The sequence below is a fragment of the Meles meles genome, chromosome 1, assembly GCF_922984935.1.
Source record: "Meles meles chromosome 1, mMelMel3.1 paternal haplotype, whole genome shotgun sequence".
NCBI classification, from domain to species: Eukaryota; Metazoa; Chordata; class Mammalia; order Carnivora; family Mustelidae; genus Meles; species Meles meles.
Window position 1 is genome coordinate 8,559,609 of NC_060066.1, and position 141,865 is coordinate 8,701,473.

The window sequence follows — 141,865 nt, forward strand, 5'->3', positions numbered from 1 at the left end:
AGCTGACACCCAGTCGTGAAGCAAATCAAGCTCAGTCCAGCACGTCTTTTGAGTGGGATGTAGTCTAGGGATGGAGCGGAAGTCTAGTTGGAAGCGATCTTCCCCACCAGCTGTGTGCCCTTGGAAATGCCACCCTCCTCCCGCACCTGCCTTCTCATCAGCAAAAGGGGCGTGGTAATCCATATGTCATAGAAGGGCAAGAATTTAGAAGTAAGAATTTAATAACATACCACATGGGTAAGATGCTTAACCTCAAAGCCAGCTTCCTAGGAGCACTGCCCAGGGGCAGCTGGCGTGATTCCTGAGTGTTTGGTGCTGGGCCAGGCACTGAGAAGCTGAGAGGGGTAAATATGGACCTGGTCTCCTCCTTCCTGGAATTTACGATCAAGAGCTAGGACGTCAAATTGGGGAGAACTTAAGGAACAAATGTTAGGGAGGGAGTGACTAAGTGGCTTTGTGCGAGGTGACTAGCAGGACAGATTTTATAAGAGAGAAAAAGCAGGAGAAGCACTGACTTCAGACTGAAATGAAACATGTGAGGGACAGCTTTTGATTTCCTTTTTTTTTTTTTTTGAGCAATAAAAAACTTTATTTTGTGTGTGTCTTATTTCACAGATTTTATTTATTATTATTATTTTAGCATTAAAATCTCATGTACACTAACAGTAGAGGCATTCTCGTCTAGCTGTCCCAGCAGTGCATGCGGGAACCCATCATCCTCCCTATCCTACAGAATAGAGAGAGAACACGGGCTCAGAGAACCCACGAGACTTACCCAGAGTCACACAGTTAGACACTCTCAGGAGGGTTTTTAGGGAAGTTGGAACATTTATTGTTATCTTTTAGTTCCTCTGATACTTTATTTCCATTGAGGTGAAAGTCACATGATGGAAAAAGTAAACCGTTTATTTAAAATTTACAACTCAGGGTCCCTGGGTGGTTCAGACGGTTAAAAGTCAGCCTTCGGCTGAGGTTGTGATCCCAGAGTCCTGAGCTCGAGTCCCATGTCGGGGTCCCTGCTCAGCATGGCGTCTGCTTCTCCTTCTCCCTCTACCCCACCCCCTTGTTCATGCTCTCTCTCTCTTTTTCAAATAAGTAAATAAAAAATGTGCAATTCAGTGACATTTACTACATTCAAGGTATTGGATAACCACCACCTCTGTCCAGGTCCAAAACATCTTTATCACCCAAACTAAAATCTCCCACCCAGTGAGCAGTTTACTCCTTATTTCTTCCTCCCCTTGTTCCTGGCAATCACTGATCTGGGTTCTGTCAGGACGGATTTGCCTGTTCTAGAAATTTCTCACAAATGGAATCAGAATTTCACTTAGCTTACTGTTTTTAAGATTCATCCACGTATGGAGCTAAAGGGTATTATGCTGAGTGAAATAAGTCCATCAGAGAAAGACAATTATCATACGGTCTCTCTGATATGAGGAATTTGAGAGGCAAGGGGGGCTTGTGGGGGGTAGGGAAGGAAAAAATGAAACAAGATGGGATCAGGAGGGAGACAAACCATAAGAGACTCTTAATCTCAGGAAACAAACTGAGCATTGCTGGGGGGATGGGGGATTGGGGTGAGGTGGCTGCGTGATGGACATTGGGAAGGGCACGTGCTAGGTGAGTGCTGTGAAATGTGTAAGCCTGATTTTTTGCCCCTGGGGCAATAATACATTGTATGTTAAATACAATGTATTATTTAATAATAATTTAAAAAAAGATGCACCCACGTTGTAGTAGGTGTCAGAACTCATTCCTTCCGGTGGCCGACTAAGACTCCGTTGTACGCATAGGCCACAATCTCTTGATCCATTCATCCCCCGACAGACAACCGAGTTGTTTCCACGTTTGGTGCTTGTGAATAAGGCCACTATACCTATTCACGGACAAGAAGGTGCACGAGCAATGCTCGCTTTTGAGCACATCCCGAAGAGCAGAATTGCTGGGTCATACACCAATGCCTTGTCTGACTTTGTGAGGCTCTCCCAAACTCTTTTCCTCCATGGCCAAACCATCCCCCATTCCCAGCAGCAACAGCCTAGGCGTCCACACTCTCCACAACCCTGCCAACACCTGCGACTTTCCTTCTAAGCTTTCCTCATCATCCTGGTGGGTGTAAAGCACTACTCTATTGTGGTTTTGACAGGCATTTTCAAAACGCCTGCTGACACTGAGCCTTTGCATATGTTCCTTTGCCACTTGTGTGCCTTGTTTCATGTCCTTTGTTCGTTCTCTAGTTGAGTTGTTTGTCCTTCTGTGTGTGTTATGCTGTAAAAATTCTTTTTATATTTTGGATACTGGACACTTATCAGATACATGGTTTGCAAATATTTCCCCCATGCTGTGGGCTGTCTTTCCATTTTGTTGATAATATCCCTTCGTGCATGGAAGTTCTACATTTGGAAGAAGTCCAGTTTCTATGTTTTCTTCTGTGGTTGGTGCTTGCGGTGTCTTCAGGGCTGATAGCAAAGCCTGGTCCTCTAGGCAGGGACTCCGGGTCCCTCCTGCCACATGTGGGCAGCTTTTGGAGGGACAGCGAGAAGCACTTGTACTTGAGGTAAAATGAACAAGGTCAAGAGGCAGTAGGAACCCACCAGTGAGTGAAGCTATGTGAAGGACAGTTCAAGGTCAGGGTAGGGACTCCATGGCCATTTCCTTCCTGTCCACCCCACTCCGCTGGCCAGTAGGGCTTAGTTACTAGGGGCCTGAAGGACTGGACAGCAGGAAAGGCTTGGAAAGACCCTACCCTAACAGATGAGGGGAATTTCAAACCTTCAAAGAGAGCAAGGAAGGTGGGGGGTGAAAACAACCGGGAGTTGGTGACAGCAAAGGAGAGGCACAAGAGAGGAAGAAGAGAAAAGAGGGACATCCAGGCTGGGGAAAGGGTGAGAACAGATGTTGGAAAAGAAACTGCTTTTCCAAATTCTCAGGCACAGAGCTGACACCCCACCACGGGCACTCTGGGGCTCCAGCCTGCGGTCCCCCAGGGATGCCCTGAGGGTCTTGGAGTGAGGGCTGGTCTTGAGAATGATCTCAGACTCAGATACATGTACGTATGTGCCGAATTTCTTTACACACATTACCACATTGACTCCTTCAGCCTTTTTGCGGGATGTTTATTTTCCCTACCTGAGACGTGAGGAAACCGAGATTTTCAGAACCAAAATAATTTGCCAAATACCCCATGACAGGCAAGGACCGACCAAATTCGGACTCCCGAATCCCGCTCCCTAGTGTGGCAGACCCTTCTCCTATGTCTCAGCTGCAAACAGATTGGCAAAGCAACCCTACATGAATCCTGGAGGTCCCTTGAAGTGGGCCCAGCTGTGAGCAGGCTGTGATGCAGGGAATCTGGCTCCTTGGAGTGTGGTCCACCGCCCATCAGCATCCTCAGTCCCTGGGAGCTGGTTAGAAACACAGAGTCTCAGCCCAGACCCGCTAGATTAGAATCTGCATTTTCAACAAGCCCCCTGGCTGATCTGTCTGTACATAAGAGTTCTGGAAACATCTGTCTAGAGCTATCACTTCAGCCTTTCAAGAGGAATTTTTACCATTCACAAGAAGGATGGCTGGAGTCGTCCTCATGAGGCTCGGCCTCCTGGTCCAGCTGCGGACAGCCTCCAAACGTCTCAAAAATATCATCTGACCAGAAAAGCTTATAACCGCTTTGCTTATCAGCCAGCAGCTGACCTCAGAACCTCTGGCAAGACAAAATGTTCTGCTCCCCCAATGAGATCAATATTACATTTCTGGTGATGTACTTCTCTTGTTACCCATTGCTGATGTGTATTATGTAAATCTGCCCCTCTTGTTTCTGTTGGCTTTGGTTTCTTTGAATTTCTGATGTGCCTTGATCCTAAAGCACACGGAAGCTTAGGCAGCAACCCGATGGCTCTCTCTCGAAGTACCCGGGGCCCCTCGTGGCGGCCCTCGTCTCAGAGATAAGACAGATATGTCCCACCTCCGATTCTCTAGGTGACTTCGGGATCCAGCGCTGGCTATGTCCTTACTCTCTTCTATTCTTTGAGGATTTTCTGGACTTGACTGAGGTCCTTTTCAGACCTTCTTTCCCAACATTTCCCGGCTCAGAGACCGCTAAGAGACAAGTGGCACCAGGCTCAGAATATATTCAGTTAGTGCTAAGCAGAATCTCTCCCCTACCCGTGCCCCATGATGAGGGGTTGGGACTGGGGAAAGCTGGCTGTTCAGAACCCAGATTCAGACCCAAGGGGTCAGCTAAGGAAGGTAGAGGCTGGAGGAGAGCAACGCTGATAACCCAGGGCTCTAGGGACAAACAGAACCAAGATAGGATCCAGTTCTGCCTCTTATTTGCTGGGTAACTTTGAATCAATTACTTACTTACTCAGAGTTTCTCTGGCCTTATGGATGAAATGGGGATGAACCTAACCTCTGGAGATTAAATTAATTGTCTGTAAAATACTGGATGCCAGGCCTGTTGCATACAGACACTCAATAAAAGGGAGCTTGTATTTTGACCATAGAGTAAGTCATTGAGGAATCGAGCTCCCCACAAATGTCACAAACCTTCCAAGTTTTAAAACACAAAGAAAAACACACGCATGCGCACACACACACACACACAAACCACAAACACATACACGCACAATCATGTTTTCCTGCATAAAATTCAATGAAGGATAACTGGAAAATTAGAAGGTAGATGATTCCTTCAGATACTTATTTTTTTATTTAAATTCAATTAGCCAACATATAGCAGATCGTTAATTTCAGATGTATAGCTCAATAATTCATCCATTGCGTGTAACACACAGTGCTCTTCACATCCCGTGCCCTTTCATACAGTATACTTAGTGACCCACAGGCCAAACCTACTCATGGCCAATGTTTTACGGCCCACAGTCCAAGAATAGATTTTATACTTCTAAAATGAATCTGAGAAAGGTTTGTGTCTCTGGATCCTCTGATCCAGAGGATCCCATGCTGGGAACAGCTCCCTTGTCCAGTGCCGACTACCTGTCTGGTGGCCTTCCCACACGACCCTGCTTACTCTGCCCAATCAATACACCCAGTGAGACACCCATCATTGTCCCATTTTACAGGTGAGCAAAAGGAGGCCTGGAAAGCATAAAGAACCAGACTAGAGTCACCAAGCTAATGAGTGGTGAAGCCTGGGTTGAGTGCCCCTGCTCTAAATGGATCACTTTACTGAGAACCTCTGAATGGGTTTAGCAAGAGTCAAAACCAAGAAAGTAAAATCCTCAAATGCCAAGGATCCACTCAATGACCTAGAGTGGTTGGTGGAGGCAGGTGGAGAGGGTGGTCCATGCTGGAAACCCTGTTAAAGAAGCCGAAGTCAGCTAAATCAGGAGTGACAAAGGTTTGTGTCAATATAGGGGAGATCTCTTATCCTACCACCATGTAACAGTTCTGCAGGTTGTGCACTGCACAAAGAAGATGAGCAGAGGCTCAACGCCAACCTACCATCTTCTGGCTATATGTGTTCTCTGGTGCGAGACTTTACCTGTCCAAAGCAAGCAGGAGTCTTCTTTTCATGAAGAGGTCACCCGTTCCCTGAGCTGTGGGGCTGCATCCAGCAAGCAGTGGTACTTCTCTCTAATTGCAGAGACTCTGTGGAAGCCGGCCACGTCCCAGCGGTGTCTGAGGATTTGCAGGGAGCCAGGCCTGAGTGGTCTTGGGGACAAAGGGGTCTTCACCTTTAAAGCACAGAGAAAGAAAAAAAAAAAGCAAATATCACCCACCCCTGAGATTTTGGGTGGGGAGCCTCAGGCTCCAAGAGGCCCATGGACTTGCCCAGGGGAGGTGACTTGCTAGTGGCGTGACTTGGCGTGGAACTGACCTTCAAGTCTGGCAGTCTCTGCGGGCATCTCTCCAAATGTCACAATTAGGACCAGGGGAGCTGGGGATGGGGATACAGGATGGGGCATGTCTTTATAACTTCTTGGCAAAGCAAATTCTTTATAAATGGTCATCGTATTATTGATGACAATATTCAGTACATACCTGGTGGAAAAAAAATGGCTGTGGAAGCTGCAATAAATTGGGGTGATTTCCTCGTTAATGTCTATTTTTAGCATACTATAATAGCATGCTACATTTCAAAGGCCTTTGCTCATCCCTGTCAGTTAGGACCTAGGGGTAATGTATGCTGGGGGAAGGGGAAGGAAGAGATATTTACTTCCAGAAAGCCAAGACTGGGCTGTTCCTGCTTGCTGGCACTTCCCTACACAGGTGCCTGGCATGTCCAAGGTCATTGAGCTTGACATTGAAGGTCAGTGCCCTATCCAGAAGTCATTCCCTGTAGAAAGGGCACATGTTCCTTCACGTGTCCCTCCACCACATGCCGTCCACAGGCCTCATCCGATTTCAGCCTCACGCTACTCCTGTGAAGGCTGATGAAGGGATCACAGAGCGGGGAGCTCCGGTCCACCACCCACCAGCAAGAATTCATGCTGTCTCCTGGACGGGCCCCTTCTTCCCTGGAATATGGTTCCTTCACACTAAGTTAGATGACGTGGGATTGTCTGTCACCCGTTGGTCCCCACAGAGGCGGCACAGCGCGTCCTGCCTGGTCCCTGGCCCCGCTGAGCCTGAGCATCACGCTAATTGGGGAGGCTGCCTTTGTGCACTGATGAATTGAACAACAGACCTGCTGTGAGGACGTCAGCGTGACCTCCATCTGGAGAGCGTCCGGGCCCCACTTGTCCTGGGCCGGTCCCCTTCTCGGTGGGGGGAGCTTGGGCACGTCCCTCCTGGGTCTGGGAAATGTTCCATTGCAAACCCCGGGCTAAGCAGTCATCAAACTATTTTAAACCCCGCTGGAAGGAGGGGCCTGCCTGCTCTTTCCATGCTATTTGAGATGGCTTCCTCTTAAACTTGGAGAATATAACACATGTGCACACGTGGGGGGTGGATATAGAAGGTAAACACCCCAAATTTCTTTTCTCTTGGTGCCTGTCTGCTTCCTTTTTCTCCTGTGTTGTGAGCCTGGGCAAAGGACACAGACAAAGGTGTATTCATTAAAAATGCTTCTCGAGTGGCTAATTTGTGCATGGCTTTGGAAGAACAGGCATGACAAGCCCAGAAATGAGGGCAGAGCCGTGCGCTCCTCATGACCATCAGGCCTTTGCCTGTTCCCGCCGAGGGTTCATTGTGGGTGTTAGTGCTGGCTGAACAGAGCTGAGCCCGGGAAAGCTAAAAGATCATCCCTGACAGCTCGCCGCCTCCCCGCCCCCGGAGATCCAGCCAGGCACACGCAAGTCTCACCAAGACAAATCCCAGGTCGTCACATCATTATTGCACGTGTGTCGTGCGCCCCAAAACGCAGTATTGCATTGTTCACTCGTTTATCTGGCAGGGTGGTCGTCCACCAAGCGTCCGTGCTTGTCAGAGACCGTGAGCGGCGCCGGGGCAGCGACAAAGAGGTGAACCCAGAAGCATCCCCCTCATATGACCCCGGAGGAGGAGGAAGGACACTGACCCTGATAAATATGACACAGTGTGCTCACTCCCCAGGCTTGTGCAAAGTGCGGGAGGGACACGTCCACTGAGAGGCGCCTGGTTCCTGTTGCAAACTAATCTCAGCTCTGGCTCAGAAGTTCAGCAGGCGGAAGGGACAAAAGTGGGCATTAGCGAGACTCCTCTCGGTTCCTGGCACGGGCGTATTTCCCACACAGTGCTGAGCGGGCTTCCTGAGACCCTATGAGGAAAGAGTTTCTTCCCCTCAGTCTGCAGATGAGGACACAGAAGTCCCAAGGGGAAGGGGTCTTGTTCAAGGTCATAGAACTGGAACGTTGATCAGAGTTTGCACGGCAATTTCCTTGGCACCAGCAGAGGGGCGGAGGGTGGGAAGGGGTCGGTGGGTTTGGGGAACTCATCTGGGTAGCACATTTCACAAAGAGTCTTCACTCTGTCATAGGGGCAAGACGGCAGTTTGGCAACCCGGTGCGGGAGGGGGCCCAAGCTGACTCACTGAGTCTTAACTAATAGCACGTAGACGCGTACAGCATGAATTCTAGCAGAGTCAGAGGCGCGAACAGTTATCTCAATCCCCTGTCACCAGCTGTGTGACGGGGTGAGTTACTTAACTTCTCTGAGCCTCCTTCATCTCATCTGTGAAACAGAGATAATTCACACCAGTCCCCATCTCCCAAGGCTGCTGCAGGGACAGAACAAATGGCACACATTTCCCTGCACTGAGCAGTGCCCAGAAAGGCAGAGGCACATAATATGTATTAACCATACCACTGGATAGACAGCACCTAGCCCAGCTTCTGGTACCAAAGAGAGCTTAACCAATATCATTATTTTTATCTCGTGTTTTATCAAGATTACCTGACACCTTTTATGCCTCATTGACCTGTGTGTGTCACGATCAGGTAAAGATGGGAGCATTTGACAGCTACGGATACCATCGTGAGGCAGGGGCATTGTTTATAAATTGGGAATAAAGCCCCATTTTGATGACTGAGAAGCCGGGGAGAGTGCACTTTCTTTCTCTTTTTTTTTTTTATTTGTTTATTTTCAGCATAACAGTGTTCATTGTTTTTGCACCACACTCAGTGCTCCATGCAGTACGTGCCCTCCCTATTACCCACCACCTGGTTCCCCCAACCTCCCACCCCCCGCCCCTTCAAAACCCTCAGGTTGTTTTTCAGAGTCCATAGTCTCTCATGGTTCATCTCTCCTTCCAATTTCCCTCAACTCCCTTCTCCTCTCCATCTCCCCATGTCCTCCATGTTCTTTGTTATGCTCCACAAATAAGTGAAACCATATGATACTTGACTCTCTCTGCTTGACTTATTTCGCTCAGCATAATCTCTTCTAGTCCCGTCCATGTTGCTACAAAAGTTGGGTATTCATCCTTTCTGATGGAGGCATAATACTCCATTGTGTATATGGACCACATCTTCCTTATCCATTCGTCCGTTGAAGTCAAACTCTCTCCCTTCGCAGATGACATGATTCTTTATATGGAAAACCCCAAAGACTCCACCCCCAAACTACTAGAACTCATACAGCAATTCAGTAATGTGGCAGGATACAAAGTCAATGTACAGAAATCAGTGGCTTTCTTATACACTAACAGTGAAAATACAGAAAGGCAAATTAGAGAATCGATTCCATTTACTATAGCACCAAGAACCATAAGATCTCTGGGAATAAACCTAAGCAAAGAGGTAAAGGACCTGTACTCGAGGAACTACAGAACACTCATGAAAGAAATTGAAGAAGACACAAAAAGATGGAAGACCGTTCCATGCTCTTGGATTGGAAGAATAAACATTGTTAAAATGTCTATACTGCCTAGAGCAATGTATACTTTTAATGCCATTCCGATCAAAATTCCACCGGTATTTTTCAAAGAGCTGGAGCAAATAATCCTAAAATTTGTATGGAATCAGAAGAGACCCCGAATTGTAAGGAAATGTTGAAAAACAAAAACAAAACTGGCGGCATCACGTTACCCGATTTCAAACTTTACTACAAAGCTGTGATCACCAAGACAGCGTGGTACTGGCATAAAAACAGACACATAGACCAGTGGAACAGAGTGGAGAGCCCAGATATGGACCCGCAACTCTATGGTGAAATAATCTTTGACAAAACAGGAAAAAATAGTCAATGGAAAAAAGACAGTCTCTTCAATAAATGGTGCTGGGAAAACTGGACAGCGATATGTAGAAGAATGAAACTCGACCATTCTCTTACACCGTGCACAAAGATAAACTCGAAATGGATAAAAGACCTCAACGTGAGACAGGAGTCCATCAGAATACTAGAGGAGAACATAGGCAGTAACCTCTTTGATATCAGCCACAGCAACTTCTTTCGAGAGCGCACTTTCTTGACTCCCTGCGAGTTTGGCTCTCTGTGAGTTTGTATTGGGTGACTCTGATGTGGGGGCGGAGCGGGGAAGCCATTCACAGAGGACTCCGAGAAGGATGCATTTGGCTCTCTCTCCATGGCGGGCTTGGAAATGGTTAAGAGTTTCTCCCTCCAGAGTGTTGCTTGAAAAGTACCCCCATGTCATTGCAGAAGCTGGATATTTCTTTGGGCTCTGCCATCCGCCCACTGTGCGATCTTGGATGTGGGCCTTTCCTGTTCATTAGCTGATCTGATCTTCCTAATATTCCATTTAATAAATGGAAAAGCAATAGGGAGAGACCTGCCACAAATTACAGAGACAATTAGACTAAGGATAAAATAGGAACGAGGGAATATGGTAGACTGGGAGCCCCTGGCTAGATCTGGACCTTGTTGAGAGGATTCAACAGCTCCGCTGGGCAAGCGCATCTGTCAGCCCGCACTCCAGCACTGACCGCAGCTCCTCACAGCCTCCATCCCCCAGGGGCCCAAACTTGACCTTGGACCCCTTTCCCACCCCACACTGCAGGGCTCCAGCCCCTCCCACCATAACAAGTGTCCCCCACAAGGTGGCAGGGGGGGTGGTCTCTGTTGCTCCTGAAATGTGATTCCTGGAACCCTGAACATGACCCGCATTCATGGCCAGAGACCCAGGAAGCCAGACCTCAGATGGATTGGAAGTAGGAGCTGAGAACCTGTTTCCTTCCCTCTCCCTCCCTCCCTCCCCTTCCCCCCCAACAGTCTGCTCCCTGGTGCAGAAGTTGCTGTGCCTCTTAGGGACAGTCCCTGAGGTAGAACAATGCCATGTGGAGTGCCTGGGTATCACACCCTCCCCTCCCTCCCCACTGCTTCCCCCTCCTCTCTCCAACTTCTTTAGAATTCTTCTCTCTGGTAAAGTAATAACAAGGAAGCTTTTGCTTCCTCAGCCTTTGCTCAGTGGGATTCTAAGAGAAAGTAATTTCTGTCTCATTATTATTAATTAGGATAGCTAAAAGGCAGGAGGAAGGGAGGAAGAAGGAGGCAGAGCATGACAGAGCGAGGGAGAGAGGAGGTGCCCCTGACTGGAGGTGGGCATTAAAGAAGCATCAAGAGCACTCCAGCAATTGGCAACAGTGCCACAGTGGTTCAGTGCACAGCTTTGATGGCAGGCCATGATCGACTGCCAGGCTTGGCATCCCTCTTCCATTAGTTACAAGCTTGTCACTGGACAAGTCACTGAACATTTTGGTTCCTCTTCTGGAAAGTGCAGATGACGATGATTCCTATGTCATAGGGTTTCTGCAAATATTAAGGGTACTGATACTTATCGAATACCTAGCATGGTGTCCTTTACATTGGCAGTATTATTTACGTGCTTAGTAAACATACAAGTCAACTAAGGACTATCCGTGACCTTGTAAGCAGGACTCTTAAGAAGTTAGTGAGTTTCTCTGGGCCACAGTTTGTTTAACAATAAAATGAAAGATTTGAATTAATAAAGGTCTCATCTAGTTCTGAGCCTCTGTTTTCTAAACAGAACCTGGGGGCTAATGTGAATCCAGCACCATTGCGGGTCAGGGGTGGTCTTGAGATCTTATATAAATGGTCTTATGATTTGTATAAATTATGCCACAGTTAATCCTCACAAGAGGTCTGTGAGGTGGTGATGAGTTCCCTGTATTTTGCAGATGAGAAAGGGAAGGCTCAGAGAGGTTGAGTAACTTGCACATGGTTGCAGAATGAGCTGTCGAATCCTGTTCCAGGGACAAAGGACGACCGCAGAGACCTAAGCTTCAGGGCTCAATATGTGACCACATCACATCTTGATGGGTGGGTGCTTTTCCTGGCAACTTACAGATGATCAAATGGGTGTCCTTCTGCATGCTCGATGGCTCCTGATTTAAAGGATGGCAGCTGCCCAGTGGCCTAGGTGGCTGTGGGAGGGGTGGACTGTTGTTCATGCAGTGAACCAGGGTCTCCTAAGGACCAGAACACATTTGGATTCAAGCTCCCATGTCTGTTTCTCTGTCTGCTGGATCACCGTGGATCTGGCACACAGTGGGTGCCCAACATGGCTGTGCACGTGGCCCCTGCAGTTTTCCCAGAAACTGGGGCTAGGTGAAGGCTTGGTTTGGCTTTTTAAAACCTTTTCCGAGATGTTACCTGTCATGTGACCTACTGTAAAACACTTCCAATTGTCTTAAACTATTGCATAAAATAAACAAGGTAAGATTTCTTTTGTCACCTTCCCAGAAGAATGGCAATGGGAGAAACCCAGAGACTTTGACTTCCTCTGTAGGTTTGAAGGAGGTCAGGCTGAGACATTGGCAGGGTGCAGGGACGGGGCGGTGGGGGGGCAGACAGGGGAATGTGGAAGGGAGCTATACACGCGGGCACCCTCCCCCTACCTGGGGGTATGTGTCTTATGTCTATGGAAGTCCAAACATTTCCCTTCAGTCCAAGCTAGTAGCATTTGCTCTGGGTTTATTTTGACGTTGTCACACTGTCCCCAGAGAGCGGCACTGACATGTTTTCTTTCCGTCTTGGTTCCAGGACCAGATTCATTGCTCATGGGTATCAGAATTGTCTCATTTTGACACCAAACCCTGACATCTACAGATTCCAAGTAACGCATGTCTGCTTCTGGGGGAGGCTCAGACAGCCTCTCATGGTGGGGCGACCAGAATGTGACAGTCCGTCGGTTCGGGCGAGATCACTTCATTTAAGGACATGGTAGTCTTGGACCGAGAGATCTGCAGGTAGATACGTGGATGGGTTTGTTGTTTTATTTAACACATATATCTTCTTAAGCTCTCATGTTAAGCACTGGAGACCTAGCAGGGGGAAGGAAGACAGTCTCTGCCCTCATTGTGCATTGTTTAAAGAAAAATGCAGAAATGGAACTCATGCTCCCTGCCAACAACCAAATTCCAGCTGGGATTATGCCCTCACAGCTAGGCACAGGGAAGGGCGCGTCAGAGAAGGATAGCGTGGTCTAGGGGAGACTGTGCTTAGTAACGTTCCAATCACCAGCTCTGGGTCAGGGACAAGGCGGGGTGAGCACAAAGTGATGGGGTGACATGCACCCTGCCTGCAAGATAGTCACATCTGCTGAGTGCAAAAGGGAGATTATGTGTGAGGTGCAAGGGGCATGAGGAGAAGGGATTCAAGAACATTCCATTGGGGCACCTGGGTGGCTGAGTTGGTTAAGTGACTGCCTTCGGCCAGGGTCATGATCCTGGAGTCCCGGGGACTGAGTTCTGCATTGGACTCCCTGTTTGGCAGGGAGTCTGCTTCTCCCTCTGACCCTCCCCCTTCTCATGCTCTTTCTCTCTCTCTCTCTCTCTCTCATTCTCTCTCTCTCTCTCTCAAATAAATAAATAAAATCTTTAACAAAAAAAAAAAAAAAAGAAAGAAAGAAAGAAAGAACGAACATGCCTGGGAAAGCCAGGGGCTGTTTCAGGGATGACGGTACGCCATCTGAGGCTTGAAGCCCAACAGTCAACTCTGGAGGCGTGAGAGCGCATAGAATAGGCAGGATGCAATGGGAGTTTGGTACTTAGGAAATAAACTGCAATGAGGAGAGAGGGAGCAGGATTTAGGATGGGGAGGCGGCCAAAGGCAGTCCAGGGAGGTCTCCGAGCCCTGCTGACGTGGCGTCACTTCTATCCTGCGCATGAGGGGGGATCACAGAAGAACACATTGAGTGGGCCAACGGGATGTCCGGGGAGCCCCGAGATGTTGCTGCTGACAGTGTTCTTCTCCTCCTCCTCCTCCTTTATCTCTCCCCTCTTCTTTTCCTCTCCCCCTCTTTCTCCTCCTCCTTTCTCCTTCCTTTTTCAATTGACCCTTCCCGAATATATTATAAAATTATAAGTTTACTCCTTTGTCTTAACAAGAAGAGATTCTTGGGAACATCACAAATACATTTGCATATTTGTCCAGACTTTGAGGTCATTACTTAACACATAAATCTTAGGGCCAGGACTGCAGGTGTAGCCAGAAGAAAAAATATCAGAGCACCTAGACAGAGGAGCCCTTGATGTGACTGGATCTGGTGGGTCTCAAGCTGATCCACGGAGGGGATGTTAAGCTGCTGTGGCAGGTAAGGGAGGTCCAAGAGCTCCCCTTCCCCTGCACTGAGGATATCATTTTTTTTTCTACCAGGGTTGTCTCCACCAGAAAATATTGCTTGCAAGTAACAGAAACAGTTCCACAGTGAAAAAGTAAGGAGGGCAAAAGGAATTCAATGGAAAAACGTGGGTTCACTCTACATAAATTAAAGGAAGGCTCAACAACTAACAATAATCATAAACCTATATTGAGCACCTACCATCTGCCTGTCCAAGAGCTTTACGTTGTTAACATACTTAAGCTTTAGAACAATACTAAATACGAAAGTGGACACTATTTTAATGCCGATTTTCTAGCTCAGAAAACTGAGATTCAGAGCTAGGTAGCCCCTGAGCCACAATGTGAACACACATGAAATTTGGTTTCCAAATCAATGCTTTTGACCGCTATGCTGAAAAACAAGAGGCAGGAAGGTAATGTTCCGTGCTCTAGGTGGAAAGAAGTAAGGAACAGTGTCTTCAGGGAAGTGGCATGCATGACAAGCTTAGTGTGTGACGCCTGCCACCTGTAACTGAGGACGGGGAGGGTCTCATGGCTGGAAGTCTCTGAGAACTACTTGGAATGCGGGAGAGGCATTTCTCAGGACACAGGGCGACAGGGGGTTCCACAGAAGACTTAGTGTGAAGCAATAAACAAAAAAGTGTTCTGCTACAAAAAGAAGAAAAAAAAGGAACTTGTCCCCAGAGCCTTCCTATTTTGTATATGAATAAATAAAACAGGAAAAAGTTCAAGTTGGCATTGTGTTGTTTATTATTATTATATTATTATTGTTATGAGACATTTGTACATTGAAAAATGTTTTAATATGAAAATCATTCAAAAGTCCATTTTGGGCATGCCTAGCTGACTCAGTCAGAAGAGTTGGCTGCTCTTGATCTTAAGGTCACGAGTTCCAGCCCCAAATTGGGTAGAAATTACTTAAACAAAAAAACTTTAAAAAAATTAATAAAAAATTTTTTTCCTTAGGTCTTTGACGTCAACCTACAATCTCTTTCAACATGGACTATATTTTAACAACTACGTTCAAGGAGTCTCTTGTTCAGTGTTGGAAGAACCCTAACTAACTTCAAAGGACTGGGCCAGGTAAGAGCTCCATTCATTAAATCCCTTCCACTGTTTAAACCGATGTGACAAATGCCTGCCTAAGTATTGAAAACACATAATGAAGTTATCATTCAACTTATAACTAAGTTTGAAGGCTCTCCAATTCTTCTAAACAATCAAACATGGTATACTTTCTAATTTTTAAAAAACTTTTCAATGGAAATTTACAAGTCTAAATTACACCACTGCTCAGTTATATTTTAAAATGGCATTATCAGGCTAATTGGACTCCAATGTATCAAAACATTTTCTTTTTCTTTTTATTATACCACAGACTTCAAATACCAAACATATGCTCATTTCCCCACAGACATTACTTCTGGGATTTCCTTTCTCTTCACTCTGTATAATATGTTCCAAACCCTTGCCAGGGTGGAAAATGGTCAGCGCTAGCAGAATAAACAAGTTGTTTCAACATCACAAGGAAGGACCGACCTAAACTTACGAACTTATCGATCAGATTTCTGGCCAGAACACAGGGTCTGAGGGACAAGGACAATTTTTTTTTTTTTTTTTTGTCATGACAGTTGGCACCTTCAGGCTTTTTCTAGTTACTATAGCAACAAGCTATTCCAAGTCCACACTGTGCACCTGGGATTCGTTTCTGCGCTCTTGCCCCTGCATCTGGATTGAGTGCTCTAACCCCTTCTAACCTTCTTCAGGGACTGCTAATTGTCCCCAAACATCCATTTCCCACAGCATGCATTCCCAGAATTAAGGACTACATTTCCCAGTGTCCCTTGCAGGTAGGCAGCTGGGAGTGGCCTGGGGAATGAGCTGAGTGGAAGTGCTCTGGACTATCTGTAGGAAGATGTCCTTAAAGGTGAAGGGCCTGTTCTTATCTCCCTCTGAATGACTGGAATACAGATTTGATGTCCAGAGCTGGAGCAGCCAACCTGGACTAGGAAGTCCTTTGGGGCTGGATGGTGTGCCCTACTGTGGAACCAGATGGATGGAACCTAGGTCTCTGACACTGTAGAATGCCAGGTTAACCTTGTGTCCCAGGACTGAGAAAAAGGAAAGATTAACTTCTACCCGATTAAGCCACTGTGACGTGGTGTTTTCTGCCATGGAACCCAATCCTAACCGCTATAAACACTCCCGCCTGGTTTGCATAGGTGAAATTCCAAATTCTTCCCCAGACAACAGGATTCTTCGCCAGCCAGCTGTTTTACCACCTGATGGAATTCTGCCTTCACCCGTGTCTGGTTATAGACTACAGTCCTAACGCGTCCCAATGCCTGACGGGATTTTGCCAAATTGACACCCCAAATCCATAGCAGATGTCGCATCTCTGGAAACTGAGGCCATAGGTCCCAACACAACATCAAGGTCGATTCAGCTGCCTCCAGAATCATTACATGCGGATCATTAAATGCAAGAAACTAACATTAATTTATATTTGATGAGTTTGCAGTTCAACATATACAACCAAACACCAAAATGTCTAGTACATCAATACACGTGAAAATAGTGACAGTTAGCTTACTGTGCACTTACTATGTGCGTGGCTGTCTAAAAGCTACCTTATTTAAGTTTTCTAACAGCCTAGGGGGTAGTCTGTCATTATTCTCATTTTAGACAAAAGGAAGCTGCAGCCCCATGTTTCACCCAAGCTCAGAAGTGCAGCTGCTCTCCACAAACCGGTAAGTGTTAGAGGGACCCCCACCTGGGTGCAGTCTCCCTATGGTTTTAATGATCAAGAGAGAAGAGAACAAAAAGATGCTTGCTGGTTTAGGGGCGCCTGGGTGGCTCAGTGGATTAAGCCGCTGCCTTCGGCTTAGGTCATGATCCCAGGGTCCTGGGATCGAGCCCCACATCGGGCTCTCTGCTCAGCAGGGAGCCTGCTTCCCTTCCTCTCTCTGCCTGCCTCTCCACCTACTTGTGATCTCTGTCTGTCAAATAAATAAATAAAATCTTAAAAAAAAAAAAAGATGCTTGCTGGTTTAGTATTAAGGCAAGTTAGCCTATTCGACTCCAGAAAAATACAAAGAAATTATTTCAGGGCTTCTTTGCAATTTCTCAACAGTGTGTAAGGTTGTCATCGTTATTCTTTTTAAATATGGAAACCCCACTACCTCAAATTTGGATATAGGCTTGGTTTTTACTGAGCAAAAGTAACTTGCTCTCCTTGGTGGGGGGAGGGGAGGATGTGCAGGCAAATTCAAAATTGTAAGGCCAGCTCCAGGGGCATGTAATTTAGAAAAGAGGGAATTATAAGCCTTTCTTCCCCCAGAGATGCTGTTGGCCTGGCAAAGCCCTGGTATTTGGCAACTCCCACACTGTGTACTTTTCCATTCTCATCTATAAAACATTTGCAGGAATGTTGACAAGTATAATATGCATAAGAAAGATACGTAAATTAATAATGACCATCACTTATTGAATGCTTACTAAGTATCTGGCACTGAACTAATAATTTTTATATATAATCTTTCTCCTTAAAGCAACTCTGGAGGCAGGTACCATCTGCCCATTCTGCAGACAAAAACTAGAAGGCTCAGAAAGTGCAAATCATCAGTCCGGCTGGAGCCCCTGTCCTACCTTCCCTGCTTTGCTGTTTCCTCCATCACGCACACAGGGCTGACTTTCAGTTTCGCTGTCTCTTCTTTCCTTCAATTTCCCAGGTAAATGTGCTGGTTCTTAAATATCAGAAAACCATGATACAGACCCTTTTCAATCCCTCAAGAGCCCTCAATTTCTTTTCAAGAATGAAAGTGTTAACCTTGGGGTCCTTGACATATTTCAAATACAGTAATTGCATTCTGCTTGTTTCGACTTTACTCAGAAATAAATTCTTTGAAAAACATCATGGAACAAAAGGTTTCTGGTTACGAAGACACTTAAGATTATCTAAGCCGATAGTTTCCATCCTGACAACAGTTTGTCCAAATGGACACCCAAGTGGAAGGGCACGCACAACTTAAGTCATCTTTGTTGGCTCCCTCTTTTAGCCCGTCTTGTGCTTCTCTTTGGAAATAACTACCGTAATGATAATTAATCATGGATACTAAATTATTCCCAGTATCCAGCCAGTCAATAAATATTTGCTAAATGGATTAATGAAGGTGGATACCCAATGTGCAATCCCCTTGGGTCCGACAGAGCACAAATTGAAAACATTGCTCCAGTGGCTCAGTGGGTTAAGCCTCTGCCTTTGGCTCAGGTCATGATCCCAGGGTCCTGGGATCGAGCCCTGCGTCCGGCTCTCTGCTCAGCAGGGAGCCTGCTTCCCTCTCTCTCTGCCTGCCTCTCTGCCTACTTGTGATTTCTGTCAAATAAATAAATAAAATCTTAAAAAAAAAAAAACCTCCTAATGGTATAGATAAGAAAGTCATCAGAAAAAGGAAAGTGTCCAAAGTCAGATGGTTACAAAGTAGCAGAGCTGACACTTGGGGCCTGAACATCTTATCAAAAACGCTTTGTCCGCAGCCCTGTTGGGATGTCGTGGGTTGAGTGCTGTCCACCCAGCCCCTGTGGCCATTATTACAAAAGGAATTTGTTTAAAAAGTCAGAGTCCTGGGCCCCGCCGCAGGTCTAGGGAATTTCAAATCACTGTGAGTGGGATGCAAGACTCTTTGTTTAGAATAAGCCTCCTGGAGGCATCCTTGTGCACACTGAAGTTTGAGGAGACTCGAAGGACTCCTTTTCTGGCTCCAGGAAGTAACTGGAGACTCCCTTAGCTGTGATCCTTCTCCTGCTTGGGGTCAGAAGGAAAAGCCACTGACCTGGGGGGCTATCTATATGGATATGTTCTTGAATGAATCACTTATTCCATAACCATTTACTGACAACCACCCCATCCTCAGGGCTCCGACCTTGTCCCTCTTCATTTTCCTCAATGTCCCCAGGTGATCTCCCATTCATACCTGGTTTCCATCACCACCTGTTGCTTGTGAATCTAACGGCCTCAGACATTCCAGTTAACCTTAGCTTCCCAGACACGTGGGGCAGAGACTAGCCCACCCTGTGGGGTTCCATCCAAACTCCTGACCCCCCCAACCCTAAGATCACGTGCAATGTTTTACCATTTCATGCCTCTGGTTTGGGGGACGACTTTTGCAGGATTGGTAAGCATAACAAACGGCAAAGGAAGGTCCCACAAACACGGAAATGTGACAGGTGGAAAAAGTACTCCTTTCTCCTCCCTGAGGTGCCGTGTTTTGGAGATGGCTGCCATCCCCCATCCACAAATCTCACTATAGTACTTTCAAGAAATAGGGCCGGGATTGCTGTGTGTTTTCCTTTCACAGACCGAGGGATCCGAGGGAAGAAGATGTTGCCAGCACTGAATCCATTCCTCAGCATTGCCTTCAGGGACCAGGGGTTTTTCTAGCTTTTAGCCCTATCCCACGTATGCTGGTCTTGCCATGAAAGATGGCTGTCATCTCCCCAGATGTCCTGTGTCCCTCCGTGTGTGTGTGCTAACTATGTAACTCTGTTGCAGGAAAGAAGTAGGGGATGGATGTCGGGAGAGTGTACCTGTCCCTGCCGGATTTGTCGCCAATGCAGAGATGGACGTGTTCCTGTCCTCTCGTGGCCCCTGACCTGTCGTGGGCGTGTTCTGCTTGTTTTCCCTCCTCTGAAACTCATCTGCCTCTGCCCAGGCTTTTGCACCTTCTCAGGTCAGAGGCCGGACACCTGGATTATTGGAACTTTGCCTCCAGTCTGGACAAGGCTGCCCGAGTGGTCTGGCCGGCATGCTGACGTCACTGTGTCCCCAGCGCCTCTTTCCAAACCTGAAGTCTCTGAGATGCCAAGGGCTCTCCAGATAAAGCCCAGAGCACCCCGCCTGGTTTGCAAGGCTGTGGGTGAACTGGAGGAGCTTATGTGTTCCGCACACCGCATACGCCCTAGTTCACTGAGATCTCAGGACACCTGTCCCCAGGAGCTACCCCCGGGTGGAGGAAGTCATCCAGGGGACGTGACTGCCAGCTGAAAGGAGAGCTGGCTCAGGGCAGGTGGAGGATCTTCACCCCCTCCCTTGTCCTCGGAATGTACAGCCTGCCTCAACCACACCCTGTTCCCATAATGGGAGCTCTTTTCCGGGGCACAGCCTTCAGAGGGCCAGGTGTTGCTGAGACCACCCGGGCAGTGTCTATCACTGAACCTCATTAAAGCCTCTCTATAAACTTCTAAGATTCTAGAAGGTAGGTTCAGAGATCTACTCATCTCGAGGCCCCCAAGATAAGATTTACAACCAGATCGTTGGCTCCTGGAGGCTGGGGACTATGTTGTGTCCACCTCCACGTCCCCAACACTTAGCACAGTGTCTGGTGGATTAGGGTGGGCCCGAAGTATCCAATGACTGCTGTCCTCACCACAGGAGCAGACAGACAGACAGAAACACACACACACACACACACACAAACACACACACACACACACACACACGTGCAGCCATGTGAAGAGGGAGCCAGATATCAACGAGATCATCTACAAGCCAAAGAAGGCCAAGGACTGCCAGGAGCCACCAGAAGCTGGGAGAGAGGCACGATTCTCTCTCAGAGATTTCTCTCTATCTGAGCTCCCAGAAAGAGCCAAGTCTGGTGGCACCTTGATTTCAGACATCTGGCCTCCTAAACTGTGAGCAAATGCATTTCTGCTATTTTGGGTCCCCCAGTTTGTAGTAATTTGTTATTGCAGTGCTAGGAAATGATCACATCCAAGAAGACTGAACCCAGAGACAAATATATTTAGGAGCCAGGATCCTCTATGGGTCCCATAGTCCAGAACAGTAGAGGCTCAGCTGACATAGTGAGGACAACTAGGAAGCAGAGACACCAGACCTTGCATGAGACCCCCAGATCTTTATATACTGCAGGGGCTGGGGAACCCCATGATGGCTGTTAGTGAAATCTTCAGGGGCCCAGCAAGATGGAGATCCACGTTGATTTCAAGGACATAACAAATGTCATTTAATCAGAGCTCCTGCACTGAATCATGTCTGCTACAGAGGGCTCAAAAAGAGAAATACTGGGAGGACACGAATAAGAAACCTACAGTGGGACCACATCAAGGAGGACCTTCACTGCTAGTCTCAGAAGTTTGGATTTGCATTCCTCAGCCAATAAAGAGCCATTGAAGTTTTAAGGATTTTGAGCTTGGGAATGCCTTGTGGCTTCAGGAAAAATGAATCTGGCTATAGTCAGATCCTTTGTATCAGTTATCAAGCATCTGGCAGGAAGTAACAGGACCATGACCCAAAGTGGCTTAAACAAAAGAACTGCACTGATTCATACAACAGAAAGTCTAGAAGTATGCTTCAGGTATGGTGTGATCAGGGCTCTGGATCTACTAAGCTTTGATTTGGCTCCCCTCATCAGCACAAGATGTCTTCCAGAGGAACTGAGTTACTGAGTTAAAAATACTTTCATGTTCATGTACGCTTGGAAGTAAAGAGAAGATTCCCAGGACTCAAGAGGACTCCTTTCCTAGAAGACACAGTATATTTCTCTCTTTATCTTGTTGATCCAAACAGGGATTAAATCTACGTCTTCCTGAGCTGAATTCTGGCGCAGAGGTGAGGGTGGTCATGATTGGACAAGATTAATCAGCTGCCTTAGCCTGGATGTGGCGTATAATATACGTTAGTGTAGAGTGTGATTGTCTGTCTGTTCTGCTGGCTCAAATGCCCCCAAGATTCCCAGGGGTGGAAGGGTCCTGCGTCCTGCATTCCCTATGATGTAAAATGTACAGCACTCCTTCCACATGCTTACTCTTGAGATGGGCACATGCTCCCTGGGCAGCCTGTTCATGGTTGGGATTGTTGATGACCCATGACCCCGTGAGCCCTGCCAATCAGACCCCTCTCCTGGAAAGACTAAAACTCAAAATAAATGAACAGTGGGACATGAAGCCGGGAGGAGTGTTCTGACAGTCATCAGGACTTAGAAGGGCTGCGGCTACAACCACCAGAAAAATGGTAGGGCAGACCCCAGGGCTTAACAGAGAATGACTGTGGGCAGGGAGAGAACAGAGCAGAGATAGGGCAAGAGGAAGGGGAGAAAGATGAGGGAGAGAAGGCGAGCTACAGAGCCAGAGCTAGAAAGCTCTGGAAACCAGAAAGACTGGCTGTCTTTCTCCTTTCAGCTTCCCTCAGTACATCTCTCTGTTACTCCTTTTATCTAAGAAAAGTGGGGCCCCAAAACCATGGTAAGGAAAACACTGCCCCCAAACAAGCCACCAAGTACACAGCAGCTCTGAACTTAACCGCTGACGAGTCAGGTGGCCCCTTTCTGCCTAATCACCCAGATGGCATCAGGGCCCATTAGGATCCTTCCATTGGATGCATGAAGAAAGGGGGTGGGGGTGGGGGAGGACGAGATCAATTTCCTTGGCCATTATTACTGAGAGATTTGCAGTTGCTCAGAGTACGTGGAGGAGGGTGTGTGTGAGCATTAAATCAATGTCGGGGCTCCCTGGGGGCACTCACTGTGCAGACACTCCCAGCAATGACTAGGACGGCTGTTCCTGGGCAGGGCATGTCAGGAGACACACTCAGGGTGACAACGGGGAATGCTGTGACACACAATCCTGGATGTGGGCTCCCGGAAAGGTCCAGGGGCCTTGGAGGCGCTGTCCCCATGGCCTACCACAACCCTAGAGTAAACGGGGGGGGGGGGGGGGGGGCTTTCTCTCCTACTTCCTAAGAACTATATTACAACAGAAAGGATGTGGGCCAGAAAAAAAGCCTTGCCAGGTTACCCCATCAGAGCCTGGGATGTTCATCTTTACAGATACGGTGATGATTTATGCATGCTTCACCACAGAGTCATTTAATTAGGAATTCCCATGTCACTGTGGAGTCACCGAGGGGAACTGCCAAGGACCGGGGGCTGAAATTAAGTGCTGACTTTGGTTCTTGGCTGCAAGTGGAAAAACAGCTGGTTGATCGGGGCTACTTACTTGCCCAATCTGGTCTTTTCTCCAGACTCCGCTATGATATGATGGTACAGTCCTAACTACTAAGTAGTTAATTTCCTAGTGGTGAATTCCTCCCTCTCTCCTCCCCCTCTTTTTCAATCTGCTCCTTTCTACTTCTCTCTGCTCTGAAGAGCTCCTGTTTCCTTCCCCAAGGCCAAAAGCTCTCCTGGACCAACCTTTACCTATTCTCTGGGGCAGGCAACCTCCCTGCCCAGGAGTGGAGGCGCAGGCAGGAGGCCCACCATCGAAACAGCTAGCTTTCATTCAATACTTATTATATGACTGGCATAGTTTTAAGGTTCAGCATGTATGTTCACTTGATTATTACAACAACCTTATGGGCTAGACAATTATTAGGCCCGTTTTCACAGAAGAAGAAACTGAGGCACAGGGCTACCTAAACTAGTCTTAAGATCACACATCCAACGAAAGCAAGGCAGGATCAGAGGCAGAAAGTGCCATTCCAGCTGGCCCTAGTCTGAAGCACACACTAAGGCGTCCCTCTGAAGAACGATGGGCTTGGGAGCTATCCCCCTTCCACCGCAAAAGACTGACCTCTCCAAGGAAAGCAATGGAAGCTGGAAGAATTAAGTGTCCCTGAGGCCACACTGTGCCTCTTTCCTCTTAGCACTGCTCAAAAAAATTTGTAAAAGTGGTACAATCCCTGTGAAGGGATAACAGCTGTACAGCAGCATTTTTTTAAATGCCTCTTAAACCTTGTGTCCAGCATTTAATCTCTAAGCCTGGCATTCTGCCATTGAGCAAGATGTCTCCAATGCCCCCACTTCCCTGTAAAGGAGAAAGGGCAAACCTGAGCCCCAAACTTGAGCCAGAAGAGGGGTCCGGTCTCAGGAACCCCAGCCCCAGGCCTCCCTGGGTCTGGCCCTGCCTGGAATCCCGCTGCCTGGCGCTCGCCCTCCTCTGGACCGCGGCCCTGCAGCCTCCGCATCTAGGAGGAAAAACCCGCGGCGGGCAGGCGAGCCAGGGCGGGGGCCGCTCTGCGACTCGGAACCCGGCCAGGGCTCGGCCCTTACCCGGGCCGCAGCCCCGCCGCGCTCCTCCCCTCCTCGAATCCCACCTCGAGTCCCGCGCCCTTAGAGGAAGTCGGCGGCTTTGCCCGGTCGCCAGCGGGGGATCGGCCTCTTCTTGCTACGGCGCGCGCCCATCTCGGGCTCTTCGGGGGCACCGCCACGTCCTCTCGGTGGGCGCCCGTCGCCTCCTCCCCGGGGCTGACCCCACAGGTCCCCCAGCGGTTCTTCCCTGGTCTCGCCAGCCTGTGGGCGGCGGCCTCGGCGCGGAGAGTGGCGGAGCTGTCCCTGCAGAGCCCTCTCTGGGCGGCAATCCTGTCCCCGCGCCGCCTCCGGCGTCTCCCCAGCCTGGCCTCCGCTAGCCCGCTGCGGTCCACGTGGCTCCGGAGCTCGCAGGAAGCCCAGAGCAAGCGGAAAGCCGAGCCGAGAGCGGGCGGAGGGGGCGCGGGGGGAGCGCGGGCCCGGGGGGCGGGCGCTGGGCGGAGGAAGGGGAGGGCCGCGCGCCGCCGAGGCGCCCGCCCCGCTCCGGCGCGCCCCGCTCCCGGCCCCGGCCGGCCAGGGTAGCGGCCCCTCCCCGGCCGCCCGCCCACCCCTCCCGTTACACCCGGGGGAAGGTGTTCCCGAGACCGCTCCCATCCTCACCCCGCCTCCCCGCTCCCCGGCTCCAGCCTCTGCCGGCGGAGCTCCACTATGCCAGACAGTTTCGACACTTTGCAAAGACAAAGACCAGAGGGAGGAGGAAGAGGAGGACGGGGAGGGAGAGGAGGACGGAGAGCTGTGAGCTGGAAGGGGGGCGAGTGTTCGGGACACCCCCCCTTATTCTCCTCGGAGCCCCTCATCCCCAAAGCCGCGGAAACTCCAGCGTGTCTCCAGCTGCGGTGAGTGAGCGCGCCGAGCCCAGCGCTGCCGGGGTGCGTTGGGGGCTGCGTCCGCCGGAGTTGGGGCTCGGGCAGTTTCGAGTGTGTTCTCTGAGTGGAGGGGTGATTGCCCGGAGCCGGGAACAGAAGTGGTCGGGAGGAGTCTAGGAGGGTGTGACAGTGGGACTGAAGTGGGACTGAAGACCCCCGGCGCCAGGAGGAAGACAGACGCAGGGAGACCCCTTCCCAGCCACGGCGTCACTGGGGTCTTTGGGAGAGGGAGGAGGTCCAGGAGGAGACTGGGCTCCGGGATCGTCAGCCGTTATTAGAAGAGCTGCTGGGACCTCAGCGGGGAGCGTGCGCCGGGTCCGGGGCAGCAGTCCCCGGGGTGGCCCTAGTGACACGGCGCCAGGCTGGAATCTCCCGGGTCGGGGCCGCCAGAGGGCGAAGCGGGCAGAGGGGCCGCGGCTGGGATGAGTCCCTTCTGGGCGGCTCGCTCCGGCGCTTCGGAGTGGGATCGAGGGGCGCGGGGGCGCGAGGAGGCTGCGGGTGATCCGGTCCAGCGGCGGCGGGACGGTGTTGCGATCCAGCCTCCAAATCCGCTGCGAGCAGGAGCACATCCGGGAGGTGGCCATCGCCCCCGGGGACGCCGCCGGCCCACGTTGCTCGGGAGACAGTGGAGAAGTTGGCGCGGTAGCTGGACGTGGCGCGCTGGGCAGGGAGGGGTTGGGTGGGCGCAGGGCAGCGGGGCGGGGGTGGTGCTGGTGGCAACTCGAAACTCTTGAGTCCGCCCCAACCCCGTTAGGCGCCGCAGCTGCAGCGAATAATCTGACAAAAGTTAGCAACTTGTCTGCGTTTCTCGGTTGTGTGACCCGCGCGGGGCCGGGGCCGCTCTTTGCGAGAGCGCGGGGGCGAGCGGCCGCTACTCTGGGGCAGAGCGCCCGGATGGGGCCACCGCTAGATTCGGAATCGGGACCGTGGCGCAACTTTGAGCTCCTCCTTTTGCCCAGCGTTGAGTGTGTTTGAGCGTGACCTTGCGGGAGGAAGTGCGGCTGAACTTGAGATGGGGGTTGAGACTGCGCCCGGTCTGCCTTCTCCTTGCCCCGAGGCCAGTGTCTGGGGAAGGGCGTCTGCAGAGTCTGGGTTCTGCGCGGCGGCAGGGGCCGGGAGTCCCAACCGCTGCCGCCCGTAGGTCCCGGCCAGCGCGGGCCACTCACGGGGCTTGGGGGGGGGGGCGCTCGGCGGGTGGACACATGCGCGCCCAGAAGTGAGTGGGTGGTGGGGGCTGGGCGGGTCACTGCGTCTCGCGGGCTCTGCGTGTCCCGCAGCCGGAGGCAGCCTCGTCTCTGAGGGCAGTGACCCCCTTGCCGCGGGCCGCCTCAGGCATCCCCCTGGCTTTCACGTGCCCACCTCCGGGGACTCCTCGCCTCCTCTGACTCACCCTCCTCGCAGGCCCCGCAGATTTGGGCTGAGATGGTCCCCCAGGGAGACAGCGAGCGCCCACCCCTGCTCTGAGGCCGAGTGTGTGTGTTGGGGCGGGGAGTGGGGAGTGCGGGGAGAACGAGACTCGCAGGGAATTAGGTTGTCCAGGAGTCGTCGCCACCGCGCCTGACACACAGTAGGGAAAGGCTGTTGGCAAAGGCCTGCGGCTGAAATGCGCTGGCAGGGACCGCACGGCCCCTTCTCTCCTTGTCCTCCCTATTTCCTCTACGGAATTCATGTTCATCCACCTAATCCAGCCCTTCGGGTTTCTAGACGTGCCTTGAGCACCTACTGTGCGCCGGGTTCAAAGCTGGGCTTTCTTAGAAGCTGAGGGCGGAGTCGCCTGGTGGTCTTGCCCGGGAGCTGCTTTAGGGCGCCCGGGACTTTCGCAAAAGGAAAGGTGCACTGCCCCCTGCCGGCTATTTTGGAAACTGCCGCTTGGCTCAGAGGTGGGGAGGGGGCCTCAGAGGCAGGGTTTTCTGGGCTCCCTCAAGATCCCTTCCTGCACCTTCCCCTCCTGCCGCAGACACCATGGCATGGCCATGTTCTGAAATCCCGTGGTGGGCTAAAAATACCCACCAGAGTTCACCATTCCAGTCTCCCCCGCCCTTGCCCAGATCCCGGTCTCTCACCATCTCCCTCTCTGGTGTTCCCGCAGGAGACTCGAACTCTCTGAATCACAGTTTCCATGTCTGTAAAACGGAGTCCTTATTGTTACCTTCCAGATGTGTGGCACACAGTGTTACATGTAATTGTGTGAATGTGTGTGCACGTAGGGATGTGCACGTTTAGACATTCACACTCCATGTGCCTGTCCGTGTGACCTTTGACTTCAAATCTGGGAAGGGGAATCTCATCTTACAGAGAATTCGTTTTTGCTGAATAAATAAATAACAGAATGAGTAGGGGGCTCCCTCCTCTGTCTTTGGACAACCCCACGAGTCTGGAAATGTGCCGCCTCTGCCTTCTCCTAGTCCCACATTTGCCATCCAGGCTTTACCCCTGGGACAGGGTAAGGGCCTGAACAGAAGCAGGCTTTTGCCCTCACCTTACTGGGTTGGCAGGCCGCAGAGTGCCTCTTGAATGCTGCCCTGAGAATGGAAACAGGAAGTGTTGCCAGCAGTGAGGGCTGAGGGCCCTCTGGGGGCGTGGATTCTGTTGCTCCAGGCTCTGCCTCAGCAGCGGAGGCTGACTTCTGACCTGCCTTCTCGCTGACCACAGGGATGGGTTCCCACTTGGAGGCACAGACTGGCCATTCCCCCAGCTGGGTTTACCAGCACCCTGCTGAATTTGGGGACCTCCACAGAATTAGATCTATCTGGAGCCTTTGGTCCCTGAGTATGGTGGGGTGGATCCATCTGTGGGTCTGGCCTTGAGGGATCCTTTTGAGTCCTGGAGCTGCAGGGGTCTGTGTGGCTTTGTGCCAGGTGGGTCTCTGTGGCCCTCTGCACCAAGCAGCCCCCCAGGCTAGGATATCTTCTGGAAGCAAGCTCTCAGCAGCCCTCCATCCCCAACCCCCAGGAAGGGGCTTCTTTGAATCACCCGGTCAGTTCACCTTGCTTGAGTCCCTTGCTTTGTGGTAGGCTGCTGACTCAGAGGAGTTATATTTGGACAGGGCTTATTGTCTTACGGGAGCTAAACCCTAACCCTCTCCCCAGGATCCCTCCCACACCATGTAAAGCAACCAAAGTGAAAAAAAAAAAAAAAGAAAGAAAGAAAAGAAAAAAAATCTACCACTCATCTCCTTATCCTGCTTCCCAGTAAATCCTATATGCACCAAGGACGGACACCACTGGCCACTGGAGTAGCTTCTTGGCCCAGTCATAGAAAATTCTGGAATAAGTTTCACAGGCACTTTGTTCAGTTGTGGAGCATGTGTGGAAACTTCATACCCCCCTTGCAGACCCAAGGATCTGAGAGCTCCCTCCTCTAATTTGGGCACACAAGGCCAGCCTTGGGCCCCAGAGGAAGCCCACTCTAGTCCCCTAGGGCCAGTGCTCAATTGCTTTGTAACTTGGCACCCACACTGTTCCAGGCTCTGGTCTCAGTTTCACTTTCTGCAAAATGAGAGGCGTACAGTTCTGCTGACATGGCCTTGGGGCCTTTAAAGCCTTTCTTCATGAAGACAGCCTGCACCCTGCTTGCTTTTGCTCCAGCTCCATCCTCAGAAACTTCTAGACATTCCTGGTGTCACAGAAACAGGGCCATCCGTGCGGGGCCTCCTCCCTTCCCTTACAGAGAGTGCTCCAGACTCCAGAGCCCACGCCCAATCAGCGAAGTCATTCACCGGCAATTCTCAGCACTGGACATTGAGTTGGCCCAGAAGTTTCAGACTCTGGGTTCTGAACATCAGCAGAGCTGAGGTGATGTTTGTGGAGACTCCCAGTGATGGGGGTGGCCAGGAGGAGCCTTGGTGCCCTCACTAGGACCAATCTTATTCCCACTCCAAGAGCTGAAAATTTTCATAGAAATCATTTCATTCAATCTTTCATATTAATGAAAACAATACTGAGGCCCAGAGAGAAAATCATGGGACACCGGGTGACAGAGCTGACCTGGAACGCTCCCTGGTCTCCTAAGCTCCCAACTAGGTGAGCCCTCTCTGTTTCCCCTTCCCCACACCCATATTCTTTTCTGCAGAAAAATAAAATTCGGTGCTTTATCTCTAGTCCTTGTCCTTATGCTTGATCTCAGATTTAAATGGCTGTCTCAGAAGATGGGGTTAAAGGCATGGCAGGCAGCGTGTGTGGGGACAGCGCCCAAGTTTTCAGGCACAAGACAGCATCTAACTGTGTGAGCTCAGCAAGCCTTGCACCTCCGCGGCTGGGGCTGAAGTGTCGGTGGGTCATTTTCTCTGGATGCTCAGTGAGGATCAAAGTTCCTGCTCGGGAGCCTGCCCCTCGAGGGGCCTCCTGATAGCCCAGTTATGAGCCTGTGCAAGAGGGTTAGCATGGAAAGTGCTCAATGCTCGAGGCACAGTATCCAAACAGATCATGTGAGAAATAGAGAAGTTGACAGAAGGTGGAATGTTCTAGAAAGCTGGTGGAAGAACACTTGATGTACGAGGCTGGTGTTAATGTTAAATGGTTTGTTAATAACCCCCACTGGAAAGAGCAAGCCTAATGACTGGATTAGAGTACAGCTTGCTTTTCTCATTGCTGAGGATTGATAAAGAAACTCAAAGTTTCTTTATCTCTAGGGCACAACACAGGGAATTGCTAGGAACAGAGATGTCTGGGGTCCGAGGGGAGTACACAGATGAGGGTGCTGCATGCCCTGGGCCCCTCCTGCATGGCCTGGCTGACCGAGTAACGGGTGTGATCTGTGCCCAAGTTGGAGGCACTGGGAGGGAACTGTCTATCATGGTTTACACTGGGAAGAGCGTGAGATAAGGCACTTGGGTCAGGATGCTTCCTTCTGAGTCAAGTGGATCCAGGCAGGACAACCACTGGCCTAGGACTCAGAACTCCTAGCTCCTGGTCCTGTCCCATTCCACCTGCTCCTGGCTGGGGACCTTGGGTGCATCCCTGAAGTCCCTGAACTTCTTCAGAATCTCCCATTCCCTCAGTTGGTAGATGGCACGGTACGATTCCCACCCCGCCCGGGGGGGCTTGGGAGGGGCCCATAGGATGAGGCCATGAACCTGCCTCATTGGTAATAAATGCAGGAGCTTCTCATTTTTATTAAGCATTTAGGGTATGCCCAGAACAGGGGCAAGTATTTTAAACATCGACTCCTTCCGGGTTCCGGGAGGAAACAAATGGAGCAGAGAGTTTAATAAAGGGAATGTCTCCAGAGCAGCAAGGAATGTAGCAGGACCTGAGCAGGTTCTCACTACCCACCACCCAAGCCCCCAAGAGTCAGATGGAGGGATGGGTGAGGGGAACCAGGAGTGTGGCAATCAGAGCTCATCAAAGCCTCTGAGGAAAGCCTCCGTGCTGAGCCTGGCAGGTAAGAACCAGAAGGATAGGCTGCCCCCTTGCTGTGTCCTGCCTGCTTTTCACAATCCTGTGCCACCAAGAGCTGCGCTCACTCACCCAGCTGCCAGAAGCCAGGGAGTTCCTTTGTTAGAGTCTCTCAGCAACTGGACAGGTCCGCGCTCACCTTGCAGTCACCTGTCGTCTCCTTTGATCCCTCAGCAGCCAGGGGCCTGGGTGGTCCCAGGATCCTGGAAGAACAGAGCTAGAGGTGGGAAAGGAGCTCCCTTGCTCACGGCCATACCACTGGTGGGAGCCCAAGGTTGAACCCTTGTGCTCTGTTCCCCTAGTGAGATGCAAGAATCAAGAGGAAGATGTTATTACTAAGACCTTTATGTTTTCAGCATACCTGGGTGGCCCAGTCCGTTCAGCTTCTGCCTTTGGCTCAGGTCCTGCTCCCGCGTCCTGGGATCATCAGGCTCCCTGCTCAGCGGGGAGTCTATTTCTCCCTCTGCCTCTGCCTCTTCCCCTGTTAGTCCTTCCTGCACCCCAAATGAATAAAAAAGTCTTTAAAAATTGAAAAAAAAAAGAAAACCGTTACGTTTTAGGAGGCATCTTTGAGAAGCAGAATAGCTTCAGTATTAAGGTTTTGTGCTCTGAGGCTTATCCCTTACTGCTCAGTGACCACATCACCTACCTTTCCTGGCTCTCAGTTTCCTCTTTTGTCATGGGGACGATACTCTGTACAGTTGACGTGAAAAATGAACGAGTCACTCACTAGACGTTAGCTTTTTTTCCCGAGAGGACCAAGGTTCCGTCTTGGGGTGTGGGGGCTGGCTGGACTCCCTCTTGTCCTTCTGGCCTATTCCATAATCAGACAGTACTGTTCGAATATTTTGATCTTAAAAGTTTTCCTTCCAAAGGATGGAAACATCCCCCCAGGGATGTTTGTACCATTTCTTCTGACTCTGTGTGTGTGTGTGTGTGTATGTACATGTGTGTATGTGTGTACTTTTTTCTTCCTCCTCTAAAATATGTAAAAGTTATCTAACCAGGTCTGATTCTGGAGCCCTTAAAAGAATATAAAATACAGGGCGCCTGAGTGGCTCAGTGGGTTAAGCCGCTGCCTTCGGCTCAGGTCATGATCTCGGGGTCCTGGGATCGAGTCCCACATCGGGCTCTCTGCTCAGCAGGGAGCCTGCTTCCCTCTCTCTCTCTCTCTCTGCCTGCTTCTCTGCTACTTGTGATCTCTCTCTGTCAAATAAATAAATAAAATCTTTTAAAAAAAGAATATAAAATACAAGTTAAGAATCTCAGTAATCCAGATAAGTTGAGAAGGAAAGAACATACATTCCAAATTATTGGCGGAATTAAAAAAGGGGTTTCAGACGACTTTGGGTAGGTCCCCATGTGGGTCTGCAAAGAAAATCTTTTCTTTGAATTTCACCAGCTACCTTCAAAAGCTTCAAACCCAAATAGATATCATTGTGATAGATTTTGCTACATTAAAAAAAAAATCCATTTGAGTCCACATTGAACTAACAAACTAGAGTAGCTAAAAATTCCCTTCATGAATATTTACTTAGCAGAGGGCTCTTGAGAAAAACTCAACCAAAAAAAAAAAAAAAGAGAGAGAGAGAGAGAAGAACCACAACGAAAGCAAACCCAGCTTCCTCTCTAAATGAGAGGGTGGAATGACTCCAAAATATTGTTTCATGCTCGAAGAGCCTAAAACAACTCCACATGATAGATGAAAATCCATCTAATTGGGCATTTACCTTTTCAGAGATAAAAGGCTCAGCGGAAAGGAAAGAAGAAAAGAAAATGTCTTTCCTTGGAAGGCTCAACTGGAGCCCAAAATAAAGCCCGCGAGTCGCTTGGCCTGGTGATGAGGGGCTGTGTCCCCCCCTTCCCTTTCTTGAGTGTCATATCCTCAGAGAGGCACCCATGGTCTGAGAACGGAAACCCGTGAGCTCTGCGTTCACAGCCATCGGCATCTGCAACCCTGACTCTGCTTGGACTCCAGCTCGTCTAAGTGCTGGGCTAGGATGAGGGTCTTCCCCATGTTTCAGTGGAAGCGACTGGCCCAAGGTCACACGGTCCCTGCACACAGATTTTCCTTCTGGGTGCACAAAATGACGTCTCTGCCGAGTGGGAGGGCATAAGCCCATGCTTCCAACACGTCTTCCCCAGCTCACCCTTCCCAGCCCCCACCTTCTCACCCTGAACTGTCCCAACAGTTTACCATTCCCATCAAGTAGGTCCACATGAACCGGAACCAGAAGCCGACTTGGCCAAGAACCAGCTTTGGCATTAGGAAGTCGGAGCCCTCCATCCCCAGGGGAGGCCTGGGGGAGGGGCCCAGGGAAGGTTCTGCTGGTGAAGGGGTAGCATTCCAGAAGCCCCCGAAAGAAGCTGCCAACAAATAGCTCAGACATTCGGTTGGTTGATTTCCCAACCCTGTAGTTATTTTGTATGTAAATAACCTTGGTAAGGTGAGGAAGTCAGCGAGTACAGAAGTCAAAGGCAAGGAATAAAGGCAGGAACAGAATTGAAAAGAGAAAGGGAGAGACACAACTGGCAGATCCTGGGAACCGGGAATCTTGCTTCTAAGTCTTTTGCAGGGTGAACGGGTGAACGGTCAGGGAGCTGGGAGGTTGTGTGCATTCTGTCCTTGACATGGAGTTCAAAGAATATCCTTTCCGTTGGTGGATTTCCCAGAAAACCCCAAGAGTTGAACTGTGGAGGCTACGGGATGGCTGTCTTGGGTTACCTGTGGCTGTGGTCTACTCTGCATCTCCACGTGGGGCTGGGCCAGGATGCGTGCCTTCCATCAGCAGACTTGACCTTTCCTTTAATAGGACTTTCCTAGTCTCCCGAACAGCCCGATAAATTTGCTGCTCATACGTTTTCCCTAATCCCATTTTACAGATGCGGAAACTGAGGCTCAGAGAAGTGAAGCCACTTGCCCCAAGTCACATAGCTAGAAAGTTGGCAGAGCCCAAATTCCTAATGGCCAGATCTCCGCCCGTGTAATTCCTGGCATCGTCGCATATCTCTACGTCAGGGAGACTGGGAATGGTGAGGCAGCTTCCCTAAGGGGTGCGGATGGAGAACACATCACACCGGGTATCTGTCCCAGTCCTCGGGTGGGGCTCCAAGCCTCTTCCCAGATTCCCCACTTGTGCTGGTTGGATGGGCTTCTTTAGCTAACCCGCGGCTGTCTGGAGGGAGTTTAAATCTGCGCAGAGTTCCAGTGTTGCTGGTTATAAGCACTCATCCTCTGGGTTGTTGTCGTACACGGAATTCAGAGAGCCCCACGGTGCCTGGGGATTGAGAAAGGGCTGGGAGCCGGTCGCAGAGCACAGACAGGACTGTGAGCAGGAAGGCTTAGTCCGTTTGTCACCAGGCGTGTAAACCACCCAGCTCCCAGGGCCTGCTCCGAGTAAAATGATTAGTAAAAGTTGCTCTGGCAACATTGGAAAATTCCCTTTTAATAACATCGTCACGATGGAGAGAAAGGTCTGCTGCTTGTTCTTCCTTGAAAACACTGTTTTGTTTTGGGTTTTTTTTTTAATTTTAGTTTTTCAGTGTTCCAAGATTCATTGTTTATGCACCACACCCAGTGCTCCACGCAGTACGTACCCTCCATAATACCCACGTCCAAGCTCACCCATCCTCCCTTCCTCTCCCTCCAAAACCCTCCGTTTGTTTCCTACAACCTGGTGGAGAGTCTGATGAAGAAAGACGGTTGCTTGGGAAACACAGGCGCTACCACAAACAAGAATGTCCTTGTTGGGGAGGCGGGGGGCAGTATTCCTGGTCGTTCCTAAAGCAAAAATCTGAAATTTCAAACCTCAGTCTTTTGGCGAAAAAGGAAATTAAACCAAAAGAGGAGTTGAGAAGCCCGTGAGATCATGCACCACCGCCTAAGAGAAATCTCAAATGAAAAACAAGCCTCTCAGAGCTGTTTGGAGAATTGGTGCCAACAGAGGTCTGCTGTCAGTTCTCCTCTACCTGGGCCGGGAGCAAACCGGGCCGAGGAAAACCGATCTGGGAACTCTAGGATTAGAAAAATTAAGCCGATGCCTCTCCCAAGCCAAACAGCAGTTTTGGGTATCAGAGTATGTCTGCCTCCTTGCGGACCTGCCCCTGGGATGAAGTAAAGGCAGTTTCTCTTACTCTCTGAGTGGGGGGCCGTGGTGTCAAAAGCTGTGACCTTTACAGGAGTGGGTGGAGGGAAGGGGTGTGTGAGTAGATGGAATAACACAGTGACAGAGGTGGCGTATTTGCAGAGCATGAAACAAGAAAGAATCGTAGAACCCCAGCGTTTGCAAAGAGGCTTAGCGGTGCCCTTGTTTCAACCTTCCCCTAGTCCAAGATTTCAATTATTCATTCTCTGACTCACTCATTGATTTGCCCAATAAAAAACACTGGCTCTGCCGCTACTTAGCTGTGTGACCTTGAGGGAGCTGCTTTACCTCTCTGTGCCCTGCAGGGTGCCCACCCTAAGGGCTTCCTAAGTGCCTGCTCCCATCATCTTCAACATCATGCAAGTTTAGAGGCCCCTTGCTCGGTCTCCTCACTTTCGCTCTTCCATGTGGTGGTTTTTCTGTCCACCCCACACAGTGACCCTTTGTCCTCTGGACACCTCTGTGGATGAGGCAGTTCTTCCTTACACAGAGCTTCCAATCACGGAGGGCTTCCCGGAGAAGGTGGTAGGGTGCAACTCTCGGGGATATCTGAATTTAAGGCTGAAAGCGTGGGCGGGGCTGTGATATGCCCACTGGACCCTAGGGTCAGGTGAGCACACCTAAGACAAGGCATTGTGGGTATTCCCTGCCCCCTGTCTCATAGCTGAGCAGACAGCTCAGACAGAGGCCCGACCTGTGCGGTTCCTCAGCCTGTTAACAGGCAGAGCCAGGGCTGGAAGCCAGCCCGCAGTTTCAAGCTGCCAAGTCCTGCCTTCCCTGCTGGGTTTCCTCCCTGCTTGGGAAGCTCAGGGTGTCCTAGAGAGCGAGACGCCCGTGCCCTCCGCAGGCCGGCAGCCAGGGACCCCCAGCGGCTGGGTATCCCACAGACCCCCTGCACCGGGCTGCTGGTGGGCACTTACACCCCCGTGTCCCAGACCACCCGTGCCCGCGGGTTCCTGCAGACCTCCCTCTGAGCAAGTCTGTGCTGGGTTTTGTGAATTCTGGCTGCTGTCTGCCCTTTTCCTCCCTGAGTTTCTGCCCAGGAAATACCATGTACTGGACGTTTTGGACTCCTTTAACCTAAACAGGGCTCTGTGGTCATTCCTCTTATTGGTGTTTTGACATTTGGGAAAACCGAAGTTCATTGGCATTGGCCGTTTGACCTAAGGTCCCCCGGGTTGGGTCGTGTTGGGGGCTGTGACGACCCCTCCCACCCCACCATGACTGTCTCCCCCCACCCTGGGCACATGGGCCAGAAGTTTCCTGGGCCCAGAGTGTCTGCTCCCACTGCCCACACCAACAGCTGGTCATGAGCCTCCCTCCCACACCTCCCTTCCCTTTGTTCTTGAGAATCAGATAAGAGGCCAGAAGAACAAAGTCCCCTCTTCCCAAGCCATATTTCAAAGGACTATAAATAGGATGGTTCAGGGTGGTGTCCCAGGTCACATTCAGCATGGACAGATTTTGTGTGATGCCAGCCCTGTCCTCTGGCTCGAGGTTTCCCTCGTTCAGCACAAGCTTCCCTCCTCCCTCTCATCCACAGAATCTTGTTCGAAAGTCCGTAGTCAGGCCTTCCGAAGTAGGCCTGTGCTTGCCTGGCAAACAAACCCGTGCGTCACGGTTCCCCGTTCCTCCCCGATCTGTGTGTGGTTCTGGGCAGCACCGAGGAACCCTTGGGGCGCAGAGGAGGCGGCGGCGGCCCAGAGTCCTGCGTCTCCCTGCTCGGAAGGCACGTTCAGCGTCCCCAGCAGGGAGGGCCTGGGGGTGGAGGGGGAGAGCAGGGCCAGGAGAACATGGGCTCTGGGGAAGCTGTGGGACTGGGGCAGGTGACTTCCATCTCCGAGCCTCAGTCTCCCCACTTGTGCTCTGAGGTAAAACCATCTAGCACTCTGGTTGGGAGTTGAAAGAAATAAAACAGGAGAGGATGGGGGGGTAGCCCCAGAGAACAGACAGTCTTCCTGCTGAAAAATGGTGGGACCTGGTGACCGTGGCGGTCAGGGTGGAGAGGCCCAGTGCCCAGGGGACCCCATGGAGGAGCCCTGAGATGGAACCGGGCCCCTCCCTGTCACATACTCAGGAAGAGGGTGTAAAGAGAGGAAATGGCCAAGGCTGCGGTTTGGGAGTCCTGCATGGCCTGCATTCTTTCAGTAACGAGGGGCGGCCCAGGTCTCCCTTGCTGCCCATAGGAGGGGTTCAGCCGGACCCACGTGGGAGGAACCCCAGCAGATGGAGGCTCCACGGCCCGGAGGGAGTGGTCTGAGCACCGCGGCTGGGGCATGTGGGAAAGATCACCAGCCATGTCGGGGTGTCTGCCCTCCATGCGAGCAGCACCCGTGTCTTTGTTCTCTGGGCTCTCAGAGCTGACTGTGCTCAGTGCTGGGAACCCAAAGCTGAAGCTGTGTGGAGAGAGCTAGGAACTCAGAGCAGAGGTTCAAACCAGTAAACTGCACCACCCCCCACTTGTGGATCTGTGCGGGGGGTGTGCGCGCGGGAGGACACGGACTGAAGACCTTCTTGAGCCCCGTCAGGCTGGAGGAGGAGAACGGCTGTGTACTTGTAGGAGGCGGCCCTGGCTTTGAACAGCACCTGGGCAGCTTTCCCGCCCCCTGGCCTTGGGCAGAAGACCGGAGGCTTGCAGAGCCACAGTTTGCACATCTGTGAAATGGGGATCCGCCTACCCCCCCCCCCCCACACTGCCCCCACCAGAGGACTGCTGCAAAGGCTGCATGAAGTCGAGTGCACGAGATGCTTAGTTCTGGGCTCCTTGTGCATGCTCATCCATTCGCCCTTGGTAGTGACAACCTCTCCCCAGAGAAGCACCTGCCCTCCGAATTCAGAAATGCCCTCACTCCGAGGGCTGCTCCCATTTGAAGCCTTTCCCGGGGCGGCGGGGGTGGGGGGTCTACGTTGGAGGACTGTTCCCGCCAGCAAGCAGCTGTGTTCCCTGCCCTGTTCGGCGTGTTTCACATCAGCTGTCGGGGCCAGGAGGGGAGGTGCAGCCGCATCAGGAAGGGGCCGCTCAGGCCCTGCACCCTCGAGTCAGCCCAAGCACACCTGGCTCCCCTGCCCTGCGCCCCTCACTGAGCCTGGCCAGCAGGCCCCCCTCCAGGCATCCCAGCTCCTGCTCCAGGTGTTTCTGGGTCATCTCACCACCGGGTTCTGATTGGGCCCTGCACCTGCCTATATCTGGGTCACCTGTCCCCTCCGCAAACAGATCTGCCAGACAGTCTCCGTGCTGAACTCACTCTCTGCGGTCACTGTGTTCTGGACAGGAATTCAGATTAAGAAACCACCCACCTGGGGGCACCTGGGTGGCTCAGTGGGTTAAAGCCTCTGCCTTTGGCTCAGGTCATGATCCCAGGGTCCTGGGATCGAGCCCCGTATCGGGCTCTCTGCTCAGCAGGGAGCCTGCTTCCTCCCCTCTCTCTCTGCCTGCTTCTCTGCCTGCTTGTGGTCTCTGCCTGTCAAATAGATAAATAATAATCTTTAAAAAAAAAAAAAAGAAAAGAAAAGAAACCACCCACCTGTGCGCTGACCGTCTCCGCCCTGACCCCCAAGCAGGGTAATGAAGCTGCTGGCTCGTGTGCCCGCACCCCTCCCCACACGGTGGGCTCCTCACCGGCTGACCCCTGAGAGTGGGCTGTTGTCCCACCAGGGCAGGGCATGGAGCCTGCAGGGCGCCCCAGAGGGGCTCAGTGAGCGCCCATGCGAAGTGCACTGCACTCGTCCTGGGAGGAATTAGTTGATCATCCAAGGTTCCGATCTTGGCCCTGACCTTGAGCAAGTTGCTTACCCTCTTCAAGCCTCCATTTGCTCATCCGCAAAATGATACACATAACAGCTGGCGTCACATCACTGTGAAGATTAGCAGAGATTTTGAGGACAAAGGGCTTAGTTTGGGAAAGTGCCAGCCAGCCCTTTAAAGTGGGATCTGCCCCAATTTCTACTACTAGTTTTACTTTGCTATTTTTGTTGTTTAAGTGATCCCATGTTGGCTGTATCCGCTTGCTGTTCAGTGCGGCCTTGCAAAATAGTTGAAGCGGGAACGGTGCCTGTGTTAACAAGGAGCCAACTCGGACTCCGAAGAAGACTGCTTGCCGTCACACATCCTGGCTTGCGCAGTGTCTCCTGGTCGGCACAGCGGCCGCGGGGCACCCTGTTTCGGAATAAGACGTGACCACAGGCCTCTGAGAAGGAACGTCCATGTAGTGAAGGGGCAGCACTATTACTCAGCAGGGCCCTGCGTTCCCAATTATCCAGATGATCGCTTCTCAAGCGGACGGAAAGGCCGGGATTTCTTAAGTAATCTAGAAGTGGTGAGGAATTTCGGGTCTGGTCCTCTGCTCCGCTCCCCAAAGAACCCAAATCGGAGAACAGCACCTCTCGGGAGTTTTATCACGTTCTCGTGCACGATGGTGCAGGGACCGCCGATGGTGACGTTCTCTTAGGGGCGAAGAAGGAGTGGTTTGTGGGCCCTCACCTGCTGTGCGGCAGGTAGAGCTGGTGGACGTGTTTCCTGCTGCTGAGTCTCCCGGTTTAGCCCAGCAGTTGGCTGCTGGGGGCCCGGGCCGGTACCTGCTGGCTGCCAGTCTTCTGGCTGGAAAGAAAGGGGTGAATGCCCAGGGGGAGAGGAAGGTGGGGAAGCAGGTGGGATCCAGGGAGACAGGGTAGGATGGCAGGGCACGGGAAGAGAGCCACGGTGTGACATTCCAGAAAAAATTTTCAGGGTGCAGGTTAAAAAGCAAAAGGCAGGGGCATCTGGGTGGCTCAGTCAGTTAAGCATTGGCCTTTGGCTCAGGTCATGATCTCAGGGTCCTGGGGGTCAGGCTCCCTGCTCAGAAGGCAGTCTGCTTCTCCCTCTCCTTCCTGCTTGTGCTCTCTCACTCTCTCTCTCTCTCGCAAATAAATAAATAAAACCTTAAAAAAAAAAAAACACGTAAAAGCCAAGGAGAGTCTCAGTAGATCGTTAAGCAGATACGGAATATGAGATAATTATGTTTTCTGTGTATTTAGCACCCCAGCGTTGTGTCAGGAGCCAAGGCACCAGGGCCTGGAGGGTGGGTGACACCTGGGGAACGGTTCTAGCTCGTGGAAGTCCCCTAGTTGCCAATGTGCCAGTCGGGGCTGAGAATCCCAGTGCCAAGGAATGGAGAGACACACAGGAAGCCTTGGGCAGCCGAAGGGAAGGTGGCTAACTCGGCTTGGCGTGCGGAAGGGAGCAGGGGAAAGGAAACATCTGGGACGAGTAACACGTGAACAGATCATTTTGTTCATTCTCTCATTCCGGAGCTAGAAACGACTTTCTCCCACGTGGCAAGTGGTGTGGTGGCAGAGTGGTGTGTGGGACAGTCACCCTTGTGCTCCAGGTGGTTATCAGGCCGTGACACTTGCTTTCTGGGAGTGCAAGGAATCCTGGGTAGTGACGCTGCCTGGCCTCGTCTGGGCAGTCAGCGGAAATGTCCCAGGGAAGGGCCGTCACTTGTGAAATCTAATGCGTGAGGAGGCAGTCCACAGGGAAAGGGGACAGTGTGAGCAGGGGAGCGGAGGGAGGAAGGTCTGGGTTATAGCTTACAAGGGTCCCTCTGGGGGTTCTATGAGCAGGCGCTGGCCTCAGAGGAGGTGACGGCAGGTCAGAGGCTGGGGCAGTGAGTACTCCGTCTTAGTTCTTCTTTCAAATATCAGGGGCTGAAAAGAAAGTTTCATTCCGGGAGCTTGCCTTTGCTGTGACACTGAGCCCTGACTTTTCCAGCTCAGGCCATGTTGTGTGTCTCCCGTGGAAACATCCTGCACCCCACGCCCCGGCGAGCTCCAAATAGAATCTATTTATTGTCGACACCAGGCGCCTTAGACAAATCTTGGGTCAGTCTGTAACTAGATGCTGTTGATTTTATATCTAAAATAGCTCTTGAGGGACACCTGGGTGGCTCAGTCAGTGAAGCGTCTGCCGTCAGCTCAGGTCATGATCCCAGGGTCCTGGGATCGAGTCCAGCAGGGGGCTCCCTGCTCAGTGGGGAGTCTGCTTCTCCCTCTGCCTGCTGCTCCCCCTGCTTTTTCTCTCTCTGTCAAATAAATAAGTAAAATCTTCAAATACAATAAAATAGCTCTTGAATTTTCCATCTCTCCTCCATCCCACAGCCACCCTGCCTTGGTCCTGGCCCTCCACATCTCAGGACAATCATCCACTCCCCGCAGATCTTTCTTTCTAAATTGCAATTTATTGTGTTTTATCACCATTGTTGGCCATGTAAGGACTCCTTGGTGATGAGATCAGTGAGCTTTCACTGCATAACAAGTAGCTCCAGGCCTTAGTGCCTTCAACAACAAGCATTCATTATTTCTCCTGATTCTCTGGGTTGATCGGACACTTCTTGGGTCTGGGAAGCATGGCCGGGGCTCAGGGGCGTGGCCCGTGCCTCCTGGGGACCAGCTCAGCTGGGGTGATGCGGCTGCAGAAGATTCCAGGCAGCAGGAAAGGAGGATATTCTGTGCCTAAGCATTGTTGAAGCTTTTATTTATGTCTTTTGTTATTGACCCACTGGCCAAAGCAGGTTACATGGTCAAGTTCAGATTCAGAGGGTGGAGAAGTGGACCTCAGTCCCTGTGGGGAGGCAGAGCAAAGCTATGCTGCTGAGGTGGCCCGAGCCGGTGGGGGCCGTTACTCTCCGCACCTGTCCCAGGGGTTAAGATGAGGACTGCGGAGCTGGACAGAACGGGGCCGTCCCATGAGGAGCCGTTCTCTACCACGTACTGCCTTTGTCGTCCTGGTCAGAGCTGCTCCAGGCCCCAGCGGCTCCTCCATAAAGCAGGACTAGTCATTGAGACTACCTCAGGGGTTTCATGAGAAAACGTGGGTCAGTATATCCCTCCGTGCATGGGACACAGTAAGAGCTCAACTGGGGGTCTCTGTTTTTACTCTTCAGGTGAGACCTTCCAGAGCCTTCTCCCACCCGGCCTCGGCCCGGTGGTGCTTCCCAACCCTGATCTCACATGTTCACTACTTACATTTTCCCCTATCCTCTTCCTCAAAGACAATTTCTTCTTTTAGAAATATTTTATTTAGGGGCACCTGGGTGGCTCAGTGCATTAAAGCCTCTGCCTTCAGCTCAGGTCATGATCCCAGGGTCCTGGGATGGAGCCCCGCATCAGGCTCTCTGCTCAGTGGGAAGCCTGCTTCCCTTCCTTTCTCTCTACCTGCCTCTCTGCCTGCTTGTGATCTCTGTCTGTCAAATAAATAAATAAAATATTTTTTTTAAAAAAATTATTTATTCATGAGAGACAGAGAGAGAGAGAGGGAGGCAGAGGCAGAGGGAGAAGCAGGGCTTCCCATGGGGCAGGGGCCATGATGCGGGGATCCATCTCAGGACCTTGGAATCATGACCTGAGCCAAAGGCAGATGCTTAACCGACTGAGCCACCCAGGAGCCCCTCAGAGACACTTTCTCCAAACCTTTTCTTTTTGCCACACAGCATTTCCCTTGAGCGAGGAACAACTAAAAACCCATGTGCTCTTCTCCTACTGACTTGGTCATTCCTCCCTTAGCTCTCCCAAATATCATTCCCATCCTTTTACACATTGCCCTGAGTTATTTGTTTACCTGTCTGTTTTCTCTACAAGGCTGAGTTTCTTGAGGGTCTGAACTATGGTCTCCTCACCTGTCTCTGGTACTTGGCTGCATGCGTGGAACAGGATAGGTGTTTATTGAAAAAAAAATTTTGACGTGTAAATCACTGGGTGAGTGAGTGGAGTGATGGGCGAATGCCTTTGAATTGTCTTGAGTCGTCTTCAAAATGCAGCGGATGGGGCGCCTGGGTGGCTCAGTTGGTTAAGCGACTGCCTTTGGCTCAGGTCATGATCCTGGAGTCCTGGGATCGAGTCCTGCATTAGGCTCTGTGCTCGGCATGGAGTCTGCTTCCCCCTCGGACCCTCCCATTCTCATGCTCTCTCTCTCTCTCTCTCTCTCTCAAATAAGTAAATAAAATCTTCAAAAGACAGTGGATGAACTCAATGTCAAAACTGACTTGAACTTTTCTCCTCTTCCCTTCGAGCTGGGACCACTTTCAGGATCAACCTTTCTGACCTGGAAATGCCAATAGAAGTCATAATCATCGCCAGGAGCTGTGGTGAGCAAACACTTTGAGCTTTGTGACCAAGACGGTTTCCTCTGAGTGTCAGAGATGGACAGTGCCTCAGCCTCCTGAGGTAAATGACCACCCTCTCCCTCCAGCACGAGTGAGAGGTGTTGTCTTTTCTGGTTTCTTTAGATAGATTAACTGTTTAGATAGATTAACTTTGAGTAGGCAGGGAGAGGTGTTCCCCTCTATCTTGGTCTCTTTGTAATTTGGCCTTCTTTCCCAGGGATATGCCATTAAGAGTAGACACTTTCTACCTCAGGAAAAATGCAGGGTCGTTGGCATATCAAGCAGCCTCATTTTCTTAAGAGGAAGGCCTTCTGTGTTCTCATTAAACAATTAAGTAAAACCTGGATTAGAAACAGCCTCTTATGACCAGTGCCTGCCATCCCAGAGAAGGTCTGAAATGGTACTGTCCTGTAGTGACTGTCAGTAAACAACTCTGACCCATAGGACAAAAGTGGCCCGGTCATTTTTTTTTTTAATAAAGTTTTATTGGTACCCAGCCACACTCCTTCCTTCAGATATGTGTCACACCACAATGGCAATGGTGACAGATGACTGTGTGGCCTGAAAGCCGAAAACACTCACAGTCTGGTCCTTCGTGGAAAGACTGTGCCTGCCCCTGATCTAGAGCTAAGCTGTCCACATGAGGCCACTCCATGTGTGGCTATTTAAATTTTAATTCATTGAAATTAGTCACAAGGAGAAATGCAGCCCTCAGTCACGCTCACCCCATTTCAAGTGCTCAATAACTGTATGTGACTGATGGCTCCCTTTTGGACAGTGTACACTGAGAGCATTTCCATCAGTGATGAAAGCTGGCTTGGGAAAAGTGTGATCATCCTGGGATGTCTCTCTTTGCTCTGAGTGTCCGACTCAGCTTGGATATAATTGCGGCCATTGTTGAAGAGGGAGGGTTGGTCCGTGTGTGTGTGTGTGTGTGTGTGGCTGTTCTATAGGATTATTGGTGAGGACATCTATTTATTTATCTACTTACCTATCCATAAAAATGGAATTACTTCTAAAATTTCTTTGGCCAGCCAACCCATGGCCACTGTATGTGAGTCTGTGTAAAAACTAAGCCACTTAGACCTTGAGATTTATCAGTTTTACATATGCAGGTATCTTGATACAAATATGAGCCTTTCCATGCTCATAGGAAGATCAGACCCAGTATTGGGTCTCCTGTAAAGGGAACAAAGCAATGGCCATAGTGTTCCCCATCCGCTGAAGATGGGACAAGAGAGATAAGAAACAGTGAGAGGCAAAGATGAACTTTTGGGACTTCATAAAGATCAAAAGCTTCTGCACAGCAAAGGAAACAGTCAACAAAACAAAAAGGCAACCCACGGAATGGGAGGAGATATTTGCAAATTACAGAACAGACAAAAGGGTGATATCCAAGATCTATAAAGAACTCCTCAAACTCAACACACGCAAAACAGATAATCATATCGAAAAATGGGCAGAAGATATGAACAGACACTTTTCCCATGAAGACATACAAATGGCTATCAGACACATGAAAAAATGGTCATCATCACTAGCCATCAGGGATATTCAAATTAAAACCACATTGAGATACCACCTTACACCAGTTAGAATAGCCAAAATTAGCAAGACAGGAAACAACATGTGTTGGAGAGGATGTGGGGAAAGGGGAACCCTCTTACACTGTTGGTGGGAATGCAAGTTGGTGCAACCACTCTGGAGAACAGGGTGGAAATTCCTCACGAAATTAAAAATAGAGCTTCCCTATGGCCCTGCAATTGCACTACTGGGTATTTACTCCAAAGATACAGATGTAGTGAAAAGAAGGGTCATCTGTACCCCAATGTTTATAGCAGCAATGGCCACAGTCGCCAAACTGTGGAAAGAACCAAGATGCCCTTCAACAGACGAATGGATAAGGAAGATGTGGTCCATATACACGATGGAGTATTATGCCTCCATCAGAAAGGATGAATACCCAACTTTTGTAGCAACATGGACGGGACTGGAAGAGATTATGCTGAGTGAAATAAGTCAAGCAGAGAGAGTCAAGTATCATATGGTTTCACTTGTTTGTAGAGCATAACAAATAACATGGAAGACATGGGGAGATGGAGAGGAGAAGGGAGTTGAGGGAAATTGGAAGGGGAGATGAACCATGAGAGACTATGGACTCTGAAAAACAACCTGAGTGTTTTGAAGGGGTGGAGGGTGGGAGGTTGGGGAACCAGGTGGTGGGTAGTGGGGAGGGCACGTATTGCATGGAGCACTGGGTGTGGTGCAAAAACAATAAATACTGTTACGCTGAAAAAAATAAATAAATAAATAAAAAGAAACAGTGAGAGGAAGAAAGTGACCTAAAGATACAGCGCCTGTGAGTCTTGGAAGAAGGAGGAATGCTGGAGACAAAAGATGACAGGGCAGGGACCATAGGTTTACTCTCAAAGAATGTGCTAAACAGAATCATGTTGTTGGGAACTTATCCCATCTCAGAATGAGGCTGAGTACAGTCAGATCTATACAGCAGATCCATGGGGAGAAGCTTGGACTTGGCAATAGTCCCACCATCTTGGGTGGGTCAGGACTGGAAGCATAATCGAAGGTTCTACTTGTTGAACAAGGGAGTGTGCAGTGCCGAAGAAAGGGCCAGTCACCGAGTTGCACGGTGTTTATGGACGGATCAGAAAAGAAACTCTAGGTGGCCAGGAGGACTATAGGCAAAGGCCCCATGTTGTGTCTTTAGGATCTGGGCTTTTTTGGCCTTGAGTTCCCCCAGAACTAGCAAGAACGAAGCAGACTTTCAGATGATGGAAAAGGACTGATGTGTCTCTGTACATCTAGATTGGAAATGGGCCCTGCCTCTCTCCTCTTGGTTGGTTTTTAAGCTTTTCACCATTGCCGGTGAGTGTTGGAGTCACTCGAAACAGGTGTTTCCACAGCAGACTTTCAAACAGTGGTGCTTAAGCAGATATGAAGTAATTAGAAGTAACAGAAAAGATTCTGGTTTTTAGTACATATATCGAGCACACGGGGGACAACAGAGGTGGTGAGGACGATGATGTTAACAGCAGTGATATCGTCCATCCACTTCAAGCTCATCGTGTGCCACGCACGCCATGCTGGTAATAATAATTGTTATTATAATAGCTTCAGATTATTGTACTAAGCACTACAGTCACTTTTTCTCAGCACGTGAACCCAGAGCATGTTTTTCAATTACATTTTTTCCAATTGCTCGAGTTTGATATAATTACGGATTTACAGATAAGTTGCAAGGAGAACCCAAAATTCCAAGCCCTCACTTGGATTCCTTAAGTCCTAACATTTTACTATATTTGTTCTATCCTGTCCTCTCTCTATTTTTTCTGAAACCCGAAGATTCTTATAACTGCGATACAACCAAGTCAGGAACTTAGCATGGGTCTGCTGCTGTTATCTGAGCCTTGGAACTCCTTCTGATTTCACCAAAGGCCCCCAAGTGAGATCCTTTCCAGCAAAAGAAAACCCACTGGGCACTTGACCTTCTTGGGAAACTTCCTCACTCTTGTATTTCGTGACGTTCATGTTTTTGACATGTTTAAGCCAATCATTTTTCAGAGTGTCCCTTGGTTGGTGTTTGCCTGATGCTCCCTCGTGATTACATTCACATTCCTGCTTTTGCCCGACATCCCACAGAATTCAGAGGGTGTCCTCCATGCCTCCTAAGTGGAGGGCCAGGGCTGGTCTGTCCCATTACTGTGATGTTGGCCTTATCCCTTGGTTAATGATGGCATCAGCCATTGGTCAAGGGGCCTGGCTCCTTTCAGTGGAGAATCGTGTCTAGAAATACCATCTGGTCATGGGATATGTCCGTGGCTGCTGAGAGAGCCTCCCCCTGGGCCCTCTGAGCAGACAGAGCTGGGAAGTAGGGAGTGTGGGTGTGTGTGCATGCCTGCGTGTGTGCATATATATTACGCATATACACACGTCTGTATTTATAGACCTGTGCATATGTATCAGCAGAGACGTGCGTACCCATCATATATATGTGTGAATGTGCATGGAGAGGCACGTCATCTGGATCGTTTCTAAACCAGCCCGCGTATGTATTAAAACCACGGGGAGCGCACACTGGCAACGCTAGCAGAACATTCCTGAAATCCACGTCTGTCTCAGTGATGCTGGCCCAGTCCACGGCCAGTACCACCGAACATCGCGTTTATTAAACCACGGGTCAGGCCCTGTTCCAGACCCTTCTCTTGCTGCTACTGCTCCTCACAACCCAGCAGCCCAAGTACCAATGAGGAAACAAGACTGCAAAAAGATAATTCACTTCTGCAACGTTGTACAACGAGCCAGTGTGGCAAGCTTACAGTGAGTGCCCGTTGGCCTGTTGGCATCTGATCCGACGGCCTGTGGGGATGCCGGTGCCCCAGAGGAAAACCTGAGCCAAGGGTGTGGGGAACGTTTGTCCCATAGACCCGAGACGGCTGAGGCTCCTAGCTGTGGGAAGGCGACAGCGTGTTGGTGACGCCCACATCCTTCACTCCCGGCGGGTGTTTACTGTCTGCCTCTCAAGCATCCGCGTGGGGCTGTGTGTGCACGAGCCTTGTCCTGGGGGGGTTGGTGGGCTGCGGTCCCGTGCTTGCAAGCCCTCGATCAGGTTTAGGTTGCGGGCATGAAAGCAGAAGTGGGCCTCTCTGGGGAGAGGGCATTTCCTCTCTTGCCGTGGGGCATTCCAGGCTGAGCTGCTACAGCCCGGAGGCTTTAACTGAAAACACATTTGTGTCCCCGGCTCCCAGCAGAGCACTTGGAGGAGGTGAACTTGATAAATGCTACTTCCGATCTTGCATCAACAGCTGTTTCTGAGCTCTTTCTGCGTGCCAGGCACTGTCCTGAGCAGACAGAGCCCCAGGGAGCTCACGGGTTAGCGGAAAGCCGGGGAAGGGCAAGGGGAAGAGATGGGCAGTAAGCCGGGACTTAATTAACATCAGTGGGGTGGGACCAGGGTGCGATGGAGACAATGTGTGGCGTGCTGGTCCCGGAGGGGCACTCGGAGGAGCCCTGGGTGGAACCCCGTCACACTGCCCAGAGGAGAGAGCACAACAGCGAAGACAGGGAGCCCGGGCTGCTGATCAGAGCATGCATGGGGGACTCATTACCCTACCCGAGGGGCTTCACCCTGGAAAGCGAAGCCTGTCTGCTCCTGTGCATCTTTTCAGGCCTGAGGAGTCACGCACATGGGCTAGCTCTCTCCCTCAGAATGCAAGCATTTCCTTCAAAAAAAATGTAAATGTTATCAGCTGGCCCAGAGGCCAACTGGAGGCCAAGGCACTCAGTGGATAAGAGGCAGTCTGGGCGGTCACAGATATGGGAATGGGCAGCAGTGAGATGTGGGTGGGATTTCTGTTGCTGATAACCTTAAAGAAAGAGCAACAGTTGTGGGCACAGGGGCCGTTGCCCTGGGAGAGAGACCGGGGAGCCAGCTTCGCGGAGCTGCGAGACTGGCAGGTGCAGCAGGGCGAGCTTGCACCGGGCGATTTGAAGGAGGGAATCCATGGGAGTGAGTGAAATTCGCTCAGTTGGGGCCGTGGGGTTCCTGCCTGCCTTCTCATCCACTCAAGCATTCATTCGTTCACTCAGGCAGCAGACCCTCCTGGGTCCCCGGCACCGTGCTGAGGACCGGGGATAAAACCAAGTGAGATAAGAGCTCTGTCCTCGAGACGGTGGTAATTCAGTGGGAGAAAACAGACAAATTAACAGATCCGTGGTAGGCACAGATGCACCTCTGAGTTTGGGGAGGCCTGTAGCTAATACAGTTTGGGAGTTCTCTTTAAGAAATAACGATACGAGTTACAGATTTAAAACGAAAGATGAGCCCTAGGGGCACCTGGGTGGCTCAGTCGCTTGAGGATCTGCCACTGGCTCAGGTCATGTTCCCGGGGTCCTGGGATCAAGCCCCACATCGGGCTCCCCGCTCAGCGGGGAGCCTGCTTCTCCCTCTCCCTCTGCCTGCTGCTTCCCTTTCTTTTCCTTCCTTCCGGTCATGATCTCGGGGTCCTGGGATCGAGCCCCGCGTCGGGCTCTCTGCTCCGCAGGGAGCCTGCTTCCTCCTCTCTCTCTGCCTGCCTCTCTGCCTACTTGTGATCTCTCTCTCTCTGTCAAATAAATAAAATAAAATCTTTAAAAAAAAAAAAAAGAAAAGAGGAAAGGAAAAAAAGGAAAAGGGAAAAAAAGATAAGACAAGACCAGCCCTAGGAAAGTGACGTCCAGCCCAGGGCTGGAGCTTAAGCCTCCCTGCGCTGGGCCAGGCTTCCTGCGGGGTTGGGAAGATGCCTTCTCTCCTGGGGACCCTGGGGCTACAGGGGGGACTGGGCACCAGGGGTTCATTACAGCAGGAGGCTGAGGACAGACACTTGGAGGACAGAGGCTGGCAGTGGGGATCCTGGGGCTCTAGGAGGGTGGACTTGCCCTCCGGGTCCTCCGAGCCCTCCGAGCCCTTGTTCTTGGGCTGAACGATGAGAGCTAAAGACTTTTGCTCTTCTTCGTGCTGCTGGGACTTTCAAAGGCACTTTCCTGGCCATTCTACAAGAGTATGATCCCACTTCCCGGAGTGTGTTCTGAGCAATCACACAAACTTGGGGAGTGCAGGTGCTGCAGAGCATTTGCCAACAATTCAAAGGTCTGCCTGTGGGCCACGTGCTCTTCTTAGAGCCCCAAGCGTCAACACATTTAACCCATCCGCACTCTCCTCCAGCCCCAGCCACCCTGGGAGCCAGCTGCTGTCATTCTCCTTGTTTCACCGCCGATGGAGGCACAGAGAGGTTAAGTAACTCAGCCACAGATGGCTCAGCTGTCAGTAAGCAGAGGAGCTGGGCTCTCGAGGCACAGGGTCTGCCTCTCGCGCCCAGGCCCCTGGCCATACTGCCCGTCCGTGATCCTTGCTGCCTGATTCTTTTAGAGCAGTGCATCGGAGACAACCCAAGTGGCCAAGGTCAGAAGGGCCGAAGGACATCCCCAGCACGGGATAACCCGGGACTGCTCTGCACGAGCTTTACCTGGGCTCACTAGCAGGTGGCGGTGGACACACAGAAAACCAGAGGGGATGGTAACTGCGTGGTCACAGTGTTTGAGCCCTCCCCCTCCCCCCTCCCGTCCCAGACAGTCCCCCAGGCTCATCCGTCCACACATCATCTGCAAGCGGTGTCCGAGAGCCGGCACAGGAGAGCCAGCGGTGAAGAACGGAGACCCGGCGACAGCGCAGGTTTCTGCCTGCTCCCTCTGCTCGCACCTTCTCCCACCCAGCTGCAGACCCGTGCCTTCCAGCAGCAGCCCTTCTCGGTCCCTCACTGGTCCCAGTGCCCTTGGAGCCCCAGCCTCCCTGCACCTGTTCCCTCGTTTGTAGAACAGAGTGGGGAACCCACGGACCCTCTGGACGTCAAAGCACATGCTCTTCACCATGGTTGCAGGAGACTTTGCAGACATGTGTTGTGTGATTAGCATCTTCCGGAAAAGTCCAGCACCCACTTGAGACCGGGGCAGTGGGCAACGGTGCATGCCTCCCCCCCAGGGGCTCAAAGGTCCAGCCCTGGCTGACAACCCAGTTGGAAGCGGGGAAGCAGCAAGCATCAGCGCGGGTCCCTAACCTGCTGAGCCTCGTTCCCCTGGGAAGATGGGGCCAGTCCCACCCAGCAGGGGTGGTGGACCCCACAGGGATCTACGGGCTCTGAGGGTTCCCCATAATAGGTCTTGCGTGAGGTGGGCCTCGAGGTTCCTCCATCTGCATCTCTCGAGCTCTGCCCCCCAGATTCCTGGCTGTAAGGGACACAGTCCCCTGTGAACGCCTGTCAGGGTTAGACATTGCGCACAAAGCCAGACCCGGTGCCTGGCCCGTAGTCAGTGTGACACGTCACCGCGTTGTTATTCCTAGCCAAGCCACACTGGCAGGCTATGGGCAAGCTGCCCCCCTGCCAGCTTGGGGCAGGTTTCTGGCTGTGGCTGAGACCTTTCCTCCACAGGGGGACACATGTTCGGAATAACCACTGTGGCCAGGCCCAGAGGCCTTGATGACACTCGTGCCACAAGAAGCGGGGAGGGTGGCCACCAGACCACCGGAAGCATGGAAATTTCCTTTGTGCTTCTGGAAGCCAAGCCCACAGATTGAGTCGGCCTCAAATGACTGATTTTTATTCCGTCATGTCTGGATGATAAGCGTTTGGACATTTAACCAATAAACTTTGTTCCCGAAGGGCATCCAGTCATTCGTTCCTCTCTTCAGTGTCCATGCCCCTCCTGGCCCTGGGACAGAGTCCAAATGCCACAGCAGGACAGGACAAGGCTCACCGTGACCCGGGCCCCACCCAGGGACCACGGAGGAATTTTAAGAGTAGGATGAAGAGAGTAAACTGTTCCGACAGAAGGCCTGAGTTCAGATCACACTCCTGTGGCCCACTGTACCGTGTCGCACAAGGTGCCGGACCTGCCTTGATCCGCGTTTTCTCGTGGGCAGAATGTACCAGAGACAGCAGTAGAGACATCCTCATAGGGATGTGGTGCAGGTCAGATGTGCTGCTTTACGTGGGGATGCTTAGGACCCTGTGGGCACACAGCAGTCCCGACCGCCAGCCCAAGCTGAGTTGCAAGTACTGTTCTGAGTAGGGCTTCGCCCTCTCGGACTACCAGGGGCACACCCCAGGAACCCCCCCTCCTGGCCTTCTTGTCCTGAGCCCTCGGGACCCGAGTCCGAGCCAGTGAGGATACTGAGGTCCCGCCTTTCCTGGGGTTCAGGGATGGGGTGCCAGGCTTTGGCAGGCTTCCTCTTTATTGGTGAACTGAAAACATAAGAGCAAGAATGAGGCCGTGGGAAGGGAAGCTGTCCCCCCGCCCCGCCACCGGGGCTTTCCAAAAGGAGACCTCTATGGGTGGGGCGGCATGCTGTTTAACTCGTCGTGTTGCTGGTGATGCGTGTCTTGGAGACAGATGTCTTTGTTATTTATTTATTTATTTATAATTTAAATTTTACTTAGTTACCATACAGGGCAATATTGGTTTCTGGAGTAGAATTCAGTGGCTCATCCCTTCCTTACAATGTCCGATGCTCACCCAGCAGGCCCTCCTGAATGCCCATTACCTGTCTAGCCAGAGAGAGAGAGAGAGCGCACAATGTCTTCAAAGTGAATGTTCTGGAAATCAAAAGTTTGATGTCAGGGACTTTGTTTTATCACAGTCGAAAAAGCTAATTGTCAGGCACTTGGGCTATAGGTCGTCCGTACGGATGTGGCTTCTGTAAGGGCTCTAGATATGCCTGTGTGACCTAGATCACCCTGTGTTTATCAGGAATAGCCATTCATTCTAAACGAAGGAACTTTCCCTGTCTCCGGGACTCAGAACGAACTCGTCCCTCCACCCGGACAGCCTCCTCTTGATACCTTCCCGTTGAAATCATCCGTCTTCAAACCTCAAGTGTCGCCTCTTCTGGGAATCCCTGCCCCCACGTGCCCCTCCCCGGCTTCCCCGCTGGATCCTCCAGAGCACCCCTGTATGTATCTTGACCACACTTGACCCGCCCGTGTGTGTTTTCCCCTGTTCGACTGGCAGCTCCTTGGGGAGCAGGAGTGGGGCTCACTCTTCACGGGGACTTACTGAAAACCTGCCTGTGCCAGGTCCCACTCTGCATCTGCAGGACAAGTATGGTTGCAGGAAGGCAGGCACAGCTGACAGCCTGTCGCGGCCACACAGGACCAGCCCCAACCGCTGGGTTGATGCACACGTTGTCCAGCCAGCTGATGGCTCTGCTGGGCTAGACGCAGGCTTGGGCCCCCTTGGGGACTATTTCTCTCATCTTCAGTTCCCTGGGGCATCAGCCGGCCTTCCACACTTCTTGTGACTTCTGTCTCCAGCTTCTGAAGAACTGGAAATGGGGGGATCCCGTGTCTGGGAGCTCGTGGTCCTTTCACTTTGGGACTACCTGCTGTCGTCGCCTTGCTGCTCACAGCTCGGCCCGGACGCTCACTGAAAGAGCTGTTGACCGTGTGCCTGCCTCAGGTTAAGTAAAGCAAGTGCACCTGCCGAGAGAGCGAGCCACCCCTCTGATCTGGATGATGGGGAGAAGGAAGAGGGTGTGACCGGGAACCGAAGCCGGCCTGTCTGAAATCCATTTGGTAAGCACTGTACAGTGCGTTCGACGACGTCCCAGGGCCATGTCGCTGGGTTACTCAACGGCCCCCACCAGGTGCTAAAAATGCCCCCAGCGTTGGGGGATTGGCTAGCAGAAAAGGAGAAGGGAGGGAAGGCTTTGGGGGCAGGAGCCATGGATTGGCCTTCCGTCGGTTGAATGGAATGGAGTTGGCTCTCGGCACTTCAGAGACAGGCAGAGGGACAGTTAACCGAAACTCCCGTGGGGGTGGGGCCGGTCGTTCCCCGTTTGTGTCCCCAGTACCTGACTGGAGCTGGGGGTCTCTCAGGGAGCGCTTCTGGAGGGGACGTGAAGGATTGTCGCGTTACGCGGCTGTGTGATGTTCCGTCAGGTGGTGGTACCGAATGACTTAACCATTTCCGTTACTACGTATTTCTCTGTAATACAGGCACACGATATAGGTATCAGTATCATTATAAACAGTGCTCTGTTGAACAGCTTTATGCTTTTAGGATTTTTCTTCATTTGAACTATGTTCTTGAGATAAATTCCCAGGAGAGAGATCCTGAAAATGTTTTTGCTGCCTGTGACGGGTTGTGACTTCGTTGTGGGACAAAGGCAGGAAGGCAGACTGGAAAGCCATCCCTGCTGGGACTCAGGGAGAGACGGGACCAGAGCGTGGAGGCCGCAGCAGGTGGGGTCTGACCTTGGCAAGGCTGTTGGTCTGCTGTCCGCGGGGCCCTGAGTCCAGGCCCGAGAGCGGCAGATGGGACAGGAAGTTGGGACAGAGACACATGCCTCTGTTAGGAGAGGGAGCTGGTCCTCAGCCCTCCCATTCTAGGGACAGCGCGCGGCATGACGGGGGAAGCGAGGTGCTCTCAGCTGTGTGCAGGTGGGACTGGAGCTGGAGTCCCATTTCATTCCCAGTTCATGCTCATCTGTAAAACTGGGATATTGGTAATTCACGGGGAAGACTATATTCCTGCAGCACGAACTGGGATGCTGATATTCTGGGTGCTGGCAATATCTGCAAATCCTTCGCTCTGGTTCCCGGATCCTATAGGCTTCAGGAATTTCGCAGAACTCCAGGGTTTGTAAGTTCCATGAGTTTCCTTGGAACTCAGAATGCCATGGGACCATGAGGGGCCCAAGATGCCACATCCCATGGAACCTTAGGCGCCCTCGGCATTCCGGCATCCATGGGGAAGCCAGAGAGCTGTGGCTTGGAAGTTATCCCTCCACAATCAAAATGGTCAGGAACGGCAGAGTAATTGACAGCAGCGGCACTGGGTCCTACCCGGCTCTTAACTAGTTCCTCACTGGTTTGAAGGATGGATATGAGAATGAGGGAGGGAAGAGAAGACGGCCTTCCAGAGCTGTGCTTCCCGGCTCCCCCACAACCTGAGCACCGGCTCCCCCACAACCTGAGCACCGGCTCCCCCACAACCTGAGCACCGGCTCCCCCACAACCTGAGCACCGGTGAACACACACGCGAGCACTGGTGAACACACATGTGAGCACCGGTGAACACACACGTGAGCACCGGTGAACACACACACATGAGCACCGGTGAACACACACGCGAGCACCGGTGAACACACACGCGAGCACCGGTGAACACACACGTGAGCACCAGTGAACACACACGCGAGCACCGGTGAACACACACCTGAACACTGGTGAACACACACGTGAGCACCGGTGAACACACACACACGTGAGCACCGGTGAACACACGTGAACACCGGTGAACATACACACGTGAGCACCGGTGAACACACACGCGAGCACCGGTGAACACACACACGTGAGCACCAGTGAACACACACGCGAGCACCGGTGAACACACACACGTGAGCACCAGTGAACACACACACGAGCACCGGTGAACACACACCTGAACACCGGTGAACACACACGTGAGCACTGGTGAACACACACGTGAGCACCGGTGAACACACACACACATGAACACCGGTGAACACACACGTATGAATATTGATAAACACACACGCATGAACACCAGTGAACACACACACGTGAACAGGGTGAACACACACACACACACACAGTGGGGAGAGGCATATTGACTGGCATGGTGCCTGGGGAATCTTTGCGTGTTTTGCAGGTCGGGGCCTGGGGTACTCTACCTCCTGTACCAGGCAGGAGGAGTCCCATCCAAACCTCCGGACCCTCCCCAGGACCCTGCGGGTCGGGCTGTGGAGACGCGTTGCCTGGTGTCTTGCTGTGGTTCTCAAGCTGCTTGTGTTCCTCACTCCTTTGCAGTCTCAACGTTACCCATGGCCCCAAACAGCTTTCCTTTATGTGGCTCCTCTCTCATGTGTCATGTTAGTCATGAACACCGACAAGTACTTTTCAGACACGTGCCTTCCTTGAAAAATAACAATAGTAGGTGAATCACGTGGTCATGTACGGATGAGGAGAAACGACTACGTGCCAAAACACGACATGAGAGAGAAGACTCGTGTTGTTTTTACAGATCTCTCTGGTGTCTGGCTTAAATGAAAACAGCCAGGGTCTCCCGTCTGCTTCTGCCTTCGATCTGTGCTGACATCCCTCGTCACTTGTCTCTGGGACACTCCCCTGTGCCTTTGTAAGACAGGGAAAAGGAAATGATGTCTTAGCAGTAGTATGAAACTGCTTTGCATCATGAACTCCCCGGAAGGGCCTCAGTGACCCCCGGGGGTCCCGGGAACGTAATCTCAGGAGTGTAGGTTCAGTGTTTGAGAAGATGGCTTTTCTAGCACACTGCCCAAGGGAGAAGTGGGCTCACATCCCAGGTACACCTGCCACCAGCTGAGTGGCCTTGGATTAGATACTTGACTTTTCTCTGCCTCATTTCCACCCTCTACAGAATGGGATAATGGAACCCACTGCATAAGATTCCTATGGGCATTAAATGAGTGAGTATGTGCAACGCTCAGAACAGCGCCAGGCACGTAGTAGACGCTATTTGTGCTGTCCGTGCACACATACACAGAGGTATGCTCTTTGTGCGTATAAATGCATATACCCTATGCGAACGTGCATGTATTTGTGTGTATGCGTACTTCCTATCACACATACTATGCATATTCTAATGCCAATAAAATATTTTTAAAAGTTACTGCCACAGAAGTCACCCACTATACATCATTTCTACGAAACTGAATTTTTAATACAGCCACGGCTTAAGCCGGCATTTCTGTCGCCTTGCCAGGTGGGGGAACCTTTGGACACAGCTCGGGTTGTGTGCAGGGCGTGCCTCATGGAGCAGGACCTTAAGTGCGGGACCCGATGAGAGGTCACTGCTCCCCTCCCCTTCGCTTCCCTGGAAACCAGATCAAGGGCTGGGTGACAAGTTTGGACTACGCTCCTCGTTTTTCCTTCCTCTGTTTGCTGGTGACGTAGCCGTCTTCATTTAGCCACCAGCGCGAGAACATCTGGCCCCTTAGGCGGGGCCGAAATCAAAGAAGGAGCCCACAGCACCTGGGCCAGGGATTTCCTGAAGCCCAGGCTGCACGTGATGGGCCGCACTGTGCTCCGTCAGGGGCGCAGCTCACGCTGGGAGAATTGTCCTGAAATACTTTTGTCTGGAGGCTCGCGATATGAACTCTACAAAGGCACATGAATCCTCTTAGCCTTTGAAAAGACACAGAAGTTCAAAAACTAAAAAGACAAAAGGTTGGCTTCGATTCCGTCACTGTAGCAGGGGACCCGCGTGAAGGAATCTGGGAGATGTCGCGCTGAAATGCTGCCTCCCCTTCCTCCGGTGGGGACGGTGGCTCCCCACTCTGGCTGATTCCTTAAATCAACTAACAAGTATTGCCTGAATGCCTCTTCGTGCCAGGTGGACTTCAGAGAGCTTGCAATGCCTCGGTCACTCACAAGCAATCCCTTGTGAACTGTACCTCCGGGTGGGGGGACTTCTGGTAAACTCCGAAGTTGGCAAATGGAGTCTGGCATTCATAGGAGGGTGAGAAGTGGTGAGAGTTAGAGCGGCCAGCGGAGGGTGGCTGGGGGTGGCCACCTTCAGAAGGCTTGGAGGAGGTGACAGCCTTGTCCTTGTGTTATCTGCGAGACAGCTGTCACCACACCCTAAGCGGGCAGGAGCATGCCTGGGGCATCTGAGCAGCAGACTCAGGGGGACCCCTACAGAGCAAGTGGGGGGCTAGCAGATGGTCAGGGAGCAAGGGGGAAGGCCCGTCGTGGTAGCCTCCTTGGCCTTGAGATGACTGACATTTCCCAAGTGTGACATTGTGCCTCTCAATGGACAGCAGTAACATCCTACGGCTAATTCCCTAAGCCCCTCCAGTGACAACGTTGCCTCCCATGGGAAACCACGCCGGCACCCCTCACTGGCCTTACCCCTCCTCTGGGTGCCCGTGTTATCCTGCAAGGTTATCTGCCTGCCCATCTTTCACCCCATTAGCTGGGTCTTTCAGTTTTCTGCCTGCCAAGTGGGACCGCCCACCGGTCCTGAGTTTTGTGACCTCTTATCTTTGTTCAGGAGCACCCGCTCCCAATATCTGAGCTCCTGGGGCTCTCCAAAAATGCTGGCTTTCCCCTGGGACCCTTTTCAACCTTTTCCCAGATGGACCCATCTCCTCCTTCCACAGAACCCCTCTCCCGTTCTGTCTGTGCCCCTCCCGGGCACTCAGCTCATCCTACCTGGCATTTGCTTGTCAGATTCCCCTGCTAGATGCTAAATTCTATGGAGCGAGGACTGGGTGAACCCCTGAAAAGGTGACCTGAACTCCGGGCGTGTCCCCTGTACCAGGCTAGGGAACTAGGAAGTCCTTCACTGGCTGCTCTGTTCCGTCCGGATTGGGACCAATGGCTACGGGTTTGCCCCAGAGGCCTTGGTGGCCCCCGTGTGCCCCCCTCCACCTGCACTGCACGTACGACCAGCTCAGGGTTTCACCGTCCACGTGTCGTCACGTGTGCTGTCCCTCCGCCGAGAACGCCCACCCCTGTTTCTTCACCCAGCAAGGGGGTCTGCCCAGCCCTTATCACTTCAGCAGGAGGGCCACCGCCCTGGGCAACTGTCCCCGATGCCAATGCCGCATCTGCTTTCATGCTGGCCTCTGCCCTTGTCCCTATCCCCGTGGGACGTTCTCATCTCACCACCGCTGAGTGTGCCAGAGGGATCCAGGTAGCCCCGGGCTTGCAGGGGCAGCAAACTTGATCTCTAAAGGGCCAGATCGTAAATATGTTCAATTTTGTGGGTCTCGGTTTGACTGTTGGATGCTGCCATGGCGGAGCAAAAGCAACCACAGGCCGTGCTTAAGTGACGGGCGCAGGTGTGCTCCTGCAGAACGTCGTTTACAAAAACCGGAGGCAGGCCAGCTTTGACCCCTGAGCTGTTGTTTACTGGCCCTTGGTCTCGACTCCTTCTAGGCCATAGAGGGAAAGAGCTGGATTAGCACGTGTGTGCACAGTCTGCTGATTCCCACGGCCCCTCGCGGGACAGTGGCTCTTGGGGAGGGGGGTCCCACTGTACTACAGTCAACTCTGTGCCCTCGGGACTAGCCCGGAGCCCAGCACAGGGAGCCTGGGGATGCGTCAGTGAGCACAGGGATGACCTTTCCACAGCTGCTGAGCCTGGTCTTCTGGACTAGACCCGCGCCTTCCCTCTAGGCACCTAAGCTGAGCACAGCCCTCCTCCCCCCTCCCCAGGGATATTAGACACCATCCCCTCCTCCAGTTGGACCTTTCTGGAATGAGTTTAATGAGCTCAGGATGGGGGTGGGCACAGTCCCCTCACGGGTCCTCTGGGAGGATTCGGCTCAGCCCTCTAGATGCTGACATCCTAGAAATGCCTCCCTTCTGGAAGTCAGTGGACAACCCTGCAGATTTCTAAGCACCCAATCATGACCAGGGTCCACTGGCATTGACATGTCTGTGAGCTGGGGTGGGGGTTGGGGAACGTGGAGCTTCCTGTCTGCCCTTAGTCCCCCAGAAAGGGGCACTGAGGTGCGAGACCACCCCTGCCCCAAGCAGGCAAGCTGTTTCCTTCCTGCAGTGAGGTTGTCCTGGGCTCTGCATGGCTATGGCTTGAGTCTTGATATCCACTAAGGCAGAGCACCCCCCCCCCAACGTGCTCCACACACATTATTTGCACGTAATTGTCATAACAGCCTATACCCTGGGTATCATTATCCTCATTTTATGCAGGGCAGCACGAGTCACAGAAAAGCGACTTGCCTGAGCTCATGGAATGCAGGGCCGCACTGAGACTTGAACCTAGCAATCTGGCACTGGGCCCTTTGCTCGTAACCCCCGTGCTGAGCTGACATGTGGCGATAGGATCCAGAGCTGGAGGGAAGCACGTGGATCAAACAAGCTACCACCCCAGCCCCCTTTTCCCAGCTGAGGATACCACTGCACAGAGAACTGAAGTCATCTCCCCAATATCACACAGCATTCATAGTAGAGGCAAGATTTTTTTTTGTTTTTGTTTTTTTAAGATTTTATCTATTTATTTGAGAGGGAGAGAAAGCATGAGCAGGGGGAGAGAGAGAAGCAGCCCCCCACTGAGCTAGGAGCCCAACCTGGGACTCGACACCAGGACCCTGAGATCATGATCTGAGCAGAAGGCAGATGCTTAACCGGCTGAGCCCCCCACGTGCCCCTCATCGTAGAGGCAAGATTTAAACCTGGGTGATTTAGTTCCCCGTCCAGTGCTTTATCCACACCCTCAAACCCCTTCTTGGACTTTTGACCTATAAATAAATAGAGGCAAGGTGCCTCCCTCCACCTTGAGTAAAACAACACCTCACCTCATCCTTTGTTAGAAAGCGGCCCCTTCTCCTAGGAGTGACGGTGCAAGCATGAGCCTTAGTGGCCATGGATGGGTGTCCCAGGATCAGCCAGATCTGAGTTCAAGAATCAGTACTCAGGTGGGCTTGAGCAGGTCTGCTTGCTTCTCTGACCCTCTGTTTTCTCTTCCGGCCCCTGGGGCTGCCAGGCCCAGCTTGCCTGAAGTGTCCTGAGAACTCAGTCCAGCGATGTACCTGAGTGTCTCGCCATCCCCACTCCCTGGGTTCTTAGCAGATGTGGTCCCTTGTCCTTATGTCCCCACTCCTTCCAGAAGCTCCCCCCATCCCATGGTGACCCTGGGAACCACAGCACCTCCCATCCACTGCCCTCAGCTGCAGAATTTCATGCACTGACTCCTTGGGAGCAACCCCTCCGACCTCATGCTGGCAAGTGTTGCAAGTCTAGGAAAACATATAGGCTCCCTCCAACCCGGACGCCCGGCAGCTCCATTTTTTTGTTGAGCCCTCTAACTGGCAGGGTTTTACGGTGGTTTTGCTATTGCCCGAAAGTCCCAGTCTTCTCTCGTTTCTCTCCGACATGTAATCTATCTCAGAAACCCAACAGTAGCGCGGCTCCTGGCCCCTCCATGGAAGCCTTTTTCTCTGGAGACAAATGGCTGGGTAAAAAGAAAGACATTCACTGGTTGAAGCAAACACTATGATTAGACAGACCCTTTTCGTGAGAGCTCCACACAGATTGGCTGGCTCTGGATGTGGGGGACCTTAAAGTTCTTCCTCGAGGCTGTCTTCCTCCTGATCTAGAACAATGTTCGGGGGCACAGCCCCTGGCTGCTGGCTGGAAAGTGGATGATGGCAGAGGGAACGGCAGGGGGCGAGGGTTTCCGGCATCTCTCCGGGACTGGACTGAGTTGGCCCGTGGGAAGCCAGGAGGGGGTCCTCATCTCTGCAGCTCATCTGGCCGCAGGCCCCCCAGAGCCCAGGCCGGCCTTCCCACCCAGCAGGGCCTTTGGGAGAGGCTGCGGGCTCTGCTCGCCTGCGGAATGGTGCTGTCTTCTGGAGGCTGTCGTGCTGCCTGGTGGTTAAGGGCTCTGTCCTGGGGGGAGCCTCCTGAGCCTGTGTCCTGGCTGGGCCGTGTCCAGACCAGGTGACCTTGGACGAGTTCTTCCCTTCTTTGTGTTTCCAGGTCTCATCTGAAAAACTGGGACGATTACGACTTCTCTGACCCTCATTAAAGATCAGTATTTTGGGAGCAATCCACAGTCCATTCCGTGGGGAGACTGCCTACCATGCTACCCGCCTTAGGAAGGTCCTGGGGATCCCAGGGGACTGGACTGTGCCTATGACACAGAGCAGGAGAGGTGACAGCCGAGCCCATCTCTGCCCCCCATGGCGTGCCTCTTTTTAAGTCTTTGCATGAACCCTTGGGCCCGTTGAAATGTGGCTTTGGTTCAGCCTGGCTATGCCTGCTCTACGGGGGACACAGAGAGGGGAAGACCTTTGCCCAGTGGTTCCCAACCAAGATTTGACAGAGCCAGCATCAGACTCCGGTGGTTGTGACCTGACGTGTGCGGGAACAGAGGCGTCCCCAGGGGATGGAGTCTGTTCCTCCTCTGGCTAGTGCAGGTCTGGACACCCAGTCTCTGCCTCTGTGGTGTTGGGAAGAGCCCACAAGCCCTCAGAAGGGGCAGCCCCTCCCCCCACCCTGCGCAGCTCCTCCCTCCAGTCCGGTCAGTGGCAGGAGGCCCCTGGAGCAAGGGAAGGAGGGTGGGCAGGAGGAGGCCCTGGAGGAAGAGTGGGGGGCAGGGCGCAGGCCCATCTGTTTGGAATTAGACAGACACTGAGCACAGTTGGCCAGAAACCGGCTCTCTTGGGCCAGAAAGCAGTGGGGAAACATTCTGCCAAATGTGTAAGCAGAGCCAGCTCTCGTCCTGGGAGTCCATGCCGATCTCTTTGCTCTAAGGCCCGTTGGCCCAGCACCTTGTCTGTGCTGGATGGGGTGGGGGCATTGAGGGGTGGGGACCTCCAGTTCACAGATGAAACCTGATCTCCTCGGGGCTGACCCACAGCCGCCAGCAACTCTCTGACGTGGATTGGAACCCAGGCTTTTGGATGCCTACACATGGCTCCTGGGCCAGCTGTGTTCTGGGGTAGAGCGCTACAGATCTGGAGGCCTGAGTCCCATTCCCTGCTCCGTCCCTGACCAGCTGTGTGGCCTCGGGCAAGTGGATGACCTCTCTGAGCTGGGACCTTCAGCCCTGATGTATGATACAAGACATTGTGTTACCTTCCCACCGGGAGAGGTATGAGGAGATAGAACCACAGGGAGCCTGGGCCACAGCTTTCCGAGTCCGGGAAGGACCTGTCTATGTTCCTGAGTGATACTGCCACCATCCCAAGGACTTTCCAGCTGGAGAGTGTGGGCCTGGGGAGGCCTTCGGGAGCATGGGGGTCCAGGGCAGTCTTTCCAAGCCCTCATTCCTGGGAGCCATCTGTATTTTTTTTTTTTTTAATTTAAATATTTTGCTAGGTCTGCACGGTCACACAATCCTTACCCTGCCGTCCCTGTTGGTCTTCTTTATTGCTCCCTATCTTCCTCCTTTCCAGAGGCCTAAGCCTCTGGAAGTGAAATCCCCAATCCTGGGAGGCTCTCTCGTTACATACAGCCCTGGAGAGATCACTAGGTCAAGGTTCTGGGGAGATGCCAGCCCAGCCAGCCCAGCACTGGGCCGCAAGAGAAAATTTTAAAGGTGCCATTACTGGTTTAAGGTTTGTTTTCTTTTTAATTGTCTTATTTGACTACCATGAAAGTGACCATCACCTCTGCAGAAAATTCTAAAAACAGAGAAAAAGTATAATGGCCCGGAGGAAACAAAGCAGAGCAAAAAAAAAAAAAAAAAATCCCAGAAAGTACTGATTTTAGCATTTTAGAGTTTCCTTTCTCTGCATTTTTGGTTCCTGTATTGTTAAGACTGTAGTTTTGATTCTGGTATTGTTTCCTTTGTTTTGTTTTGTTTTTTTCCAATTTAACAGTACAGCAGATGTTTCCCCGTGTTATTTTAAATTCTTCAGGGGCCTTACTAACGACGGAGACTTCTCTGTCATAGAATGGCTGCTCGAACACACCTCACTGTTCTTAACACCCTCCTTAAGGTGGGGCACGCTGGAGCTCTCTCGCATTTTGCTGTTAAAAATAACACGGTGATAAACCTCCTCGGGCACAGAACCGTGCGGCAAGCCATTTCCTGGAATAGGGATTCCCGGGGGAGAATTGCAGAGTGGAAGCAAGGTTACCGTTCGAGGCCTTGGATGCCCCACACCAATGTCCTTTCGTTCTAGACAGAAGGCTGTGGCCCCGCACAGCTAGCAGGAGCAAGGCCTCCTCTGCGGGGGGTCGGGGGAGGGGGGTCTCTTGTTGCCCCTGAAGCAGGGTCAGAATCCAAGAGCTCCCAGGGAAGGTTCCAGGTGGGCCAGGCTCAACCTCTTTTCTCGAAGCCGCGCTGGGCGTCTAGGGGCGTCATGGTAGTCTAGGTTAAGTTCCGCCTGAAGCTGGGACGACTGGCAGCCCTTGGAAGGCAGTAGCGTCAGGACACGGAAGTTTCCGTGATCCTGGCACTGGCTTGCCCTAGGGGCTCCCCTTAGGATATGCAGGACATGGCGTGCATTCCTCTGCCACTGGCTCCTCTGGGCCCTCCTCTTCACTCTTCATCACTGGCCTCTGCACCTCTGACCTAGAACGCGGTTCGTGCTTTGCTGATTCCCTGGAGCACCTCGGACCGCAGCGGCTTCATCCACATGGTTCCCTGCCTGGGTCCTCCCGCCTGGCGGTTACCAGGCGCGTGGCAGGTGTTCAGTGCAGCCATGTTGAATGAATGAATGCTGAGTGGGGACGAATGGAAGGACCTTCTCGCAGGTCCCAAAGCAGGATTGCTGGAAGTAATGATTGGAAGGAATGCTTGCCTGCATTCCTTTCTCAAGTTCTTCATCTGTGCTGGCATCCAATCCTGGACGCCCCCCGGGCCGTCCTGTTAAAAAGCCCGTTTCAAAACTCCTGTCACCTTGACATTATAAGAGAAACAGTTACCTCATTTTTTAAAAAAAATTTCTATGAACCGAGATTTTTCTTCCTCTTCCACATACAAGAACATTCTGGAAGGCACTCCATACTTGCCTTGATAACTTTGGACGGCTCTGGTGTTTGCCTTGGAGTAGTGTTGCTGGGGCATGGAGCCTGCCTATATGTCATTTGCCCCAGGACTTCCGGTGGTTCCTCGTATGGCTGACAAGTCTGCTTTGCCATTAGCACAGCATGAGGTTCTGGGACTACACGTATCCCGGACACCTGGCATCATGGTGCCTGCGAATTTGTGCCAGGCTCATCGGGGTCAAGGGATGCCTCCTCCTGTTTGCATGTGCATTTCTTGGATTGCTAAGGAGGCCCCGGACTTCTGTGCCTGTCCTGCCCTCCCCATCCCCAGGCTCGCTCCCTCTTCTGCTTATCCTTCAAGAGAAAGGTAGATATTTGCCCCTTCAGCAGGCTCTGGTCCCAGGCCTGTCCTTTCTGCTCCCCACACTGCCCTTCCAGAAGAGCAAGATAAAGTCATGAGTACAAATCCAGTTCTAGGGTCTCACATCATTAGGATCAAAGTCTGCTCCAGGATCTTACGGGCTGTGCAACTTCCTCCAAGGGCCTTAACCTCTCTGAGCCTTAGAGTCCTCCCTTGCAAACCAGGTATGAGAAACAGCACTTCCTGGGAGAGTTCTCTGGAGAATTAGGGGACATTATTTACGCGCTGTGTTTGGCCCCTCTTACAGCTGAGTGCTGGGTAGCTGTGGGGTCCTGGAGCCCTTGTGATCCTGCATTCTCATTACCTGCTTCCTCTCCTGGCCTCCGCAGCCTGGGAGGACTCCCGGGTGGGGCTGCTTTTGCCACGTCTTGTATTTTTCAGTTCGCAGCAGTGCTGGGCCAACAGCAAGACGGTAATGATGGGTTGGTCTAGATGCCATTTTAAAGTCCCTTCCAACCCTGAAATTGTACGATCAGGAAATTGCCTGGGGGGAAAGCCCTCCTTCCTTAGGTTTCTCCATGGGGCTAGATTACACACTGCAGGTCATTACGGAGGGCGGTGCGAGCTCTGTGTGGCCCGATGGCTGCTCAGTACCCTCCAGGAGCTATCATCTTTCCGCTGACCAGAGCGGAACCCTGGCAAAGGCAGGGCTCTCCCTTCACAGAGCCATGAGAGGCAGCCCTCCACTCCCTATGCCAGGGGATGGCAGGGCGGCCTCTAGTGGCGTGTGAATATCAGGAAAGTCATGGAAAGCCAGAGCAGAGGGGGCCCTTAGAATATCCAGTCCAGGGGTCACCGTCTCCTGGGTCTACAGGGGCCTTGTGGGGAGTGTGGGTGTGATAAAGAGGCCTGGGTCAGCACTAGGGAGTGGTGGGGTCTGCAGCAGACCGGCAGATTGACCAGGTCCTGACCAAAGGAGATGGCTATTGCCTAGCCCCGGGGGGAATGTGAGCCCCAGGTTCCTGGATCATCTGTTCCTCTAGCAAAGGAAGCCAGAGGTCCAGATTTTCATGTGAAGTTTTCTGATTTTGAAAGTGTTAGCTAATTCAGAGGTTGGGCACAGACAAAATAGGCCCATGAGGCAGCAGTTTCAACCCCCTCTGATTTAACACCAGCTTTGACAGACCGGGAAACCAAGGCTCAGGATTCGGGAACTTGTCAAGGGTCCCCCAGGGACTGGTGACCCAAAATTCTTTGTGGCTTAGTAGAGACATGTTGTCCACCACCCTGAGGGGCTCCTTGGTCCTGCCTTTCTCCAAAGTAGGAACTAAAGGCCAGAGAGGGTTAGGGCCTTTCTCTAAGTCACACAGCTTTGTAATGGCAGAGTCGGGAGGAGGGCTGGGGCTTCTGAGCCCTCCTGCATGCGACTGCCCAGCCACTGTGCTGCCAGAAGCGATCCTGGAATGGTTTCAGCAAAAGCCTGGCTGGGAGCTTGGCACAGGGTACATTCTGAGGGGCAGCCAGTCCACAGGAAGTGGCTGGACCACCCTTGGCCGGTAATGGCAAGGCCCGCTGCTGCCGGGAGGGCAGCTTGTGGGCAGTCTGTAGGCTCGCTGAGCTAATAAATCTCAGCCCGATGGTGCAGAGAACACCTTTGGCCTCTTGCCAGAGGGTCCCGCCCACGGAGTGCCTGGAGTCTGAAGGACATGTCCTTACCCTTGAACCAGCGTTCTTAAAAGAGACTGCCTGTGACATCTCAGACCGAGTGGGGGATGTTTATTCTTCTTTGTGGTCAACCTCGTGGACTAGGAAAATGAACCTGGGCTTGAAATTACGAGAGTCTGAACTGTTCCAGTTCATGATGTCCTAGCCGTGACAGTGGCTGGCCATCTTAGTAATCGTGCTGCTAGCCTCCTCAGAGCTGTTTATTGTGAGAGTGTATTCTGGCAGGTGGATCCAGATTGCTGAAGAAAATGCTAGAGAATGGGAATTATTTTTGGCCTTAAATTCCTCTTGAACTGGAGCAGAAATGATAGGGAGGAGCGGGCGTTCAGCAGGTACAAAGGCCCTGAGGCAGGAATGAGCTTGGAGAATTCAAGACAAGATGTGGAGTTAGTAGGATTAGAACAGAGAGAACAAGAGAGAATGTGGGAGGCAAAGCAGAAAGAGGTGGCCCAGGGAGGCAGAGCAGGGTATGGTCTCTGGAGGGTGGGCCAGCTGGCTGGTGGTGTCTTGTGGGAAGGTTTTGTTCCCCAAGATGGTGAGGGAAGAACTCACCCCTCGGAGGCATATATTTCTACCAAGGCCTGCTGGGCAGGAGAAAGAGAGTTCCAGAAAATGGAGACGACAGTAGGGTGAGGGAGCAGATTACCCTGGAAGACATGGGGTCTGCACTGTACGCCATGCTGACACGATAGACAACCAGAAGCTTGATCTCTGGTATTGAAAACCCGATGTGAGATGTGGCTCTGGGACACTCTGAGCTTCCTGGTGGCCCCAAAACCACAGCAAAGCACAGCTGTTCCCCACTGCCTGGGAGCATGCTACCTCTGGTGGGAGAGAGGCAGAAGGACGAACTATGGGTCAGTCCTGTGGTTCCTTCTTCAACCCCTGAGATTCCAATAGGGAAGAAATGACATCTCTTTGTCCTGTGTATCCCTTCGATTATCAGTGACCTGAAGCCACTCTTTATAGCTAGTTGGTCACTTGCATTTCTTCTCAGTTGATTTGCCTTTTTTGTTGTTTCCCATTTTTAGAAATTAAATTCCTGTGTGTGTCCTTATTTTACAAGTGCTCTTTATATATTATGGCTACTAGGTGCCTGGCATGCTGCAAATCTGCTTCTTGGTTCACCTTGATTTTTCACTGTCACTCAGGATATTTGATCCCATCCAGCTGGCGCGAGACACCGATTTCCTTGAGAGTTGGTAGTGGATACTTAAGGCTTTGAGAGCCACAGCCTTTGTGTCACAGCTATTCGCCTGTCATCGTAGCCCAAAAGCCACTGCAGGCAGTATGGAAATGTGCACAACTGTGTTCCAATAAAACTTTATTTATAAAAATCGGGGGCCGGACTCTAGTTTCCCAGCTCCTGCTTTAGGAAAGTTTGCACTTCTAATGTGTTCTGTCTTTTCCTTTATGTAAATATGGAATTTTATGCTCAAAAGAGGACTTTCCCACTCCAAGATTAAGTGGGGAAGTGGGGGGAAGCTAGAATAAGGAAAAAGTACTCAAAAGTAGGGTGAGCAAAATGCCCCCACAAGTGATGAATTCTGACAGTTGGTTCTAGACGGGGCATCCTGGACGTGCCGCTGCGGCCCTGTGCCTTGGTGGGTCCCAAGTCCCCTGCAGGAGAAGCAAGGGAGGGCGCTGCTGCAGGGAGAGGCACAGGCCTGGGTCAAGGCCAGAGGCATCGGGATGCCGAACACGGTGGCCCAGAGTGGAGGGTGGCATTCCAGAGGGGTTTCCTCTGCACCGTGCCCTCCTCTCTGACCTCTGTTCTCACTGCTGACCTTGAAAGGTGTGTTCTCGGGAGACACTTGAAAGACCTGTGCAGTCAACCAGCTAGTCCTAGGCAGCCCCATGGGACCCTAAACAAAGACCCCCAGCTTCCACAGAAGCCTCCAGTCCCTTTTGCCCCTCCCACCCCGCCAGCTCTGGACCCTTCCATGGACTGGGCTGTCAGCTTAATGTTAGAGTCGCATGTGAATTTTATACCAAGCCAGAGGAGACTGACTGACCCCTCGGGCCTCTTCTGATCATTTCTCGCAGGTGCTTATACCCAGTGCGGCATGTAGGATGCAGCTTGTCTGTCAGAATTTTTAATTAAAAACTCATAAACCCCACCTGATGTTGCAAAGGGCAAACGGGGAGATAAATTTCCTTCTCTAGGTCTGCGCGTCCAGTGGCTTCTCTCCTCCTTCCCTTCTGCTTCCCTCCCACCCCCTTGGCTTGCTTAGCCACAGGACCCCCTGCAGATGCCAGGCTTGCTGAGTTTCCAAGGACACACAGACAGACCCTTCACCTTTCTGAACCCCAGCGGGTGCTCCCTGAGAGTTTAAGTAGTCCTGTGGAACGCTCAAGTTCTGCAGCCAAAGGGGAGATGAACGGATGGCGAGTGTCACTCCTAGCGTCAGCCCCAGAGCCTGACAGTCTGGATTCAGGCACTGACTCGGCTACCTTCTGGCTGCGTGACCTTGAACCAGTGACTTCCCCTCTCTGTGCTTGCCGAGGTGTGGGGTGCCACTAGGCCCCTAATGCTAGGTTGTTTGCAGGATGAGATGGCTTAGTCCACATCAGGGCTTTGTAACAGTGCACAGGTGCCTGGTTAGTGAATGGCTGCTGTTGGATGCGACCTGCTGGGCACATAGTAGCTGTTCATTAAAGACAGTCGCCCTTCTGTATTAGCAGATGTGCCGGGACGTTTCCATCGTATTCATCTTTGCTACCTCCCCAAGGATTTCCGATCCCCTGCCCATCCACCTTCGCATACCCCCAGATAACCTTGCTTCTCTGTCCTTAGCAGGCTTTGGCTCGATGAGAATTTCCAGACTGTGTCTGCTGATCTTTTAAAACCCCCGAGATGAGTATTTACTGCCAGAATGGGCAAGTATATCACAAGGATTTAATTCGGGCATGGGATAATCATGCTGGAGACCGAAGGAGGGAGAATGGCAAGGTTTCCCTTCCTTGCCCTCTATCTGCTCTGGCCACAAGCCCCTCTGTTGATCACTTAAAATCCTGTTTGAAAAGGTCACTGATTATTATGAAAGAATTGCCCAGCGTAAGGACTTAGGGAGAAGGAGCCAAAGGCTGGCCTCCTCAGAGTCCTCCTCTGTCCCCCGTCTTCCCTCATGAGGGATTTCACCCTGTGTCCCCAAGCTGCTCCCAGCCACGGTGGCCGCCCCGGGTGGAGGAGGACCCTCCATCCCCCTGCCCTGGGCCCAGGCACGCGATGCTGTCAGTGGTGGTGAGATCAGACACCTGTGCCCTGTGCGCCAAGTCCCAGATCCGCCTTCACTCCACTCTTTCATGACTATTAGCGTGCCCATTTTCCAGAGGAGGACACTGAGGCTCTGACACTCTCGGCTCTGGTTTCAGGTTGCCTGGTGAGCACATGGCAGGAGGTACAGCTAGCTAGCTGCCTTCTGAGAGCCTTGGGCCCCTCCAAAAGTCCACCCTCTGCCTCAGCTCGTCTCTGGCGACTTCCCGCCTATCTTCCCAATGCCTCCTGCCGCTGGGTCTCATTTGATGCGGGATGAAAGGAAGGACGATGAAATATTTATTGGCCTTGTGTCTGATGGGTGCCTTCCCGGGAAAGCGCAGAGAAGCAAGCAGTTTGGAACGTAGAGCTGGTGCTCAAAAGGCCGCTCTTCGCGAAGCTTGATCTCTGGTATTGAAAACCCGATGTGAGATGTGGTCTTGACCTGGGAGCTCAGGTGGGAACAGGTGTGTCGCCTGGCTTCCCAAGGATGGAGCCAACCCCGAGGAATTGACTGGGAAAGGGAATCCGGAAGAGTCACCTCTGCCCATTTGCTGGCTGACAGGTCCCCACGCTCCCGGGCTAACATGACCAGGCCCCGCTTCCCTGTCTGACCTCGTCTTGTAAAATCACCCCTTCGCTGGGCACGCTCGTGCTGCTCTGGGCTCTGTGCTGAGGACGACCCACTTGTCTCTGCCCTTTGATCTCACTCTTCCTCTCCCCTTGGCCTCAACTCTGCTTCCCTCACCACTGCCTTTGTGATTCATCTGGTGGCTCGGCTGAGCAGTCACGCCAGGGCCACCTCCAAACAGGGCTATCGTCCACAGTCTCCCTGCCCACTCTTTTCTCTGCAGAAGTGTTCACCGTGCTCTGCTGTTTGATTTGATGCATGAGCTTCAAGAGGAGGGGACCTTGGCTGGTTAGTGAATGTTTACCACTGTATCACCTGGATCTAACCAGGGCCTGGCACATTCTGGGCCCCAAGGAGTCCTTGTTAAATGACTGGTGGCCCCTTGCTGCTCATTCATGTGGAGCCAAGGGTTTGGACCAGGGGGTTGCTGAAGAGATTCCTTGCTCGTGAAGAGTTCTCTGCACTTGAGAGCATTTCATTCCTGAGGATTTCTCTAACTGGCAGTCACTGCTCAGACCAGTCTCACGCAGGGATCTCTGTTCCTGGCTAGCAGAGCCTGAGGCAAGCATTTGGTGTGTGTAGATTACTAAGGAGGTGCTCCAGGAGGATGGGGCGGGGGTGAGGGAGACGGGGTGGGCAGGGGGAGGAGAGAAGCTAAGCATAGATGTGTCTCCAGCTATAGTCAACCCTCAGCTGACTCCATGGGAACCCGGAGCACAAAGCATGCCTGTGACAGGGTTGGCTTCACACGGAGGCAAAGGATGCCAGCATCATGTAATCCCAGGCACCTCAATCATTCCGGGGGGTGATGGGGGCCAGGCTGTGGGCTCCTTCCCTGCAAGGTGGCTCCTGTCTAACCAGGGCAGCCCTCTGGAGCCAAAAGCCACAACAGCTAAGGGGGAACGGCCATTCAGGCTGGATGCCAACAGCATCTCTGTTCTACAGGGACCCGGAGCCTTCCAAGTAGCCTGACCCCAGCTAAGAAAATGAAAACCTGAAACCTGCCTCTCCAGGTGAAGGTCCGTAGGTCACTGGGAGTAATCTGCTACCTAAGGAAAGCCCAGCACTTCTTGGTTACCAATGCCTGCCCCTCCGTGCCACTCAGGTTTCCTGCTCATCCAGCAGGCCAGCCTTCCTTTCCAGAAGGAGAAAAAGGAATGAAGTTGCCTTCCTTAGCGTCCCTACTGTGTGCCAGAAACTGTTCTGGGAGCTTTGCACATATTACCTCGCTTAACCCTCTCAATAACCCTGTGAGGTGGGTCTCACGATGCCGGTGTCTGCAAGGTGTCCACTCTGGCTCTCGAGGCCCAATGCCTTGCCCAGGGCCTCACGACTCAAAGGTGGCATGGGGAGAACCTCACCCATGTCTTCTGTACCAAAGCCTGTGATCTTCCTTCTCTCCACGCTGCCTCTGTGAGCTTGGGCAGCGGGAGACAAGGCATCCCTCTGCCTATGATCTTCGAAGGCTCTCACTTGCCTTTGGGGTAAGGCTGAACCTCTGGGCCCGGCTTCCTAACTGTGCCCCTCTGTGTTTTGCTACCTTTCTTCCTGTTCCATCGCATCCCTGGTATTTCCCGCCACCCTCCCTGCGGTGTGAAGGGGGCATTGGCATTTGCTCGGGGTCTAAAAATGTTAGCTCTTGTTTGGGGAGCCCTTCCCACAGGGCCAGACTAGATATACTTTGTATGGGTTATTGTGGAATCCTCACAAGAACCCACAAGGTCAGCCGTTTTTCTGTTCTTAGAGATGAGCGAGAGGAACTTGAAGAGGAAGTAACTTGCTCACATTCTCGTAGCCATTATGTGGTAGGAGGAAGGATGGAACCCCACACCCTGTGCCCATATCTCCTAGACCAGGTCTTGCCAAGAGAACCTCTCCAGTGATGGGAATGGTCCATATATGTACTGTCCAAACCCGTAGCCACCAACCACCTAAAGCCGTTAAGTGCTAGAAATTTGGTTGATACAGCTGAGGAGCGATTATTTTACATTGTATTTAATTTTAATCAAAAATTGTCACATGTGGCCAGTGGCCGTGCAGGACTGAGGAAATCTTGAGGTGTTACTCTACTTGCTAGCTGGGAGAGTGGTCATGAGACTAGCTAGCAATTAGCCTGATGGGGGAATGCTGGCAGAAACCATGAGTTTCCTGGGTCAGAGACAAAGGACTTTATCACTCCCAGCATAGCTGGGCAGCCTGCGCTTCATGTTTGCATCATTTCAACTTGTACCCCACGTCCCGTGGCTTTGCTTCACAGCTGAGGGACTGTGGTCTTTTATAATGGACCACAAGCAGACCTCCCCAGCTTTTCCTGGAGGGAGGCATTGTGATCCTGGATGGTAAGCAGATCTGAATTCTGCTCCAGGGGGACCAATGCCTCTACTTTCCACTCTCTCTACATCTTGGAGTTGGCTTCAGTTTTCCCTGTTTTGCAGATGAATGAACCGAAGCTTCCTTCAGTTACGCTCCCTGAAAGTTCAAATTGTGAACTGTTCTACCTGTCACTCTGTGTCAGTTCTGCCCCATACCCTGCAAGATAAAAATGAAAACAAAAACTTGAGACCTTTGTCCTCTTGGATCCTTTTCAAAACTTTACCCTCCAAGACTCTGGAATTCTTCTTCTCTTTTGCCTTATCATCTTCTTCCCATATTTCTAGAGCCAGCGCGGGGTCGCCTCCTCCCTGAAGCCCTCCCTGTTCGGCGTAGTCTGTTTCTTCTCTAAAATAGAGCCTCCAGTCTCATTTGCCTGACTGGCAGCTCTGGAAGGCAGAGCCTTACCTTCCTGTGCTGAATAGGCACACAGTGCCTATTGGAAGGTTTGGGGGAAAGTGGATCAACAAACAGGGACCCCCCCAACAAACAAATCTTGCAACCACTAACCCCTACTTTGTGCCCTGAACTGTATTCACAGCGCATTACCCCACTGCCCACTCCAGGAGCCGGGGGTGTGAATAGGACTGAGTTTCCCAGAAAGAGAAGGGGGTGTTTTGAAGTGACTCAAAGGAAAGCTTGTTGAATTGTGGAGTTTTGGTAAATCTACCCACAAAGATAGAGAAAACTTGACCTTTGCCTTCCTAGGTAGCCTGAAGAATGAGTCTCACTTCATCATCAATGAGCAAGAGGCAGTGGAATGTTGCCTGAGTTGGTCTTGGGAGATCAAGTTTCTAGTCCAAGTTCTGATGCTAACCAGCTTTGTGGCCTTGGGGAAGACACTCCCCTTTCCGGGCCTCAGTTTCTCATCTGTGAAGTGGCACAGGAATGGGAGAAGGGGAACCAGTCCCTCAAGGTACCTTCTTCCCACCCTTCTTTGTAGACCGTGCTTCCACAGCTCTGGGCCTAGGGGAGCCCATCTTCCCCTTCACAAGAATCAAGTGCCTCCCACCTCCTCGCTCATCCTACTTCCTGCTGCCTCCCTGAGCAGGACCAGCCTCTGGCCTCCTTCTGTAAAATGTGGACCTCCACACTGACTGGCCGAGGGAGCACTAGCTATAAGATGGGCTGAAAAAGGAGCACTTGATTTGAACTCTTACAGCTTCAACACATCATATCATCATCCCAGGTGGCAACCATGGGCATAGTAGGCCTTTACTATGTTAGGCACCATGCTGAGAACTTCCTATCACCTCTCGTGGAAACCTTGCAAGAACCCAGAATGCAGTGTTGTTATGATCCTGATTTTCACAGATGAAGAAACCGAGGCCCAGAAAAATGAAAGCCATGGGGACCTGGTGAAGGACAGAGCTGGTTCTGGAAGTCAGATCTCCTGAGCACCTAGTCCATTCTCACGGACAGAATGTGGGCTGGTTGGTTGGTTGGTTGGAGATAGGATCATTACAAAATGAGCCCTACTTATGTCCACTCTGCTGCATAGCAAACAACCCCAAATCTTGGTGACTTACCACAAGTGTGTAATTCTTTTTCATATGACAAGTAAACTATGGGCCAAGTGCAGGCCAATGATGTGCCTTGAGTCATCTCTAAGGCCTGGGCTAAAGAGGTCGTTATCTAGGACATCACATACTTATGCCAGAGCTGAAAAATCCCCATTAAAAAACCCCCACATAATCAAATTTAAATCTTCTGCTTAGAGATGGTACACATCATACCTGTTCACATCCCACTGGGCAAAGCAAAAGACAGGGCCAAAGCCAACATCAGTGGAGCAGGGAGGGATAGCTCTCTCACAGTGGCAGGGAGGGGCGGAGAGGGGGAAACTACATAGTTGCATAATGCAGTCAGCCCAGAAAGTGCTGGGTTCTGCAGCCAGATGCATAGGTCTGACCCTCTGGGTCTACCACTTAGGAACTACTTGGCCTTCAGGAAGGTACGTCTCCTCCTGATGACTCAGCCTCTTCATCTGTAAAATGGGGATGGTAATTACAGCACTGTGTCAGTCTCCTGGGGCTTCCATCCCGAAGTTCTGCAGCTGGGTGACTTAAAAAACAGAAGCCTATTTACTCCCAGTCCTGGAGGCTGGAAGTCCAAGGTCAAGGTGCTGTCCAAGTTGGTGTCTTGTGAGACTTCTCTTCCTGCTTGCAGACCGCTACCTTCTTGCTGTGTCCTCACTGGTCTTTTTTGCACGAGTGCACTCAGTGTTCTTCTCTATCTCTTCTTTTTCTTACAAGGCTGCCAGTCTGTGGGCTTTGGACCCCCCTTATGACTTCATCTAACCTCAGATACCTCCCCATGGGCCCTGTCTCCAAATACAGTGATGCTGGGGAGTAGGGCTTCACAAGGACGTGCTGAACAGAAGCGAGGCTGTTCTTAGTGCTTGGTTGTACCTTGTCCCACATTAGACTTGAGTATTTCCCTGCAGTGGTAATTCCTCAAAACATTTATCCCTAAGTCCTTAGCACCTACCCCTTGGTGCAGACCAGGTGCTGAGAAAGTACATTTTTGGAATTCCAAAGCGAAGCAGGAGGCAGTTAAGGGGGCCAACCAGGTTTGGGGAGCTCTGGACCTTGCTAACCTGCTGTGACTTTAGTCACAGCACCAGGATCCATCAGCTCAGGACAAGTATTTTGCAATGGCAAGATTTCATTCTCTGTACGGCTGAAGAGTATTCCCTAGTGTGTATGCACCGCATCTTTCTCCAGTCTTCTATTGAGGGACTCTTGGGCTGCTCCCATAATTTGGCTATTGTAAATAACACTGTATGGAGTAATGTATAGAATCATTGAACCACTACATTGTACACCTGAAACTGATAAAATGCTGGGTAGTAACTACACTGAAATTAAAAAAAAAAAAAAAGAAAGAAAGAAAAAAGAAAAGAAAGAAAGAAAGAAAGAAAGAAAAGAAAAGGGCCGAAAATTGTGCCAGCAAAATCTCAGCAGATTTCACTTCCTCAGGGCCTTACATGCTGATGCCAAGGTAACTGGGCAATGTTGAGAACCAAAATCGACTCCAAGAGATCGTCTTACAAGGATGCTGCATGGAAGTCCGAAGTGGCAGTGATTCTCCAAAGCCCCTCCCATGCGTACTGTCTCCACCAGTAAAGCACTGTGATGACCCCCCTGCCACGGCTGGGTGTGGGTGGGCATCAGGAGAACTCACTCCTACTGCCTTGTGTCTGGGAAAACTTCTGGGTCTTGCTCATGAGTCTGAGTGTTCAGATCAAGTGGCCACTCAGAGAGAACAGCCAAGCTCGGAGCCAGCTCTTGGGATGCGATGGTGACCCTCCAAATTCCATGTTTGTTTCTTCTTCCCAATCACATCTGGCCTTGCTTAGGAAGGGCTGCGCCTGAGGGTGTACACATTCTGGGCCTCCTCCCAGCTCACTGCTAGTTAGTTATTGGCATGATGAATAATTCAGTGCATTTGGACCCTCATAGGCTCAAGTGCCTCATCTGGGCAATGGGAGCAAAATGACACTTTGCATAAGATGTGTCACATCTGGGCCGGAGTAGATGACAATGGCGATGGTGATGGTGAGGATGGTGACGATATGATGATGTTGGTGATACGATGATAGTGATGGTGTTGTGGTGATGATGGTGATGATACGGTGATAGTGTTGGTAGAGACAGTGAGGATGATGGTGACGGTAGTGACGGTGATGGCAGTGATGGTGATGTTGATGGTGAGGATGGTGATGGTGAGGATGGTGATGGAGACGATGCTGATGGTGATGGTGATGGAGATGATGGTGACGATGATGTTGATGGTGGTGCTGATGGTTATGGTGACGATATGGTGATGATGTTGATAGAGACAGTGAGGATGATGGTGATGGTGAGGAGGATGATGATGATGACATTGATGACGGTGATGGAGATGATGGTGATGATAATGATGGAGACGATGATGATGATGGAGATGGTGGTGATGGAGATGATGATGACATTGATGACGGTGATGGAGATGATGGAGATGATGGTGATGACAGTGATGGAGATGATGATGGTGATGATGGAGATGGTGGTGGTGGTAGTGATGGTGAGGCTGGCCGCTTGGTCCTTAGAGAGCGCTTACTCTCTACCAGGCATTCCTTAAGCACTTCACATATGTTGACTTTAATCGTCTCAGCAACCTGGGAACTAGGCACTGTCATTCTCCCCACTTTACAGATGACGAGACTGAGGCACACAGAAGGTGCACTTCCAGGAGTGACAGGCTGGTGGTCCCCCAGCCATGGCCACAATAGCCTTGAGGCTCACCCGTGTTACTTACACAGGACTGTGTCCCCCTCCATGCTGTCCTGCAGGCAGCAGGAGAGAGGGTGCCTGCAACCCATGCTGTTTATTCTGGAAGTAATTACTTTAATTAATTAAACTATTTTATATTTCTCAAAAATTTCTCCTTTTATGTTGTTCCCATGGAGATTCGGAGGCAGGCCATCCTGTCCTGGGCACTGACTCCCTCCTGCTGGCTGGGGTGGCCTCTATGTAATATTAGCACCCATGGGCCTCTGGGTCATCCATTATTGACGTGCAGAGGTCAGCGAGCTCAGGTCCTCGGGCGCAGGTACGCTCAGGTGAGAGGAAGGGAAAGAAGCCCAGGGGGTCTTGACTGTTCAGAAAGTTCTTTTCTTTCCTGCCTTGGCAGCACACATACTTCAACTGGAATGCTACAGAAACTTCTCTGCATCCCCACTCCCAGGGGGAAAGCATTTTGCATGCCTCACAGGTGGAAAGAGCCAAGACAGCAAGCGACTGAAACTGCTACAAGCTGGGGTTATTATTCACCCCACGGGTGGAGGAGGGGCATTTTCATCCGTCCTCATTACTGTTTAGGAAGCCCCCCCCCGCATCTAGGAGGAAAAAAGATAAAACAATAATGACACCTCCCTAATTCTCAGATTCACGTAACCTCTCGCTTTGCAAAATGCCCAGCTGTTTGATTCCTGCCGGTTAGAATGTTCTAGAATCAGACTCTTGCCCCACCTCTGTGTGATCTGGGACTCACCACTAGCCCTGTTACAAGTGCACCTGAAAAGTCCTCTGTCCTCTGCCATTGGGGCAGAATGGCTTCCAGCCCCGCTCTGCAGCTCACTGCTCCTGAGGCCCAACCAGGGCACTCTGCGTGAGCCTCAGCTTCCTCCCCGGTCTGACAGGAGGCTGGAACTGCCTTGGGCTGCCATGAAAGGCGGTGGGTGTGGAGTGGTTATTCCTGCCAGGAGCATGAGGGATCCCCGAATGAGCGCACCCCCACCCCCGGTCCTGGATCTCGGGCAGGAAGTGGTCTCAGAGATCAGGCGGTACGAGGTTTTCACTTCAGGGTTTGGAGCACAGAGCCTTGCCACTGGCTCCCCTGACTCTGACCCAGCGCTCTGAGGGTGATTATTGTTCTCTCCACTCAGCAGGGGTCAGACAGGGCTCTGCCTCAAAAGAGTACATGGCTGGCGCTCCCTAGGGAGATCTTCATGCCTTCTCGCTGTGGTAAGTCTGAGTATTCTTTTCTTCCTATTTTTCAGATAAAGAAATGAGGTCTCAGAGAGGTTAAGGAATTCCCCTGAGGTGGCACAGCTGGTAAGTGGAAAAGCTGGGATTCGAACCCTGCTCTCTGTGACTTCAGAACCTGTGCTCTTAACTGCCTGCTCTCTCTGCCTTGAACTGTGTTGAAATTGTCCCCCCGCCACACAAGTGGGGGAGACCTGTGACCCGGTTTTTGTATCTCTCGCTGTGCCTCCTGCCGTACTTAGGACACAGTAGGCTCTCCAGACATCCGGGATGTTTCGAAGGCAGTCCTTTCTGATCCCAGGCGGTGGGGCAGTGTCCAGGGGATGGGACGTTCCTCTCATCTTCAGAAAGTTCTGGTTAACCGAGTGTGTTCCTTTTTTTGCCGCATTCAAACACATCAACGGGTCGCCAACACATATGGCACGAGAAATGCATTCTGTGCCTGATTATAAAGCCTGTCTCGTGTCATAGGGGCGGACAGTATGGACAGATTATTTTGACGGTGGACATGTCTTTGTGATTCAGAAAGTAGGACGCTTGACTTCTCGGTGGGAAGGGGGGCAGGCAGGCGGCGGAGGTGGAGTCCAGCGTGGGCCTGACACCAACTCGGGCCCCCAGCGCCCTCCTCCCACATGCCCTTGGGGGTCTGCCAGGGGCTACCCCGCTCCCTCAGCCTTTTCTGCAACCTCACGGCAGCTCGGACCATCCCTGTTTTCTCCTGGTCCCACTGCTTCTCCCGTCCCCTCCCTCCCGTCACTGAGGGTGCCAACCTCCACTTCCTCGTCCTTGAAACCCACTCTGTTGTTTTCACAAGTTTTCCTAGAACCTGTTTCTGAAAACTCTTTGAGAACGAACAAGCCCCATTTAGTAACGTGACCGCAGATTAGCTGCCTGATTAGGTCTCTGGAGCTCTCAGAGTGCACTCTGGGGAGGGGTGGGGGTGTGACTTGGCTTTGTGAACTAGCTTCCGGGGTGGTGAGACCCAACGGCCGGCCTGGGGGATCTCCCCCACCACCTCGCCGGGAAAAGCGGTTGAAGTAGCAAGTTTCTCCTTGGGGAAGACCCCAGTTTCAAGAAAAATTGAAAACTGCTAGCTAAAAAAAATGTCCTGGTCCTGAAGTCTGGACAGCTGGTTCCAAGCATGACTCTGCCACGTGACACTATGTGAATTTTTTAAAATTTTTATTTTCTATTTTATTTTGTATTGTTATTTTATTTTATTGCATGCATGCATATTTGTATTTCTGTAATTAATTAATTAATTAATTAATTTTTTGCTAAGTGTGTTCCCGTTGCCGGGCCTCAGTTTGTCCATCTGTACAGTAGGGATTCTTGGCTGTGGTTTCCCAGCCAGAGCGGCAGTGAGGTTTTGGTGATACTCACACAGGCACTCCTGTTCCTGAGTTGACAAAGAGAAGCCATCAGGGCAGGGAACTGAGAAGGGGGTGGTATTTGATAAAACAACAACCCCATCTTCGTGTGGGTACCCTGGTTGGGACAGACCCAGAGCCGCACATACACCTGGGGGACACTGAGCCCCTCCGTCCCCATGGCTAACATTCCCCCTTCCCTGGAAGTCACTGCAAGGCTCCAGATCTCTGGGAACCAGGCCCGTGCACCCCACCCAGCAGAGCCAGGTGTCCCCGTCCCACGCTGTGTGCCCCACATCCTGCCTCGGCCACAGAGGACCACCCCCCCGGGGCAGGACCCACGCCTGCATGCCGCAGCTCTCGACAGCTGCACAGATGCACAGTGTGGTTTTATGGTATTTTTGGTTTTGTTGTTTTTTCAAAAGTCAACGGAAGTCTGTAGGCCGAGCTCGGCCTTCCTTTCCTGAGGGTGGCTGATCTGCCCAATTGGAGACAAAGAGGCCCCCAAGACAAGGGCCCGGGTTGAGAGGGCACCTGCCCTGAGCTGCACGCTGCCCTGGGCCATCCGTGGGTGGGGCTGCCTTGAGGTTCTCAGTGTCGCCATCCCATTTCCCATATGAGGACTCCGAGGCCCCACAATGACCAAGGACTGCCCCCTTCCACCTCTCCCTATGCACAAACCCGCAGGAACCTCTGCTTTCTGAGCTCTGAGCACTTTCACCCTACCTCCGGCTCGCACATATTGTGGGAGCCCACCGTTGTTCCCATGCGGGGGACACAGCAGGCAGGGTCATAGGTGACATTTCTGCCCTCCTGGTGCAGGGAGACAAAGCCAGAAAGAAGGAATTCTGTACACAATGAAGTGTCATCTTGCGATTAAGTCTGTGATGGGAAGTGCAATCGAGCCTGGTATGCTATTTTAGGGTGACCAGGGAGGCCCCTCCAAGGAGCGTTTTTGGGCAGAACCATAAATATAGCCAGGGAGCAAAAGATGTGGATTCTAGGGTAAGAACATTCCACGCAGGAGAGAACAGCGTGTGCAAAGGCCCTGGGACCAACATGGCTACCAGCCTCGATTGTCTTCTCCATCTGCCTCCCTCCACGTGTCTGCAGGGGTGAGGCAGGTGGTTGTGGCTGTGTAGCGAGAAAAATCGAACAGAACTGAACGGGGCAGAAGGAAGGTGTTTATCTAATAGGAGACTACTTGTCTTGTTCCTTAATCTTTGCACTGTCCACTCTTGGGTGACATTTGAAATAGTTCCATACTTCCAATTGTTCCTTGCTTTATATTTTTTCTCAAACCACATGTTTGAGCCGGACTCTGTTCCACTACGTCAGGCTTGTTTTTCTAAGCCGGGCAGGAGCCTGGATTTCAAAACTACAGAAACAGAGCAAGAAATTGTGCTGGGGCTGTACCATGGACCTCAATCTGATCTCAGGAGAGGGAAGTCCCATCAGGCAGAGCCTGGGGTGGGGGTGGGGCTAGGGAAAGGGCCAAGGCAGGCACACGGGTGTCCCGGCAGGGCTATTAGTGGGCTCTGATCTCGGGCAGACTCTTCCTCCCTAGGGGTCCCTTGTGCTGCGATCTGTGAGGATGCTGACCCCTGTCTGGCACCTGCTGGAACAGCTCATGGACCAGGTGTGCTGGAAGGAACATATTTGCAGAGTTAGGGACTCCAGGTTCTAGTCTTAGAGCCAACACAGAATTCATACACAACCTTGGGCAAGTCACATCCCCTCCCTGAGCCTTGGTTTCCCCACCTGAAAAAGGAAGCAGAGAGACATGGTCCTCCCTGTGTTCCTGTGTGATCCTGAAACACCACAAGCCTTTGCCTCCAAGGCAGGCGGCAGCCAGGCGCTGAGAGAGCCTTCCAGCCGCTCCCCTTTGATAATGTAGGCCTGGGGCTCTCAGCAGAGGGATGCCCAATGCCAGGGGCATGACCCTGGCGGTCCTGCCTCAGGCATTCAGTTAAGAGCTTCAAGCAGCCATCACCTCTCCCTGATCTGGGCTCTGAGGCTGTGGCACCAGAAATTCATTTCCAGGAGCAGAAGAATGTCTCTCTTTGCTTGGGGCCCAGAAGGACTTATTAAGTGTTCCATTAACTGAATCTCATTCAGCTGGAAAAAGAATAATCAGAAAGCAGTTCTGCCTGGTTACTGCCTGTGAACCCCTTGAAAGTTTCCCAGAAGGAATGCTCCAAAAAGCTCCCAGACATAAGACAGCCCCACCCTTCCTGCTATCTGCCCGAGGAGCAGGCAGCGTGGGGGTCGACCAGCAAGCCCGTCATGAGTCAGCATCATTGGTGCATCCCTCTGTCCATCTATGCATTAAGCAGGCCCCCATGTGGGTACAGTACCAGAGACCTTGAACTAAATGAGACACAGCCTGTGCTCTCGGTGGCAGGTCAGGCTCCGCCTTCCTGGTTTGGTCGAACTCCAGAGAGTTCATGGCTGAGCTGACTCTCAAGGTCACAAAAATGTAAACATTCAGAAACGTTCTCCTCTCTGTGTTAATCTGTCTGCTACAGTGTCTGCCCCAAATTCATTGGCTTGGCTTTCTTCAATCACATCAAATTCTCTTTCGCTCCCTTCCTTCCAGTACATCCTCATCTCACAAAGACTTGGGGGGACAGGAAGGGGAGGAATCCAGGGAAGCGTTCCTGGGCAGATGGCACTGGAGACACACAGTTCACCTGCGGGGGGACCTGGGGGCCAGAAAAGTCGCTCCATCAGCAAGGGCATTATCCTGATGATAAAATACAGCGTTTTGTAGCAGACAGTAAGTGAGCCATCTTTTGGTCCCAGAAAGACATTACCTCATGTTTTACAGTCATTTGCTGCAGACGCAATGCTAAAGAATGATCCAGATAAAGGACCGGGGCGGGGGGGGGGGGAGGGCTTGCATTCTTAGGCTGCCCAGTAAGACACCTGGGAGTGCCAGAGACCCGCAGAGCAGCGCTCTTGACAATAGGGTGCTACTGAGAATGCCAGGGTTTCAATCCCAGGTCTGTCACCTACTAATCGTGAGATGAGATAAATTTGCAATTGCTCAATGTCTTTTAGCCTCAGTTTTGTTACCTGTGAAATGGGATAGTACCTACCTTTCAGGCGATTATTCAAGATTATACAAGATCGCTGTTCTAGGAACACAGTGGGGAACAGAGTCTGAGTTCAAGTTCTAGTTGTATGGAGAATCTTCTCGACTGTTCATGAGTATATCATGGTGGAAAACAGCTGGGTGAAATGCAGAGTGTGACCAACATCATGATTCAGGGCTGCAGACGGTGCAGGGATAGTCTCTCCGAGGAGGTGACTTGGGACCCAGCATCCTAAGAGATGGCTAGTCTCTAGCCTGCCCACAGGTCCTGTGCTTGTCGTCTTGCAGAGGGGCACGCGGCTGGTGAGTAGAGTGACCAAAGAAAAGGCGTGGAGAGTAGAGTCAAAGTAGGCAAGGACCAGATCTAGGAGGAGCTTGCGGGCTTGTGGCGAGAGCCTTGGATTTCATTTCTGGCATGAAGGGAACCGCTGGAGACTTCTGGGTAGTGGGAGGCATGCTTGGAGAGGACCATGGAGGGTCTGGAAAGCGATGGCCCCTACTGAGTTTATCCTGTTCCCCTCTTGCTGACGGAGAAGCTAGGCTGCGGGATGTGGGTGAGGGCCGCTGTGAAGAGCGGGGTGGGGCGGAGATCTCATGGAGGCAAGATCTTGCCCCCGGAGCCAGGGCTCTGAGTGACCCCTTCTAAATTTGGAGGAAGATGACAACTCAGTCAAGACTCGCAGCTTCAGAGCTCTGGAAACAGGAAGGAGTGAAGGTTTGTGGGGCCAGCCCCAGGTCATGGCTCATCGGGAGACCCTCATCTCTCTATGTCTACCTGTCAAACGGAGAAAATTTGCAGCTGGGCAGAACTGTGAGCCTCGTAAATACAAGTTGAACCTGAAGACCGCGTGCTTATTATCTGCATTAGCCAGAATATTTCACTCGAGGCAAATTATGCTCAGAGACTGAGCTGGTCTTTGGCAATAATTTAACACAGGTTCACTGCAGGAATGATAATTTATAATAGTAATATTTCACAAGGCTGCAGTCTGTAGGATAATGTCTCTTAATAAGCCATTAAAGAAATAACATGCTCCAAACCAATGATCGATTACACTGTTGTTCCAGGCAGAGTAAAGTCCAGATTTAGTTGAGGTGTACCTTTCTGTGAGCTGGGGGTCTATGGAGTCAGTCCCTCCAAGTAAAAGCTGCTGGCTTGGGTCCCTCGATGCTGGGGCACGTAGCTAGCGCGACAGGACTGGCGTTGACGGGCAAGTAGGGCGCCGCTGAAGGTTAGTGCCCATGGCAGGGAAAGCTCACCAGGGCAGGAACATGGGCCCTTCTCCAGAGACCGTTGAGCCCCACTGCCAATAGGAAACGGCCTGGCCCAGGCAGGAGCAAGTGTCCCACAGTTTCCGGAGAGCGATTCAGGGCAGCAAAGAGGAGCCTAACCTAGAACAAACACTCAGTGAGTCTTCCCAATTCTTGGTATTTAAAGTTCAAATGTCCATATGTCATAGCCGCTGCTCTATGTGTCCTTATCGCCACGTCCCCGGTAACGTGGCCACCAGCCCCCGCGCTGCTGAGTGCTCATGGGAACAGATGTTTGTGGCGATACCCTGACACATCCTGATGTAGCTTCCTCTGGAAGTGGCTCACCCTGAGATCAGAGCGACTTTGCTGAAGTCCTAAAGAAGTGCAGTTGAGGGGCGCCTGGGTGGCTCAGTGGGTTAAGCCTCTGCCTTCGGATTCCAGGGTCCTGGAATCGAGCCCTGCATCGGGCTCTCTGCTCGGCGGGGAGCCTGCTTCCTCCTCTCTCTCTGCCTGCCTGTGATTTCTCTCTCTCTGACAAATAAATTTTTTAAAAAAGTGCAGCTGAAATCCCAACAAACCAACACGCAGTGAAGAGGAAGCGAGCTCAGCCCGATGGTCATTGTTCTAGGTTTTTGACTATTCCTTTTCTTGGCAGAACATAGCAATGTTTGGTATGTAGCTCTGGTGCACACACACACATAGACACAGACACACACAGACAGACAGACAGACACACACACACACACACACACACCCTGACCACCCTCCCGTGTCTTCCCGGTGAAAGATGCTGTTGGTCTCTCACTAAGGCAGGGAAGGAGAAGGTGTGAAGGAGCAGGACCCCAGAAGTCCAAAGAAAGGAGCAGAAGGAAGCATGTGGGATGCCCTCTCTCGGGATCTGGTCCCTCGTCCCGCCCGGTGCTGTACATCTAGAGGGAGCAGTGGCTTATCTCGGTGTCCCTCACACACAAGCCCGTGTGCTCCCTGCATCGGCCCAGGACACACAAAGACAAGGAAGTCTTCATGGGGTCCCTCAGCAGGCAAAATAGTCTTTCCTTTGCCACGACTTCAGCACCACCCAAATCAGGGGAACCCCCTCTTTTTTTCTGCTGGCAGAGGTGGGGTCAGTCTGTGCCAATGCGGTCCTAACCCCTGACCACATTACCTGCCTCGCGTGTTGTGTGGATGTCTTCAGACTCTGAATTTAGCACCGCTCAATCTACACACATAAGAAGATTTGTGGATTTAAATTCCTTTTGTGCGGCTCAAAATATGAAAATATATCCACTGCTTCTCATATGACCCTAATCCTGCTTAATCACATTTCTCAGACGCGCTTCCCCAAAGCGCCCGCTCTGAACCTCGCTCACTCTTTGTGCTGCGGGGAATCTGTTTTCCCTTCCAGCAAGCAAGAAGTACCCGGGTAAGGAGAGGAGGACTGTCCAGCCCAAGAAGGGGGCTCTCTCCAGCTGTCAGCACCGCCTGAGTGGGGGGCACCTGGGCAGACCGATGGTCAAGTCAGCACAGGAAGGAGTGGGGAAACTGGTCCCCATGGAGATGGGCTTCCCAAGGCACGAAGATGGAGACAGGACTGGTCTCAGGCTTCAGGGGGCGCATGTGCACCCCGTCCAGTCTGGCTTCTTGCTGCCAGTTGCATCACTACTCTGTGCTGCTCACAAACCATCAGTAGTGGCTCCCCGATGCCTTTAGCCCAGAGCCCACGTTCCTAAGGACTTCCGGGAGCTGGCCCCAACCACTCAGGGCACCCTGATTTCCCTAACTGTGCCAGGCGTCCCCATCACCACGGCCACCACAACCCTGCATTTTACGAAGCTGCCTGCTCTACTCTATGCTCTCCACCCCGCTTAGTCTCCACAAACACCTCCTCCACGCAGCCTTCCATCTTCCTTCCAAGTTGCTGGGGCTCTTAGCAAGTGTTCACGCCTTGGAGGTGCATGTGACTTGGGAGAAGACAGGTCCGTGTGTGAACTGCCCTGTGCTGGATCCTGGAGCTGGCCCAGTCTGGCTTCCTTAGCTCGAGGCTAAGAGAGACACATCACCTGGGTTGTGCAGGGCAGTACAGGTGTCCTCACAGGTGAGAGGTAAGGGCCAGGTAAGAGATGCCTAGGTGAGGGGCCAGCCAGAGCAGCACTGAAGAGCAGACTCAGGAATCAGCCCAGCCCTTCCTAGCCATGTGACCCTGAGAAAGTATCCTGAGACCACGGGCCTCAGCTTTCCCATCTATAAAATGGGACTGATCGGTACCACTTTCCCCATAAGACCTGCAACCGCCTCTCTCATGCCCTGGCTAGTCCCTAAGAAGTTGTGTAGCCTCTCAGAGCCCAAAGACCTCCCCACCCCTGCACAGCAGAGGGACAGGTACCTGTCCCAAAGATCCTCTGGGCCCCTTCCAGGAACCCAGCACAAACACGTGCCAGATACTGAACTGCCAGATGGACAGACTGATCATGAGGAAGATGGGGAGGCGATTGAGGCTGCCAAGCCATTATCCAGATAAGGAGGAGACCCCGCCAGTGTTAGAGATGTTCTGTGGGCTTTTGTCCGCCGACAGAACCATGAGGATTCTCTCTGACAGCTCGGTACTGAAGCCTAGCGGGAGTCAGAGGGCCGGCCAGTGGGAGAGGCGGGTGACTCAGTGACAGGGAGGAGCTGCACGGTGGCCGGGGGTCAGGCCGCAGCCAGCACTGGGGGCAGCCGTGGGCTGTAGGGGCCTGCCCTGTGGCTTGCCCACATCAGCTGCTGGTTCCTGTGGGAGGCGGGGCCGGGTGGTGGCTCGGGTTATCACCAGGGAGCCTGGGGCCCGGCCTGTTAGAGTGCCCCCTAGTGGGACCTGGAACGTGGGGAGCCTGGAGCCTGAAGGGAACCTAGGGGGAGTCTCTGGCTCTGGGGCTGGCACAGGCCATTTCAGTGGAAGACCTCCCGATGGGTGAGTTCCTGGCAGCGAGGTTGGGAAGTTTCCAGAAAGATCAGCTACCCAAGGCGGGAGGGGAGCCAGGGCTTCGGGCGTCCAGCTGGCCCAAACCAGCTCTTCATGCGAATCCTCTGAGGCTGCCAGGGCCTTTCCTCGAGGTGCAGGGCAGGACCCTGGGGTCACCCGTGCTCCCAGCGGGACGCAGATGGTGCCCTCGGGGTGGGCCGCTGGTGGCAGCTTGTGAAAGGGGTATTTGTAAGGATGTTATTGGGCAGAAAAACCACGGGGACCGGACCATCCCTAGGGATGGAGACGGTGGAATGTTTTGAGCCCTAGGGCGAAGGAGGCAAGGACATGAGATCAGAGATGTTGCTAAGACCCCGAGACAGAGCCAGTGTAGGCAGGGAGCAGCCGGAGCCCCCAGCATCTGCCCCCTTTCTCTCCCGTCTCCCGCCCGCATCCCCACGGGCCAGACCCCCAGGAAGCCTGGCAGAGTGGGAGCCCATGCAGGCCCTAAGGCCAGCCCCTGGGCACGGAGCAAGGTGGGAAAGGCAGAGGGAATACCAGATGCCCAGCTCCCCGCCTAACCCCCCGGAAGACTTGCGTGCACACATTCAGCACCCCCGACAGGCAGGGCCAGCAGGGATGACACTGGGAGGTGCCATCTCCTCAGGCCTGACTTTGCGTCCTACCAATGTGACTTGGGCAAGCCTCGACCTCCCTGAGCCTAATCTGGAAACGTCACTGTGTCAAACTCTGCTGGGGCTGCCTGTGGCTCCCAGGATGTGGCCCCCGGGATGTGGCTCCCGGATGTGGCCCCAGCTCCCCTGCCAGTTCCATCTTGCATCGTTCTCTCTGGCGTTCTGCTTGGCTTGGTCGTCTCTCTTTCAGTTCCTTCAGACTCGCCTGCTGTTTCCTGCAGACCTCTTGCCCCTGCCGCTTCCCCAGCCCAGAGGCTCGTGTCTTCTCTGCCTAGTTACCCACCTGCCATGCAGGCCTCAGGCCATTACCACCTCCTAGGGACACCTGCTAGCTGCACCCGATGCCCGCTGAAGATGGTTGCATCAGTCAGGATTCTCTAGGGAGAAAGGTCCCATAGAATACAGGTGTGCGCATGTTTCAGGAACTGGCTTATGTTTTGTGGGACGGGCAACTTCAAAATCCAAAGGGCAGGACAGCATACTGTAGACTCATGCAGGATTTGATTTTTCTGTTACAGTTTTGAGAGAAAATTCCTTCTCCGGGAAGCCTCAGTTTTTGCCCTTATGCCTTCAGCTGATTAGATGGGGCCCACCCACATTTTGGCAGATCATCTCCTTCACTTAAAGTCAGCTGATTATAGGTGGCAACCAGATCTATTAAATGCCTTCACAGCCACACCTAGGCTAGTGTTGGACCAAACAACAGGGCACCATGGCCTTGCTGAGTCGACCCACAGAATGGATCCATCACACACTTTCTCAAGTCTTCACGGGATTCCTTAATAATCTCAGCCTCGGCCCCGCTCTGTAAGGTTAGGTTTCAGGAGGGCAGCCATGCACAGAGCGACTGCTGCCTGGCTGTGCCCTGTAATGGTTGGGTGAGAGAATCACGGGGAGAGGGGGATCTGCAGGGGAATTGGCGGGGCGCGGATCAGAGGGACGTGCCTGTCTGAGGCACGGTAACAGTGTGTGATGAGCGCTTCACTTCGCACAGGCTGCGCCTTCACGCTGCACCTCACCCCCTCCCCCCACAGTGGACACACCTGCATTTTAGTTCCTCAAATGTACGGTGACGCCAGGGCAAGGTGAAATTCCCCCAACATCCGTGTTGATGTCAGCTGTCTTTTACTGAAGGTCAGGATCATTCTAGACACTTTCCTAGATCCAAAAACCCTTAGCATTGATCCTGAAACATGTTATATATTCAATATTCTAGGTAACACTTTTGTAATGTGGGGGCTGCATGTTGTAGTCCGTTTGGAAACTGACCATCAGCGCTAACCACAGTGTATGCATTAATTTTTTTTCTCTGAACAGAGTCTGGGGTAAGCAGGGGCTGGCCTCGTTGTCCCATTGTATGGAGGAGGAGCTGAGGCCCAGAGATGTGGATTGGCCTAACGTCCCGAGGTGGTGCTGTGTTCCTGTAGGACCAGAGGGTTGCTGCCCCAGGGAGGGGGCTGTCTTCTTTGTCCCCCATCCCCTGGGAGGCACAGGGAGGAGAGAGGCCTCGGGGTCAGCACAGCTGCTGGCTGGGTTCATTAGAGACCTGGTTTTTACTCTGGAAGGAGAGAAGCAGCCACTCCCCACTCTACAGTGTCGGGGAGCCTATCATCCCTATTCACCTCTGCGTGTCCGGGGTCCCCTCTCAGGCATCCCCTCAGTGTGGCCAGGCTCCTCTCAGGTGATTTTTTGTGCCAGCGACAGGGTCCGGTTGCAGTGCGGCTGGTCCTTCCTGACCCAGGGGAGGAGTGAGGCATTGAGGGCATCCAGGTCTGGGCCGGGCCGTGGGGATCCAGCTGCCAGCTTTGGGGCTGACTTGGAGCGGGTGGAGCTGAGCTGGAGTGAGCCCACCGGGAGAGAACCAGACAAGCAGGGAGGGCTTGCGCTCGCCCCGTTGAGACTGCCCGGTGGGGCCCCTCACCTCGCTTGAGGCTCAGATGCCAGGCTCAGGGCAGGGCAGACCCCTGGACACCCCCCACTGGGCTTGGCCTCACCTGCTACCCCTCTTCACCACTTACCAGCGGAGGGTCTTGGGCAGGGAACTTGACCGCTGGGACCTCTGTTCCCGCCTCCATAAGATGGAGGTGATTCCCGGTTCCAGCACAATGATTGTTGTGGGCTCCGGGCTCTGATCCACTGTCCTGCTTAGAATAGAGTCCACCAGAGAGAACCCCTCCTTCCTGTCAAAATATCACCTCTTGCCCTGCAGCCCCTTCAGAGGCAAGGGCAGTGTTTACCCCCCATTTATAGATGAAGGACTCGAAGCTTAGGTGGCCCAGGTTTCGTCCCTGGGGTCACACTGGCAGGGGCTCAGGGACATTGGACTTTCCTGCAGGGCCTGGAAGCAGCAGCTGGACCAACTGTCAGACCTCGCCACCTCGGCCTCCGCTCGTTCTTGCTCCGTTTCAGCTCAGTTGGCAGCACCTTCCAAGCTCCTTCCTGGGGAAGTGTAGAAACTGCCTGGCCAGGGGCAGCTGTGTGACCAGAGAGGTTCTATCTCTGAGAACAGGCATGCACTTGGACTCCGGGACCTGGTTCCCCTCTCAACTCTGGCGTCTTATCTCTGGGTCATTGAAAGAGTCACTTCCCCTCTCTGAGCTCAGCTTCCACATCTGTTAGCAACAATGGGACAGAAACATAGGGGTGGGTGTGTCGGCGCTCCGTGCAGGACACTGAACCCACGGCGCTAATAACACCCAAAATTCAGGGAGCACTCAGGGAGTGCCAGGCACCTCTCTGTGCAGCTGACGTACCTTGACTCATGTTTTTCTCCATCCAACCCTGGGAAGTAGGTATCATACTTAACCCCAGGCTATGGATGAAGAAACCGAAACAGAAACTTGTAGCAAAAGGATTAGATTCCAGGGATCCTGTCCTTGCAAAGTTATTGGAAAGGTGACAGGAAGGGAGTCCTTGTCCCATGGCTCTAGAATGGGGTCCAGAGGCCGGGAAACTACAGGAAGCCAGCAGGGAGGTGAGGGAGGCAGGTTGTTCTGGGTCCAGTACTCAGACCACGAAGCAGCCTCCACCGCTGTGTGAGCGAGGACGGCCCTGCCTCCCTTTTGCCTGGGGGCGATGACGGGCCGAATCACAGCGGTATTCAGAGCCCTACAGGCAGGGAAACCTGGGAAATGTGGTTTCCAGACTTTCAGGCCCTGCAGTAGGGGAGGAGGGAGGGAAGAGTCCTCACACTCCTTGTAAGCTGCAAGAAACGGGATGTCGCATGCCCCCCATGCAGACACGGTAGGCACTCAGAGCAATAACCTTTGCACAGAGAACTTGGGCCACATGGACTACAAATACCCTCATTGCTTTGAAGCCCCTTCCCTGCAGGTTCTCAGAGGTCATGGCCAGTAGAACGGCAGGCAGTCCCTCAGCGGATGGAAGCCACTCATGCAGCAAGTTGGGATCATCATTGTCTTAACGCCCCTTGGTGTTTTTGTGCTTGATTTCATTAGTTCTTTTAAATAACCCGGCCAGGAAGGCAAGCCAGGGCTTCTGCTGGATTTTTTCCTGTTTTTCTTTCTGTTCTGCTTTTTTTTTTTTTTTTTTTTTTTTTTACAAATGAGGGCCTAGGCCAGGGGGAGGGCTGAGAATTGACATTTATAACCAACCCTGTGCCGAAGACTGGTTGGTCGCTTCTGTGCACGTCCTTTCAATCTACCGGGACCCTCGGGGGTGGGCGCTATTCATCCCACTTCTTGAATTCGGAAACTGGTATCAGAGCGACAGAGTGCCTTTCCCATGAGCCCACAGCTGGGAATGGACGGAATCAGGATTTGAACCCTGGTCTGTCTGTGCCATTTTCTCTTCCGACAGCTGTTGACCATGCCTCGCTAGCAGGTGCCTCAAGGAACCGGACTAGGCAGATGCCGCGTGTCCAAAGAAGATGTCAGGGCTGGGTAGCCGTGCAGGAAAGAATGGCTCTTTCTTGACAGAAGGCTTGAGACCCTTCACCAGTCAGTTTTTATCCCATGCCACCCTGGGTCACCATGTGAAGCAGTCAGGGCACCCAAAGCCAGGACAGAAGGGGATCCCATTTTCAAGAACCAGAAGGCTGCTGGTTGCCCATTCCTCATCGCTGCTCATCGTGTGCTCAGGATGGGTTGAGCTGGGAAGTAATCCTCGCTGAGTGCCCTGAAGCTGGTGTGTGTGTACGCCGAGTAAAAGCAGATGGAGCCGGGCAGGGGTGGGGAGGTCGTGGCAGACAAGCGAGACTGCAGCTGCCACTCTCTGCCTGTTGAGTTGCCACCCTCCCTCCCCCCATCTACTCGCTCGGCCGCTATGAGGCCATTTGTTTGGCACCTGTGGGGCTTCTCTGGGCCTGCCCTCTTCTCCAGATTTTCTGAGCTCCCCCCACACCCAGGACTCCAGGCCGGGCACCGGAAAGACCCTGGGGCCTCCACGTCCAGCGGTGGCAGAGGCCTGTAGACCGTTCCTCTCTCCAAGGACTGAAAAAGTGGAATGAGCTAGAAACCCAGCTCATGAAGAGAATAGCCACAGCAGCCAGGAGGTGAGAGGGGAAGATCCACGAGAGGAAGGAGATGAATAGGGGGAGCCTGGTACTCCAGCTCCCTCCCTGCAGGAGGGATGTGCTGGCTCATAAAAGGCTCCAGAAGCAAGTGGAAACCAGCAGCAGCAGCTCAGTGTTGGGCCATCTCATAAGCTGGGAGTAAAACAAATTAAATTAAATTAAAAATAGAATTCAGGACGGCCAGGTCAGCCTAAACCTAAGCGACGAAGAACCTGGAGCAAAGGAAACCACAGAGAAAAGAAGAAATACTCTGCATCCCTTCTTCCTTCCAAGCACCTGTCAGTAGTTCAGCTGCCTGGGACCAGAGCCTGAGAGACCAAGCTGCAAACAGCAGCCGAGAGACTAAATGGCTAGACCCAGCTCTGGATAACATCGTGGGGCAGGGGAGATGGGAGGTGAGAGTACGCAAGGAAGACAGGCCTTGGTAGACATCCCAGATAGCCTTTGAGAAGGGCCGTAGCCTGTAAGTGGCGGCAAACCAGAAACAAATGGGGGTAAACCAGAAATAATCAGTTGCTGTGAAAACTGAAGCATGGCCCCAAGTCACCTGTTCACCATCTGGAACAAAGTCACATGTCCCTGCTCCACCTGCCAACCAGGAGAAAGCATCTTCCTCTCTGAATAAAGACAGCCTGCTCTGGAATCTCTGGACTTTTGGCACACACAGTAGGCACCATTACCAGTCACGCCATGGGACAGAACCAAATGACCAAAGGGAGGTAAAGAGAGAAAACAGACAACAGAAATAGACCCACGTGTTCTCCAGATGTCATAAGGTGCAGACAGAGTCTTTGAAATATCTGCAGTGCATAATTGCAGGAAGAGGGACAAGGTGGGGAATTCACCTGAAAAGAACAGAGCTTATAAAAATTTTGCTCAGATGGAAATTCTAGAACTTAGCAATACAGTAACAAAAAAGAACAATACCCTAATTCACACAGCAGAAGAGGATGTGAACAAGGTAGGGTCCATCTCAAGAAATTGGAAAGATTGTCCAAAGGAATGACAAGAAAGGAGACAATGAAGATGAGAGCAGGGATTAATGAATTAGAGGGTTGGCTGTGGCTACACAGAAAGATCCGGGAAGAGGTAGATGGCTCTACCACCATCTACCAAGAGATGCTGGCTCTGCCACCGTCTCGCTGTGTGACCTTAGACAAGTCACTTGCCTTCTCTGTGCTTCCATTTCCAATGTCAGGGAAGTAAACATGATTATCCATTTTGCCCAGTTGATGTGAAGATCACGCTGAGGACAGTGGCAGCCCCTCTTTCATGGATGTGCTGATGTTACCAGCAGCCCTCCTGCAGGAGACTGTGCAGAGAGCTAAGAGGGCATCCCAGCCTGGGGAGAATTGTGCAGGTCAGCAGGTGTGAACATTCAGAAACCCATACTGTTCATTCACCTCATTCCCCAAGCATTTGAAACAGTTCATCTGTCAGTGACTGGTCATTGCCAGCGTCTCCTTGTGGCCAGGTAGGTTTATCTTTGTTAGGGACCCTCTTTAGAGAAACCTTGACTTTCTGGACCCTTGAAAGGGTGCTGATGTGTGTTCACCATTGTTCCGGCGACCCCCTTAGGTGGTCACAGATGCATTCTCGGTGCCCCCTCCAGGACAGGCAGACCTTGAGGATAATGCTAGGTTCAGTTCCAGACCACCACAGTAAAGTGGATATTGTAACAAAGTGAGTTAGAAGAATTTTCTGGTTTCCCAGTGCCTACAGAAGTTGTGTTTATATGGTAGGAATCTATTAAATGTGCAATAGCATTATATTTTTAAAAATCAAAGATGGGTACCTTAATTTGAAAATACTTTATTGCTGAAAAGTGTTTACCGTCCTCTGAGCTTAAAGCCTGTCATCATCACCAATCACAGATCATCTTAACAAATACAGTAATGAAAACATCGGAAATACTGCGAGAATTACCACATATCACGCGGCGACGCCAAGTGGGCATATTGGGAAAATGCTGCCGGTAGATGTGCACAACACTGGCAGGGTTGCCACAAACCTGTCTGTAAAAAGCACCCATCTGCAGAGCAGGACAAACAGGATATGCTTGTCCTCCAAGGTGTGGCTGCAAGATGTCAGCCACTCTGCTGGTGGGACAGGGAGCCGTGTCCTTCCCCTGCTTTGTTTTGGGGAGGCGTGGCTGTCCTCCCTCCCCATGCACTTGGCATCTTGGTCTCAGTTCCATTTCAGGGAACCAGGGCTGGTGTTCCCTCTGGTGCTGCAGGCTGCCTCAGTTACTAGAGCGCAGGGAAGTCATGCATTCCTCGTTTCTTCCCAGGGGCCGGGGGAGAAGGTGGAAGGGTGTTCTTGCTTTTCCACTGCAGCTTATTTCAAGGCTTTGGAAAACACTAATGGATACCAGCTCAGAAGCCTCTGATGGCCGGTGGGATCCGAGTGCATGCTCTGGTCTCGGAGATGCGGCTCCCAGCACGTGCTGAGTGGACAGGAGGGGGGTGTCCTGGTTTCCTTGCCTCTGCAGCCCAGCCTTGCCCTCTGTCTCTACTCTCATCCCACCCCAGAATCACCTTAGATCAGGAACCTGGCCCCTCATTCAGAATTGTATTTGGTACATGTGGTTCAACAACAGTCATTTATTTGAGTGACCTTGTCTCTGCCTTTGGCTTCAGGATTCAGAGTCAGCGAGAGCGACTGGGGCCGTGCTCGTTACTGAGACAGATGTAGTAAGACTGTGTTGCTCTTCTGCTCAGACCCTTACCTGGGTCCCTGGGTCACACAGACCAAACTTGATCTTGTGTAATGACTTCCACAACCCCATGTTCTCTGCCCCACCCCACACACACACCTGTTCTTCTTCTTCCCATTGATCGAGGGGTACCGTCCTCCTTTCTCCCGAAGGCACCAGGGCCCTGCAGATGCCTAGGAGGTTCCCAACGTAGAATCAATCTTTCATGATGTGTCCCAACCACCTGTACCAGAGGCTGACCCATCACAGGCCCCTAGAAAATAGGTAGTGAGTGAATCAGATGACTGGACAGACTTCGCCTGGTTGAAAGTCCAGAAAAGTGGACAGAACTAGTATTTTCTCATTTCTCAATTGAAGAAATGGTTCAGAGAGGGCAGGTAATTTTTTCATAGTCACACAGCAAATGGTGGTACAGCCTGATAATCAGAGACTTTTGACTCTTGGTCTGTGATTTTCTGCTTACATCTCTGCTCTGAATTGTTGGCCCTTGCCTTTCCCTTCATTCGTTTCTGGATTCCTTCATGCCCTCCGGATACCAGGTGACAGGGCCCCAACAATGAATGAGAGTGAGCTCCTATCCTCACCAGTCTCCCAGCCCAGGGAGGAGGCAGATAAGTAAACAGTACTGATGGAATGGAGCCACCACACTGTGGAGGCCAGGAGAAGACCCTACTCCTGCCAGGAGAGGGCAGGCCTTTCTCCAGGAGTCAACACCAGCTGATCCCTGAGGAATGAGAAAGAGCAGGCTGGGTTGGTTGGACTTTCTGCACTGCGGGGTCAACTTGGGCAGGAGCAGCTGTGACCTGTGGGTCAGTCACATTGCTTCAAGTTTTATATAAGCAGTCTGCTTTACGCAATAAAGGGGATTTATTATCTCATGTCATTAAAATGTTGAGGTGTAGGATGGGTTGCAGGTATGGCTAGATCAGGGAGTCAGCACCCCTTGTCTTGGCCCTGTTCAGCAGTCACCTCTTCCACATGAACTAATAAAATGGCTAGCACATATTATGTGTTGGCTAATTGAATTTAAATAAAAACAAATTACACAGTTAAAAAAATAATAATAATAAAAATAGAAAATGGCCATCACGATCCTGAATTTTATATGCAAAAATCAAACAGCCAGAGCAAAATGAAGTTTCTTCCCTCCCCACAAGTCAGGGGGTTTAGTGTGATTGGTTGACTTAGGACACATCTACAAGTCAGGGGGTTTAGTGTGATTGGTTGACTTAGGACACATACCCATCCCAGGACCCAGAGGGCTGGGAATCTTCTGCCAGCCACGTTCAGTCAGAGCCCAGCCTGGAAGATAAGCAGGTTAATCTCACTCCAATGACGGAGCTGCTGCTTGCTGGAGGAGCAGAGGGTGGCTGGAAGGGATGACTCTGGGCACGACTGGGTTATAAATATGAATCAGGTTGTCTTGAACAGTGATTGGAGAAGTAGGAGAATTGGAATGGCCTTGCCAACTGAGCTGAAGAGTTGAGTGAGTTCTAGCACACGTGAGCCTTGGATGTTTCCAGGAAGGCCTTTTGGATTTAACCTGATTTTTGAGCACCCCCCCTCTTTTCTACCAAAAGGTAATCAATAACCCTTCAAATGTTGCTTTCCTAGAACAAAAGACATCCTGCTCATTGACATTTATACATCGAGGATGGGGGTGAACGGACCAGACAGAGACTGGGTCGGGGGAAAGGGGACACATTCCAAGCAAAGACCAAAGTCATCACACTCAAGTGAAGAGATGTGACCAGCACAAAGGGCAGTGCATTCTAGGTACTCGTGTTAGGGACATCTGAGGAGTCCTTGTTTGTTCTCTTTGGTGGAAATGGACTCCCCCTTTATGTTTTCCAACTAAAGACCAGTAGAGAGAGAGAATGTTGCTCCCGGAGCAGACGATCTACCCTGCCCCATTCCTGGCACCTCGCCCCTCTATGCACATGGAATCAGAGGCCTGTGGAGCTGGGTTCAGGTCCTGATTCCTCCTTTCCCTGGGACATTGGACAAGTCATTTAATCTCGTTGAATCTCAGTTTATTCTGAGGACAAAATGGGGACCCCCCTCTCTGGCTGGCAGTATACTTTGAGGACTCCTGGAGGAAGGAGACACATGCCTGGCCCATCGTGTCTGGCTTTGAGTGAATCATCCGAGAACACTCATTCATGTGTGCATTGAAAAAGAAGAGGTGCGCCTGGGTGGCTCAGTGGGTTAAAGCCTCTGCCTTCAGCTCAGGTCGTGATCCCAGGGTCCTGGGATCGAGCCCCACATCGGGCTCTGTGCTCAGTGGGGAGCCTGCTTCCCTTCCTCTCTCTCTCTGCCTGCCTCTCTGCCTACCTGTGATCTCTGTCTGTCAAATAAATAAATAAAATCTTAAAAAGAAAAAAGAAAAGAAAAAGAAGAAGCTTAGCAAATGCCCAGTAGATCCCAGCAGTTCAGCCTTAGCATTTTACCTTATCTTTGTAACCACTGGTAAGTGGACGTGTCGTTTTCCCATTTTAGAGAAGAGGAGGCTGAGGGCCGGGCTGACTGACTAACTTTGCAACTTGAACCTAGGCCGGCTAAAGACCACTCTGTAGGACTGAGGCTAATAGGCAGAGCTTGAATGCCAAGGCGGGCGGAAGCCTACAATTCTTACTGAAATTCAGAATCTGAAAGAGAGTGAAGGAGGAAGGAGCATGTCCTTGGCAGGTACTCAGCAGTCTCTGTGTCCATTGCACTGTGCGTGCATCATTGACTCGTTGCACAGACTTTGATGGACTGCTTTAAATGGACCCGGTTCTGGTTGCCAGAAAGATGGCGGGGCGGCGCCTGTGTCCCATAGCAAACCTTGAAGAATGGGTGTTAACATCCCATCATACACATGCACACACCAAGACTCAAGAGGGTAAAGAAATGGTCCAGAACCACCCGCCCCGTTGCCTTGACTCCAGAGGAGAAGATCACGGGGTTCATCCCGGAGGAGGTGGGGAGACAGAAAGGTAATATAACAAAGTAATGGAATTTCATCCTGTTTTCTTCCTCCTTTTCTGTGCAGATGACAGACAAGCCTCAGTGCCTCCATCCGACGTGCTTCTGGATGGCCACATCTCTGGTGACAGCATGGGAAAGACCCTGTTCTAATTAAGCATCATCACCCATCACCCTTCCGGAGCACAGTGGCAAAGACGGCATCCCTCTGTCCCGCACTGTGACCCTTCCTCCGAGGTCCTCACCCTCAAGAGTCCTTGCACTGTCACCAAGATTAATTACCCCTCAACCCCTGTGGATGTGATAGGAGGTCATTTTACTAAGTTTGATTAAAGCTTTAAGAGACATTGTCGGCTGTTTCAGGACTGCTGACAAAGACGCCTACTTTTTTTCCAGAAAGGACAAATTATATGCAAGAAGCTGCAACCCCCTAGAGGGGACCACTTAGCCTCTGACTGTCACGGGGTGATGTCCCACACCCTGGGGTGGCCATCGCTGGGCAGGAGTGAAGTCGGCCCTCACAGGCCTGGAGGCCCCCCTGGGAATCCCTGCCTCATCTTGTGAGCGGGCCTCCATCTCTGGGACTTTCTTCCAAATTCCCCCTCGACCAGGCGTGATTTCCTCCAGCCCCGCCATCCCCGGGAGGCGTCAGTCCAGACAGCAGAAATGGTGACCGTGAGAAAGAGGACGCTCAAAGTGCTCACCTTCCTTGTCCTCTTCATCTTCCTCACCTCCTTCTTCCTGAACTACTCCCACACCGTGGTGACCACCACCTGGTTTCCCAAGCAGATGGTCGTAGAGCTCTCGGAGAACTTCAAGAAGTTCATGAAGTACACGCACAGGCCCTGCACCTGCGCCCGCTGCGTGGGCCAGGAAAGGGTGTCGGCCTGGTTCGACGAGAGGTTCAACCGGTCCATGCAGCCGCTGCTGACCACGCAGAACGCGCTCCTGGAGGAGGACACCTACAGCTGGTGGCTGGTGAGAGCCGGGCTGGGGGTGCGTCTGGGGCCCAGTGGGCCGCGGCCGTGGGCTGCACAGGGCGGGGTGGGGGGGGGGCGCGGCCAGGTACTTTGCAGGAATCGGGATGGAGGCATAGTTCGTTCGTGCGACAGCTGTTCATGGAAGACCCGCTCTGTGTAAATCAGAGCCGACCGTCTGTATGCGTTTCCCGTGTCTGCTGGAGCGGATGGCAGGCCACCAACTGGGTGACTTAAAACAGACACACCACGCCAGCTCTTCACCTGACCTCTCCTCTGGGTCTCTCTCCGCCTGTCTCGGAAGGACCACCTGTTCCTCCATTCAGGGCCCCCTAAATCTAGGATGATCCCATTTCGAGGTGTTTTAACTTAACGCGGTAAAGACCTGTTGCCACCAGGTCCCGTTCACGGGGAGATGGGGCTTGGACGTACCTGTGTGGAGACCACTGGTTCCCTGCGCTACAGACACCGAGATGCAGGAAAGAGACCAGGTCCTCATTCTCAGGGAACGGTGTCCTGGCTGAGGGAGACAGATGAGAAACCACGAAGATAGGCTCAGCTGGAAATGCCCTGAGGGAGGTCACATGAGGTTTGTGATAGAGCCTGGGGGCCCGGGGCCTCTGTAAATGGGGTCATCAGGGAAGGGCTCTGAGGAGGCAGGACTTGAGCTAAGACCCCGGAGGTAGAAGGCACTGGGCATAGAAGGATCCAGAAAATGTGCGGCAGGTCATGGCCGCAGCCAGCATAGAAACCTGGGGAGGCCTCCACGGGGGTCTGTTGGGGGAGCAGGGCCCCGGCAGTGGGCAGGCCCCACGGTAGGGTTTCTGGTTTGTTTTTTGTGCAACAGGAGGACGCTGTGGATCTGAGGGGGTCCCAGGATCTGATCGAGGGGTTTGAAAGGTTATTCCGGGGGTTGAACTCCAAAATGCAGTGAAGGGGGGTAAGAAAGAATTAATTCCTTGCCGATTTATTGGGCACTTACTATATGCCAAGCGTCCATATATTGAAATCGAAAAGACAGTCTTCCCTTTCCCGGGTTGCCAGGGTGGCTAGAGAGGAGGAGACAGCCAGCCACAGGCTGGGGTCCTAGGTGTTGCTTTGGAAGGGAAGAGGAGATCCGGAGGCCCAGAGCAGGGGTGCCAAACCCTACCTTAGGGCCGGGGCGGAAGCTGTCAGAGAAGGCTTCCCAGAAGAGACAGTGGTAGAGCTCCTCCTAAAGGACTCAGAGAGGTTGTCCTGGTGGGGAGCACAGGAAGGGCTCTCCAGGCCGAGGGACCAGTGTGCATCAGCCTGGCGATGTGAACAAGGTCATGTTAAGCAGTTAGAATTGTGTGTAGACTGAGAAAATCGGGGGTGGGGGGGCTTCCTGCAAGAGGCTGGCTTTCCCAGTCAGTGACTCTAAGCAATTCTCGCACATTGGGGAGCTTACCGTCTCTTGGAGCAGATGGGAAGAGTCTGCAGTGACTCAGAAGATGGGAGTCAGAATGCCCAGGCTCAGTCTTGGTTCGCTGAGCTGTGTTGAGCCCCTCAGTGTGCAGGTCCTGGGGTGGGTCCTGGGGAGGTGGCAGAGAGAACAGGCAGGGTCTTCACACCCTCGAAGATTCCGGTGTCTGCTATGGGAGGCAGCGGGCGAGGCTTGATGAAGATTAGGGCGGGATTTCCACCTCGCACTGGCGGCACGCGGGGTGGCACTGGCGGCACGCGGGGTGGCTACATCTTTGTTCCTGGGGCTGTCCCGCCCATCGTAAGATGTTTAGCAGCATCCCCGGTTTCTCCCCATGAGATGCTGGCGTCACCCACCCCCCGCTGTGAGCCCCAGAACCTCTCCAGATATTGCCTGCTGACTCTGGCAGGGGACAGGGGGTGCAGAATTGCCCCCATAACCACAGTGGGTGGGGAAGGGAAGTGAAAACTCAGAAAAGAAAGGTGACTTGCTCCAAACAGCACGTCCCATCCAGCCTTCCGTACCTGGAGGTACCGATGAGAAACTTCTAGAGTGGGTAGCCAGGATGACTTCATCTACTCCCCTCCCAAACGTCCTCAGGGAGGGCGGCTTCTAACACTCTCAGGCTGGCTTAGCCCGGGATGGATAAAAAAAGTATATATATTTAAAAAAATCAATTTCCTGCTATAATCTGTGTATCTCTGCAGAAACTGCTCTGTGCCTTCTAGACTTAGGAAGTGGGATGTGCCCTCACCGTTCCCGGCTTTTGCTCCCGACTTTCTCGGTCTTTTCAAGAGGGCTCTCGAGGAACCTCTTCATCTGGCTGAGTCCTCAGATGTAGGCTCTAACAGCCACGTCACGAACATTAGTTTGTAACACTTGTATTTATTCTTGCTGGCTGAATGGGCAAGTGATAATTAATTTGCTTCCCCCCCGCCCCAGCGCTTATCAAGGCTGAACATTTTTCCAAGTGACTGTGGGTATTTCATCAGCTTGTCTCCCACGTCCCAGCCCCAGCCCTCATCTGCAGCCCTTCTCTCCTGGAGCTCAGCCCCGGGGGCCGCTTGGAAGGGGTGTGTGGTGGGGATAGAGAGCCCTTGGGAACAGAAATCGATAGAAAGGAGCAGGGCTTTAAAGCTTCTGGGTTCCTAGACAACACAGAGACCACATGTCCTGAGTGTAGAGTCAGGATACCACGTCGGACAAGATCTCCTGTTCCCCAGCTGGAGACACAGAATATTTGAAATCAAAACCACCCTGGGAATTCCAAGACCCATCACAGTTCTGCCTGCAGGCCCCCCCAGGGAACCAGGACAATCTTGTGGACAGATCCAGACCCAGGACCCCAACCACAGAGCCCTTCCTTTCACACATTCGGAGCCCAGTGGGAGCCCACTGGGAGCCCCTCCGTAGGGCACTCGACTGGCAGAGAGCCAGCGGCAGGGGGCTGGTGCCACGGGGCCCAGGAGGCAAGCCCACACTCCCCCTAGACTCACTCTGCCCTAGACCTCTGGGACCCTGGGGTAGAGCAGATGACCAGAGTCCGTGTTCTCCTACTTAGACTGTGCGAGGGAGCCCCAGCCCAGTGAAGGAGGGATGCTTTCTTTGGGAAACAAGAGGATGCAGGGTCAGGGAGACAGGCCAGCTGAGCCAGGAGGAGTCTGAGGCCAGAATTGCAGGTCCGGAGCTCCCACCCCGCCTCTGAGCTTCAAGGTTGCCATCAATGCGCATCACAGTCCCGGTAGGCAAAGGAGACAGGGCAGGCGTAAGCTCTGGCAGGAGAAATCACACGGGGCCACCCCTGGGCTGGCCCCAACCTGCCCATGACCCTCTCCTCTCGCCTCTGCCCCAGTCATCAGGACAAGGGTCCCCTCTGCCACGGCCACATTTCCACACAGTTGGGCCCACCCGCTCCGTTTGCCCCGCCTTCTGCCCCGCCCACATCTTCCTGCCGCAAGCATGGTGCTCAGTGCACAAGAGACAGTAATACCCCCGTCTGCCGCCAGGTGCCGCTCTGTCCGGGCCCCAGGCCATGCTTCCAGGCACCGCCCCCAGCTTCACCGCACCCTGTGAGGACCCCTTACCTCCTTTTCCACTTGTCAGGCTTGCCTCACTGGTGAGGGGCACAGTCGGATCACGTTCCAGTTTAGAGACAAGCTCTGGAGTCAGGCCGGGGTAGTCAGGCTGTCTTGGGGCCTCTGGGCCATCCACTCCACCTCTCTGAACCTCAGTTTGCTCAGCTGTAAAATGGGTACCTCATACCACCTTGCTCATAGGACAGTTATGGGGAGTGAATGAGGAAATGCTTGTGAATTTCTCCGAGCGGGGCCTGGCATGGAAGACCACGGGGGCACCTGGGTGGCTCCATCAGTTCAGCGTCTGCCTTCCACGCAGGTCATGATCCCAGGGTCCTGGGTTCGAGCCCCACGTCAGGCTCCCTGCTCAGCCAGGGTCTGCTTCTCCCTTCCTCTTTGTGCTCTCTCTCTTTCTCTCGCGTGCTCACTCACTCTTGAATAAATACATAAAACCTTAAAAAAAAAAAAAAGAAGAAGAAGAACCACAGAACACAGGCTTCCACCTATGACGAGAGTTCATAGGCGATCACACGAGCCTGCTCTAACTTGCCCACCATGCGCGGCATCTAGAGCATGGAGGGGCTCGGCTGCGATGGGTCCAGTGGGTGTCAACCCTGGCGGAGGTCATGTGCTTGCTCAGCAGACTGAGTGTCTGTCTTTCCGTCCGTGCTTGCTGCTCCGACGCCCAGGGGGTCGGACAGACAAGCCCACGGCAGCCGAGGATTACACGATGCCTGTGGCGAGGGTCCTGCATGCCAAGCACATGCATAAGGCAGAGACCAGTATTTTGGGAGACTGTGGAGGCCTCCCAGGTCCTGCAGGGCGAGCTGGATGTGGAAGGAGGAGCAAAGTTCACTGGCAGAGCAGAAAGCCAGGACAGGGATGGGGGGAGGGTACGTCCTTCCAACACACTCAGGGGGTTGGGACAGGAGGTGCAGAAGGCCAGACATCATGCCTGGAGGCTTCCCTATAGTTCTTCCCCATCTGTGGCCTGAGTGTGAGTGTGCCAGGACGTGCCCCTCCCTGACTCCTGCCCGCTGAAGTGGACCCTGCCATGGAGATCGTGTCCCCAGCCCTCCCCACTTCCTCGCTGCGGTCGGTGCCCGCCCCACGCAGCTGCAGCCCTGACTCCAGCCTCTGCTTCCCGGCCCTGCCTGAAGTCACAGGGCGGCCTCCAGGAGCCCTGACCCCCAGCGGGCAGGCTCTTGCTTCCAAGAAGGATACTTGGAAGCTCCTGTGGAGGAGTGAGACGGGGAGGTTGTCTTCGAACTTCTCAGCATTCCCTCCTGTGGGCGAGTTAGCAGCCTAGTGGGGGAATTCCCTAGAGGGAAATTGGAGTATCCCTTCCCAAGGAAGACGGGCACAGGGACACAGATGAGCACTGAGGGCCCTGCCCCATCTGACCCAGCGGGCAGGTGCACGAGTTAGGATTCGCCTGCAGAAGTTTCCCACCCAAGCTCTGGCCGGTTCCTCTGCGGACGCGTGGGTGCATGTGCCCGATGGACTGGCCCTTCTCCCCTCTGGGCCTCAGTCTCCACTCCTGACAGGAAAGCACTCCAGCAGATCCGAAGTCGCTGACGCGATGTAGCCGGCCGCGAGATTCCAGTTGACGGCGGGGCCCGGCATTCAAGACCCTCACATCCCAGCATGAGGAAGGAAGTCCGCAGTGATTCTCTTGCTGTGCAGTTCCAAGGACTTTAACCCGCCCCCGTGCTTGGTGATGCACTTGTCCAGTCCCATGACATCTTCCTTCCAGCGAAGCGTGGGCAGCGTGCCCGGGCCAGTGACAGTCTGAGCAGGAATCAGATAACGTTGTTTGGTGCGATTACTTTTTTAACTTCTGCCAAGTAATCCTTGCTTTCCACTTGTGGTAGGGATGGGAGATTTCCTTTTCAAAATGAACTTTTTTTTTTTTTTTTTTTTTTTTTTTTTTTTTCTGAAATGAGCCATTAAAAGTGAGTAAGACAGCCATAGCTGGGTCAGACACCGCAGTGCTGTGCTCCCCAAGTCCCATCTCCTGGGGAGATGCAGACCACGAGGACGTGCCTGCAAGACAGTGTGGCCAGGCTCCTCCGCCTGCACCAGCAGCATCACCGGGGAGTACGTTGGAAGTGCGGGATCCAGGGTTCAGCCCAGCCCCACTGAGTCAGGCCCTTTGAATTAGCAAGATCCTGGGTGGCTGCCCATCCCGGAGCTTGGAGCTGCCCCAGGAGATCGTATTGCAAGGAGGTGTTTAATCTGGGGATTGTTCTGTTTTATTGTGTTGAAATGTACATGACGTAATGTTTACCATTGTGACCGTTTGTACGTGTACAGCTCAGTGGCACTGAGGATGTTCCCACCGTTGTACAACCAACCCCACCGTCCAGAGCCAGCGTTTCTTCCGTTGTGCCCACAAACCCTGCCCCTGTTCAACGCAAACTCCCCTCCCCTCTCTCCCGAGCTAACTGCCTTTCTACCTTCCATCCTATGCATTTGGCTCCCCTAGGGGACCTCATATGGTGGAATCCTACCATATTTGCCCTCCTGTGTCTGGCTTAAGTCAGTAAGCGTGTTTCCAAGGCCCAGAGCTTCCTTTTTTTTTTTTTTTTTTCTTTTTTGAGATTTTATTTATTTGTGAGAAAGAGGAATCACAAGCAGAGGGAGGGGCAGAGGCAGAGGCAGAGGGAGAAGCACAGACTCCCCACGGAGTCAACTCACGAGCTGAATTCCCTTCTTGTTCCTGACTGCACGACGTGCCACACCTATTTCATCCGGTCGCCGGCCAGTGGACACGTGGGTCGTTTTCCAGCTTCCGGCTCCTGTGCATAACGCTGCTGCGAACCTGGGTGTGCAGGGCTCTGTGCGGGACCCTGCTTTCAGTCCTTTCGAGTGTAGACTTGGGAGTGGAAACCGAGGCTTCCGTGGTCATTCCGTGTGGGTTCTCCACGGTGGCCACACCATTTTCCATGCCCACCAGCAATGCCCGAGTGTGCCCCTTTCTCCGCATCCTCTCCAACTCTTGTTATCGCGCTTTCTCTCGTTTATTATACCCTCCCGGGGGTGTGGCGAGTGGTCCAGATCTTGTTGCTTACAGCTCTCCCGCGGCGTCTCTGAGGAGACGCTGAAGGTTTTCACTAGAGTGTGCCCCTCCTTTGGAGATCCGATTCCTTCCATCTCGGGGGGGGGGGGGGGGGCTGCATGCCTGTATGCCCCCATGGACTGTGCCACGAATCTCCTGGACAATGGCCACAGCGAGCTGTAGCCTCTCTTCTTTCCCAGCCACTACCCTGGGGCTGGGGACTGGGGCAGGGAGAGGCTGGTGGGACTCACCCCACAGCCCCCTCTCCTGCCCAACACACCCCCGCTGCAGCCCCTGCAGCCCCAGGGACTGGGCTTTCTGAAGGTCAGGGTTCCAGTGGTCTGAGACGGGGGCAGTATTGTGGGAGAGACTTTTAAGTGGGTTTCTGAAAGTCTGGGTTCAAATCCTGGTTTGGATGTGGGACACATGGTTCAACCAGTCTGCGCCCCACAGTGTCCTTCTCGTCTGCTGTTCAGATGGGCTGCGGTGTGCCCTGAGGTTGGTCACAGGGTCAGAGGTGACACTGCTCAGGAAAGGTGTCCCGGTTTTACCGTGAGTGAGGGAGTCAGAAACCTGGGGCTCCGTCGCAGAGGATGCAGACAATGTGCTAGACAGATGTCGGAAGCCATGATGCATTCGGCAAAGGGCTGGTGTTTTGGTCTTGCTGGAGCCCAGTGGTCCCCAGGCAGTGCGCAGGAGGATGAAAGGAGCCAAGGCTGGGGAGGTGACCTTGGAGGGTCACCTGACCCTTCTCCTCTCACCTGGTGTCATTGCCTAAGTGGCCAGTGGATTCGCAGGCACGTAGCCAGTGCTCAGAAAGCATTTGCAGAACGAGGGAGTGATCTCTTTCCCATCCCCTTGAGTGGCTCCCGGGCTTCCGGTGGGTCTCCAGGTGCCAAGCAGAAAGGAAGTACCAGGGAGGGGCCCCTTGAGCGCAAGTGGGGGACTTGGGGCCCAGCATGGGGGCGGCTGAATGGCCCCAGCCAGAGGCAGCACAGACGGGCTGACTTTTCTCCTTCTGTCCTCGGCCCCCAGAAGCTCCAGCGGGAGAAGCAGCCCAATAACTTGAATGATACCATCAGGGAGCTGTTCCAGGTCGTGCCCGGGAACGTGGACCCCCTGCTGGAGAAGAGGTCGGTGAGCTGCCGGCGCTGTGCCGTGGTGGGCAACTCCGGCAACCTGAGGGAATCGTGGTATGGGCCTCAGATCGACAGCCACGACTTTGTGCTCAGGTGAGTGCCCGGCCCCTCGGAGCCACTAGAGACACCTCAGCTCAGGACCAGGAGGTCAGGACCCCCGTGCCAGCATCCCCAGACTTCCCCACAGACCCCAGCACCTCCCACTGCTTCCTGTGGTCCTCAGTTTCCCCAGTGGTGCATCGTAGGAAGGAGGTGGACCTGCCATGCCTCTCTGGACCCAGCTGGGAAATCCTACAAGGCAGGAAGCCAGCGGGCCAGGAGGTCGGCCCATAGGGGCCTGGAGAGAGGGCAAGATTTCTATGAAGACTGGTTTAATCTCTAAAATTCGGCCCCCTTTCAGAATCTAGGCCACAATAAAACTATGTGCTTTTCACATAAATATGTTTCCCTGTCACCAAATACAATATATCCTCCCGGAAGATGTGTATCCTGGGTTTCTTTTAATCTTCACCCCACTGTTCCCTCGGCACTGGGGCTGTCCTTCCCCAGGCACCTTCTAGAATAGTCTCCTGTTCCTGTACTCTCTTCATTTATGTGCTCAGACCATGAACCTGGCTTCTCGGAGCCTCGGTGAACCTGGCATGCACCCTTGGGTTCCGGGTCAGACAGACCCGCGATCACGCCTGCCACCTGCTAGCTCTGTGTCCTGGGACAAATTCTTGGCATTCCGGTTTCTTCCATCACGGAATAGGCGCACAAGATACCTCCCGGGCGTGGTTGTCCTTAAGGTGCAACACGGCGCCTTCCTGGGTCGGAAGGGTGCCTTGTGCACGGTAGGTCAGCAACCGTGGTAACGGTCAGGCTCGCTGGAGATCCTGGAAGAGACAGAGAGAGCAAAAGCTTTCTAGCTGCCTCTTCATCATCTCTGTTTGGCAGCTGAGGGAGCGGAGCCCCGAAGCAGCGCCCGTGCGATGCGATGCGTGTCCCTCTTTCCCTTCTCCCCCAGGATGAACAAGGCCCCCACGGTGGGCTTTGAGATGGACGTTGGGAGCAAGACCACGCACCATCTGGTGTACCCCGAGAGCTTCAGGGAGCTGGCGGAGAATGTCAGCATGGTCCTGGTCCCCTTCAAGACCACCGACCTGGAGTGGGTGGTCAGTGCTACCACCACAGGCACCATCTCTCAGTGAGTCCCGGGGCGGGGGACGGGAGTGGGGGAGGGTTTGGAGTGAAGGCCATTGTCCCCCGCCCATGAGCCCTCAGTTCCCCCACCATGCTGTTCCCACACCAGAACGCCCCCCGCATCACAAGACTTGCTTCTGCAATGCACCAGCCTGCCGGCCCCTGGCCCCCACCCGGCCTGCAGGAGCTCCTGGTCCCTTCCCTCCCTGCGCTCCAAACACCCATGGGTTCCCACGATCCCCCTGATCACGACTCCGGGACAGGCCTCCAAGGCTTACTGGAAACTCCTTGGGAGGAGGGGCCCCGCTGGAAAGGACTCCCCACACGTGAGAGTTCTGTTCTGCCCCCTTCCTGTCTCTGCCTTGTACCCTGAGGGGGACAGCGCCCCCTCTTTTGAGGCTATAAGAGTAGCCATGGATGGCAGTGGGGGCAGCCTGGGAGGCAGCGGCGTGCCAGCCTGTCCTGGGGCTCATACCCGAGTGGCTTTTTCGTCCCAGGCAGTGCCCTGCACCCTGGGCTCTGGTTGTCTCCTCGAATTCCCACACTGCTCATTCCTTCGCCTCCCTTCTCCCAGGGGGACACAGAGGCCTGCCTCAGCACGCAGCCCTACCTGAGAGCCAGGCTCGAATCTGGGTCGTATTCCTATTTCCCTATCCTTCCTGGAAAGAAGGGGCTTTGCTGTCCAAAGGGCCAGAAGCCTCCCGGTCTGAGGCCCGGCCAGCAAGCCTGATGGATTGGGGTGCGGGAAGCTGGGGGCTGCCCTCTCAGGAAGGCAGTGAGGGAAGTGGGCTTGGGCAGGGGAGAGGGGGCCAGGCCTGCGCTCAGCTGCTCTCTCCTCCCACCCCAGGATCAAGAGCAGGAATTGCCCCCATTAGATGTGACTTAAGGCCAGGTGGCTGGGCGTTTGCACCTTCTTCTTGGGGCACATGTAACCTCGCAGGTGGAAAGGGGCCCTTGTAGGGCTCATCATGCAGTGCCGCAGCCCTGAGCCGTGCTCCTTCAGGCTCCTTCAGGCTTGCTTGGAGCAAGTCCCCTGGTCTCAACTTCTGTCGGGGGAAGCAGCATTTTAAAAAATTTTCTCGAGTTAGCCACGAGCGCCCTCTGGTGTCCATAATGGGCCACTGCTACAGGAGAAGGTGGTGTCCCTATCGCCCTGTCCAGGATCCATCCCCCCAGAGGCATGCAGGCAGCCCGGGCCCCTGGCCACATTGACCGCCCGCTCTTTCTCCCCCTGCAGCACTTACGTTCCTGTCCCTGCAAAGATCAAAGTGAAAAAGAATAAGGTAAGTCGAGGCTCAGGCCCTTGTCCTCTGAGCTGAGGCTCAGTTTGATGGTGGAGAGCCCCATCTCCCGTCTGCCGGCACCTGGCTGCCAAGAGCTCCCGGGACCCATGGACTGGTGGATGCTGGAGCCCCTAGGCAGCTTCCCTGCTCCACGGACGGATCCTGGGACAGTTTCTCCATGGGGGACCCCGGCCCAGCAGCCTCACTAGGATACGGCCCTAGCCTCAGACACTCGGGTCCGCCCCAGACCTGCTGTGTCAGAAACTCTGCAGGGAGGGGGTGGCCCAGCCACCTGGGCTTCCGCCGGCCCCCCAGGGATGCGGGTGCCCGCGGCCTCCCAGTACACACCGGTACTGTACGTGCGGTGTGCCCTTCTCAAAGCCAGACCTCAGCTCTCGGCCCCCAACCCCATCTTCCCCAGTGGTGCCCCCGGGATGGGGCTGGCCAGTTCCTGGGCAAAGAGCAGAAGGGGGAAAGAAGGGAAGTGTCTACCACACTGTTCTTGGCACACCCTGTGTGCTTTTCACCTAGAGAGATCAGGGTCAGAGAGGCCAAATGACTGCCTCGGGAACACACAGCTCGTTCGTGGTGTGTCTGGAGTTGGAGCACTCCCTGCCCTTCACACTGCGGTGCACAGCCCTGGGGAGAAGCCACGTGGGAATTCCCTGGACAGAGGGGAGAGCCTCCCAGATGCCCGTGGCTGAAGGCCAGGCTGAGATGAACAGTTCAGCAGAGCCCTCACGGACCTCTGCTCCAGTCTATTCCTAGGGTCCAGCACTGGGTTTTCTGGACACACGTGCACACCGTCTACTGCCTGAGAAGTCTCCTTCCCTGTCCTCCTGGCAGCGGTGGGGGTGGGGAGGTGGTGTTAGGGGCTGGTCTGACAGCAGACCCCTCCCGACTCGGCCAGCCTGACTGTGTGATGCTGGGCGCCTCGCTTAGCCTCTCTGAGCTCAGTTTCCTCATACATAAGGTCATGTTATGGCGTGGAGACCGTTCAGTCCCATCACTGGCAGAATGGGTGTCCCTGTGCCTGTGTTTCCTGCTGGGTGACAGGGGTGTCTCCATCCCTACCTCGTACTGTTCCCTGGAACCTTCCTGGCCTGACTGGAATGTTACCCGGACGTCTCCTCCTCAGCGAGGCTTCTCCCTTCTGGGGCTTTACTGTGTCGCTGCTTAATTTCTCTGTGTCTCACAGTTGTGGCTTAGCATCCCGGGCCCCGTGATTAGGCTACTGCCCGTCCTTCCCACTACATGGCCCACTACAAGGCCCAGAGTCTGGGGTTGCTCATCCTGGGCACTGCTCCGTCCCCTAAGGTCACAACAGCCGCGGGGTGGGGGGTGGTCTCACAGGCGCTCAGGGATCCTCCGCAGCAGCTCACGAAGGGCTGTGTCCTCCTGCAGATCCTGATCTATCACCCGGCCTTCATCAAGTACGTCTTCGACAGCTGGCTGCAGGGCCACGGGCGGTACCCATCCACGGGTATCCTGTCCGTCATCTTCTCGCTGCACATCTGCGATGAGGTACGGCCCCCCTCGGCCCCGTGCCCCACCCAGCCACCCATGAGGGCTTCCTGCCTCATTTCCGAGAGAGCGTCCGTGAGAGCCTCTGCCATCGGGCTGACCTCCATCCCCGCCCCGGGTCCCCGACACAGCTCTTGTTCCAGAAGCTCCGATGCCGATCTCCACACTGGAGCGTGCCGTGAATCTTCAGAGTGGGTTGCACGGGGTAGCGGTGTTCTCTGGGCACGTTCTCTGGGCGGAAGCTCAGACATGGGGGCAGAATCACAGGGCAGAGCGTACCCTGGAGGCCCTCGAATATTCCTTCCTGCGTCTTCGCTTATCTCCCGAGACCAGTTCAAATGGCACCTGCTCTCACAGATGCCTGGATTCCTTGGCCTCGGGAGCCCTGAGGTTCGCCTCACCCCTCCCTGGTGCTCATGGTCAGTCAGAGCTCCAAGGTCTGACACCTGACTCCTGCATCCCTTGTTGCCCCAGCAACCCCCAGGTGGCCGCAGTGAAGGTCTGCTGAGCTCTGATGTACTTTGCACAGAGCGGGGCACAGAGGAAGTGCTCAGTAAATGCTTGTCACATACTGGAAATCCCCACCCCCACCCACTGGCCAGGGAGGGCCCCCTGGACCACGTGGAAATTAGCCTCAGGGAAGAAGATCAGCACCTACCACCTGCCTCAATGGGGTCATTCCTCTTGTCCCCATTTTCCAGATGAGGGAAATGAGGCTCTGAGCAGGGGTTTGGCAGTTTCAGGCTCTACCAGCAGGTGGGGCAGAGCTGGGAGCCTTGCTCTCACCACCACCACCCTGCGGACCCCTTCCTGCTCTCCTCCCCCCTCCCCCCACCTCCTGGAGCCCTGAGGTGGAGGTCCCCCTGCCCCAGCTCCCTCAGGGCCTCCCATTGTGCCTTCTGGCATCACACTTGACTTTCACAGAACTTGCTTTTACTTCACAAAGCCCCTGGCAGGTCCAGTAAGGACCTGGAAGCGTGTATGGGGAGAGGGTTATGTGATTCTTCCGATGCTGTGTTTGCAGATTTGGGGGTTCCCTGCAGGCACCCCTTCTTAGAGGTGCCACCTGTCTCCTGCTGTCTGCTTCTGACCCGTGCTTTGCCCCCGCAGGTGGACTTGTATGGCTTCGGGGCAGACAGTAAGGGGAACTGGCATCACTACTGGGAGAACAACCCATCGGCGGGGGCTTTTCGCAAGACCGGGGTGCACGATGGAGACTTCGAGTCCAACGTGACGGCCACCTTGGCGTCCATCAATAAAATCCGGATATTTAAGGGGAGATGATGCTGCCGAGAAACCCCAGAACCCGCCTCTCCGTGGCCAGCCCCAACCTCACGCTGGGGCCGTTCTGTCCAGGGGGCGTTGAGGGCCATTCTCGGAGGTGTGTTCCAGGGCCCCTCATGGCCTCTTGCACCCCCAGCATTTGGCAGCATCTGCAGAGCGAGTCTCAGGACTGGTCCTTGATGGGGGAACCCCCCCTCCCAGGGCTGTCCTGGAGCTGGCGGAAGGTGGGGAGACGTGGGGGAGGTCCAGTCTCCAAACGCTCAAGTCATTTTGGTTTCTGGGGGTGGGGGGGGGCAGACACCAAAGACTCCGTGCTCCCAAGTGAAGGACAGTTTCCCAGGGAGGATGGGCAGTGACTTTCCTCTGCCCAGGGTCCGGGGCTGAGTCGCAGATTCTAATTCTCTCTGGGATCTTTCCGAGTGAGGAGGACCTCGGGACAGAGCCCCATCGGACCACATGGACCCTGGGGGCAAGACGGCGCCTTTCTTTGCACGCTGCCTGCCCCCTCCCTCACTTGGCGCGACCACCCCACCTGTGCTGTCTTCCCCAAGCTCGTTTCTGGTGGCCGGGAGGGGCTGGCCAGCCCGAAGGTCTTCGTGGCCAAGGGCCGCAGACTCCGCAGAGGACTTCTTCCCAAGCGGACATCTCCTGCAGGGATCGATCTTGGTTGCGAGCGTCATGGCTGACTGCAGATCTGACCACTTCCATGTGCCTTTGTGTTTGGGGGAGAAATGTGCGCATTGGCTGAAATGAGGCAAAAGCCTTGATTCGGGAACTGGGGGACCCCCGGCCTCATAGCGCCCCCCCCCCCCCCCCGCTCCAGAGCTGGGGACATCTTTTCTAGTTTCCTGGGGTGGTGCCGGATCTGGAACGAAGTTAGGATGACACTCAACGCTGTCCAGAGGGACATCCGCCATAGGAGGCCATTCTTATGTTCACCGATGGTTGGACTCGGTGCCCGTGACCTTCCGAGGCCACGCCCAGACCCTCCACCAGCCAGCACTTTCCCCTGGAGCCCACGCTCTGGGCCAAGTCCCTCCTGGCCACCTGCACAGTGTCCCAGGGGTGGCAGGGCCATCCTAGGAACGTGACCCTCAGAGCGGGAGAAGACATACCTCACCCTCTCACCCCTGTGCTGCTCTGGTTCATCCTCATCAGCCTACCTGATTATTTATTGATTCATTTTTTTCCCTTTTTTTTTTTTGGTAATTCAGCTGACATTGTGTGCACTTTGGGGCTCTGTGGCTGGTCCTGATGTTTTAATTAAGCTTGCTCTTGCTTCAGCTGGCAGCCGGGGCACTGGGAGCTTAAATCAAGTCTCATGGGAATCCTCAGCCTTGGGGTGGGGGGCATCTAGGGCTTGGGGGGTTGCCACTGGGCAGATCCCAGGGTTCCGGGTTGGTAGGTTCATGGAGGCTCTGTACCTCCTTCCCTTCAGCTCCGCCTTCTTTCTCTGTCCTTGTGGACTGGGTTCAGTCTCAGGCGAAGAATCTCCAAACTGCAGCGGGACTCCCTTGGGGCCAGGTGGGGAGTGGGTCCACCTGCCAGAGGACGGTGATGGTTGGCTCCCGTTACTGATGTTGAATTGGAGAAAGCACTTTTCTTGTCGAGACCTTTTCCTACCAGGCTGCTGTGACTTTGAGGGCGCATGACAGTGTCCCCGGGGAGAAGGAAGCAGGCCCATCTCAGGAGCCACGGGGCCCATCTCCTGAGCTCTTTGCCATACTCTGGCGAGCTCTGTTCTCCCGGCTTCAGTCTGTCCTTCTGTAAACAGGGAGGGAGGCATCTGGGAGCTCAGGGGCCACAGAGGGTGTCAGGCAGTTCACAGGTGCCCCAAGCCTGTAAGTAGGAGCCTTTTCCTGGGCAGAGGTTCTGTAGGTTTCGCTAGATTCTCAAAGACGCAGAACGCAGGCAGTGGTTTACAAAAAACAAAGTCACAGCGAGCCAACAAACAAAAACCTGTTCCAGCTTGAAAATCCTCCAAAATGTAAGACTCTGTTGACCGATCAAGGCTCCTACGTAATGATGAGGTCATCGTTCTGAGCATAAGTCCCCAAAGACTAAAGCAGGTGTCTGCTGGTTGGCTGATTCATCCCTTGAGAAAAGTGTCCCCTGAGACAGGGAGCAGAAAGGACTCCTAAGCCCCTCCCCGAGTCCTGGGAGCTGAGTTCACTCAGAGACGACACTTTCAGAGCATGCCCTCTGCCTCTGGGCTGGCAGAGTCAGAACGGGTCCCCAGAGCGAGAAGGGGTCTGGCTTGGCTGCCTAGTCCTGGCCGTCTCTCCCTCCATCCCACTGGGCCGTTCAAGAGGTTGAGAGGCCTTCCCGGCTTCCCATTTCACAGAGGAGAAAAGCAAGGCCCAGAGAAGGATTGTGACTTGCAAAAGTGAACCAGTTGTGACGGAGAGCACACGTCAAACACTTGGAGCAGAAATAGAACATCATTGCTCTCTGTTTGAAGCATCCCAGGGTGGCCTTTCCCTGCTGGGTTCCAGCCAGCATCTCTGAGAACGGTGACCTGGTGGAGGTTTCTGGTAGCTCAGCCTCTCACCGCTGGACTCCTCCTGAGGCTGCTGGTGGCGGTGGCCCCAGCGAGCTCTGGTGTCTGCCCTTTCCCGCCATCCCTCCCGTTGGGGAGACAACCTTGCCCCCCCCCCCCGCCCCAGCACACACCTCTTTGTGGTCCTTGGCTTAGCCGGGGGCAGGGTCTTCCCCGAAGAGCGCCCATCATCATGGCCGGGACTGAAGGCGTGGGTGGGCTTAAGACCGCTGGTGTCCTCACCGGGGGTCTGAGAATCCAGCCAGAGAATTTCCCACGGAGCATTTGGTGTGAGGTCCCCAGGGGAGGCTCTCGAGGGCCCACCGCAGCTCCCAGCCCAGGGCTCTCCATCTGCTCCTCAGGTCCAGGGCTCCCTGGAGACCAGTCCCGGGCTCCAGGCAGAGAGTAAAGGTGTCCCTGCCTAAGGTTGGTGTGAGCCTGAGGCCAGAAAGACTGGGGCCAAGGAGGAGGAGAGATCTCAGCACCCTCCCCAACCCCCGTGGGGCCAGGAGACTGATTTTTCTCCAGCTGGAGTCATCTTTGCAAAATCAGCGCCTGGGTCCACATCCCCACTCCCATCCCCACACCCCGCACCATCCCCCCCACACCCATCTACCTGCTAGGGCAGAGAGCAGGGAGGGTTTGTAGTGTCTGGCTTCCAGAGCCATAGGGAAGACAAGAAAGTTCTGAAAGTGATGCTTTTCCGGGCATGTGCTTAGTGGGAGAAGCCAGATGGAAGAAAATAGCACTGAAAATGGGGAAGCCAGACAAGAAGGTGGGGAAGGTGATCCTTGCAAGTTAGAACTTGTCAGAAGGACGGGGCCTCTGGGTCCCAGGATGCAGTGGAGTCACAGAGAATATTAGAACCATGATGTTTGCTTTGAACAATTCTCTTTGAGGCAGCCTGAACACAAAAATGGAAAAACAGAAAAGAACTCACCGTCTGTCCACTTTCTCCAGGGAAGCGCAAGCCAAAGATGGCTGGCCGAGGGCCATCGGGGATGAGCCGCTGCCCTTGCCCCTCTGGAGAGCTCAGGGTCATTGCCATGTCCATCATGGACCTCTGGTTGGAAGCAAACGTGCCCATGGGCCACCAGCTGGTCATCCTCTCCTGTGGTCTGGGCTGACGGGTTTCAAGAGAGAGTCCGCTTTCACCGGCCCTGGTGTTGAACTTGACCCCGCTGCTCGCTTCTCTCAAAAGGACAGGACTGCCTTCTGTGCCCTCCTGCGGGTGGCCCTGAGCCAGACACCAGCTTCCCCCTGGGTCCGTATCAGGAGGGGCCACCCTGGGGGACAGACATGGCTGCCCACCGGCGCCTGGCCCTCACCAGATTCACCTCAAAGCCAAAGTTTCCTGAGCACTTTCTGTTCTTTGCAATCATGTTTGGTTCATTGTTGGTGTTTTTAAGAAATTTACTTTCTTTTCCCTCTTCCCTCACTCCTGTGTCTGTGTGGTAGCTGAACGCCAATTGGGGTGCATTTTGAAGGAAGGTAGCAAGAGTCGGCCTGCCCCAGCCTCTGCTCTGTTTTATTTATTGTGGAATATTTCCAATGATCCAAATCAGAGTGAATTAAAACAAAGCTATTTTATCATTCGGGGATGGTCGTTGTCTTTCTGCAAGGGCCGTGCCTTCCTCCTTCCCCTCACAGCTTCCAGTGGGCTTACTCTCAGTCCTAAAAAAGGCCCCCAATGGCTCACCTGCTGGGGGGCGACCTCGGTTAGTGTCCGCCCTGACCACGGGCCCAGAGGTTCAGAGCATGAGCCTCTCAGATGCCGCAGTGCCTCTTGCGGCTGTGTGACTGTGATGGGTCCCCAAACCTCTCTGAATCTCGGCTGCCCCCTCTGCCAAACGGGACACGATGGTACCGGCCATCAGAGGGGGTGTGAGATCAAGAAGAAAGCGGCTCAGGGGGCCTGGTGGCTCAGTCGATGGGGAATTGTCTGCTTTTGGTTCAGGTCATGATTCTGGCTTCCTGGGATTGAGTCTCGCATCGGGCTCCCTGCTCAGCAGAAAGCCTGCTTCTCCCTCTCCCTCTGCCTCCCCGCCTTTCCCCAAGCTCACACTTACTGGATCTCAAATAAATGAGTAAAATCTTTAAAAAAAAAAAAAAAAAGAAAGAAAAGGCAACTCAGGAGACCCGCCCTAGGAGATCTGCTCCAGCTGCTCCAAGCTTTTGCTGAGTGAAACAGCCTTGGCCAGGGCCCCATGTGGGCTGAGTCAGGTTCAGCTTTCCCCCCAATGAATGGGTACCTCCGTGGATGAATCCAAGTTTGATCCAAAGTGGGCACAAATCTCTTGTGAGAAGATCCAGAAATCCAGGATCGGGGTTCTGCAATGTAAATTTGGTGGATATAGTACCACTCCCCAATCTATGTGGCCAGTCGCACTTTGCACAACGCCTCCCTAGACACAATCTTGAATTCTCAGAGCAGCCCTACAGGGCCGCCTGGGTTTCCATGTGTGCAAAGGAGTGGGGAATTAAAGCCAGCTGAGGACAGAGGTGGGGTTCAAAGCAAGCCTCCTCTCGGCAGATCTGGGGCTCCCTGTCACTCTGCTGCCCCCCAAGAGGACATCTCCGAGGCTCATCTGGGAAGCTGGTCTGCAGTGACTCTGTGAGGGCAGCCCTCAGAGTGGAGGGGAGCAGAGAGGAATATAGGTGCCCTGGACTAACGCTGCCTGTGTTCCTTCTTATCAGCTCTGTGAATTTAAGGAAGTTCCTTAACCTCTCTGTGCCTGAGCTCCTTTTGGACAGTCAGGAGGATGGGGTACGCCCCTTAGAAACATGCTTGAAGGTGGAATGTGTTAACACACACCGCAGGCTAAGATGACTCTGGTGACCAAGAAGCCCCCAGGGGATGTTAGCTGTTATTAAACCAAGTTCGTGCGTGAAGAAGGAGATGATAGCCAAACCGTGAGGCCCGCTGGGGCACCCAGGCTGATTTTGTTCGCCCCCTCCCCTTTCTGGCACCTCTTCCCCAGCTCCTACCCCCTTTGCTGGGGGCTTTGGTGTTACTTCTGATTGCTTTCCAGGTGTTTTTTTCAACTCTTAGCTTTCCCTTTCCTCTTCAGCCTCATCACTTCATTATCCTCCCACTGTCAGCGCCTGCTCTCAGACAGTGTTAGCACACCTCTCTCCCGCCATCCCCCTCCTTTAGAGAATCAGCTTCCCCCAAATTCCCTCCTGGGGGAGCTCTCATTACAGCGGCAAGGTGGGAAAGCGGCCACCAGGTGGCGACACATGCAAGCAAATCCCATTGGGAATGCTCAGCCAGGTGGGCGCCCGACCACCCTGCCCCACGCAGGAAGGAGCCAGGGAAGGAAAAGGAAGTAGCAAGGGCCCTCCACACAGAGACCGAAGGACCTGAAGATATTCTTTTAGGACCCTCTGGCACCTGCCAAGAGCCAGCGTTCCCCGCCACCATCCCCCACACCACCCTCCTCCCCATGCATCCCTCACGCATCTCACAAACGCAGGTCCTCCAGGATCTGGTTGTGGGAACCCTAGGAAGGTCCTCCCAGGCACACCCCTCAGGCTGCTTCAAACACACACCTGACTGTTCAGTAAAGAGCTCATGGAATCAAAAAGAAATTTCTGGGAAGAAGTGTTCTAATTGCCTCTTGTTTTGAAACATGAGGGTTTAAAACATGAGGGGCTCAGGTTCTGAAACCACTACTTCACAATATCCATCTGTAGGACGATACTGGTGTATTCGTGCGCCCCTGTCGCTCTGCTCCTTCTAAAGCCCACCCTGGGCCCGCCCACGCCCTGGAGCCCAGCAGAACAAGGTGAAGCCCTCTTGGCCATCTCCAGTGGAAACACTGGGTCCTCCCAGGATGGGTGAATCCCAGGTAACCTGCTTCTCGGAAACGCGGGCCACACCTGACATTCTGCGAGCCACGGAATGATCGAGAGACCGGCTGTATTCAACTCCAACCCTCTGCTAGGGACTGAATTGTGTCCCCTAGATTCCTTTGTTGGAGCCCTAACCCAAATTCATATGTCAATGCTACTTGGAGGGGAGCCTTTGGGAGGTGATCGGGTTTAGAGCAGGTCCTGAAGGTAGGACCCTGGATGAGATTAGTGCTGTCCTAAGAAGATACAACAGAGGGGCGCCTGGGTGGGTCAGTGGGTTAAAGCCTCTGCCTTCAGTTCAGGTCATGATCCCCAGGTCTTGGGATCGAGCCCCGCATCGGGCTCTCTGCTCAGCGGGAAGCCTGCTTCCCTTCCTTTCTCTCTACCTGCCTCTCTGCCTGCTTGTGATCTCTGTTTGTCAAATAAATAAATAAAAACATTTAAAAAGAAGAAGAAGACACAACAGAAACTGCCCCCCTTCACCACAGGTGAGCACAGCCACCAGGAGCTCAGGAAGCCACCGCCATATTGGTTCTGGGAAGTGCAGTGTTCCCCAACGTCTCCCACCTCTGGGTCTCCACGGGGCTTACTCCAGGCTGGCCTGCCACCTGCAGGGGAGAAGCCACAGCCAGGGAGAGAAAAGTCAGTTCAGCTGGATGAGATAAGCAAGAGCCAATGGGATATTTTGCTGCAGTTCTCAGCCTCTTCCTCTAATTCAGCCGGACCCAAAGTGCAAGTAACAACAGGCTCCTAAATCAGTCTCTCTGTTAGCTCAGAGCTCATGGCAGGAAGGCAGGATTGTGGCCCGAAGACCCCCACCACTTGGACACAGAGACTTGGACCTTGCCAGGTTATAGACCAAGGAGGCTGTGGGTCTGGATGAGAAACTGCAGGAGGTGAATGGGGACAGTCTCAGGAGGAGGAACAGGACAAGAAGGCTTGGAGGAGTGAGGGAAGAAGCCACAGGTCCATGGGGCTCTGCCCCCCCCCCCCAAGGCCAGGACCAAGATGACTTCAGGGAAGAATGAGGCACGAGGTGTCTAAGTGGCCTTCAGGATGGGAGGGTTCCAGGTGATGGCGAGCCAGAAGGTGGAGGGAGGAAGTGGGTGAAGAGTAGACATCCACGGCCCTGAAGGGCAGATTCTATGCATGAGCTCCACAGGGACACAGAAGTCACTGGGATACAAACACAAATTGGGTAGAACGTCACTTAACGAATTTGCAAAGTCCACCAGGAATGAGGGAAAGTAGGCACCAAGATGGCAGGTGCCAGGGCGCAAAGGGACAGTGGTGTAGCCAGATGGCAGGTGCGGCAAGAAAAAGGTTTGGGGAGAAAGGGTGGGGGATAATGTCCAGAAGCATGAGTGTGGGCCCCTAGGGATGTGGTCCTCACCCCAGCTGCTGCTGCTAGGAGCCAGAAAGAAGCAGCCAGAGGCTCCGATGGCTCAGGACCCCCAGGCAGGCCTCCAAGGTCCGGGCAGCGAGCCTGCCCTTGGCAAGGCCAGGGAGCTCCCTGCGTGTGCCTGGTACACTTCCTGGAGCACAGAAGACTGAAGCCAGAGGCTGTGAGTGCTATCAACTGAGAACATCTTTTCTCAAACTTCCAGAAGTTTACAGACTGTATAAACCAGAAAGCTGAGTGCCTGAGGGTTTGCGGACCCGCAGACGTCCAGCTTCGCCTTCCCGTGGCTGCTCATGACTTCTGAGAACTCCTTCCCTTCCATGTTCTACAGCCTCTGGACTGGCTTTCCTGAACCTTTATTCAAAAGAGGGAGCTCCGGTTGGTGTAGGTCTGTAGATTGCTGGAAGCTTTCTTCCCCCGGGAGGGCTCCCATGAGGAGAGCTTGGTTGGATCACGGGCCCCAACATGCCCCGAGAGGCCAAGACCTAGATCCAGGCATGGGGCTTCTCTGCAAAGTGGGAATGATTCCTGATCTGCCTGCCCCATGGGATAGTGGGAAAAACGAATACACTTTATGTTTACATACATTTCATTTGGTAAATACTAAGCAAGGGTCCCTGGGGGCTGGGCGGGGCAAGACAAGGTCTCTGCCATCAGAAGACGACAATCCGAGGGGGTTCAGGCAGGGGGCCAGACAGCAGCAACACCAGGAAGAGTGGGAGTTTGGTAATAATGACCTTGGTTTCCTTCTGCACCAGGGTCCACATGGGCCAAGGGGTTTGGTTACCTTAATCTCGTTTAATTCTTCAACAATCCTGCCAAGACACTCCCCCACTGGAGGAGAATGTAATGAGGAGCCTGAACCTCTAGGAGGTGGAGTAACAAGGAAGGGGTGTGCCCAGGACTTAAAAGAAAGGTACTGAGTTCCCAAGTCCTGGCGGAGGATGAGAAACCTCCGTTCCCACAAGAGTCTGGGGCCAGGGTTACTGCCAGCTTTGCTCCAGACTGAAGCAATTTGGAGATGAGCCCCCGCAGGCTGCTTCCAGGTGGTAGAACAGGTCCTGCCCTGGGAAAGTCCAAGCCCCAAAAAGGTTCATTTTCGGACCTCCACTAAGAGCACAGACCAGCCACCTAGCGGTGGCGGCCACCAGAGCGCGCGCTCTGCAGGGTTTGCTCAGGCCCCGCCCGGAAAGCAGATGAAAACCGCCAGAGAAAACACACACGCCCATGCATAAGGTCAGAACTTTAAAAAAAAAAAAAAAAAAAAAAAAAAAAATTGGCGTTCAGTATCAATTCCACCGCCCTCCAGATAAGGAAACAGATACCACTGTGCTCGGCCAAGAGAACTGGGTCAGGAGGAAGAGCCTTGGCGCAGCTGGAAAAGGCCAAAACCCCCAAGCGAGCGTGGAGCGGCTGAACGGGTTCTGCGCGGTCACCGCACAGGACATCGCTGGCCTGCCGCGCCGGACAGACCTCCCGATCTTGGAATTTTCCTGGCTTCCCGCAGCGGCCTTTCTCCGTGACTCATTAGCTTTGTGAGCTGGGTGAAAAGCTGATTTCTGGGAACCTTCGTTTCTTCATCTGTCAAATGGGCATGTGTGTACGTGAGTGACAGCGTGCCTGGAAGGCAAACAGGGCAGCGTTACCGTTTCTGGGTCCTTCTGTTTGCCTGGCATTTATCAGGCATTTTCTCCTCGAAATCTCCCCACAGCCACGTGAAAAAGATAGTGGTCCCGTGAGACGGATAGTTCCTTGGACAGAGGCGTGACTTGAATTCCCTCTTTCTGGAACCCACTTGCGACGGGACCTGGAAAGCCAGGATCGAGGGACGGCCATTGAGATTAGCACACATTGAATACACCGAACAGAGCAGGCAGAGGAGATGGGCTGCTTGCTTCCTTCGGGGCCTGGCCTGGCCAGAGGAGGGGCAGACAGTGTCCAGGGGATCCTGACCCTGGCCCGCTGTGACAGACTGAGCAGGCCACATGGGCACGTGGGCGTGAGTGCAGAGGACAGGCGGGAGGGCTCCAGGGCGGTCAGATGAGAAGAGGGCCAGATCCTGCTCCTGCCAACTGGCCCCCTGTGCATTACACCTCAGTCTGGCCCCTGCCTCGGGGCACAGATGTTCCAGCAAGCCTGGGGGCAGGGACCATATGGATTCATCCATCCATGTTTGTGGAGTGTAGAGCACCGTGACAGACATAGGAGGATGTTCCTTTACTTCCCTGATGTAACCGTCTTGTTTTTCTAGTGGACATGGTCAAACCAGCCCCTGGAAAACAGTGTGACATGTGGCTACAGAGGCTCAGAGTTCTGTGGCATCCTGGGGCTGAGCTTGTCTAGGGAGATCAAGGGAGACTTTCTGGAGGAAGAGGCCACTCGGCTGAGATTGGGGGGTAAAGATGGTGACTCAAGCAAGGAAGGGGTGGGAGCGGTGTGCCAGACAGAGGGACACGCAGGTGCAAAGGCCTCGAGGTGAGGAAGGCGTGGCACAGTCACAAAGCGGAAGGTGCTCGTGGCACTGAGGCAGGGCAGCAGGATCCCGTTCTTTTGGGAATCTGGGGGGCATTGGGCTGTCCCCTCCGGAAAATGTAGAGCACCGGAGGGTGTAGACCGGGGTGAGTAGGGAAATCTACAGTGCCATCTCACCAAAACAATACGTGGTGTGGTGGTCGAACATACATTTACACAAAATGCACATTTTGTAAGGGGCTTCATGTCCTCGCTGTCCTTGAGCAGCTCCGAGCCAGGAACAGGAATCCAACTCGAGCGGACCAGTGACAAATCCTGCTGAGACAGAGACAGATGGGCAGGGACTTGGGACTGCCAAGCCAAGCCTAATAACGCCCCTCTGTGCTCCGCAGCTCTGCACACCGTCCCACCACTGTCTCCCCGGGTGGGCAGTGAGCCCTTGTGACTGGGACCACCCAACAGTCCCATGATGCACGTGTGAGGAACCACATGGTTTGAATGGAAAGGATCTATGACGGTAAGGCCCGGCTTTCCACGGCTGGGGCCCGTTCCTGGCCAAGACCCCGTCAGGGCTTTGCTGCACTTCCAGGCTCGGGGTCCTCCGAGTGAGTGGGAGGCAAGGATCACTCCAAGGATGACCAGCTCCGTTATTCTACCAAAGAAGAGTTTGGGATGCTCCTCTGTGAACCATCTGGGCATCCCAAAGGAGTTGAGAAGTTCTGAAGGTTATGACTGATATCTCTTACTGGAGTATAAAGTCATTTCTCTTTCTCTGTGGAGAAAGGCGGGGGAAGAGGGAGAGAGAGAGAGAGAGAGGGAGAGAGAAGAAGGAGGAGGAGGAAAAGGAGGAGGAGGAGGAGGGGAGAAAGGGGGGAGAGGGAGTAGAGGAGAAGAATTAGGAGGGGAGGGGAAGCGGGGAGGAAGACGAAGAAGAAACACAAGGAGGAAAAAAGGGGGAGGAAAGGAGGAAGGCAGATGAGGCAATGTTAAAGCTATAAGTCCATAAAATTTGTCTTCTAAATTATTTCTAACGAGTACTAATGGAAGAAGTTATTCCAAATCATCTACCTGATAATTTCCAGAATGTATAAAGAATTCCTACCACTCAATAACAAAAAAGTAAACAGCCTGATCATCCATTTTAAAACGGTCAAAGGATTTGAACAGATTATTTACCCAAAGAAGTTATACGAACGGACATTGCGCTCATGAGAAGGTGCTCAACATCTTTAGTGATGATTTTGATGCGATTCGACTGGACGCCCACTCGGACGGCTGTAATCAAAAAGACAGAGAACGGCAAATGTGGGCCAAGAGGTGGAGGAACCAGAATGCTTGTCCCCTACAGGTGGAAGCAGAACTGCCATGTAGTAAAGCTTCGTGGTTTCTCAGAAAGTTCCACGAAATTACCATACGGCCCAGGAATCCTACTTATAGGTATATACCCCAAATAACCGAAAGCGTATCCAGACCCGTGGTTGTGAATTTCCCAGCAGCACTAATCACAAGGGCCAGAAGGTCAAAGCCACCCAGGTGTCTCTAAGCAGAAGAGTAGATAGACTATGGTGCGTCCATACAACGGAATATTCTTCAGCCGTCAGAAGGAATGATGCACTGATAAACGTTCTGATACGGATACGCCCCGTAGTTAAACATCATCTGAAGTGAACACAGCCAGACACAAAAGGCCGCATGTTATAGGATTCTATTGATGTGAAATAGCCAGAATTTGTGAATCCACAGAGACAGAAAGCTGAGCGGCGGTGGCCAGGGCTGGCAGGCACGGTGGGATCCACGGGTGGGCCACGGGAGTGACAGCTTCATGGGCCCAGGGTTAGATTCTGGGCTGATGCAGAGGTTCTGGGACCGTATAGAACTGGTGGCTGCATGGGTAATACCTCTTAAAATGTTGATTATTTGTTACATGGATTTCACTTAAATTTCTTTAAAAAGCTAAAAAAATTAAAATACTAATACATAAATTTTTTTCCGTGTATCTTCTCATTTGATCAGAGGAGCTCTAGGAAGTGGCAAAATATGTATTAATAATAATCCCTTTTTATGGATGTGGAAACTAGGGCTCAGGATGACTAGATGACTTGCTCAGTCTCTGGGGTCTGAGCATCAGGGGAAAGAGCAGATTGTCCTGCTTCGGCAAAAATCTAGGGACCAGTGTCTGTATCTTTTGGGGTCATGGCCAGAGGTCAGAGAGGCATGAGCGCCCTCTGGGCCAGGTCTTGAGGCAGTTGTCCAGCCCTGTGTCTGATGGATAGGGATTCTTCTGGAAGTCCCGAACTCAGGGGTGTGTGTTAAATGTTCCCCACAGTCTGGCCTTTGGGATAAAAGGACCAAGAGCAACAAGCGAGAAAAGCTGAACCCTTGCATTGTCTGCTGGCCTGCGGGGTTTTGCTGGAGTTTTCTAAAGAAATTGGAACCCGTAGAATTGTTCCAGAAATAGGGCTGTGATTGCATTGCACATCCTGGAAATCAGGTTTCCTGTTACATAAATGTGGCTTCCCTTTACCGGCTGAACTTTCCTATTAAAGATGGCAAATGCGTGCATGACCTCCCCGGCTCAGTGCTCCAAGGCAGTGTCCTGGCCCGCTGCACGGAGGCCCGGCTGAGTGGGAGTGTCAGAAGCAGCAGGGCTGGGCAGGTGATGCCTCTGGTCACACTCTTCCCTAAACCCGGCTCCCTGGAAAACCGAGTCCCACCTCCTGCCCCTACCTCCAACCTCCAACTTGGGCCACACATGGATTGCCTTCTCGCTTGCTATTAGGCTCGCTGGCTGGACTGGGGCGAAGAAGCCCTCTGGACCACTGGAAAGCCATCTGCTGCCCTCTCAACCTTGGCTGGAGGACGGATCACCCCTCCCCACCTGCCATCCCCCTCCCGTGGCTCATCAGGCTTCCAGAGCCCCCAGGAGCTGGCATGCCTGTTCTATTAGCATTCTTCTTCTGCCTTTCTGTCTACCTCATTCCATGGGGAGCTCTTAATCAGACATGGGTGAGTTCTTGTGTTCTCCGTGTCCAGCGTGGTGCTCTATCCTGTGAGCTGAATGGAGAAAGGCATCGCTTTAAAAAAAAAATTCTGGATGGTTGGGCAGCAGGGCGAAGGGAAGTGATGTTGCAAAGTGTGAAGATGAAGGGCAGGGCCCCAGGTCGGGAGATCGGAGAGCCCTCCCTGTGTCATTTCCAACCCCCTGGCACTAGGAATGCCTTGTCCCTTCTCCGGCCCCCATTTTCTCATCTCTAAAATAAGAAATCTGGGTGACCTGATCCCCCAAGACTTTCCTGTTCGGCTCCTCTGTGGGACTTGGAGCATGTGGTCTTGGGTGGAATGGAGGAGACAGACCCTCCCAAGGCCAAAGACTCGGTTTAGCAGAGCTTTGGACCAGGGCCTCACGTGGAGGGGGAAGGAGGTCAGCCTAGAGCAGTGGGCACTCTGGGCTAGGGTTCAGGCATGCCCAGAGATCATGAGCACCATGCCTGATCTGTTTTTCTCCTTCCACGTCTGTGCCCACAGTCATATCTGCTGCTCACAGCTGCTCTTGCCCAAGTCTCTGCCCAAATACAAGACTGACCCAGTGCAAGGAGCACCATTGTGGGGGTGCTCGGGAAACCCTCGTTACCTGGCGTGCCAGCCTGGGCTGGGTGGCGGTGGTGGTGGGAGAGGGGTGGAGTTGGTGTACCTGGACTAAAACTGGCTTCTCCTTGAGGAGGGCGATTCTCTCCAGCGAGCTCCCTCCCGCTCTTCCCGGCCCCTGCAGAGGCCCGCACATCAGCTCTGTACAGCCAGCCCCCGACTTTAAAATCTTCCGTGCCAACCACGACAGCCAGAGTTGCTAGTGAGACCCATGGTATTGCCTCTGGCCAACCTCTTCGGCCTTTTTTGTCTCAAATTTCCCCTTCTCCCTTCTTTCCCTCTGCCATATGCCCTCCTGGCCCAACATCTCACCACGGCCCCCAAGTGTGGGTCTGCTCTCCCCCATGCCTTTGTCCTGACTCGTCCCACCTTTGATGCCCTTCCTGGGTTCTCTAAAAGACCGACTCCTCCTCAAATGATGTGCTTCCCTGTCCCCCTCATCTCCCTATTGCTCAGTACACAGAGACTTTTGACTTTGCACACTGTCCCATGCTAAGCTGATTCTGGAATGTATAAAATAACAGCCTACATTTATTGGGTACCGACTGCGGGCCAGGCTTTGTACCAGTGCTCTCCATGGATGAATCCGCTGGACATTCACATCCACGAGCAGGGTTCCTGCTGGCCCAGTACACGTAGAAGCAGTCTAGAGCAATGAGCAGTCTGTGTGACTGTCCCGTAGACCTCATCGCCATCAGGGAGATCGTCCTCTGCGTCATTGCCATCAGCCCCCTTGCGTAAATGAAGACTAACAGGCACAGAGAGCTTCAAGAACTTGCCCAAAGTTACAGAGCTAGTCAACGCCAGAGCCAGGATTTGAATGCACCACCTGGTTACAGGGCTCAGGCGCGTAACGATTATATTCTGCTGCTTTCTCCCCTGTGTGGCTGCCAACATGCACGTTTTGGGTGTCGGATGGAAAGAGCAAATGGATCGGATGCCTTTGGGAAGAGCGAGAATGAGAAGGCATTTCAGGCATTAGCCGAAGCGTGTGAACACGGATCAAGACAGCGGCCCTCCCAGACCCAGCAGGCTGGATGAATGGATGTTCATTCATGAATGGATGCCCCCCAACCCCGCCTCGTTCTCTGACTTCTGCCCTTCTCCCTACCAGACTGGAGGGCTGAAGCCCCTCCTGCTGCCAGAGCCTGACACATACTTCCTGGGCAGCATGTGGGCACATTTCTTCATCTCTCTGAGGATCCATGTCCTCATCAGTAAAATGTAGAAAAGAATCGCGCCTTCCTCATAGTCTGGTTAAGAATCAAATGACAACATGCCTTTGAACTGCTCAATATGGTGCCACGAACATTGTGAGGTCTCAAGAAATGGTGGAAAAAGTCTGCTATACTTTTTATAAGCATGACGAAATGTATAGTGTAGACACGGGACCCTTGTCTACTCTGTCCCCAATGGCTTACCCTTGCAAACTACATGTCCCAGGCTCCCTGGTCAAGGCTTCCGGCTGGGTTCGGCCATGGGAGGTCCTGGCAGGGGAGAGAGAGCAGGAGCAAGGAAGGAGCTAGGGCGTTTCTCCCTCTGCTCCGGGCAACATCTCGCATCCCATCCCTGGTCCCAGCCCCAGCCTGGAGGTCCCTGACAGAATGCCAGCTCCAGGGGGCAGCCTCAGCCTCCCTTTCCCCCAACCCCAGGAGGAGATTCCTTCCTTGTTGCTAAGCTCCAAGATGCATCCAAGAGCCCCAGGATTAGTCAATAAAAACGCAGGATGTCCAGTTCAATGTTCATTTCAGATAAATGGCGCATCCTTAAGAATCAGTGTTCCCAAATATGCAGGGGACATACTTACAAGGAAAAAAAAAAATCATTGTTTATCTGACATACAAATTTAACTAGCCTTCTTGTCTTACCTGGCAGCCCTCCTTGGAAGTCTTCTCAACTCTCCAGACACCATTGTACCTGTTTCTCAGTATTAATCGTCTCTCTTAAATTTCCTGGTAAGGGCTCTTCTGTTGCGGGATCCTGCTTCCTACAAATGCCAGGGCCAAATGTGCGAGCCAAACGCCTATATGTGGAATCCAAAAGTTACTCCCTTACCCCAACCTTTTCTTCACCTTCCAGCTCCCCCGGAATTCAATAAAGAATACCGAATTTCAAACTAACGTTAATTGAGCAAATGTATGCGCCAAGCACTCAGATGCTTGGCAGAGATAAAACACTTTGCTATCTTAATTGCTGGCATCAGAACACCTCTCAGAGAGAAGTTTTGTTTAGAAAAACACCTTAACAAGCCACCTGGGGTGGAATCTGAGACTCTGAGGGCAGAGACAAGCAACAAAAGAAATGACTAACTTGCCAGACTTCAGAAAATCAGGGGAAACTTTTTTTTTTTTTTTGCCTGTGAGACAGTAGGAAAGAGCCGTTCCAGTTACTGGATGGCAAAACACCCCCAAACCCGGGGGTGGAAACCCCCAATTTTATTATGCTCCGTTATTCTGTGAGTTGGGAATTGGGACGGAGCCCAGATAGGATGGCTTGGGTCGGATCCACAAAGCCAGAGCCTCCCTGGGAAGTCTCAGTGGAATGTCGCACCATCTGGGAGCTGGAAACATCAAAAGGCATCTCACTGGCCAGCTTGGTGGCCGAGGCAGCCTCAGCGGGGGGCTGAGATCAGAGCCTCGGGCATGGCTTCCTTAGGTAGTCTTGGCTTCTTCACGGGATGCTGGCCTCGAGAGAGCCGGACTTGCCGCCCATCAGCCCAGGCTTCCAAGAGCCAAGGGTCCCCACAGGAGAGGGAGAAGCCACCTTGCCTTTGATGTCCCTGGCTCAGAAAAGCCTACTACTCCCTCCTGGCTCTCCCTGGGGGATGCAGTCACAGGCCTGCCCAGAGTCAGGGAGTAGAGAACCCGTGCTCCTCTGGACGGGAGGATGACCTTGTACCAGAGTAGAAGAGTGTGCCCAATGGGAGATCTGGTCGCAACCGTGGAGAAAGGACAGTGTGCCACAGGCAGAGAGAAGAAGGGGAAGAGGAAACAGAAACCGGGAACTCACAGGCAGTGGGGCCACGTGGCTGAAGTGGCAGTGGAAAAGTCTGGATGGAGATGGGGGTGGCAGGAGGGTGGAAATTGAAACCGGGGTGTTGACTTCCTTGGGGAGCTGGGTGCATGCCGACCTCTGCCTTCCGCAGACCTCAGTGAAGGCCTCGGGCCGCATGTGCATGCGTGAGCATGGGCACACGGAAGGGGATGGGGTTCCACGTGCGACCTGTCCTAATGTGAGTAAGACGGAATGAAGATGCCTAGACGTAAGGAACCCGGCAGAGAGGGTAGCAAAATGCCACGACTCTGAGCCCTGGAGCCCAGGGGCCTGGGAATTTGCAAAAACTTGAGATTGGCTTTGGATTTTTCTAGAGTGTATAAAGAGGGGTCTCGGGCCAATTTTTTTCACTCCCTCATCTCTTCCTTTGTTCAGCAGGCTTCGGTCATCTACCACCTTGTGCCAGAGCTGGTTCCAGGAGCCGAGGCGTCAAGGGGGACCCAGACAGGCCCAGGCTCTGCCTCACGGAGTGGGCATTTTAGCGAGATGGACGGTAAACCAATAAATACAAATACGTCAGCCTTGGCAGACAACTCCACAATCCCAGCACCTCACACAGTAGAAACGCATTTCTTACTGGCAGAGAAATCAAGCGTGGGTAATTTCTGAGGTCTTCCCAGATCTGCGGGCACAGGCTTACCGTCACACCACGGGCCTCCCCATCGGCTAGGATCTACCGGCCTTACAGATGGGGATGGGGGGAACACAGAGGGAGCTTCTTCTAAGCCAGCCCTGCAAACAGAGTACATCACCCCTGCCCGCGCCATTATCAAGGGCACAGTCACATGGCCACACCCCAGGGCCAGGAAGTGGGCAGGTGTGGTCAGCCGGGTGTCCAGGAGGAGGAGGAGCATGGCAAAGGGGACAAAGGAAAGAAGCAATGTGTGGTGACAGTGACAGGGAGTTAAGTGGGAAGCCGATCACACTGTCTGGGTGAGTCGGGCTTGTCTGAAGTGATGGGACCAGAGCTAAGATCTAAAGGGCAAGGAGGTCCACACCGCTGGGTCCACACCGCTGGTGACATGTGCTCTGTGCAGGAAGGAAAGCCAGGGCAGGTCCCAGAAGGCGGGCCTGGCTGGTGTGTTCAAGGAACTGGAGCAGCCAGTGTGGACAAGCTGGGGTGAGGGTTGTGAGGTGGCCAGGGTTGGACAGTGCCGTGTCTACGGGCATGGGAAGGCAGCTGATCCTGCCGGAAGTGCTGCCAAAGCCCCTGGTGGGTATAAGCCAGGAAGTTCCAGGACTCTGGGCTGCATTCTCCAGGAATCTTATCTTCGTTCCAAAGGGCAAGGAGGGCTTTGCGGGTATTCGAGTTATCTGAGTTACAGTTTACCATTTCAGCCCATCCTCATGATCGTTTTGGGGAGGAGATGGCATTGACCCTTTGCGCAAGGGGAAACGGGGGTCAAAGCCAGAAGTAGATTTTTCCAAGGTCCCTCATGACCCTGGCATAGCCAAGTCTAGTTCCAAACCTGAGGCTGAGAGAGGAGTCATGGTGGTCAGTAGAAGCCCAAGCTCAGTTAGGATTCAAGGGTGAGGAAGCCCTGCCCCCGCCCCGGAAGACTGGCAGGTGCATCTCAGTCACCCTTGCAGACGGCTCTATGGAAGGAAGAAGCTCAGAATGCCGGTGCCTGTGAGTCAGGGGGAAGGAAGCTTGGTGACCTTAGGGCATAGTGTCTGTCAGAGAACATTTTAAAGAGCGTTCAAACTCACCAGGCTCAGTGGAAGAACAGACTCTTCCCGAGAGATGTCCTTGGCTTAACCCCCAGAAACCAGGACCGTATTACATTTCATGGAAAGGGGCTTTTGCAGAAATGATAAAGCTCAGGATCTTGAGATGGGAAGATCATCCCGCCTGACCTGGATGGGCCCAATGGAGTCACAAGGGCACAGATAGGAGGGACATAGGCAAGTGCGAGTCCCAGACACAGATGTGACCCACACAGTGACGTCACCCTGAACTCAGCAGTAGCAGACATCCTTTGGAAGCTGGGGACAGCAACCGAATGCGTTCTCCCCTACAGCCCCCCAGAAGGAAGAGAGTCCTGCTGACATCTTGATTTTAGCTCAGAGACTCATTTCAAACTCCTGACCCCTCAGCAACAAATTCACGTTGTGTGAAGCTCCTAAGCGTGGCAGTTTGTTACGGCAGCCGCAGGACATGGGTGCGCACGCCAGCTAAGACAGCGCCGTGGGGGCCCTGAAAGTTTCCAGCACTGTTCTGTGCTTGTTCCCTTCTCCCGATGGTCAGTTTCCTCCCCTTTTTCCTTTTCTCCACACGCAGGATGCACGAAAACTTTAAAGCCAAGACTTGTGGGCTCATGATGGGCACCCGAGAGGACGTTGGCTGGTGTCCCTGACTCCAATCCAGCTTGAATGCTGGGGTGGAGCTGGTGGCTGAGACCCCAGGTCCAGTGGGAAGGGAGACAGCCAAGCCCCCACCCGCTCAAGGAGGAAAGCCAGTTTCCCCACAGGGGCTCTCCTGGGGTCAGCAGAAGCAGGACTCCTGGCCTTGCCTGGAAAACACCCTCAACGGGGACTTTTAGAGGATCCAGGAGTTGGCCCTGAAGTCAAGCGGCCCATGGCATTGCGGGTTTTCAAGATTTCTGACAGCCAGGCCTAAAAACAAGCCCAGCCTTTGAGCCTTGGCCCTCTTGGCCGAGGTGGTGGCAGTTTTGGCCTCTCCCGGGGCAACTAAGCAGCTGGTAGGCCTGGAAAGCCGGGCTGGTTAATCAGTAAGGTTTTTGTTTGTCTGGCCTGGACTTTTGGTGACTTAGCACCCCTTGGCCTATCTATGAGGGTTTGCGATATCAGCATTTAATACAAGGTAATGAGTAACCGTGATCCTGAGGCTTCCACACCTGCCTTTTCCAAACACAGCCGACTGGCCCCAGTCTCCCCAGGGACCTCGGGCTGGGGGCAAATCGGACATTGTTGAGAACAGGCAGCCTCCTGTGGAGACAGGCCTGAACCCTGAGCCGGCTGGCCTCGGGGTCAGAGCCCAGCACTCCCTACCCGCTGTGGGTCACCCCGCCTCCCACAGTCTCCCGGTCTGTGTCTTCAAGGGACATGCCTTTGTCCTTTCAACAAATGCTTCTTACCCATTAACTCTAGGGCCTGCGATGAGCAAGGGGTATGTGATACAATGTTAGGAGAGCAGTGGAGAGAACTTGGGGTTCCTAGGAAGTACCTAGCAAACTGGAGGTTCCCTTCCCCTTAGTCTCAGGACAACAAAAGTGGCGTGAGTGTGCCCTCAGGGTTCCCAAAGGCCTGGAGCCTCTAAGAGAGGTCTGCAGTGGGGCAGAGCGGCCCATTCAAGGTAGACGTGGCCCGGGAATGTTACCTCAGTGGTGACAGGTGCGCCAAGCATCTGTGTGTCTTCAAACAAGTGTCTGGGGTCCCAGAGCATCCGTTTCCTTGTGTCTAAAGTGAGAATAATTATTCTTATGTGATAATATTATATTGTATGAGAATAATAATTAGCCATGCCTCCCCAAGCCAGGAGATGATTTTTCTAAAAAGCTGTGTCCATGTGGCCGGCACAGAGGAAGTGTTCAGGACAGGTTGGCTCCCGGCTCTGTTGTCTAGCTCCACGGCCTCACCCCATGTGCTCAGAGCTCCCCAACAATGGGGGACACCCTGTAAGGTAGGGAGCTGCCCACGGCTAGGTGTCGTCCAGCAGAGACAGGACTTCTCCACACGGGGTAGTAAGAAAAGATCGATGTCCAGGGCGCCTGGATGGCTCAGTCCATGCAGCACCTGACTTCAGCCCAGGTGATGATCTCAGGGTCCTGGGATCGAGCTCTGTCTCAGCTCCGCACTCAGCACAGAGTCTGCTTCAGATTCTCTCTCCCTCTCCCTCTGGCCCTCCCGCTTGTGCACTTTCTCTAAAATAAACAAATAAATCTTAAAAAAAAAAAAAAAAGATTGACATATGGGGCATGCTCATTGGCTTGAGATGTGTTGGGAACCACTGGGAAGGGCAGTGTGTTCGGGGGAGGCTGACCCTCGGGGAGATGGGGAGCATTGGGGAGAAAAGTCAGAGAGGTGATAGGGTTGGGAGGACCTCCCCCTTCCTCAAGCTTGTCTTCTACTAGGACATAGGGGTCTAGACTATTCTGGCCAGAGGCTCTTTCTGTGGCCACAAGCAAAGCTCATAAGATCCTGAAAGCCGCTGGTTAAATATGCAGGAGTCGTGCCAACCCGCTCAACCGTTCATAGCCTGAAATCAATGACGGTGGGATATTCACACCACGGAAACTGGCAAAGGACATGGATTAGAGATTTTTTTTCTTTTTCTTTACCAAGTGACATTTATGGGCACAGCCTCTTCCGTGTCTTGCTGGCCCCACACAGTAAGAAATCTGGAAATACTCAAATTGATGAGCACTCACACATTCCTTTCCTTGAAAGAAGCGTGGATTATACCCATTTTTCAGACAAGGAAACTGAGCTTTAAAGGGGTGAGTAATTTGCTCAAAGATCGTGGAGCTTGCAGGTGACGAGGCTGGATTCAGACTCAGGTCTCCAGCTCCTGCAGCCGGCTCTCAGCCTTCCACAGGCAGGGCTAGGCCTTCCAGGAAAAGAAAGCCATCACATTGAAGGAGCAGGGGACGGGAGGAGGGCCTGGTGCTGGGACACCCGGGGCTGCCCAGGTAGGCGAGGGACGGGTCCGTGACGGAGACTTACTAGATCAGAGCCAGGTTTCTGAAAGTCAGGACCAGGTCCCCTAAACAGCGGAGGCAGAAAATGCCTGCTGTTGATTGGTTTTGTTTCCAGAAATATAAAGGCCCACCCTAGGGGCCTGGCGTCCTTCCCGGGAAGCCATGCCTGAGGCCCTTTCCAAGGTGAGGTCTGCTGGTTGCTCAATGGGCTGCTGTTGGCAGAGCTCATGGGAAGACCTGTCCCTTTTCATCAGAAAAAAAATGTTCTTTAAAGGTTCCAGGTCGCTAGGTCCACTGTAGCTGCTGCCTCCTCCAAAAATCCAAGAGCTTCTCGAAGGGGTTCACACTAGGGCTTCGCCTCTGACTGCCTCCTGACTTGATTGGTGTTCATCACACTGGATGTATTGGGTGGATGTTGTGAACGAACGAGACTGTGCATCTCTAACCCGGGTTAAGTTAATAATACCTGTTTACTCTGGTTTATAAGTAACAAATTTGAGGGCACCTGGGTGGTTCAGTCAGTCAAGCATCCAACTTTTGGTCTCAGCTCAGGTCCTGATCTCAAGGTCCTGAGTTCAAGTCCCGTGTTGGGCTCCACACTGGGCATGGTGTCTACTTAAAAAAAAATTTATTTTTAAATATTGATTTTGGCTCAGGTCATGATCTCAGGGTCAAGATCTCAGGTCGGGATCCCGGCTGGGGGCAGGGGTGGAGACTGGTTGAGATTCTCTCTCTCTCTCTCTCGTTCTTCTGCCTGTCCCACACGTGAGGTATCATTCTCTTGAAAGAAAGAAAGAAAGAAAGAAAGAATAAAGTAAAAAATAATAAAGTCCTATAAAAATCTTCACTATAGCATACTGAGATTACCCAGATTTATGTAACTGATCCCTTAATTTTTGACATTTCTTTTGTTCCTTTTTTTATTCTTATAAATCACACTGCGATGATGATTCTTCTACATAAATCATTATCCAGATGCCTATTTTGGTTTTGCTTCCCTTTTTATTATGATTCCCTGGAGGTGGAATTAGTGGGTCAGAGAGTAAGAAGCTTTCAAAATAATATGTGAGTGTTACATAATAAATACATTTTTAAAATAATATAGAATGAATCAATACTAACTTGATCTCTAGAACATGTGTTCCAGGACATTCAAGAGCTGTGAGTACAAGCATTTCAAACTTAGCAAATCCAGCGGGTAACCGAAGTGTGTTTCTTTGATTGCTGGAGCGGGGAGACCACATTTCGCATGTGCTCGTGAGCCCGTCACACTTCCTCCCAGTCCACCGTACTCCCGCGCGCTGGGGACGCGGGTCTCCATCACTGGCTCTGGGGCAGGTACGGGCAGGTGCTCCCCGGCGGCCCCCTCCTCCCCCGAGGCCCCAGGGGCTGCCTGCTCTCACAGAGTCTGATCAGAGCAGCAGAATTACCACGTTGTCTGGCACAGCGGGCAGCCCGGATTCCCGGAGAAGATTGGCACAGTGTGAAAATTTCTGGGAAAAGCCACACAGCCCACCTGGCCAGTGCCCAGGGCCAACTTGGCACCCTAACGCCTCCTCTCCTCTGCGGGAGGCCAGGACTGGGGGGCAGGGGGGCCCAACGCAGGGGTGAGGGTGCAGCCTGACCAGCTCCATGACCTGCCTCCAGGCTCACTTGGCTCCCAGCAAGGACAGGCAGCCGCAGCTCCGGGCGGGCTTCCTCCGTGGGAAGAAGATAGGAAGTGGAGGAGGCCAGGAGAGGTTCCTGCCTCTAGGGTCTGCATTAGGAAGGAACTTGAACCATTTTAGATTCTCCCTGAGAACGGACACTGAACCAGTCTGCCAGGGCAGCTCTGGAGCACAGTGACGAAGGTCCCTTGCACCCTGTTATCCAAGGGGAGCAGCTACACACCAGGCCCTGGAGCCGGACTGCCTGGCTTGCAATCCCCGCCTGCCACTTGCTGCCCGCATGACAGTCACTTCTCACTTCTCGCAGCTCTCAGGCGCTCCATGGGACAGCAGCTGTGGCGGGCTGAGCACAGTGGAGGCAGACTGGGAACCGACCCCAGAAGTGTTAGCCGCTACTCTTACACCGGGGTCTTATTGCTGCTGTGACAAATGACCGGCAAGTTAGTGCCTTCAAACTTACGATCTCCCAGGGCCTGGGTGGCTCAGTCAGTTGGGCATCTGTCTTTGGCTCAGGTCATGATCTCAGGGTCCTGGGATCGAGCCCACGTCGGGGAGTCTGCTTCTCCTTCTCACTCTTTCTCTGTGCTTTCTCTCTCTCTCTCTCTCCAATAAATAAATAAAATCTTTAAAAAACAAACAAACAAACAAAAAAAACTTAGGATCTTATAGAGTCCCTGGGGTCCAAAGTCCTAAATGGGGCTTGATGAGCTAAAGGCAGGGCTGGGTTCCTTCTGGCTCTTCGTCCGTCTTCAGAGCCCACAGCCTCAGCCCTCTAACCCCTGGTCCCATCATCACAGGTCTGGCCAGGGTGCCTCCCTCTTCCAGCCATTAAGGACCCTTGTGATTGATTGCCTAGGTCCAGCCCAGATCGCCCAGGATAATCTCTTTATCTTAAAACACTTAATTGCACCTGTGAAGTCTCTTTTTGCCAGGTGAAGTCAGGCGGTGAGAGGCTGTGGGGATTAGGATGGGGACATCTTTAAGGAGCGCCGTTGAGTACCTATAGTACCTGTTCTTTGCCGGCGTAGCGTCTTGCTCTGCTCTGGATACGATTTAGGACGATTTTCTCCAGGAACCCACAGGCTGGGGCCGGGGACCTATAGGTAAGCACAAAACCAAAGTAAAGAGCTGGAGGTATAAAGATGTAACATTATACAGGGAAGGGAGGGCCAAGCGAGGAGAGGAAGGTCACAGGGAGAAATAAATCCCACGCAGAGGGAGCAGGATAAGCAAACACATAAAGTCAAGACAAGGCCACATCAAGGGGTTTGCTGTAATTCTACTTTCAAGCCTGTAGACAGTGTTGAGTCAGAGGCTGAAATGGCCCCGAGACTTGAGTCTAGAGAGGAAGAAGACACTAGAACACAGAGTGCATGCCTGTCACCGTGAAGCGCTTGGACTTTATGGAGTGGGCGGGCCATGGAGGGAAGAAAGATCTAGCTCACGTGACAGGGCTCGGCTTCTAGTTTACAGTAATGAGATGGAGTGTGAGCGGCAGAGGGTGGTAAGTGCACAAAGGGATGAGCTTACCTGCCACCACCTTCCTTGCAGCCAGCCAGCCTACCTTTTATCCGCCCACCCATTAAATGCCACCTATTTTTCTGCCCAGCACTGTGCTCAGAATGCTGGAATAGAAGCCAATGATGATAAAAGTGATAAATACCAAGATCGCAAAAGTTCTCAGGGTGGGGAGGAGAGGGGGCTGAAGAGGGCACATTAGAAGGATACCTAATCCCGCCAGACTGAGAGATCAGGGAGGACTTCCCGGAAGAAGCAGTGCTTAAACTGAGTATTTAAAGTCGAGTGGACATTAACACAGCAAAATGGAAGGCTGGGACAAGCATTCCAGGCAGAGAGGACACTTAACAGCATGAACAAGCTTGGTGGGTTCTGAAGCTCCCTGAACGAACCAGAACAAGGTCCCGAACTCAGCGGGTCATGGGAATTATTGTCCCAATGTCCAGCAGGATGTGAGGTGCCCAAGGGCCACAGTTTTACCTTGTCCCATGCTCTATCCCCCGAAACCAGAAAAGGGTCTGACACATAGTAAGGGCTTGACTAGTGTTTATTGATTAAAGAAATGATGAGTTAATGACGAAAGGGTGTGTGTGCCCTCATGTAAGTTTCCAACAGTCCTCCATCGGCGCCAGCTGGTGATCACTCTTACCAGTTTTCAGTAGTGAGTTTCCTGCAACTTGCATTCTGTTTTAGAACCATAACTCCCATCTTTGTTTTGAACTACTATGACACTGAAATGGACTCAATGTTCACCCTCAGTCAGTTCTTACCAGCTTGTCCATCTCCCGATGTATCTCTCTCAGAAGACGGGAACTCCCATCAGCTAGGTTTTCTCTTGTTCTCATTTTCTTTCCCTATGGAGAGCTCATGGACACTCTGGTTCCTAATTTCTTGCTTGGCTGCAAAGGTCTGTCTGTTGCCTTCCTATCTGAAAGTCAGCTTGGCTGGAATTCACGTGTTTGGGCCTCCCTTCCTTCCTTCAAAATTTCACTGCCATTGTTTCTGGCAATTAAAAGTGCTGGAGAAAAATCGAGAGTCAGCCTGGCTTTGTCTCTCTTTTACTTAACTGCGTTTTCTACCTGAATGTTTCCAAGGTCCTTTCTTATCAGGAAAGTTCAGGAACTGTATCTTGGCATGGATTATTTTGCAGGCTTTGTGTGTGTTGGTAGGGTAGGGCAGGGAGTGGGGGATGGGGGGACTTTGCACATAGAATCTGCATATTTATTTTAGGAAAGTTTCTCTAATACATATGTGAGTAATTTTTCTCCTGTTTTTCTGTTTTTCTTCTCAGAAACCCTAATTATAGTATGCTGGCTGTCTTCTGTTTGTCTTCTTCCTTTCTCTCTTTCCTTCATGACCTTATGTTTCTCTGCTGAAGCCAGGAAAGAGGGGAGAAGATAGGATCAGAAAGAAAAGAACGCCAGTATGCATCACTTTGTGGCTTTCCCTTTGAGCGAGATAGAAAGCCATTAGAAGGTCAAGAAACAACTGTTATGATTACTGCTGTCTTTGTTGTTGTTGTCAGCAAAATGGTGCTGTATCGTGGACCACTCCGAGTTGACTGTTGGCTGTCTGTTGAGTTAAACATGACCCTATCTGGGGGCCATGAGGAATCCTTCCAATGGTATGACTTCTGTGAATGGATCTTGGGTCGTAACCCTTCGCCCAAAAAAGCCAAGCTGTGATTCCTCCTCAACCTCCCTCCCAGTCCCCCATCCCGAGTAAGCAGCTGGACTCGATCCAACTAGTGGGCACCTGGTGGGCACTGGCCTTGTGCTTGGCTGGCCCATCCATTATCTTCTTGAATGTTCCAGCAAACTCTTACAAGCATCCAACCTCATGACCCAGCTTAAAGGAAGAGGGGGTGCAGGGAGCCAGAGGAGGGGTGGAGGGCAGCATCTTAGGGCCTCTGGCACAAAGTGAGAATGTCTGGCCTCAGGGAAGTGGCTGGAGCAGAGAAGCCGGGTGCGACGGCTGCCAATTTTGCAAAACTGGACAAGACAATGCAGGCAGGTCTTTGCACAAAGATTAGGGCCATGGGGGAAATGGGAGCTCATGTAGGGAAGGGAACTGGAGACCTGAGGACAGGCCAGGCCAGAGACGTGGAACAAGAGTGAGTGGAACAAGATGGCTGCCTGTGCTGGGCCCCTGGCGTTAAATGTAGGAGGAGCAGAGGATGTTCAAAATGCCCAAGCAGAGCCGTTGAGTTTCCCAGAATCAGACTGTAACACAAGGATTTATGTGCGGGTACTTTATTGGGGAAGTGATCTCAGGAAGCCCCAGGGACTGGGAAGTTGAGGCAGGGAAGGCGACGGATGTCGAGTACATCCATGAGCAGTCTACCACAATGGGCACCCGGGGCTCGCTCTGACTGGGGTTCCCCCGAGAGACTGTAAAGAGCGACCGGCACCATCTCACGGAGGGACGAGATGGCAGGACATCACCCACCAGCCATCGTGGTTGCGGGGAGGCTTCTGGACCTCCCCAGCTCCTCCCCAGCTTTCTTCATGCACAGGCTGAGCCTGTTCTCGCTCAGGTGGCTTAGCAGGCCCCAGGCAAAGAAGCCGTCATGGGGGAAACCACGTGGGCTCTGTGGGATGCATAAGGCCCTGCGCAAACCCTGGCCCCCTTTTTTACTCCTGATCATCGTGGGAAGCTGAGGGAGACCAACTCTGGTCTAAGGGGCCCAGAGTACCACTCCCTCCACTGTATACAGTTTTCTGGAAAGGATATTCCTTTCCTTTTAATTTTTTTTTTTAAGATTTATTTGGCAGAAAGAGAGAGAGAGATCACAATTAGGCAGAGCAGCAGGCAGAGAGAGAGGGGGAAGCAGGCTCCCTGTTGAGCAGAGAGTCCGATCCCAGGACCCTGAGATCATGACCTGAGTGGAAGGCAGAAGCTTAACCCACTGAGCCGCCCAGGCACCCTAATGCCCTAAGGATGTTTCTTCTCAGCTTGAGCAGGGGAACCTAAACCCCGCCCCCAACCACACCCCATCCAGGCAATTCAGTCCCCGCAAAGCCGTGTCTCCTGCCAATGTGGCAGACACATGTACTTCTCTCCCCTTTATCCGACTCGAGAAGCAGCACTTTCACATTAACTAACATCTGGGAAATACAGAAATGTGGGAAGAAGGAAATGAACGACACCCGAAATCCCATCAGCTGGGGACAAATATTTTTAACGTTTTTGTCATTTACCTTTCAGATCGTTTCTATGACACAATTTTTAGAGGATGGAAGTCATCATTGTGTATATATATATATATATATACAATGTACATACAAAAAAATATACAATATATATACAATTATATATATATAATTATCCATCCTGCGTTTCCGAAACCTAACATATCCTGAGCTTTTTTTTTCCTAGTTACATAAGCATTTGCAAACATGACTTTTATGACCACCTATCAGCCCGCCATGTGGTTTATCGTTATCTTGTCCTTTCAACAAGTAATCGATGGCCATCAGGGTTGTATCAAATATTTGCATTCTAGCCAACACTCTGGTGCCTCTCCTAGTGCCAGGAGCTACTGTTGCATCCCAGATGATTTCCTGCTTCCCTCTGCCCCTCCCCCCAACCCGGGCTTGCACTCTCACTCGCTCTCGCAAATAAATGAACAAAATCTTAAAATAAAATATTAAATTAATATTATTAGGTACAAAGCATGCCGAGGGAAAGGAGAAAATGGGCTATTGACAATTTCTTTTTTTCAAAGATTTTATTTATTTTTTTGACAGAGATCACAAGCAGGCAGAGAAGCAGGCAGAGAAAGAGGAGGAAGCAGGCTCCCTGCGAAGCAGAGAGCCCGATGTGGGGCTTGATCCCAGGACCCTGGGATCATGACCTGAGCCAAAGGCAGAGGCTTAACCCACTGAGCCACCCAGGTCCTATTGACAATTTCTTTCGCATGTTCTCTTATGAATAATGGAAGGAGAGGCTGGAAATGACTTCTAGCTGCTAATGTCCATCCATTTGAGGGTATGCCCCCAGTCTTTACGTGGACACATTGCTGAGCAGTTAGGAAACTACATTCCCGGGTTTCCTTTGCACTGCGATGACTGTGGCACCAGGTTTTAGCCCGTGGGAGGCTACAAGTGTCATAGGCGATGTGGTCGACAGACTGTCAGGTCATGGTGGCATCCTCGACCCTTGCAGTCCTGGGATTCGCACCTGTGGTGATCCCTTCCCCTGGAGAAGGGCAGAACTCTGACTTGCTTCTAGACATGGAGAATGCAGCAAAGGTCATATGATGTTCTTGATCGTGTGTGGGATCATGTGTACACATACACATATTTAGGTACATAAGATGGTAATATCTGTCTTATGAGGAGTCTCTTCCTTGCTCAGTTGATGAAGTAAATAGGCCAGTTAAAGAAGCCCACATGACAAGAAACTACAGGTGGTTTCTAGGAGTTGAGGGAAGGCAGAAAGAAACAGAGGCCCTCTATCCTACAGCCACAGGATTGGAATTCTATCAACAAAGCCCCCTTAGCTTGGTTGTTCCCTAGTTGTGCCTACAATGAAAAGGTAGCCCTTAGCAACACCTGGTTAGAGGGGCCATGAGACCCTGAAGTAGAGAATGCAGCTAAGCCATGCCTACCCTCCTGACCCACAGAAACTCTTGTGTGACAGACGCATGGGGTTTCAAGGAGGTAACTTTTTGGTAATACATTATACAACAATGAAAGACAAGCGTGACACTTGGAGGAAATGTCTTAAAGAGAGAATTGTCTTCTTCTGACCCACCTCTTCCTGCTGGTGACTTAGAATTTGAGTGGTGTGTTCTGGAAAACAGCATGGAGGTTCCTCAAAAAGTAGAAAATAGAGCTACCTTATGACCCAGCAATTGCACTACTGGGTATTTACCCTAAAGATACAAACGTAGTGATCTGGAGGGGCACGTGCACCCGAATGTTTATAGCAGCAACGTCCACAATAGCCAAACTATGGAAAGAACCTAGATGTCCATCAACAGATGAATGGATAAAGAAGACGTGGTATATATATACATATACATATACATATATATATATATATATATATATATATATATGCATGCATGCAATGGAATACTATGCAGCCATCAAAAGACATGAAATCTTGCCATTTGCGATGATGTGGATGGAACTAGAGGGTATTAGGCTTAGTGAAATAAGTCAATCGGAGAAAGACAACTATCATATGCTCTCCCTGAAATGAGGAAGTGGAGATGCAATGTGGGGGTTTTGGGGGGGGTAGGAAAAGAATAAATGAAACAAGATGGGATCAGGAGGGAGACAAACCGTAAGAGACTCTTAATCTCCCAAAACACACTGAGGGTTGCTGGGGGGAGGGGGTCAAGAGAGAGTGGTGGGGTTATGGACATTGGGGAGGGTATGTGCTATGGTGAGTGCTGTGAAGTGTGTAAACCTGGCGATTCACAGACCTGTACCCGTGGAGCTAAAAATACATTATATGTTTATAAAAAAATAAAAATAAATTTATATAAAAAAAAAGAATTTGAGTGGTGCCGTGGCTGGAGCTGCAGCAACCCTCTTGGGCCATGAGATCTTGAGATTGAAGCTGTGTTCTGAAGATGGAGCCGAGAAATCAGAACCCTGAGTTTCTGGGGAGACTGCTTCACTGCCCTGCTGGCCCAGGCTGCCTGCCTCTGGGCTTCTTTTATGAGAGAGAAATAACTGCCCTCCTATTTAGGCCACTGTCACTTGGGGCTTTCTGGCCCATGCAGCCAGACCTAAGTCTAACTGATGCAGAAGTACAGTGGGTAATAACCCAGACTTGGAGCTGGCCAAACAGGGCTTGAAGCCTGGTCTGCTATTTCCACGTGGGGGAATCTGAAATTTTCTTTACTCCTCTGGGTTCTCCCCTCTGCACAATGCAGATAAGCATAGTCCCTACTTCATGGTTTATTTAAACTTACACGAATAAAGAGCTTAACATAGCACCTGGTTCCCTGTAAGTGATCGATAAATGTT

The 141,865-nt window shown here is 52.7% G+C and overlaps 1 protein-coding gene across 7 annotated transcripts; it reads left to right on the forward strand.

The window, feature by feature from the left end:
• Positions 1-24,589: 24,589 nt before the first annotated feature.
• Positions 24,590-115,199, forward strand: ST3GAL1 (ST3 beta-galactoside alpha-2,3-sialyltransferase 1). Of its 7 annotated transcripts, none has more exons than XM_046007795.1 (9): positions 24,590-24,916; positions 42,533-42,686; positions 77,540-77,594; positions 97,164-98,074; positions 105,689-105,885; positions 106,799-106,978; positions 108,212-108,257; positions 109,662-109,781; positions 110,892-115,199. In XM_046007795.1, exons 4-9 carry the CDS (start codon positions 97,763-97,765, stop codon positions 111,063-111,065), a joined length of 1,029 nt encoding a protein of 342 aa, XP_045863751.1. In that variant the 5' UTR covers positions 24,590-24,916; positions 42,533-42,686; positions 77,540-77,594; positions 97,164-97,762; the 3' UTR covers positions 111,066-115,199. The 7 variants fall into 7 exon arrangements, with proteins under 7 accessions (XP_045863751.1, XP_045863754.1, XP_045863758.1 ...); XM_046007798.1 differs by having other exon boundaries at positions 42,533-42,607; XM_046007802.1 differs by lacking the exons at positions 24,590-24,916; positions 42,533-42,686 and adding an exon at positions 77,117-77,214.
• Positions 115,200-141,865: the final 26,666 nt, after the last annotated feature.

What these genes read in the sequence shown, in the direction of transcription:
- ST3GAL1 (XM_046007795.1), top strand. Translation starts at nt 97,763, where the DNA reads ATGGTGACCGTGAGAAAGAGGACGCTCAAAGTGCTCACCTTCCTTGTC. An exon ending in ACCACAGGCACCATCTCTCA is followed by an intron (nt 106,979 to 108,211) that starts GTGAGTCCCGGG and finishes CTCCCCCTGCAG; the next exon opens with CACTTACGTTCCTGTCCCTG. An exon ending in TCAAAGTGAAAAAGAATAAG is followed by an intron (nt 108,258 to 109,661) that starts GTAAGTCGAGGC and finishes GTCCTCCTGCAG; the next exon opens with ATCCTGATCTATCACCCGGC.